The sequence below is a fragment of the Meles meles genome, chromosome 4, assembly GCF_922984935.1.
Source record: "Meles meles chromosome 4, mMelMel3.1 paternal haplotype, whole genome shotgun sequence".
NCBI lineage: Eukaryota > Metazoa > Chordata > Mammalia > Carnivora > Mustelidae > Meles > Meles meles.
Genome location: NC_060069.1, coordinates 162435767 through 162543384, shown reverse-complemented (window position 1 = coordinate 162543384; position 107618 = coordinate 162435767). Strand labels below are relative to the sequence as shown.

The window sequence follows — 107618 nt, the reverse complement described above, 5'->3', positions numbered from 1 at the left end:
CTTGCCAAAAGTCCCATCACCTGATAATTGTCATTATTTGGCCTCTCCAGTAGCTCCCTGGAAACCCAGAAATAAAGACAAGCAGGGATTATCTTTATTCGACCTGACTTAAGTCTTACTTCTTGTGAACAGCATTTTCCCTAGGATGATTGTTGAAAACAATCAGCAGCAACTGTTTAACATCATAGCTGCCTGAGGCAGCGTTACCTCAAGTTGACCAAAAACTTAAAAGGAAAAGCTGAGGAATGAGATGTTCACAGGGGGCTTGAAACACCCTCACATTCTCCTGGGAATCTAGAAATTAGAAATCATTAATAGAAAGAAATTTGGGAAACTCACAAATAATGTGAAAATTAAACAACCCATTCTTAAATCATGAAGGGGTCAAAGAAGAAATACAAGATGAATTAGAAGATACTTTAAGATAAATGAAAATGAAAAGACGATGTGCCAAAATGTAGGAGATACAGCGAAGTAGTGCTTGAAGAGGAATTTATGACTATAAATACCTACCTTAGGGGCACCTGCGTGGCTCAGTGGGTTAAAGCCTCTGCCTTCTACTTAGGTCAGGATCTCAGGGTCCTGGGATTGAGCCCTGCATCAGGCTCTCTGCTCAGTGGGGAGCCTGCTTCCTCCTCTCTCTCTGCCTGCTGCTCTACCTACTTGTGATCTCTGTCTGTTAAATAAATAAATTTTTTAAATCTTTAAAATAATATATCTACCTTAAAGAAGAAAGATCTCAAATCAGTAACCTAACTTTCACCTTAAGAAACAAGAAATAGAAGAGCAAACGAAACCCAAAGGAAGCAAAAGGAGAAAATAATAAATAGTAGAGCAGAAATAAATGAAATAAAGAATAATAAAATAATACAGAAAATCAGTGAAACCAAAGTTAACCCCTTAAAAAGATCAACAAAATAGATAAACTTAGAATTAGACTAAGACAAAAAAAAAAGATTCAAATTACTAGAATAAGAAAGAAGAGATTTTGCTACTGGCCTTATAGAAACAAAAAGGATTATAAGGAGACTATGAACAATTGTATACCAAAAAGTCCAATAACCTAGTTGAAATGAACAAATTCCTTAAAAAACAAACTACCAAAAATGACTCAAGAAGAAAGAAAATATCGATAGACTTGTAACAAGTAAAGATATTGAACTGGTAACTTTTTAAAAAACTACCCCGCTCAAAAAAAAACCAGGCCAAGATTATTATATTGGTAAATTCTATCAAACATTTAAGGAAAAATGAGCATCAATCCCTTACAAACTCCTCCAAAATACAGAAGAGAAGTAAACACTTCCCAGGTCATTCTATGAAGCCAGCTGTACCCTGAGGTCAAACCAGGCAAAGACATCACAATCAAAGTAAACTACAGACCAATATCCCTTAAAAATATACACACAAAAATCCTCAACGAAATACGTGCACCAAATCCCGCAACATATAAAAAGACCACGACCAAGCAGCATTTATTCCGGGAATTCATGTTCAGTTCAAACTATGGAAATCAACCAGTGTAAGGCACCATACTAATAGAAAATGTGATCTTCTCAATAGATAGAGGAAAGGCATTTGACTAAATTTAACTCTCTTTCATACAAAACTCTTAAGGAACCACAAATAGAACTTCCTCAGTATGACAATGTACATCTGTGAAAACTCACAGCCAAGATCATATTTAATGACGAAAGACTGACTGCTTCCTCCCTAAGATCAAGAGTAAGGCAAGGATGTCCACGGTCAACAATCCTATTCAGCACTATACTAGCAACTCTAGCCATGGCAATTAGGTAAGAAGAAAATAAAAAGCACTTATTTGAGAGCACCTGGGTGGCTCAGCCATTTAAGTGTCTGACTCTTGATTTTAGCTCAGGTCATGATCTCAGGGTCGTGAGATTGAGCCCAGCCTTGTGCTCCATGCTAGGGATGGAGCCTGCTTAAGATTCTCTCTCTCCCTCTCACTCTGCCTTTCCATCACCACCTTTAAAAAAAAAAAAAAGCACTTATTTGAGATGATATGATCTTATATATTGACAATCCTAAGAAATCCACAAAAAACTATTATAACTAATAAACAAGTTCAGCAGAGTTTCAAGATACAACATCAATACACAAAAATCAATGGTATGTGTATGCACTAGCAATGAAGAATCAGAAAAGGAAATTAAAGGTACAATTCCATTTATAATAGGATCAAAAAGAATAAAATAGGAATAAATTTAACAAAAGACATGTAAGATTTATACACTGAAAACTATAAAATATTAGTGAAAGGAATTAAATAAGTGGAAAGATATCCATGTTCATGGAAAAAAGGACTTAATATCATTAAGATGGCAATATTCCCCAAATTGACCTACAGGTTCAATTCAATCCCTATCAAAATCCCAGTTGTCTTTTTTTGCATAAATTAACAAGCTGATCCTAAAATTATATGGAAATCCAAAGGACTCAGAATAGCCAAAAGATCTTGAAAAAGAAAAAACAAACCTAGAGGGCTCATACCTCTTGATTTCAAAACTTACTCCAAGCTACAATAACCAAAACAGTATATTTGGGCATAGGGATAGACAGATGAATCAAAAGAATAGAATTGAAAGTCCAGAAATAAACTCTTAGATTTATGGTCAATTGATTTTCAAAAAGTGTTTCCAGTCCATTCAATTAGAGTAGTCTTTTTAACAAGTGGTGGTGAGACCATTTAATATCCACATACAAAAGGATACAGTTGGATCCCTACCTCACACCATTTACAGAACTTTACTCCATAGGGACCAGAGCCCTAGCTGTAAGAACTAAAACTATAACATTTTAAGAAGGAATCACAGGTGCAAATCTTCATAACTTTGGATGATGTAATACTTTCTTAGATATGACACCAAGAGCACAAGCAATCAAAGAAAAAATTAATTGGACTTTATTAAAAACCTTTGCCCTTCAAAGGACACCATCAAAAAAGTCCAAAGACAGCCTATAGAATAAGAGAACATATCTGCCAGTCATACATCTGATAAGGGACTTGTATCCACAACATATAAGTCAACAATAAAAGGACAAACACTGTGATAAAAAATGGGCTAAGGATAGAAATACACATTTCTCCAAAAAAGACATGAATGGCCCAGAATCACATGCAAATATGTTCAACATCAGAAGGGAAATGCAAATCAAAACCATGATGAGACTTCATTTCACACCCACTCGATGGTTATAATAAAAAAGACAGACGTCCTTAAACAACAGACACAAGTGTTGGTTAAGGATGGAGAAAAATCAGAAAAACCTCATTCACTGCTGCTGGCATGATAAAATGGTACAACCACTTTGGAAAATAGATCGGCGACTTCTCCAAAGATCCAGGGCAGCATTACCATATGGCCCAATCCCACTCCTGGGCACATACACCCAAAGGGAATGAACACATGTTCACAAAACACTTTTGCATGAATATTCTTGGCCACGCTGCTCACAATAGCCAAAAAGCAGAAACGGGTCAGACGCCTACCATCTGGCGAACAGATAACAAAGCCCAGCATATGTGCAAAGGACCATGACTCCACCACGGAAGGAACGGAGTCCTGACTTGTGCAGCAAAGTGGCGGAAGGGAGAGCCCCGCACGGACAGGCCATGTCGTTGGACAAGGCCAGCTGGGTACGTGAGCAGCAGGCAGGGGATGGGGAGGGTCCTTCTACAGAACACAACCTACACTCCTGAGAGTTGATCGGAGGTGAGGTCACCTGCATCCCGTTCCCACTAGAGAGGCGGGCGTGAGCCCCAGGTCTCAGCCAGGACATGGTGGGCTCACAAGGGCACCTCGTCTCTGTCCTGCCCCGTGCGAAGCCTCAGGACGCTCATTCCCTGAGCAAGGAGACTCGCACGTGCAGACAGGTCCCTGGCCCTCTTGGTGGCTGCTTTCGGGAGACTGTGGCTTGTCTGCAGCCTGGAGGCAGAAGGTCTGCGTGGAGGAGGCAGGCACACTGTTCTAGAGCAGGGGGGACACTCAGTGAGCCCGGCGCTGGGGAGGAGATATGTGTGCCCACAAAGACACCGAAAGAGATGTGCGGGTCAGCAGAGCTTGAGGGATGTGCCCTCCAGGTCTGATCTTCCAGAATGGGAGCATGGCCTGGCACGGCCTCCGGCGGCCGGGCTACCCCAGGGACCGTCTGTGGCCCTGCTCTGCCCCCAGGGACATGCACCATGGCCCAGCTCTGGAGGCTGGCCCCAGCACCCGGGAGACAGTCCAGCATCCCAGGCCTGGCTGCTCATGCACACCTCCAGAGGAAGGACACACACAGCGGCACACACACGCACGCACACTTGCACACAGACACATCGAAAACCTGAGTTACTGACATGAAATTCACACGACACAAAACTAACGCTTTACGGTGACCGACCAGTTTTCACGTTGCCCGCGCACCATGCAGTGCAACCATCGGCACCGTTGGGGGTCCCATCTCCGTCCCTCCAGGCCGCACCCCAGCCCGCTAGCAGTTCCTCCCCACCCCTCCCCAGCCCCTGACGGCCACCAGCCTGCCTGCTGTTTCTGTGCAGGTGCCCGTTCTGGACGGTTCCTGTCGGGGGAATCATACGTGTGTCCTTCCGTGTCTGGCTTCCTTGGCTCAGTACGATGCGTCACAGAGCAGGCGTCATGCTTCGGTCCTGTCCGTGGCACAGGAATATTCCTCACTGCATGTCTGTGCACACTGTGGTTATCCCTTGACCCAGTGGTGAACGCTTGGGCTCTGCCATTGTGAACAGGGCTGCTGGGAACGCCCGTGGGCAGGCATCTGCCGGAGCCCCTGGTGTTGGTTCTTCGGCCACATACCCAGGAGTGGGGCTGCAGGGTCATATGGAAACTCTGTCACATTCTTTGAGAAAACGAAAGAAAAAATTTGTAAGCAACCCATGATCTGATACCCTTAAGCAAACAGTGGAACGGTTACCGCGGAGAGCTCAGAAAATCATGAGTAGGGGGAAAGGCAGACGGCAGCCACCTAGGGCCAGTGGGGTGGAGAGGGAGGACTGGGCTCCCCCCCGGGGTCGCTGGGAAGCCACTGGAAGGTTGCAGAGAGGGTGAGCTGAGCTGAGCTGTGTTTTACAGGATCCCTCTGGCCTTGTGTGGCGGTGGGCTGTCGGGTTGCGGGGGTCAGACCTGGTCCAGGGAAGGGAAGCCACTCGTGTGTGTCGGGGAGAAGGGCCACAGGGGAAGCCAGGGAACGGGGGTGGCCCTTGAACACCCATTCTGCAACCTTGGGGCTCCCTGCTGGGGGATCCCTGGAAACCATCCCCAGCTTCACACCGTGTGCCTTCCCCTGCCTGCACAGCCTCTAGGAGCCAGGCCATGGTCTCCCACATCAGCAGCCGCTGCCCTGCCGGTGGTGGAGGGGACCCAGGGAGACGTGGCCTTGGCTGCTCCTTTGCAAAGTCACAGAACTGCTCAGGCACCGTCTACACAAGGAACGGGGGGGGGGGGGGGGGTCCGTGCAGGCCGCGGCCAGGGAGGGCACGGCCATGTGTGGAAATGTCCTCCTCCCAGCCGGGGCTAATACCCCCTGCTGACAGGTGACCTGTGGGGGCAGAGGGCAAGGGAAAGAGAAGAGTCTGGGGTTTCGTCACAAACGCCAAAAGCAAAATCTAGAGCAGTTCCAAAAGTCCAAAAGATCACACCACGCTGGAAACCGTGGCTCTGTTTCAGGCGCCCCAGAGGCCAAGTCATACCGCACAGTTGGAAGAAAGCCTTAAAAACAAAAGCTCGCGACCCCGGCTAAGCCAGAAGGTTCTGTGGCTGGACGGACTGGTGACAGGGAGGCAGAGTGGCCGCAGAGCACACGGCATGGGGCACCAGCAGGACGGGCGGCCGCATCCCATGCCCGGCCCCACGTGCGGGCACGAGGGGCTCAGCGGAGCTGGGCGGTGGCAGGCGGAGTCGGGGCGGGCCTGGCAGGGGGCGCGGGGCTGGCGTGGGGACTCCCTCTGGCCAAACCTGGGTCTTAAGAAAGAGCAGGGGATGACGTCGACCAGACAGCACCGAGTGACGGCCCGTGAGTCCACAGTGACGCTGACGAGGGACGGAGAGGAGGCAAGTGTCCCTTGTCGCCGGGAGGTGACGTGCACACGCCTCACCCTGTAGACTGGCATTTAAAAGGCAGTGACCGCCCTTCCCCTTGCCCTTCCCTTGATGACGAGGAACAGCGCAGGAGTGTAGGAAAGCTGTTGGCCCGCGCGCTCGGACGGCGTGGGTGAGTCAGATGGGGCACGGTGGCCGCGATTCGTCCTGAGTGACACCCGGGACGTCAACAGCCCCGTCGTGATGTGCAAAGCCCCGTGATCTCACACGGTGTTAGAGTCCTGGGCACACATGTGCTGTTGTGGTTCTGTCCATCCTTCGCAGAGGAGCTGGACGTCACCCGATGTCCTCGGGCTTCTCCAAAGGCAGTTCCGACACGTGTTTCTTGCATCTCTGCCCGCGGGTGGCTCCGGGCCTGGGGTCTGCGTGGGGCGACAGCCCTGGACAGCCACGTAGTTCTGCTGCCTGGCTCCTTCGTGGGGGAGCTTTGAGGGGTCCCCCAGGTTCCTCGCAGCCTCTCCGGTTCCCACCTGGCTTCCTGCTCCCCAGACAAAGCAGTCTGCTCCCCTCCCTTACCCCCTTCCCGTCTCACACCCCAAAGGAACGCATCACCTCTAGGCCTTGGGCTGGATTGGGCGGGAACCCCACTAAGACACAGGCCCCTCCCCACCCAGTTATCGTAATTCTTTGGGAAATTGTGACTCGCGGCGTAAGATCCCATCCAATACCTTCAGGGCGGCTTTCTCAAGCCTCCCCTTTCTGGTGAGCTCTCGGCTCTCGGAGAAGTGCCATAAAGACCCAGAGCCATGCGTGATGCGTTTCTGGTGTCTGGAGTAAGTTTCCGCAGGATTGTCTCCCAGAACAGGAATTTTTTTAAGACTCTGAATTTATGCTGCCAAAACGCTCTTCTGGAAGAATTAAACCAATTTAGAGTCCTTCCTGCGGGATATATTTTCTCATATGCTAAGTGGCCCATATTTCCTAAGAGGGATTAGCATGTACTCTTAGTTTCTGTAGTGGAAAATAAATCTGAGTGATTTTTTTCCATTTCAGGAAAAAAACAAAAATCGTCCCCTTGGGGAAGACAACGGGCACGGTGCCGATTTTCTCAGGGTCCTTCCAGGTTTCTCCTGCGCGGAGAGTCGCGCTTAATTCTATCAGAAAAGGCCGATCAGAGCGCGCCCATGGAAGGGGAGGCTTCGGCGCCCCCGAGAGAAGTTTCTGGGCCATGAGCTGGGTCTGTCCTATATTTGGAACGGCTCAAGAACACTTCACTGACGGCCAGGATTTGAGAACAAATTGCTTTCTCGTTTTCAAGGGTTTTTTCGTTTGGCTGAAGAAATGTAGTAAGGGGAGTGGGCGTGTGTAGGTCAGAAACGTGGTTAATGAAAAATAGGTTCTTAAAACACTGCTTTTCCTCCTGGTATCCAAGTAATTCCACCAGGACTCCTGCCGCCAGGACCGGAAGGACAGACACAAGTGCGGTCACTGTTAGCGGAGCGGCAGGAAGCCGACGGTCACTTCCCGCTCTCATCCGCTGATCAGAGACCCTCGCAAGCCTTTCTGCACGGGAAATCGCCGGCACACACACCGCTTTCTTCAGGTGTCCGCCTATTGATCACCTATTAATAACTGATTTTTTAAAAAGATTTTATTTATTTATTTGTCAGAGAGAGAGAGGGAGAGAGAGCAAGCGAGCACAGGGAGACAGAGAAGCAGGCAGAGGCAGACGGAGAAGCAGGCTCCCTGCCGAGCAAGGAGCCCGATGTGGGACTCCATCCCAGGACACTGGGATCATGACCTGAGCCGAAGGCAGCCGCTTAAGCCACTGAGTCACCCAGGCGTCCCAATAACTGATTTTTAAATAAATCGGCCAGCTCCCCCAAGGCTCCCCCAAACCTCACCAGGGTCTGCTGACCCAGGACGGTCCGTGCGGTCCGTGGGGACCCGGGGCAGCTGCTACAAGGGTTGGGATAAAGCCGGGGAGGGGCAGGTGGTGCCAGGCGGTGACAGCTAGCCAAGTCAAGAAGAGAAGCTGACTCTACTACGGATTAGATTTGCATAAAATGGGCATCTTTACGAAACTGCCCACTAAGTCGCCTGCTGGGGCATCATGCATGCAACAGGCCTGCACCACATGTCTTGGGAGCAGCGCGGACGGCGCCCCTCCCAGACGGTGTCCACACAGACACCCGCCCGCCCGCTCCCCTCGGGAGGAGGAGAGAAGATCACGCACACGGGGCCGCGGCCCTTCCATGGACCTCAACGCGGTCTCATGCCCGCGAGGTCGTGTTTGCCAGAAACGCCCACTCTCAGTTCCAAGTTTAAAGCCTTTAAACTTCCAGTAAATGGACATTAAGTGCCGACCGTGTACAAGATGTGGAAGTCCCGATTCCTTCCAGCTCGGGGCCATTCAGGGGAGACCGGAACATGGGTCACACCGCCAATCCCGTGGCGTCCTGTGTTCCTTTCTTTAAAGCACAGGCTTTAAGTTGCCGTGCGGTCCCGTCCCTTGTGCCCCACGCCTGTATCCACACCACACGGGCGAACGTTCCCTGTCCTTTTCCTGCCGTGTCACAGCAAGCCACCGCTGGAGTCGCCATTCCTGACTCCGGGCGCCCCGTTCCGCGCGGGGCTGCGCACGTGCACACATACACACGTGTGCAGGACACGCCCACGCGGCGCACGTGCGAAGACACATGCACACACATGCACACACGCGCACACACACACACACCGAGGCCCCGGCCCACCGCAGCTTCCCCTTGGGAGCCTGGACTCCACCTTCGCAAGAGCTCGTCAGGCAGGGCCTCCCGGGCAACTGGAATTTCAGATAAACTGTGAGTTTTCCGTACAAGTATGTCCCGAATATTGCATGGGACACACTGACAGTAAAACGTTCCTTGTGGGGGGCAGGGCGCCTGGACGGCTCAGCCTTCAGCTCGGGTCATGATCTCGGGGTCCTGCGCTCGGAGCCCCTGTTCAGCGGGGAGTCTGCTCCTCCTCTGCCCCTCGCCCCAACTCACGCTCTCTGGCTCGCTCTCTCTTTCTCTAGTTCTCAGATAAAATCTTTAAAAAAAAGAAGCTACTCGTGGTCTGTCTGAGGTTCCTCGGGCACCGAGCACCCCACATGTTCCCGACGACCCTCACAGGGGTAGCTCCACTGAGGGCACGGCGGGCTCGGCCACGGGACCACAGTGGGCCCGGGACCACTGTCCGTCACACTGAGGGCCTGGAAGCCTTAGGCAAGCTTGTGCCTTGGCCCGGGGGCAGGTGCGGGGAGGGAGCCGTGCACAGAGAGGTACAGGCCTGGCGGGCCCCCTCTCTCCTGCCCCCACACCACGGCAGGGGGGTGGAATCCACTTGCCCATTGCAAGGGTCTCTGTATCACCCAAACACGGATGACCTTGGGAAGTGCCCCAGAGGCCCAGCCGTGCAGCAGCACGACCCTGCCGGGCCCCACATGCCCGCCCCAGGCCGCCATCCTGGCCTGAGCAGGGTGTGGTCTGAGGTCCTCCTGCTCTGGACATCAGCTTTGGGGGTGTCTCTGGGTGTTGGATGGACTTGGGCTGCCTGGCACAGACCGGCCACAGGAAGGGCTGACCCCGCCGCCTCCCCCGGGCCTCTCAGGCTGTGCGTGTGTGCACGAGCAGAATGTTCCAGAAGATCCCTGGGCCCCTGTGGGATCCCGGGCCTGGCGATGGGTCTACTTTTGCACCGGCGCTGGGGACGTGAGTGGGGCCACGGTGCTTGCCCCCGCCCGCCCTTCCATCCACTGCCACGCCCTGGGCAGGTCCCCAGGTAGACCCGCCACACGCACAGAGACAGAAAAGCCCGCTAAGGAGCAGGCTGGTTAGTCTTAGCTAGGGCAGGGGGCATTCACAGACCCCCGTCTGCTCTCCGACCGGAGCGTCTCCTGGGGTCAGAGCGGTCGTGGTGCCAGAGCTGAACCAGGAAGGGGAGAGAGAGGGCGAGTCTCCCCCCCGCTGCCTTTCCCTGTCCCCCGCTGGCACAGGGACGACCTGGGAGCCACTGGGTAAAGCTTCTAAGGCCCAGAGGCGGGGGCTCAGGGCCTGGTGGCAGGACTGCTCAGCCACAGCGCCCCACGGGGCGAGGGTCCCAGTGCCCCGATGTCGCTGGCCCCCGGGTGCCAGGCCGATAGCGGTCGGGCCGTCATGTTCCTCGAGAGCCTGCCGCTGCTGGGATCGGAGGCTCTGAGCCCATTTTACCATTCAGTTGCTGAAAGTCTCCCCGCTCTCACGTTCCAGGTGGGGACACTGTGCTGTGACCAGGACACAGGACGGTGTCTGTCTACAGAACTGAGAGGCCGTGCTGCCTGGAAGGGGCAGTTACCCTCGGTGCCACAGCCCCAAGATGACCCTTTGCCCAGGTGACAGGACGCGCTAGGAGGAACTGTCTGGCCCAGAGACAGAGCCCCTTCCCAGTTAGCTCGTCCGCGGGGACATGTGGGAGCTCCAACCAGGGTCCCGCAGGCTCAGAAGTCTTAGGAGCCCCAAGGGGCAGGAAAAAGCACGCATTTCTGGGGCAGGGAGGGGATGAGCTCAGACCCAGAGGACCCAGGAGTCCCTGTTCCGTAGCAAAAACACCCAGAGGGGATGAGAGGCCGGTCCAGACCCAAGCCACACATCCCAGACAATAATCAAGGACACTGGCTTCTGAAAATGGGTAACAGCATTCGACAGAGGCAATGGCCTCTGCTTTCTCCAGAATCCAGGAAGCCCGGGCCCTGGGGCCACCCCGAGAGAGGCACAGTAGCCCAGGGAGGGTGCCCCCGTGGAGGGCCTCCTGGAGGAGGTGTCTGCGGCTGTGGTTCCTCGGCCTGGGCCAGTTCCCCCACATCTCAGGCACGCCTCCTTGGCCGCCCCCAGCACTGGAGCCTTGACCTCGTCTGGCCTCCTGGCCACCCCAGTGCACCCTGGACCACGAGGGGCACCCTCCAGCCCTGCGAGTCCCCTGCAGCAGGGCCACTGGCACCGCCAGCCTCTGTCTGGGCCGCAACTCCTTTATGCATTTTGAACAAGGGCCCCACAGACCACGCACCTGCCAACTACACCTGGTGAGGACAGGTCAGGTCCTGTCCATGCGGTCTGCTCTGGTGCGATCAAGGCCAGAAGCAGAGGGCCGACCCTAGAGGAACCGCCGGGCGCGGCAGACTCCCCACTCGGGCCCAGTGTCCTCCCCCTCAGCCAGGTCGTCCCCATCATCTAGGGAAGGTTAGCTGGGCCCCGCAGCTCTGTGCGCCTGCGGAGGTGCCTCCAGATCACTCGGTCATTGCTCAGTCATCGTCCTGGGCCACCGTACACTGAGGCACCGCCTTTCCTTCTGCCTGGGCCCTCGGGCACCTCCTGAGCGTCTGGGACCTCAGCACCCCCACTGCCGCCCCGGGTCTCCCTGCGCTCAGACCTTCACACGTGGCAGTGAGGAAACGAGGTCTGCTGCTCGGGAAGTCTTCAACCTCCTCAGCATTTCCTCCCACCCAAAGCCCCCACGGAGAAGGGCACAGAGCCCCGACGTCTGGAATACGGGCTCTTGGGCCATGAAGTCCGGCTGTGGCGGGTCTCGGATCAGAGCAGCTGCGGAAGGTAGGTGCGGAGTGACACGACAGAAGATGGGGCCTTGGCCGCCTGCCACAGAGGTTCTCCATGGTCAGCGTGTGTGCGCCCCAAGGGAGCAGGACCGCCGGGGAGGAGGAGGCAGACAGGGCCAGGCCTGGGGGGCGGCCCCCACGTGGGGCTGTAAGCGCCAACTCCCGCTTCCCCAGTGACCCCATGTGCCCTGGGGGCCTCTCGGGTGCTCCGCTGGCCTCCAGAGCAGGACGACAGGCAGGGGCGCTGGTTTGCAGAGCCGGCCTCTGGGTGGCCACTGGGTGACAGGGAACAAGTGATCTAAGGTCCCGAGACGGCAAAGCAGCAAAGCCAAGAGGCTCTAAAAGGGCATGAGAGGTCACGACTGCCCGGATGGGGCTGAGCCCCAGCCCCAAGGACAAGGCACTTGCAGAGCCAAGGGGAGGACCGGACCCAACCCTGGCCTTCCAGACCCCATTCCAGCCACCAGGACCTGACTTCTTGCCCCGTGACCCCCTGCCTGCCTCCAGGCTCTGCATCCTGTGAGGGAGGCCGCCCTGGCCCGAGGGATGACCTGCAGGGGTGGGGGAGGGGAGCAGGAGGGCCAGGGCCAGGCAGAGGAGGGGCAGCCAGGAAGGGGGTCAGCGCTCCCCACACCGCCCACCGCCTTCCGGAACCCACCGCAGAGCAGCCGGTGTCCAGGGTCTGACCCAGCCCGGGTCTCAGGCAATGCGTCAGGTGGGAGGACGGGCAGACCCACCGCCTATCAGCAGACGGACTGCAGGCTTGTTAATGGGTTTTAAATACTGGGGCTCGGCCACGAGGCCTGGCTTGTCCCACCGAGCTGGGGATCGGACTGGCGGGGAGGGCAGACGCTCAGAGCCACCCCCCCAACCCGGCAAGGAGCTGGGCTCCGAGGGACGATCCCGGGGCCGCAGTCCCAGCGGCACGCACCCGGAGCAGGCACCTGGGAGACGCGTGCAGATGCGAGGAGGACCGCACACAGTGAGCGCCTCCGTGCCTATGGAGTCACCTCCGAACCCCCTCTTCAAAACAACCCGGAGAAGCGACGTCGTCGCAGCGCGTCCCCATCTCTGCCGTACGGCCGAGAAAATCAGAGTCGACTCAATGAAGGAGCTGGAAGACCCCTGCTCCCGAATCCAGGTGACCACTCTGACCCTCAGTGTCGTCGTCTCTAGGGCAGGAATGCCGAGGGCCCCCGTGGCCCCCGTGAGGATGCGCATGACCCAAAACAGGGCGCAGACGTGACATGCTGCCGGGACCCGTGTCCAGACTCCAAACACGCGTCTCGAACTCTCGGGCCACAGTCGAACACACAGCAACTGAGGGCGAACGGTGCTGGACAAGAACACGTCTCGGCCAGGAGGGACACCGGCCTTCTGGGACCAGGCCATGGACCGCCCACGTGGAAGTCAGGACAAACTAGTGACTGGACTATCTGGTTAAGAAGGTGACGCAGTGTTACGCTGAAAAAAATAAATAAAATGGAAAAAAAAAATAAAAAAAAAAAGAAGGTGACACAGGCCAACCCGGGTTTTCTGAGCACCACGTGCAACCCAGCGGCTAGAAATAGGCCCCGTGGCGTGGGCGCCGAGGAGGGAGACATTGGCTGAGACGTGAGTCATCCACAGCTCTCGAATGCTGGCGCGTCTAGAAACAGACATTTTGGGTTCCTTGGGAAAGTGCACCAGGGATGGAGACGAAAAACCCTCCGGGCCTGAGGCTCAGGCAGGGCTGGGGACGGCGGGCCGAACGAGGGCTCGCAGGAGTGGACAGAGGGCAGCAGCAAGGGGTCCCAGGAGAGAACAGACTCTCAGGGAGAAGGAAGGGTTAGGGTTAGGGTTAGGGTCAGCGGTAGATGTGCTCCAGCAGGAGTCTCCACGGGCCTCCCGACCGCGGCCGGCATGCTGCCCCAGATGAAGTAGATAGAGGCCAAGGTTCCCTGGGGACAGACCGAGAGTCAGCCTCAGGGAGCCGTGGATCCGCTCCGGCCCCTGGGGGTGGGTGGCAGACCCCAGCTGGAGTCACCAGGGAGCTCCTGCCCCACGGGCTGCGGGAGGGACAGCAACAGCTTGTGCCCTGATGGCCAGAGGGACCTTGGACAGCTCAGGACCTCTGTCTGACCTGCTTCCTCGTTTGCAGAGAAGAGAGCAAAAACAGAACTTGAGAGGATTCTGAAGACCAACAAAAAGACCCCGTCTGAGATCAAGGTCTCAGAGGGAGGGCAGGGGTCAGTCAAACCTGATGCTTCGGGTTGGAGGATGAGGCCCTGGACCGCCCCATGGGTCCTACGTACTGAAGACTCCGTGCAGTTAGGGGACCAAGCCATTGCCCAGGGTCTGCCTTCCAGAAAACAGGGGCTCACTCCACCCAAAGCCCCTGAGAACAGAAGCACCGGGCGGAGGGGGTTCCGGGCAGGCCCTCCTCCTGGAGCCTGAAAGCGGAAAGAAAATCGCTTTCGGGGGTCAGTGCATGGTGTCGCCGCGCGTGGGAACACGGGCAGAGCCAGGCCGAGGGCAGCAGGCCCGTGAGCCTCCGAGGACAAGTCTGGGGCCTTGAGGGAGGCGCGGACCCCCACAGCCATCAGGGGGCATGGCCAGGTAAGGCTCTGGAAGCTGACTCTCATAGAACCTGCCACTGGGTCACGCGCTTACCCTGTTTCTGGGGGCAGCGTGATCGCCCCAACGCTCCGTGCTGAGGAGGCCCAGCCTGCGGGGGTTCGGGGCGATCTGACACCAGAAGGCTGGGGCAGACCCACTCAGCAGCGGGCAGGAACGGGACCCCCACCCACAGGGGACTACGCGGGGAGATCCAGGCCACTCCCTTGTTGCTGGCTGGGGTGCCGGGTCCCTCTGCCCTCAGCCTCCGGAACACTGGCCATGATGGAAATACTGTGGCTCCGTTCCGCTCTGTCCAGAGATCGCCGGGTCCTCGCCCACATCCCAGCCTTTCCTGCCCCTGCCCTTCCCAGGTACGGTGGCTGGCTGGTCCCCACGGCCCCTTCGGAGCCCAGCAGACGGGGCCCCGTCCCATTCCAGTCACTCTGGCACCCGGTCTGAGCCAGGCCAAGGCTCGCACAGGAGCAAATGGACGACTAAAGCAAAAATGTTAAAGTCTATTTTGAAAAGTGGTTACTTTCAGAAATTGAGAAGAGGGACAGGGAAGGAGTTCTTTCCCCAATAAACACAACTTGATAATTTAAAGCCTCATGCCTTCCCCTGACATTACTTGAAATGCGAAGCTGAATTTCACAGGCAGAGACAAGGCCGTGGAGGCGGACTGCTTATTTCCAGACCCCGCACTGCGGGCCGCGCGCCCCCTCCCCAGGGCTGGGGCCTAGTAAGGAGTGACGGGCCCCCACTCGCTCCAGGCCCCTCCTCTCTAACAGCCGGGATAATGGGCCGGATACGAATTTCTGCCAAAGTGGGGGTGGGTTTCAGTGAGGCCTCCACCTCCTCCACAGGTGGGCTTGAATCCGGGGGGGGGGGTCCCTTCACCTACCCCAGGAGGCAGGGCTCAGACCCTCTCCCAGCAAACACCCACACTGCGCTCCTGTGGACTGAGGGCAGCCGGGGTTGGCAGATCGATCAGCCCAGCCCCCACACTCGTGGGCCTTGTGTTCTTACGGGGACACAGATGAAACCCACAGCTACAAACTGCTTCGTGCCATGAACAGAATAAGCGAGGGCTACGGTCAGCGGGCTGAGCCTCCGTCAGCAGGGACACCACTGACCACACGTCCCACATCCACTCTCCCCTCCTCCCTCCTGACCCAAGCCCAGGATCGGCTGTGCAGCTCTAGAGATGTTTGTCAGCTCCCCTGGCAGAGAGGGGCTGCTGAACAAATTATGAATGATGGGCTTCTAGAAGAGTTCCTCAAAGAGAGCCTCCCTGCCGAGATGGGAGTCCTCTCTCTTTCGTCCCTACTTCATTCTCCTTATTCCTGCCTGGAATATGGTTATGACTGTTGGAGCTCTGGTAGCCATTTTGTGACATGAAGTGACCTTGAGACTGGGAAGCCCAAGTTTAAAGAGCTGGTAAGTTCTAGAGCCAAGCGTTGGACTTCTCATTCTAAACCTGTATTTTTCTCATTACAACCCCTTCCTTCTCCATACACACAGAAAGGGCCCAGTGAGTGCAGGGAAAGCTCTCGCCATCTAAGCTCGGCCCCAAGAACACGGAGCAGTCAGACCAGAGGACACCAATTCTTGTTCTACTGACAGTTCTAAAATGAAATTCTCAATTCCTCTCTGTGACTGCAACCAGATGAAATTACACAGTGCCAGCGACTTATAAATAGAAGAAAATAAATGGGGAGAAATGAGCAGATTAAGCCATGAGCCACCAGGAAAGATCAGAGAAGGGAATTCGCTTTGTTGGTATTTCATTCTGCCAACGCCGTGGCTGAAATTCTCTGTGCTTGGCGTCTGCTGCGTGTGGTCCCCGGCGAGTCTCTGGCTCCATCCGTTTCTCGCATCAGCTCAATCTGAAGGGAGAATGCAGGGCAGCTCGCGCTGGCTGGCGCCTGGGTGCCTGTGTGAAGGTCTGCTCAGGGTGCTGACTCGGTGAAGTCAGATACCAATCGGGAGACACGTGGTCCCCTGGATGGTCTGTGTGTGGTGGGCACCACACACCTGCCGGCGAGGACTCAGGCAGGGCCCACCAAGGGCAGGCCCCCAGCCAAGCCAGGGAGCGGGACACCAGCCACGTGGTTCACGGCCAAGGTCGGCAGGGGATGCGCTCTCTCCGCCAGCACCGCTCCTCTGTCTTGCTTCTGGCCCAGTCACACGCTCACTCCTCTGGGCAAACACACTCAAAGCCCAACTGAAGTCGACACGGAACACCGACAAACAGAGGGAAAGAAAAGATGAAACATCAAAGATTCGGTGCATTGTCTCTGGAGCTGCCAGACTTCTCGGGGTACAGAGGAGGTCGGGCCGTGACTGTCTTCTGATTGCCCTGTTCCGCCAGAGCCACGGTGACGACGCTGAAACACACCAGCGGGGCGGCAGGCGTCACGGAGAGAGCCAGGGAGAGTGAGGTTGTAACAAATGTCTAGGCTCACCTTCCCAGTCTCTGGCCAGAAGACATCCGTTATGGGGGGCACGTCTCAGCAAGCAAGCCCATGCCTCCGGCTGGCAGGTTTCGGAGCAGGACAAAGAGCCTGCCCCAGGGAAGCCACGGGGCCCGGTGCTAGGAAGGTTCTAGCACACTTGGTGCGCAGCCCCACCCTCCCTGGTCCGGCCAGCCACCCCTTATTGTTCAGCTTCTCCTTCTGAGGGGCGCATGGGGGGCTCAGTCCATTGAGCGTCCAACGCTTGACTGTGGCTCGGGTCACGATCTCAGGGTCGTGGTGTTGAGACCCGTGGTGGGTTCCACGCTGGGCATGGAGCCTGCTTCTGATTCTTTCTCTCCTTCTGCCTCTGCCCTCACCCCCAAAAATAAATAAATAAAAATAAACTTTTCGCATTGAGAGAACAGTAGATTCACGTGCCATTATCAGACGTAACAGGTGCCCTTGGCCTGGGCGCCCGCTGGTAACACCCGCAGAACCGTCACACAGGGTCACGGTCAGGATGCCCCCCTTGGTGCGGCCGCCCTCCCACAGCCGTACCCGCTTTACTCACAACCACCAACCACACGTCCTTCCTGGCCCCATAGCTTTGGCATTTTAAGGACGTTTTCTTGAAGGAATCCCAAGTGTGCAATTTGGGGGTCGACTTTTTCTACTCAGCTTAATTCTCCGGAGACGTGTCCAGCCGGCTGTGTCACACGCAAACACACACATTTACACGCTCGCGCCCACACTGGGTCATGCTCGTGCTTGCTCACGTGCTCACGCTCACGTGTGCACACGCCTCCAAGGCCACATGCTCAGGCTCACACCTGCACGTGCTCTCGTGCTCACACGCACACACTCACATCAGGGTCTGGGCTCACACCCGGCTCTCTACGCTCCCTGGCTTTTGGCAACCAAAGACGAGCCTGAGGCAGGAACGACCAGAAACCAGTTCTGCTGTCTGCCCGCTTCGTCTCTGCTTCTGCCTGCTCCCCAGGAGGCAGTCCTTCGGCTTTGTTTCGCTGTTTTTTTGCTATTTTCACTTCTTGGGCAATAAAACTCATAAGCTCAGCACTGAAGCGGGGACAGGCCTCTACGGACAGGAACCTTGGCCGCTCCCCAGGGGAACGGGGTGAGTCCCCTCTCCTGGCCCTGCCCACTCCAGCATGCCCAAGGGCACAGCCACGTGCGGGGCAGGCCAGCCCCGGGTCCTCTAGGGTCAGGCAGGCAAGACGGGGTGGGAAAGCCTCGGTCGCCGGCACAAAATATTAAAGGTGGTGCCAAAAACTCAGCCGGCTGAGATGACGAGTCCCTTCGTTCAGTATTTCAATGCGTCAAACAGAAAACTAACGAACAAAATATCCGCATTTTAGATACAGGCAGGAGCTGGCCCTGGCCAGCCACCTCTTCTCACTGCCCTCCCCCGACCCCAGCCCCGCGCATGGGCGCTGGTGCCCTTAACATGGGGACACCAGGTAGATGGGGTCTGCAGGCCGGCAGAAGCAGCTCCCCTCCGGCCGCCGCCCTCACCAGCCCAGCCAATGAGAGGCCACCATACATCCAGTTCCAGATTTACTCCAATGGAATTTCGGCTTACAACAGCCTGAGCCGAGCCCCCCACAGCTCCTCTATAAAAGAGGCCTCTCGGCCCGTTCCCGGCTCGTCTACGCCAGCTCCTCGCGGGCTGCTGTTGTGTCGCCCCGACTACACCCGATGTGCCAGGAAGATAACGGGCCGTCGTAGCTCCAGGTCCACAGCAGCCTGACCCCCGGGGTTAGGGCAGCAGGGCGGACGAGGGCTCCCCACCCTCCGGCCACCCTTGCGGCAGGGTCTTTGGAAGGTCCGAGTCGGGGCCTCCCAGGGTCCCTGCGGCCATTCCGCGGTGGGCGTCCCCCCAGCACGCACGGGCGCGCACACACACGGGCTCCCCAGCTCCCTGCAGGGCAGAGCCCCAGAGGGTCAGGTCCTCCCATGGGCAAGAACCAGCCGAAGGTGGACGGGGCTCCCCGACACCAGGCATGGGCTGCGGGCCCCGTACCCTCGCCGTGTCCACGTGTGCGTGTCAGCCGCGCGGCTCTCTGGGCCCTGGGGAGGGCATGTGGGCGGGAGCCACAGCTGCCCCCTCCCTGGAAATGGCCCAGGACGGTTTAGAGAGCAGAAGGGGCTCGGGGGACCCTCCACGGGACCGCAGGACCCAGCGTCTGGCCCTTGCCCGTCCCTTCCCGCGATCACCGGCTCCACGGGGAGTCGCCGGCGAGCTAATTGCCATTCCCAGCACCTCGGCCACTGCTCGCCGCTCCCGCTCAGGCTGTCCCTCTATTTATAGCCGCCGACTTAAGACACACGAATTACTGCTGTGAAGCTGCCTTTACACCGCGCGGCGCGGGAGAGCACAATGGGCCGGAGCCTCGCGGACGGGCCTCCTGTCTCCGGCGGGTTTGCGATGGAACTGCCTCTTCTCTCTTCCGCGACGCATGTACTTGCGAGGCCTCTCCGAAAATACAGCTCCTTTAAGTAAACTGCTCCATCACATCTCGCCGGGGGCAAGCGCTCCGCTCCTCTCCGCGAAGCCCTGTCACCAGGGAAGGAGGGCGGCTCGCGCCGCGCACAGGCTCCGGAAGCTTCCCGACCTCCCGCTCGGTTCCAATCCCTCTGACTCCAGGACCACCTGCTGACTTCCTCCCCGAGCTCGGAGGTCGGCTCCGGGCCACACGCACGAGCCGGCTGAAACACACACAACGTGGCGTCGTGCGATGGCTCCCACCTGCCCACAGCTGCTCCGCGCCCGCACGCTGGTCCGCCCTCTACACGCATCGATTCAGTGAGTCCTCACGCAGCGGAGGCAGGTGCTCCTGCTGGCGGTCCCGCGGGGCAGCCGGGGCCTGGCACCCGTAGGGCCGGCCCCCACCGGCAGGCAGGGCAGCCCCCCTGCTTACACCTGAGCGCTGCTTCACCCTAAGTCACTTGCCAGGAAGCGCCAGGGTCGGTGCAGTGGGCCTGCCTGGTCCTCTTAGGGGCCGGGGGCCCTCCCGCCAGGGACGGCCAGGAGGCAGCACAAAGCCTGAGTCGGAGTGGGGCTGTGGGGGTCTGGAGCCCCGGGAGGGGCCTTTGGGGACCACACAGGCTGGCCCTCGGGGTCACCACCTTGCGTGGGCCCAGACCTGGGACAGCGGCTGCCGTGGGCTGGGGGACGGTGTGCCAGGCAACATGGGCAGAGCACAAGCTGACAGAGGCCATAGCTGCACGGCCACCTCCCTGCCACGCTGCGCCCCGTGAGGCTGGTCCCCGGACCGCGCTTCCGCCGAGAACCTCGGGCACCCTGGGAGCACCTGCTGGAACCTCGAGACGTCTCCCCGCCTGTGGTCAGAGCGGAGGGTGTCCGGGTGTGAGGAGAGTCCGGGCCGGCTGGCAGGGGAGGACACGGCCCAGGTTTTCACCAGCGCCCCGAGCTCCCACGCTCTGGCTGTCGCGGGTGTCCCCTGAGGGAGCCCCAGAGCTGAGCCCTGCCCCGTGCCACCCTGGGACGGAGCCTTTCATCAGCCCTACCCTGTCCTCGAGGGGCCACCCGAGGGGCTGTGGCACTTTGCCCGGACGCCCCCCCTGCGCCCCGCTGCTGGGCTTCGGCTCCTTTCCAGCCCGCTCCCACCCCCGCCGCGGGCATCCAGGCCCTACGCAGCGGCCACGCTGAGCGGGAGCACTCCCACAGGCGGAGCCCCCTTCCGGAACTCCGCGGGCTGCCCCAGTGGTTCATCTGGACTCCGCCTGAACGTCACTGGCCTGTGACTGCACTCACGCCCACTCACGGCGACGCGCCTCTGGCAAAACCTCCCTTGGGCTTCTGTCCCGGGTGCTGGGACAGAGCCCTGAGGACGGCAGGCCCCCAGGGAGCCAACAGGCCGCAGCCCTGTGACCCGCCCCCCACCACATCCACCCCAACAGGACCCGGGCAACTCCTAGGGCCACCCCCAGGGGAAACCGAGGCAGAGCTGGTGGCGTCCCCTCAGCCTGGGTCTGAGGGGATGCCCAGCGCGCACATCCCTTGGTCACGGTGTCTGCTGGACTCGGCCTCCGATGCGCACCCTCGGGGGACACGGCCACGTGGGGGGCAGATGGCGCCACAGGAAGATGGGGGGAACGCCAGAGCTCCCGTGCACGAGAAGAAGGCGCCACTTCCCTGGGAACGCAGGACCCCGTGAGGCCCACCATGCGCCCCAGGCCAGCCAGGGCCCAGCATCCGCTAAGCCCCGGGGAGACGGGGGCCCTCGCCTGTGCCGGGCACCAGCAGGACGGCTTCCCTGCAGGGCCAAGGTCAGTTCCGCCGCCTCAGAGGCTCTGACGAAAACCCGCTGCAGAAAGGGACTGGGCAGACGCCGGGCACGGGGGCAGCAAGTGTCAGAGTCGGGGGAGAGGACAAGCCACAGTCACACAGCAGAGCCTCCGCGCGCTGCCCAGACACCCCTGCAGCCACGACAGGCAAGCGGGCGAGTACGGGGCGGCCAGCTGCCCCGCACACACGTGCACTCGCACACACACCACGTTCCTCCTGCACTTCAAGCGTGTGCGTGTCCCTGTGGACCCAAGCAGGGTACGAACACAAACGCCTCTGTACACCAGTCTCAGTACCACCCCCCAGGCCACAGTCACCCTGTGAGGTCACCAAAGCCCTGTGTCTGCCAGGCCTCCATGTCTGTCTGTCCCCGGGGTCGAGGCCCTGATGCTGCCCACCCCCTTGCTGGTTCCAGGGAGGATGTGTCCCAGGCCATTCGTGGCAGCACAGACTGGGGGCCGTGGGCAATCCGGGCCATCCAGGCAGCTCTCCGGCGAGGGGAGGACTGTGTGAACCCACGGGGGCTCTGCGTGGCTCTGAGCCACGGACCACACATACCTACGGCGCACAGGCAGTGGGACTCAACAGAGGTCGCCCCTGCACCCCAAGGACACAGCCCGCCACACCCAGCTGTGGGACACCCTGCGGCCAAGGGCCTGGGCTTCCCGGATCAACGGTAAGAAGAGCTACGGCATGAAGAGAAGCGACGCACCGTGAAGCTAAGAGTCGGGGCCGGTCTGGTGGCTCCCAGTAAGCTCCACGGGGTCACCACAGAGCACAGGAGCACGCGGGACACCAGACTTGCAGCGTTCCCAGCAGCAAGTGTCACCGACAAAGGGACAAACACCACCTGCGCAGTGCTGTGTCCCTCGGCCACGAGCGGGGCGGTGGGAGGAAGCACAGACCCCACCACGACGTGCGTGGGCCTCCGGGACACAACGTGGAGCGAGAGACGCCGGGCACAAAGGCCAGAGTGTGCGCTTCCGTCCACAAGACTGCGCAGTAGAGATGGGTCCGTGGAGACAGAGAGAGGATCAGGGGCCCCGGGCAGCGGGGTGAGTGCCGGCAGGTGCGGGTTTCTCTGGGGCGACGGGCACGTGGGAATGGGATGCAATGACCGTGCGGGTGAGTGTTCTCAAGGCCACGAATGGTGGGTCCTAGGTTATGTTTTACCTGCACAAGGACGCTGTGAACCGTCACGGGGATGACTGACCACACTGGAGGTCGAGGAGGTGTGCGTGGGCCGTGACCCTATTCCAACACACAGGCGGTGATAACCGTACAAGTCAGGACGGTCACTGCTTGGTGGGGAGCACAGGGGGGCACCCCTGGGGGCCGCAGGGTGCTACCAACCCGGCTGGGGTCCCCTCGTGACCAGGCGGGAAGCCAGACGCTGCCTTTGAGAGGTCTTCTCCCCCTGGCTTCTGGGGCGGACAGACTCGAACACACACGCCCTACGTGACGGCCCAAAGGGTCAGGTGCTCAGTGGCCGTCCCGGCCGCCCCCGAGGTGCTGGTACCGGCCGCGGGGAAGAGACGTCTAATGGTGAGAATGTTCGCGCTTCTCTCCAGGTCAGGTCTGGAAGCAGCAGGCTGCCTGGCAGGGTCCAACCCTCCCTCCAGGGCCCTGCCTCGGGGGACCCCGTACCGCAGAGAGCACCAGGAGTGTGCACGGAGCACGGGTAAGTTACCGAGGGCCCGGCCCGGGACGACAGCACGCTGCATGTGGGTTTACACTTTCCGCTCGCAGAAACTACGAGGTGACTTCTAGTTAAAATGACTTCAATTTTACAAAATCACCAAATAGTCTACTTTGGTCCCGCGTAAATGCTGGGCTTTTCAAACATCTCGTTTCTAAACGCCTACAACGTGACAATAAAGGGAAAGCCATGAAAATAGGATTTTCACCTTCCCCCTTTCTGTGGTTTCTTTGAAGAACCAGGTGGCCCGTCCTGTGGTCCCCCCTCATGTCACTGAACACGTCCTGTGGGTGGGGTCTGTGAACTGGTCTTAGTTCCACAGGCTTAACCCGATTCGGGTTCCTCCCTCTCCTTCTGGGCGAGACGCCCTCGCAGGCGGTGGTGTCCTCCCCAGGAGGCCCGTCTGCCTGCTCGTTTCTGTGTTGTGGGGTCAGCACCACTGGTTTCCATCACCGGATCCTTGGACCGAGTCGGGGCTGCGCGATGGGGCCCACACTTCCTTCCTCCGTTGAGTCTCTGAAGACGCCGGCCTTGACTCTGGACCCTCCTCCCGCAGGGGCAGGTCTGGGAGCATCTGGATGGGAAGGGCAGGGTTGGGGTGTGGCTCTGGCCCTTCATTAATCCTTTTCCAAAGGACGAACGGGGTCCCCGGAACCCTCCCGAAGTCCTCGGTGACGTGCTCCCTTCCGGGTCGTCACAAGACGTGCGCATCAGAGCGCTCCGTGACTGCTCGAGTCCTCAAGCCGCCTCCTCGCTGACGGTCCGAGTGCCAGCCAGGGCCCCGCGCCGCACCGCCAGGCACCCGTGACCACAAGGACACTGAGGCCACCCTCGGGATCATGGCTCCCATGGGGCACCTGCCACAGCGTGGCGGGTCACATGTGGCAGGGAGAGACCCTGAGATGGGTGGGGGCAGCACGGTGGAGGGGTGTGGACTGCCCTGCCGCCTCCTTCCTATTCTGATCCTGGGATGAAACGAATTCCTGGTCACATTTCATCTTCTGCTTCCTTAGCTCCCGGATGCAGGGCTGTTGGGGACGTTTAGAATGTGGGGAGACCCCCCCCCGCCCCATGCACACGGACACTGCCCGGTGTTTTCAAATAAAAGGTTGAGGAGGGCCTGGGTGGCTCTGTGGGTGAGGCCTCTGGCTCTTGATTCTGGCTTAGGTCATGATCTCAGGGTCGTGGGATCAAGCCCCAGGCTGGGCTCCACACTCAGCGGGGAATCTGCTTGGGATTCTGTCTCCCTGGGCTCCTCCCCGACTCAGGTGCACACACACTCGCTCTAGACCCGGGAAGACTTGTTGGGCTTTGCAGAGAGCAAATCGCGGCACCGGTCACGTAAGGTGTGTTGTGGTTTGGGGACACAGAGTTCCGCAAAATGAACTGCCCTCCATTTTATGTTACACTCTGCAGCCTGATCCCTGCTAGAAAGGGGACAACAACCCCAGAAAGACGCTAAAAAAACATTATCACTTTCGCCATCGCTGCAGCAGCAAAGGCACTTTTCCTGAAGGCTCCTGACTAGCTCTCGGCCTGCACATCTCCGGGCACTCCTCAGACCACAGTGCCCGCTGGGGACTGAACCGCGCGTCCCCCAAACTCACAGGTCCAGGTCCTGACCCCCAGCACCGCAGAACGTGACTGTGCTCGGGAGGACAGGTGGTTTGGTTAAAACAAGGTCACGGGCTGGGTCTTAACCGATCGGAGCGGCATCCCCAAGAAGAGGGGATACGGACACACACACAGAGGAACGAGCGCACGAGGACGCGGAGAAAACAGCATCCACACGCCCAGACGAGGCCTCAGGAGGAGCCCGCTGTGCCCGCAGCTGGTCTCGGGCCTGCCACCGTGGGCAAGAGCGCGCCGCCGCGGTTCCAGCCTGGCTCTGCACGTCGGTGAAGAAGCCCCAGCAGACGACACCGCCCCCCCCTGCTGGCTGCCCCCCCCAAGGACAGCGCCCCAAGGACCTGCTTGACTCACAGCTCTGCCCGCCCCCCGCCACGTGTGTGCACCAAGGTGACCGACCCAGACTGCCCCTCCCCCGCCACACCCAACCCCCCACCCCTACCCGCCCTCGCCCCAGCTCTCCCTCCACTGGAACGTGCACTCCCGGACGGTGGAGCCTGGCGCGTGGTGGGCCTCCGCGGAGGCACCGGCGGCGGCTCCATCCCAGGGAGAGCCCGCGGCACAGCCGGGGCGAAGCTCCCGTCCCGGGGCCCACACGGAGGGCCTGCACCCGGGCCAACGCCCTGCAAATCCATCGTGATTTTAAAGAGAAGCCCCGTAAGTTACTTCTGCGTGATTTTATTTACGTATTTATTTTAAAGATTTGCGTATTTATTCATGAGACACAGAGAGAAAAAGAGAGGCAGAAGGAGAAGCAGGCTCCCCCCTGAGCTGGGAACCTGGTGTGGGCCTCAAGCCCGGGAACCCGGAATCCTGACCTGTGCTGCAGGCAGACGCCTAACCGACTGAGTCACCAGGAATCCTGACCTGTGCTGCAGGCAGACGCCTAACCGACTGAGTCACCAGGTGCCATTTTTTCTTTTTTTGAAGATTTTGTTTTATTTGACAGACAGAGATCACAAGCAGGCAAAGAGGCAGAGAGAGGAGAAAGCAGGCTCCCCACTGAGCAGAGAGCCCGATGTGGGGCTCGATCCCAGGACCCTGAGACCTTGACCCGAGCTGAAGGCAGAAGCTTTAACCCACAGAGCCCCCCGGGCGCCCCCCAGGTGCCACTTCTGCCAGACTTTAAAGGGGCCCCACACATCCTGCAGCCGGCCCTGCCCCGGCACCCTCCACCCCGTTCCCGGCACGGGCCCCCACAACTTGAACATCCTCACCGAGGTCTTGCCCACGTCACAGCCAGTGATGGAGCCGGGGTGGGGACAGGACCAGTCCAAACAACGGGACCCAGCCTCGGGATGGGCCTGGCTCTGAGGCTCACGGGTGCTCCGGAGCTCTGGGGGGGCCAGGCAGATGCTGCACCAGCCAGACCCACGTCCCGGCTACTCCCCGCTTCCCCCCCACCTTCTCGGGGCAGCGGGATGAGAATCACCGGCTCAGGCTCTGCTTCCAGAGCGACCTGGTCGAGGATCGTCCCGACCCGCTGCAGGCCAGCGCCACACCCACCCAGGGCTGCAGGCTTCAGCCCGGTTCACAGAGAACAGGACCCTCCCACAGCAACCAGAAACCCAGGCAAGGCCCCCCGGATGCCTGGCCGACACGTCACAGGTTCCAGTCCCGACCCGAAGCTGGCCTCCAGCGGAGAGCGGCTCCGGGTTCCTCCCTCCCGGTCCCTGCTCCTCCCTCCCAGGCCTCCTCAGGAGCCCTAGCGAACACCAGCCTCCAGCTCCAGCCCCGAGCTGAGCAGAAAGCCTGCAGCGAGCCAGCCATCAGCCACGCTTTCAGCTGAGACCAGCCATGCCGCCTACAACTCCCCGCCTGTCGGGAGCTTACCCCAAGGAGAGGGAGACTAAGCTTCATGCTGTGAGACCCCACGTGGGGGACCCCGGACTGGACGAGCCACTCCACCCCACCGAGTACCTCCCACTCACGTGTCCTGGGCCCGGAGGTCCCGTGGAAGGGACTGGGTGGCCATCAGCAAGGCCCCCCCCTCCAGAGAGAGCGTCTCTAAACCGGCAAGTGAGGGCCAGCGGAGTCCCAGCACAGCCACTTGGTGAAGGGACAGCAGCCACAGGGGGCTGAGCAGGGAGAGGGACCTGACCAGCGATGACCTCACCTGAGACCTGCACCACCTCCAGAATGCCCCCCGCGAGGGCCAGTGAGGGCTAGCGAGTCCCCTCTCCTGTTTCCGCCAGCCTGAGTCTGGCTTCGGCTAGTCGGAGCACTCCAAAGCAACGTGTCCCTTCTGAAGCCCCAGCACGGCACCAACCCATGTCCAGGCAGAATGTATTACAGGAATAATCACAAGACGAGAAAACAGCAACGGCCGTCCAGCAAGCTGCGCAGACACGCGGCTGGGAAGCGGACGGTAGGGCTGCCCTGCCTCCTAGAAGCCCCCACACACGACACAAACTCAGGGACACCCCCCCCAGGGCCCAGTCCAACCAACACTGAAACAGACGGGTCTGCTTCCTGCCCACAAAAGATGTGGAAGGGAGGGTTCAGGTCAGTTTGAAGGAGGCACTTTTCAGACCGGCGCAAAGCAAAGCGAAGGCTCTGAATAAAGGCGTCAGGTCAGGACTGATCTGGAAGCCCCGTTTCCTTGGGGACGCAGGACTGAGAGAAGTGGGGGGTGGCCCCATGGACAGGGCACCCTCGGAAGTGGAGCTGTGGGGCGTGCAGGGCTCAGGCCTCAGCAGGGAGTAGGGGCAGGGGGACGGCTTCTCCACATGTGGGTGACCCAGAGCCTTCACACGAGACAGCGCCGTTCTACTGAACAGGAGGACTGCCGAGAGTGACAGTGACCCTCCCTCCCAGGGCATGAGGGCAAAGTCCAGGCCACTCAAGTGCCACAAAGGAAATGGGGCCCTGGGGTGAGCCCGAGGGACTCCCTGAGGAGCGCCGGCTCAGCCCCTGGGAGGGAGCAAGGCAGGCAGGATTCACTCCCCGAAAAGATAAGCTCAAAACCTGCGCCGGAAAGGCGGCAGCCCAGGAACTAAGCCACCGCGGGCAGAGACGGGCCAGCCACCAGCCCTCGGGTACCCGCTCATTCCCCCGCCCCCTGGGTGGCCCAGGAGCCACGTGTCAGGAGCTCCCGGGGCACCCTGACACCTGAGGGCTGGTGACCCCAAGCTGGGTCAGTCCTGTCCCCGGCCACAGGGTGCTCTGCAGCGCAGGGGGAGAGCACATGGGGAAACGGGGTGGCGGGGCGGGGCGAGCAGGCTGCGGACGAGGTGGGGTGATGAGGTGACCCAGAACGCCCCCTTCCCGCCCCTGCCCTGCTGCCCGGCACCACGAGCCCTGGACCCAGGCCAGGGAAATCCGCAGCATGTCCAGGCAAGGCGGTTCAGTTTGGGCGGCCAGAGAACTCGGGGCCACTCTCCAGCTTAGTCAATCCAACCGCCCCCACCCCCACATGCCAGTGTTTCGATCCCTTTCACTCTGGCAAACCTCCCAGAGCAGGAATTTTCCAGGGGCAGGAAAGGGACGGGGCCAAGCTCTGAAGTGTAAGACTTGGGACAGAGAAGGCCTGGACATGGGAGTGGTGGGGGGCAGGGTGCTCTGTCGGCCCCAGAGTGGGTGGGCCTGTCCTAATCAGGCAGGTTGGAGTGCAGAGGAGAGGACGGAGGGGCGGATGGGCACGGAGTGCTGCCGACGGTCAGCAAGAACAGAGGCCTCAGGCCGCCAGCTGCTGAGAACCGCATTCTGCCAGCAGCCAGCGGGCCGGGCCAGGGACCCCACAGCTCACCTGTGACGGCAGCCCTGCCCCCAGCTCGATGTCAGCCCAGGAGACCTGAGCAGGAGCCCGCGGGGCCGCACTCTGACACCTGACCTCAGCAGTGTGGTCGCAGCCCCGCAGGGGAAGCACTAAACGAGCGTTTACGGAGAAAAGCAGAGAGAAGAGAGAAAAGAAATGAGGGAAGGGGCTGACCGTGGGGAGGGACAGCAAGCCGGGCTGTGGGGGGGGCTCAGAACACCCTAAGGTCCGGGGCCCTGCCGGGGAGCGCGGGCCCCTGCAAAGAACCGAATGTCATCATCCAGAGCCCCGCCGCGGCTCTGAAGCGAGGCGGGCACAGGCACAGAGGACAGGAGGCGTCCCCGGTGCCCCCATGAGCCAGGCCCCTGGTGGGCGAGAACCCAGCACGGCCACCTAGGGCCCCCCTCAAACTATAAAGGGGCCCGGGTGTGCCCGCCGGCTGGGTGCACGGGCCACACCGCTGCCCCCTTTCCCCGCGTCTTGCGTGGGACCTGTCGAACACGTCGGGCTCCCCGGCTGAGCAAATGAGTGGCAGAGGCAGGGGTTGGGACACACGGGCAAACGCTGAAGTTCGGGGGCTCTGCCGCGCCACCCCGGGAAAGGAGGGCAGGGCAGACTGGTTCCCCACAGCCTTCAGCCTGGGGCTCCACCCACACTCCGGGGTCTCCAGACACGGGGTGCCGGCGGCAGCGGGGACAGCCCGGTGGCGGGTGGAGAGGCCGGAGATCACCGACCCCCGCCCACAGGCAGACGAGGCAGTCAGTGACCCACCTGGGGAGGAACCAGGGCACCTTTGCCACTGAGCCCCCTCAAGACAGGAGAGTGCTGGGTCCGTGAGCAGGGGCACCCGCCACCCCCAAACCTGGCTTCCAACAGCCCCGGGGCCACACTTCTCCTTTGTCTGCACTGCCGGCCCCGCCCTGACGCATCTAGAAGCTTCCAAGAGGAAGGAAGAGCCGCAAGCCCTGGAGTCACAGGCCCCACAGACTTCCCCAGGCCCATGTGCCAAGTGCGTAGGGCGGGTTGCCTGCCTCCCCGCTCTGCCTTCGAGGTCGGCAGCGGCAGCCAGGAGCGCCCCGGGCAGGGACGCGCGATCTTCCCAGCCACTGGCAGTGAGAGGTCCGCAGGCTCCAGGAGGGACGAGCGTGGAGGACCTGCAGGGAGGGGCCTGGGCGGCCGCTCCCTCATTGGCGTCACCTGTGGGGCCAGCCAGGCCGCTGGGCTGACCGGGCTGGGTGACGATCCAGGCAACCGTCTGTGTCGGACAGACCCAGAGTCCTGCTCACCCACCCGGGGCACCCGGGACAGCGCCAAGAAGGCTACAGCTGCAGGGTCCAGCCCTGCGTTCGAGAAAAAGAACAAGATGGGGCTTGAACCACTGGCCAGAGGGAGCCGTGGGCCTGCACTCCCGCTGACCCGCCGGGAGGGACCCGAGACGCCATCCAAGGACCACGGGCGCCCCCCAAGGCAGCGGGGGGAACTGCACCTGGCCCCTGGGGCAGGTCCCAGAGGGATGTGTGGGTATGAGAGGACGTGGGGGGGAATTGGGGCCAGGGGACATCCCCAGAGGCCAGCGACAGGGCGGGGCTGCCCTCCCTCGACCTCCACCCTACCGTTCACCCACACAAGGACAGAGCGCTCCATGCAAACAAGGCTTCTCCACGGACGACGCTGCCATAGGCGAGGACCCCGTGGAGAGAGGACAGCACGGGGTAACAGGAGCGGGAACAGTGACTTTACAGAGACCTGCCACGGCTCTGCCTCTCCCGTAAAGGGAGGGCGACAGACAGGATGAAGGCAAATGGGTGGGGAGAGAGGGCGGAGGGCTGGTACAGCAGGGAGGGAGGGACGGCAGCACTTGGACCGAAGCAGGTAAGTCGGGGCTCACGGGCACAGAGCTGGCCTCGCGCACGCGCCCACAGGCAATGCCGCGGGCACAGAGCCGCCTGCAGTGCACGCTCAGTGTGCCCGTCCGGCCGACCGGCGGCTCCGGGCGATGCAAGCGCCTCCCCTACCCCCGGAGAGGCAAGTGCTGTGGCAGCCACCAGTGAGCCGTGAGACCGGGCTCCCGAGCCAAGTCTCAGGGTGCCCGGGGAACGGCGGCTGCCGCCAGACAAGGCCCCGCCTGGCCGCCTGACACAGCTCCCTCCAGCCAAATCCGGTTTGGGAAAGAGACTCAGCCCAATTCACAAGGCAAGTGGCCCCTTTCAGTGGCATCTCCGAGCCTGCCCACTGCTGGGCTCAGCTGGCTGGCGCGCTCTCTTCGCAGCAGAAAGGTCATTCGGGGAAACGTTCCCATCTGGGATGCAGCTGGCCCACAGGCTGCGAGCTGGGCCCGGGAGCCTGTCCCCACACAGACGGGGGCGGGTGAACAGCACGTGGACGCTCCCTGGGGCCCCCGGCACCCGCCCCTCCAGCCCACCCAGCGGTCCACCGACCACCATGGCTGGGTCCTCTCTGTTCCCTGCCGCCCGCCTGCTGAACTTCTGGGCTGGGAATGAGGACAGTCCTTTGCTGCCAGACCCCTAGTGATCAAGAGGCTGTTTTTGTAAGGCAGCGCGCGAGAAGGCTGGCGCTACCCCAGCCATAGGCCGGAGAGCATCCCAACCCGGGGCTGCTGTCCCCAAGTCCAGCCTCAACCCCACCACCAGAGGGCCTGGGGCAAACCGGCCGGCCGGGCACCCCCTGCGTGAACCTCCCGCACCAGCCCCTCCTCGCCTGCCGGTCCTCACCCCGAGACCCCCTCTGCTGCATCCCTGACGTCTCTTGGGCCTGGGTGAAAGCTGCTCCCCACTTTGCCTCCCAACCCACCCAGGCCCGACTCCCTCCTGGTCGTGGCTAACTAAAATGGAAGGGACTTAGAGGTCGCAGTGGTGACTGCTGAGAAGCCAACTCCGAGAGCCCCAGGGCTGACACGAGCCCGCTGGTGACTCAAGGCGGTGCTGTCCTTGACCCCTCAGCAAGCCACAGCGAGAACAAGGCGGGAACTCTGGTGACCCGGGCTGGTAGCCGAGAGACCACGGCAGTCTCTGGGCACGAGGCCGAAAGCCCCGGTCCCGCCTACGTGCGCCAACACAAAGGAGGCACGGGGTCCCCAGATGCCCCCGTAACCGCTGAGCTCCAGAGCGCGTGTCCAGGAGAGACCCTGACGCGGGGCGGGTAACAACCACAAAGCTGTAAATGACGTTTGTCACTGGGATTCGAGTCGCTTCGAACAAAAGCTGTATTTGTTCTAGACCTTTCAGCCGTTCAAGGCAACGACGGACTCAGCCCCGTGATCCGGAACACACTGCCACCCCACGCTGGGGGCTCCTGCCGGCCCAAGAGCTTCCCACAGGCTTTGTCCCCAAGCTGAAGCAGGCCCCCAGCGGGCGGCTTCTCCTGCGGATGAGTGAGAATGTCTCAGAGACTGCGGCGACAGCCGGAGAAGCCCTGGCCCGCGGACTTTAAACAGGCCATGGGACAACCCAGAGTGCACGCAGTAAAGCAGCTTCAGAACAAAACACAGACCCCGGGGACCCCCACCCTTGCCAGCCCCTCCTGAGCAGGGTCGGGCCGTGTCCTCCCGCCCCTGGAGAGGCCGCTGGTCCCGGGCGGAGGATTCCTACTGCAACACAGGCGATGGCCGGCGGGCGTCCAGCGGGCACCCCCCCCCCCCGAGGAGCCAGCCTGCCGTCCCCCACCGGTCCCAATGGGACACGCGACTGACACAGTCACAGGGACGGATTCTGACCCACAGATAAAAAGGGAAACCACCAGCCAGCGACGCAAGTCACTCAAGGAGCCAGTGGAGCTTGATGAGAAACTGGGTCCTGGGGCTCGGGAGCCCCACAGCACATGCCCCGCCGACCTCCAAGGGAAGCGGCCACGTCCACCAGAACCCTCCGAGCCAGGGTCGGTGGGGAGCCGAGGCCCGGGCGGGACAGAGAGGACCAGCATCACTCCGGACTGCCGCTGAGGGGCGCCACCTGCGTCTAGACGAGAGGAGCCACCTGAGGCCCGCAGCGGGGACGTGTGAGATCACCAGCCTGAGACCTGCCGGCGTCCGGGTCCTGGGTGGGAGGACCTAGTTCAAGGGGGTAAGAAGCAAGAACATGATGCAGGCGGCCCCACATGGGGCCCCGGACCGCAGAGGGCAGCACCCAACACACCAGAGGGCTGGACGGCACGGAGGGGCCCAGGCTAGTTCCGACTCAACGGCTGTGCCGTGGGTGAGACTCGTAGAACATGTACCGAGTTGTTCCAACTGACGGACGTCAAGTCAGCGCGTGACTCCCAGTCTGGGTAAAAAGGGTCATCGTATTTACAACTCCTCGGAGTTCTAGGTTATTCGGCGGAAAAAGGCAACGTAACCCTCAGCACAGCGTGTCACTCTCCCATCTCACAGGCCGTTCCGTGAGGGCTCACACTGGATGTCCCCTCAGGGCATCACACGGGGAGAGCGGCTGAGCCAGTGTCCTGAGCAGTCACCTCCTGGAGCCCGTCAGCCAGATCCCCGGGGGGACAGCAGGGCAGAGTGGGACGGCCCAGCGTTGTGCCCCCTACGCGAGGGCACTCCCGGGCCAGCCCAGCCTGCTCGGACCAGCTGTGCCACGGCGTTGACCGGGGCTCACGGGGTAGGTGGCACAGGGAGCCCTCGCCCGGAGGCGGGGACCATCAAGTACCGCGGTCACTGGCCACCGGGCCCTGCATTCCGCGCCGGGATACGTGACCGAGGAGGGCGGGCACGTCCACGCAGAAGCCCGCACGCAGGGCTGTGACCGAGAGGTGGGCAAGGGCCCCCCGCACCGTGGATGAACAAACAGGCGGTTCGGGTGCCCCCGCTTTGTCCAAGACTGCCTTACGCCGCTTCACTCACAAAACACCGGCCTTCCTGTCTTCGCACATCCGGAGCTTTCCGCTTCTGGGGGACGAAGGGGGAAAGCGAGAACAGCATCCAGCGGCGGGTTTGCGGCGCGTACGGCCCTCCCCACCTCCTGCCCGGGGCGTCCCCCACGGCATCACAGCCTCCGGGCGCCGGGACTCTGAGCCGCGTCCCTGAGCATCTGGGCCTGATCGTGACACTCGTGTGTCCGTTAGCCAAACGCGTCCTGGGATCAGAGAGCTGGCGAGAGGGGGTTCGGGGTCTGGGAATGTCCCGTGAAAACCCACAGTACTTGCTTCTTCGCCGTAGGTCCTCTGGGCTCACGGAGGCCTTCACGGGAGCACGGGGCTTTTGGATGGCAGAGGGAGCCTGAGTGTCCACACAACGGGGTATCACAAAGCCACATGGGAACGAAACCGTGATGTGTGCGAGGGACACAGGTGAACCCTGGAAGCGTACCACGTGAGCAAAGCTGCACACAGGAGACCACGTGGCTACGGGACAGTCCAGGATCGGGACGTCTGCACAGACACAAGGTGGGTTAGCGTCGGGCCGAGGCAGGCCAGGGGAGGACAACTCGAGGACAGCCATCTCTCCCAGGACCAAACGCTCAAACACGGACTCTCGTGATGGCTACGCGGCTCTGACTGTGCTGAGAACGACAGACGCGTCCGTGCGACACGGGGGACTTGAGGCGCATGAGCGACAGCTCGATAAAAAGGTTTTAGAAATAGAATGCATGGGGAAATACACGTAACGTCCGCTCCTGGACACAGGCTCTCCCCAAGACTTCCCTGCTCCGCCCAAGGAGAGCATGACCCAGAGGGGGACACTGCCAGTCAGACGCGGGGGCGGCCCAAAGCCGTCCCAGCCTGCCGGTGCGTCGAGTCACGGTGTCCACACAGCACAGCAAGTCAGCGAAGGACCACAGTGTGGGCTGAGAATGGCCTAGAGCCCAGCGCTCAGGAAGCCATGCACACTCTGGTCAGAGGACGGCAGGCAGGACTTCCGTGTTCTCAGTGATTTCTGCAGTGAGCTTGCTTCTTCAGTTTTTGACCAAAAAGTTAAAAACAGGGGCGCCTGGGTGGCTCAGTGGGTTAAAGCCTCTGCCTTCAGCTCGGGTCATGATCCCAGAGTCCTGGGATCGAGCCCCACATCGGGCTCTCTGCTCTGCAGGGAGCCTGCTTCCTCCTCTCTCTCTGCCTGCCTCTCTGCCTAGTTGTGATTTCTCTCTGTCAAATAAAAAAAAAAAAAAAAAAAAGTTAAAAACAGAACAATGCAGCATCCCCCGTCTCTGCCACACAGGAGAACTGGCAGGAACGGCAGCAGGACCCCCGGCCTGGGGAGCCACCGGCAAAGATGGGTGTGGGCAGGACATGGGGGCTCAGCTGTGTCCGCCAGGCCGCCTGCCTGGGCGCTGTACTGAGCTCGGCCCCCTGCCGTGCCACGCGCGCTGGTCCTCCCAGGTCACTTTGGAGAACGGGAACGGCGACCTTCACGAGTAAGCCTCCACCCCAAGCCCAGCCAGCCCAGGCGCCCCCTCCCCCGTCCACCCAGCTGACGGAAAGGGGGTCACCAAGTGCCACACTTCCAACAAGCGGCAAGGCATGTGGAACCGGGGTTCAGCTGAGGTCTGGATGGCCTTTTGCTGGGCTCAGCCGCACACCTCAGCCCAGCAGTGACCGGACCGGCTCACCCAGACGGCACCCACCCGCCACGCACGCAGGCCTGACCGCACCGCGGCACCACGCGAAGTTCCCAGGAACCCACGCAGCACCGCCGCCCATGCTCAGGCCGGGGCTCTGCACGGCGCTCCGCTCAGTAGCCCCCAGACCCGCAGCAGGGCTGACACGGGATCGGAGGCGCTGTGGGCAGCCGTGAGGGGCACAGTGGGGCCGCGCACTGGGGTCTCTGCCTCCCAGTCCCACAGGCTGACCTCTCTGCCTCGGACACGCCAACCCCAAGCCATGGGGCTGACAGGAACAGATTCGCCGATGGCTCCGGACACGAGTTTGCGAAGAGGACGCCCACAGAGCCACAGCTACCACTCGGCTGCTTCTCCCGGACTCTGAGACACGCAAAAACCGTTTTCCGCACACGATGGACACGAAACACAAACATGACTGGGGAACCAGCACCTGTCCGGTCACACCACTGGCCGCCACCCTGCTCCTGAGAGCCGCACGGCACTTTATTCACGGGCGCCCCCACATGCGGCCAGGCCCCGGGCCAGGGAGGGGTCTGCCAAGCAGTTGGAGGTCTCCGGAGGCTTCCTGGCCGGACCAAGATCAGCGTCCACGCTCTCAGGGGCCCGACCCTCTGCCGACACAGCGCATCAGGGAGCCGTGGGAGTCTGTGTCCACCGTCTCAGGAACAGGGCCCTGCGGTCCGTGCCCCAACGCCACTCAGCGCAAGGAGCCACAGGGACAGCGCCTCCCTGCGTGTGCCCGGCCTGCTGGGGTCACTTCCGGCTCTGCGGCGGCCACCGCTTGGTCTGTAGCTCCTGGCATCCGGCCCCCTTCGCTCTGGCCCCAGCCCGAAGCCGCCGCCTCTTCTTCCGAGCCCCTCTCGCCTCCTTCTTCAGCCCACACTGCTCCTGGGGCGCCGCAGGCTCAGCCCCCGAACCCCGCCGCTGCCGCCGCCTCATCCTCCTCTTGAATCCGGAGCTCGGGTCTGGACATGAGTCCTCCTTCCTGCCTTTCCCTGAAACAGCAAGGCCACGGGAACGAGGCACCGTCAAGGCCTGGTTACCCGCTGCCATCCTGACCGCAGGCGCCAACTCCAGGACCACACAAAGGACACGAGTGGACCCGACAGCCTCAGAAGCAGACCCGCCCCTGCCAACAAGAGCGTCCCTGCCAGTGTGGACGTCAAGCCCCACGGCCATCAGGCAGACATGAGACGCTGCCGGCTCCCAAGCTGGGCCGCAGGAAAGCCAGCAGGTCGGCAGACTGGACAGAAAGCGGCTGCGAAGCTGAGACGGAGAGGGTGGGCCGGCTCGAACCCAGGACGGAGCAGACCCAACCTGGCGCACGACAGAGCCACCACACAGGCACAGCGGGGCCCAGGCGCAAGCCAACGCGGCCGGAGGTGACCGGGGCAGGAACAGAACCAGGGTGAAGTCAGGAGACCCGGCCAAGGGCAGACCCCGGACCGAGACTGTTAAGCACACGCGGGCAAGCGCAGGAGGGCTCTCAGCCAGGGCTGGGCCCACACCTGTCCCTCTTCCGCAGCCCTTCCCCACCCTGGCTGGTCCCGTGCCCACAGCCCATCTGCATAGCAACATGTCCCCGTGGGGCAGTGGGCGCAGGGCAGCCCCAGCCGGGGTTAAGCACAGTCCTGAGGACAAGCCGGGAGGAAGGCGAGAGCAAGGCAGAGCCCGCAAACACCAACGCCCCATCAGCGCCAGATGCCGCCCGTCCTACCTGGACGGTTTTGTGACCTGGCTTTGGGCAAACGCTTCTTTGTCCTCCTCTCCTGCCCCTCGTCCCGCAGGTTCCTGTAGGCTTTTTCTGGCACGTCATCCTCTGGGAAGATGCCTACAGACCAAAGCAGGCCGTCAGGAGGCTGAGGCAGGTCGGGTGTTTTCAGTGTGCACGTCGGGGCTGCGAACAGCCACGCAGGCACCCCCGCCATGCACCCCGTGCCACATGGACCCGTTCTCGGGCCCGCGCAGCCACCAGCGGCTCCAGACCGTGCAGGAGGTGGGCCGCCAGCCAGATCCAGGCCCCGGAGCCCTCACACTACCTCATCCTCGATTCCCTAAAAGCTAAGGCTAGGAGGGGGCCCATGGCAACACTCTCCGTGTTGACAGGGGTCTGTGCGTGGAAACCCCACCACACATCCACGGTATTCACACACACCACCGCGTGAAAACGACCTTGTGGGGACAGCGGGAGGGAGGACGGGAGACAAGGACAGGAAAACACGGAGGGCGGGGCCACAGTGGCAGCCGTGCGAGCTTGCACCATCAACCACCGCCCAGACGCTGCTCTACATCTAAAACCTCTCACAGCAGGACAGCCACGTCCACGGCACCGCCGACCAGTCACAGGGCAGGCCACAGAACTCACGAGACACACAGGTTCTCAGGCCCCTGCCCCGGGGACCAGCACTGGGCATCAGGCCTCCCAGGGATTCTGGCACACCCGGACCCGAGAGCCACCAAGAGGGGCGAGGACGAGCCAGAGAGCCCCCCAGGCCCCCTCTCCCGGGCAGCGACGGATCCCACGGGGAGGGCGACCACAGGAGGCAATGCGCCCAGGACGAGGATGGGGCTCCGGACCAGAGTCTCGGCCTGAGATGCTCACCCTCGGCGAGGTCCTGCAACCTGAAAGGAGAAACGGGTGCTCACTGGGGTCGCAGCTTCTGCATGAGCGGGGACATGGCCCTCCCGCTGGCTGCCCAGGGGGCCACCCTCAACAACGTCCCTCCGTCTTGGCTCCGAGGGCCGGAGGGAGGCACCGAGGCCAGGAGATGGAGCCAGGTGGGGCAGAGCCAGGTGGGGCAGAGCCAGGTGGGGTGAAGCGAGAGCAACTCCAAGGGGAAGGGGAGGGCGTTGCCTGCCCCCTTCAGGGCAACTTACTTCCGGATCACTTTGTAGAGGCGCTTCCGGTTCTGGGAAGGGGTGCTCTGCTCACTGGCCACCGCGAACAGTCTGCTGGCCACAGCCTCGTAGTCAAACTGAGGCACAGAGACAGACACCCGTCACCTCGCGGTCCAGGACCCAGGAACCAAGTGCTGACCAGGCGCAGATCCTCGGGCGGGTCCCAAGGACGCACACAGGCATCCTCCCCTCCCCAGTCCCCTAGGCAAACGCTGCGGGCAACACGAGGCAGCGAACGTGCTCCCGGGGCCGCCCCGGCCGGCCTCTGCGACTACGCCCTCCGGCAGCCACATCAAAGCAGGCAGAAAGAACACGCGTCACACTCATTTTGACAGAGCCATTTAAGCCAATACACTTTGTTCTCACTAATTTAACAAATAACCAACATTCACGGATTCCCAGCAAGTCTTCTGCCCCTGCTGGGCTCTGACCCCGAGCGGGACCCGAGGCGAGCTCCCGGCAATGCCGTCTCATCTGCCCTGCGCCCGGGGCGAGCAGAGAGCACACCCGGGGCCGCTGAGCAGCAGCACAGCCCAACCCCCATCGGCCACCCCCGCCCCGGTTTCAAGGCCTCCCGGCTGCTGCACAGAGGGGCCGGTGCGCCTGCCCCCTGCGAGCCCAGGCCACCCACCTGGAGGACGGGGCCCACGCCGTCCTCACCACCTCCCGGCGGCTCATCGCTCCTGTCGGGGGGTGCAGCCCCTCGGGGGGAGCCTGGAACAATAAGGTCCTCATGAACTCAAGCACGCATGCCCAGCGTGCACAGCACCCTGGCACAAACACCCAGGAACCACGAGCCTATGTGCCGGGGCGCACGACCTGGGCAGAGGCACAGCTGTAGCCTCGAAGAGGGTGAGGAGCCCCTGGATGAGACGTCCCCGCGCCAGCGGCCGGAGACATTGTCCTGATGGTGAAATTAGCAGGGATGACCCGTGGATGTCTCATGAAACCGCTGTAAGGTCAGAAGTTCCAGAACCAAGGAAGAAGGGGAGGCAGGTCCAGCCACCGGGCAGGCCGGATCAAAGGGCCACAGAGACCGTGTTTCTGGTCATTCAGGGCTCTGCGTCACCACCTACAGAACGGAGCTGATGACAGGCGAGTGTGACAGAGAACGAGGACGACAGGGCCACAGGCAGGCACCGTGGGCCCGCCAGCCGACTCCTGCATCTGCCTGTCGGGGTGACTCAGGCCGAGGGACAGGACGGGCAAGACGCACAGGATGGCGGGATGAAATGCTCACACGGGGGCCGGGGGAGGGGGGGCACAGCCACCTAGAAACACTCCCACAGGGCTGTCGGAGCGGGCGGCAGGAGAAAGGAACCCTTAACTCCACAGGGCCAAATTCCGTAAGGGTTCCAGTATGTTCACCGGGGGAAGCCAGTCTCTTCAAAAAATGGTGCTGGGAAAACTAGACGGCCACAGGGAAGGGGACGAAACTGGGTCCTTCACCCACGTACAAGTTCAACTTAAAGGAAATACGAGACCTCTGTGTGAGAACTCAGTCACACTTTTAAAAAAACACAGAGCAGGGACGCCTGGGGGGGCTCAGTCAGCGGAGCCTCCGCCTTCAGCTCAGGTCCTGATCCCAGGGTCCTGGGGTTGAGTCCCGCACCGGGCTCCTTGCTCCACGGGGGCCTGTGTCTCCCTCGGCCTCTGCCTGCTGCTCTACCTGTGTGCGCGTGCTCTCGTTCTCTCTCACTCTAACAAATAAATAAATAAAATTAAAAAACAAAAAACAAAAAGCAGAACACAGAGCCGAGGCACCTGGGTGGCTCAGTCGGTGAAGCATCTGCCTTCGGCTCAGGTCATGATCTCAGGGTCCTGGGATCGAGCCCTGCATCAGGCTCCCTGCTCAGCGGGGAGCCTGCTTCTCCCTCTCTCTCTCTGTCCCTTCCCTCACTCTGACACAAATAAAATCTTAATAAAAAAAAGAAAGAAAAAGCACAAAGCAAAACCTTCATGAAACTGGCCGCGCCAATGAGCTCTTAGGGCCCAAAAGACCTACAGAGCAGGACAACAGACCAACTGAATGATGGAAGTTCACGCTCCGCGCACCAACAGCCACGATCCAGAAGGCCGCCTGCAGAAAGCGGGGTCCCGGGGGTCCCGGATGGACAGGGCTGCAAGTCCCAGACGGACAGGGCTGGAGCACCCAGAAGGCAGCCCGAGCTCCCAGCACTCCACAGCACAGGACCCCCCCCCCCCCGCAAAAGCAAAGGACTCGAGCGCACAGGTCTCCAGAAAGACGCACAGACGGCCAACGGGCACGTGAAGACGCTCCATGTCCCTGGTCGGCAGGAACCTCAGGGAGATACCCCCTCCCACCCACGGGGTGGCCCTGGCAACGGGACAGGCCGCTGGACCCCCGCGTGCTGCAGGTGGGTACACGGAGAGACACGGCTGCGGTGGGAACAGCACCGTGGGAGGCGCCTCAAGTGCGTTAAGAATCACACGTGACCGTGCAAGCCTGCGTCTGGGTACGTGCCCCCAGAACTGGAAGCCGGGTCCCCAAGAGACACTTGCTCGTCCGTGCTCGCTGCGTTACTCCCCAGAGCCAAGACATGGCAGCACCCACGGGGGCCCTGATGGGCGCGCGGATAAGCACAACGCGGCCTCACGTACGGTGGGACAGTACCTAACCTTAGAAGAAGAAACTGGCCCATGCTGTGACAGGGATGGACCTCGAGGACACCGTGGTCGGCGACATGAGCACCAGCCACAGAAGGACAAACAGCGTGCGACCCACTCACAGGAGGGACCCAGACCGGTCAGATCCGCAGGGACAGGGAGGCGAAGGTGGGTGCCAGGCGCTTGGGGACGGGGTGTTGCGGGGAAGAGTTTCAGTACGGAAAGCTGCAAAGTCCCCGACGCGACGGCGCTGGTGGCTGCACCAGCCTGTGAACACCGTGAACGCTCACACACGACCAGTACCTCTCCTGCCCGGGGACCACCCCAGGGAAAGCTCCGTTAAGGCCCCCGCCCCCCGCCGCCCCAGGTCAGAGTCTCCGGGAGCCTGGACCACCGCCGCAGCTCATGGGAGGTCTGAGCCCTGGAAGTCGGAGTCACTCCGAGCACGGGGATCCCTGCGCACCGCGGGTTCAGAGACCCGAGCTCCAAGTGCCCCAGAGGCTTGGGCTTTGCCACCTACGCCGCTAGAGAGGAGGGGACACAGCCGTGTCCCCAAGGCCACACGAGGAGGACGGAAGACGTGGAACCAAAGACAGCGGTGTCAAGAGACGATTCTCAAAGGCCTGGTGCCTGTTTCACCATGAAGACTTCCGGTGGTGGCATTAAGACACCAGCGAGCAGCAGCGAGGACATCTCGAACACTACGGGAAAACTGATGGACAGACAGGACCGAGGCAACGGCAAGAAGGGAGGCCCGGCTCTTGCAGCATCTGACCGCAGCGACTCGGCAGCCAAGACTGTCTGTCACTCCGAAACACGACGCCGTGAAGAGCCCTAAGCCAGAGACCGCGACGGCCTCCTCCAGCCAGAGCTCAAAGTGGTTCCGGAAACCTCGGTGGTGGCCGTGGAGGTGGCCTGGTGGGAGGGACAACTGTGGTCGTGGAGGGCATTCCCAGGGGAATGCAGAAGGTTCTCACCGCTGCCAGGACACAGAGCTGAGCAGGAGAGCAGAGCTGGGTGCAGCCACGGGGGCGGGGGAAGCCACAGAGGGGGGCCCACGGCGGGGGGGGCACAGAAGGGAGCCAGGCAAGCCACAGCTTCCAAGAGACCTGGGCCCTCAGCCACGCCCCGTGGTGGCAGAGCCGAGCTGCGGCGAAGAAGACACGTTCTAGAGCGTGAGGGCAAGCGCCTCGAGGCCTGGATTTGTGACCAAGAGCACATCAGAGCGTTCCGTTCTGTTCTGCGGACAGCACAGCGCGTCCCACGGAAGACTAAGGTGGGTTTTTCCTTTCCCGCCTGCGCTGTTGATCGCTAAACCAACAGTCTGACCACGGTGCTGAGCAAACGTGTCTTAAAAGAAGAAAAAGGGGGGGGCGCCTGGGTGGCTCAGTGGGTTAAACCCTCTGCCTTCGGCTCAGGTCATGATCCCAGAGTCCTGGGATCGAGCCCCACATCGGGCTCTCTGCTCGGCAGGGAGCCTGCTTCCCCCTCTCTCTCTCTGCCTGCCTCTCTGCCTACTTGTGATCTCTGTCAAATAAATAAATAAAATCTTTAAAAAAAAAAAAAGAAAAAGGGGGCGCCTGAGTGGCTCAGTGGGTTAAAGCCTCTGCCTTTCGCTCAGGTCATGATCCCAGGGTTCTGGGATCGAGCCCCACATCGGGCTCTCTGCTTGGCAGGGAGCCTGCTTCCTCCTCTCTCTCTGCCTGCCTCGCTCCCTACTTGTAATCTCTGCCTGTCAAATAAGTAAATAAAATCTTTAAAAAAAAAGAAAAAGTTAACGTAGTAAACTTTACACGATGCCTATTTTATGACCAAAAAGAGCGAGCGGGTGGCAGGGAAAAGTCCTGAAACCGATGCACTGACGCACCCCTGCAGCCAGGGCCACGACCCGGTCCACGGGCCACGTGAGGTGAGCCCACGTCCCGCAAGGATCCACGTTAGCATCGAGACTGTCAACAGCGGCGGGAACCCAGGCCCTGAGTCTGAAGGCCTTCAGTGGGACACCACCCGTGGCCACCGCTCCCTCGTTCCCCTCAAACTCCATCAGGCGGGCTCCTCCTCTGTGCCAGGGTCGTTCCCAGCACTGGGGACGCAGCTGTGACCGACAGAACTCCCTGTCCCGGGGGAGCCCACATCCGGCGGGGAGAAAAGCCCACGAACGATAAACTAGTAATTTATGCAATTTCAAGTGATTTATACCAGAAAGTAAGACACCTTGTGGAGAATCCCAGCAAGGGAGACAGGGTAGAGACAGGGTAGAGACAGGGACGTCCAGGTGAGCCTGGGGAAGGCTGGGGACCGGAGAGGAGGGGTGAGGAGGCAGAGGTGGGGGGCAGGGAGACAGCAGGCCAGAGACCCGCCGGAAGTCAGGACGGCATCCTGAGAATGGGGTTAAGGAGCGACTGCAGGGACGCCCGCAAGCCCCGAAGCCTGCTGGCCCGAGCGGACACCGTCGCCGTGGCTGCGTGGACCCCCTCACCTGGTTCCGCGGACGGCACATCCCGCTCGCGCGCCTCGTCCTCCGATGTCCCCTCCTCCCCGTCCTGTGCGTCCAGCTCGCCCAGAAGGTCCTCGATGGCAAACGGTGCCTGTTCCACGATCGCTTCAAAGATGCCGCGAGTGATGTTATGCAAAACCAGGGAGCTGGGGGGGGCAGCAGGCACCGGGCGCGTACGTCAGGCTGGGCGCCTGTCCCCACCCGCCCCGCCCCCGCTGTGTGGGCCCCCCCCCCCCATGACCCCGTCACACACAGACGCGACTCCGTCTCTGCCCCGGGGAGGGAACAGCGACTCCCCACAGGCGGGCACCCGGAGAAGCCAGGGGGAAAGAAGACCCAGGCCGGAGCAGGCCCCCCCGCCACTCACTCCTGAGTGCGAGCAGCGATGGCGCAGAAGGGCTCGATGAACTTGAGGTTCTGGTCAGCCGTCAGCTGCGGAGAAAGGAGAGGGCACCTGCCTCGGTCCCTTGTGCGGGAGCCCTGGGGAGGGGTCAGCCGCCACCCGCCGCCCGCGGCCCTCACCTCAGTGGCGCCCACTTTGCTCAGCTCCTCCAGGAAGATCTCCAGGAAGTGGCTCTTCACCCCACTGGGGGCCTGGCTGTCGGGGTGCAGGATCTCCGTCGTCAACAGCTCCAGCAGCCGCTCGATCTGCCTGAGGACGGAAAGCGGCCAGTGCGGCAGGCAGCCCCGCCGGCGAGGAGCCCGCACGGTCCCCTGCCTCACCGGGAGCCCGCACGGCGAAGCTATCACAGGCCAGCGCCCCGCCGGCTTCCCCACCCCCACGGGAGGTGGCCTGGCGACCTGGGTGCGTTCCAGCACAAGGGACTCCTAACCACGGACTCGGGACCGCCGTCGGCAGCGGCAGGTGTGGCGAGACCGCGCCTCCGCTGTAAGGGCCGGGCGTGTACACGTCGCCCACGCTCACACACGCCTTCCCTTCTGTGCGCGGACCCAAGTGTAAGGGCAAAGGCCTGGTGTGACAAGAAACTACACCACGGCATCTTGCCTCACTCCGTCCTCCCGGAACTGCCCAGGAGGGCACACCAGGGCAGAGGAAAGGCGAGGAACGGAGACGGGGAAGAGCTGCGTTCCCGGTCCCATAGTAGAGTCTGTGGCCCCGGGCCGGCCACGTCTGCCACAGCCGTATCTGCTGGCCCCGAGCACGCTGGTGTCCGTGGTCTCAGAGGCCTGGGCTCCCAGGTGAGAGAGCGCTGGCGACCGGTCTTTGCTGATCGACGTGCCTGGGGACGCCGAATAACACACCCGAGCCGGAGAACACGCGGTGTGTAACGAGCCCTGAGCGGGGACCCAGGACAGTACTGGGGCTTCACCGGCCCCGGGACAGGAGGGAGGGTGCCGTCCGCGGCTCCGGAGAGGGGAGCCCTCCTCCCGGGTCGGCGACACCAGCAAACGCTGACCAGCCAAGCAGGGCTGGCCAGCTGCGCGGAACAGGGACAGGCTATGGGAACAGACGGCTGCTTCGAAGGGCCCATCAGAGACTCCTGGGTTCTCCCAAAGGCTCTCTCTGCATCTCTTACCAGCAATGAGAACGGAACTACTCTTAAAAGAACAAACCGAAAGAGTTAACAGAAATAAAACGTCCCTTCAGCTTCCAGTTCTGCTCACGCACTAGCCACCCATGGGGACCGAATCCTACATCCTGAGACAGTGAGACCCCCGGGGCTCGGCACCTCGCGGGAACGAAAGGGTGAAAATCCGGCACCAGCAGGGGCACCCTTGCCTGAAAAAGTCATTCGTAGTAATTCTAAACTCCGAAGACCCCAGGGAGCAACAGGCTGCTCCAGCCGATCTGTTTCACACGGGAAAAAGTGGGCCGGGGCAAGCAGGTCACCGTACTCGCCCAGAGCCCAGCGCCCAGGCCGGCGCGGGTGCTCGTGTCCACAGACTAGAAGTAAACTGGTCTAGAGTACCCGGCCTCGTTACAAAACCATTCCAAACATGCCGTTTCCAAGTCTGTCTCCCCTTGCCCCCCGGCAAGAGCATGCAGCGGGCACGGACACGAGGGGCGCTGGCGTGTCTTCAGGGAAACCACAGCCGCCTGCACACGGTCTGCCCCGACGCCGATGCCGCACGGAGCACGGCGGCGTCCCAGAGATCTCTGTCGGTGGGGGCTCGCGTCCTCCCTCGACGTTTTACAGCAGTCTCCAGGGTTCCTTCTACTGGGAACATGTCACTCTCACAGTGAGAAAAACACCGAAAAAGATGAAGCTTTAAACTAATTTTAAAAACTTCAAAACATGAACTCAGAAACCCGTTTGGTGCGGCCGCTCTCGGGACACCTCCCGGACGCGGAGAGGCCGGCCGCCACCACGGGGAGCCCCAGCTCAGCCAGCCCTGCCCCGGTGGGCTCCCCAGGCTCCCGGGAGGGTGGAGGAGCTCGGGCTCGTTACAGTCCTGCCGGCCCGGGGCCAGGGGAAACCCAAGGCTGGCCAGAAACACAAGCCTCTTCATCTGGGGGACACGGGCTACCCCGCCACAAGCAGCTCTGTCAAAAGCGGCAAATCTGGGGGCGCCTGGGTGGCTCAGTGGGTTAAAGCCTCTGCCTTCGGCTCAGGTCATGATCCCAGGGTCCTGGGATAGAGCCCCGCATCGGGCTCTCTGCTCAGTGGGCAGCCTGCTTCCTCCTCTCTCTCTGCCTGCCTCTCTGCCTGCTTGTGATCTCTCTGTCAAATAAGTAAATAAAATCTTTAAAAAAAAAAAAAGGCGGCAAATCCGAATGCCGTGTTTCTAGAACCAAGGCACACACCGCTGACGATGGAGCGGGATACGCCACGTTACACCAAAAAACCCAACAAAAAAGAGCACCTCAGCTGTGCACCGTCATACTGAAAAACCAAACCTTAATAACGGGAGAACTCAGTTTGGATTCACAGATCTCACCATTAAGGCTGAAAATGTTCATTTCTGTGAATACACACACAAAACCCAATTCTAAAAATGCCTTCGCTTCGAGCACCATCGGGACCCCCGTTCACGGGGAGACGGACCCCTCCTCGACAGACTGAGAGAGAAGCACGTGGGCCCAGCGACGCGCTCGCCCGCGAGAAGAGGCCGTGCTCCGGACGGGCCACGAGTACCAACCTTTCTTCCCAGCCCCGCGTCTTCAGGGCCTTCAAGGACTCGTTCAGGACCATCCGCATGAGCTGTGGCATGAACGGAGACCCTTGTTAGTGGGGCACAGCCCAGCCTCCCCAGAACCCCCCGTGCTCCCGGTCATCTCTGTGGCCCCGAGCCCACAGCAGGCCCCCAAGAGCTGTTGGCAGAGGGGACGCCGAGTCCAGAGAACGGGTCGCCGCTCCCAAGCTGGGGTGCGACCACTTTCCAAGAGCACCAGGACTCGGGGCTCACAGCAGACGCATCGGGGAGCAACCGTCGTCACGAAAGCCAAGGGCAACGGTCGTCATTTCAGGAGTGCGAACAGGGAACAAAGAGCCTGTTCCCCCGAGGAGGCTGAGGTCCTGGGGAAAAGCTCCTCTGAGCTTTCTGACGGACTTCTCTCCCCAGCAGACAACAAACGTGTCTGCTTCCTCTCATGCCCAGAGGGAAAACGCCCCCTTTCAAAGCTCACCCTTTACGACAAACCCTGACCCTCGCCCCCCGACGCCCCGCTTCTCCTTGACCACCACTCACGGCTTCTCCAGCGGTTTTCCTTCCGTGCTGATGGGAGGCCGCGCACACAGAGGGGTCCGCGAGTGTAAAGGGACAGAGGATGCACGCGGGGATGGGTTTCCGGGCCATCAGATGTGCCCCGGGACACAAGGGGCCCCGGTGACGCCACTCCCAGTGTGTGGGGCCACCGCAGGCTTGGCCTCTCCAGCAGGCTGTGCTGCCGGGTGCGGTCCCACGGCCCCCCCCACCCCCAGAACAAAAGCCATCCTCTCACACACGCAGCAACGGCACCTCACGGAGACTCCTACGTCTCTAAACCGCGCTGTGTGGCAGTGCCCAGCCCGGCCCCTGGCCCCGGAGGCTTTAGCGTCCCTCCCTCCCAGAGCTCCACACCTCACCCACTCGCTGGTGCTCACCCCATCTGAGACACACAGTGTCCACAGAACCCCGGGCCACGTCTGGGCGGGGAGCTGATCCCAGTGGCAGGTCACGAGTATCTGCTGCCCCAAAGGCGCCATCCCCAGTGAGGCCCAGCCCACACCCCGCTGGGCCACCCGCTCGCAGACAGCAAGCCCCAGGGGACAGGCTGCGGGAACAGGGGTGCCGTTCGAGTGCGGGCGGGGATCCGAGTCTCTGAATCTCTGAGGACCACGCAGTACCCTGAGCTCTCAGGAGCGCGGCGGCAGAAAGGAAAGGGGATTCTGCACGCCACGGCTCTACCCACCACCCCCGCCCGGCGGAAAGCACCTTCCCACCTGTGCGCCCACAAGTGGACGAGGCCTACAGCTGGGGCACGAGCTCTCGGCAGGTCGGCTGGCACGCACGGGCTCGTGGCCTCTGCAGCAGGGGGCAAGGCTGCAGCCCCGATCCACCCCAGGTGGGCGGCTTTAACCCTCCTCCTCCGAAGCGGAATCTGTGCTGCTGAAGTCCTGAGTTCTCTGCCTGCTCACCTACCCTCGGAGATGGGGCACACGCCGGGCAACCCCAGCCCCGTGCGCTCCCCTCACAGGCCACGAGACGTACGGGTCAGTCCCCAGGAGGGCCGCCCTGCCACAGCAGGAGAGGCCCAGAGGCCATAGTGCTCGGGACTATGTCCCAGGTACCTCGGCACCGCCGGTTCCCCCGGAACCCAGCAGCGGAGCGCGGCCCCTCACCATGTAGAACTTGTCCAGGCGCAGTCTGTCGATGCCCGTCCACTCGCGGTTCATGGTCTGCCAAAACGTCTGCAGGAACAGGTGCTCTGAAGGAGGGGGAAAGACCAGAGAGAATCATGGGAGGACGTGGAAGTCGCCCTGGGAAGCGAGAGGAGAGAGCACAGAGAAAGCTGCTCAGGACATCCCCAGCGGCCAGCCTCCGGGGTCCTCAGTCCAGTCTGTCACGCTCAGAAGGGCCGTTACGAACAAGGCTTAGAGATGGGGCTGGGGGAACCTCAGAAAAGCCGAGCCCGGCTCCACCCCCCCATCTCAGCCGCCCCCGGAGAACAGGCGCAGAGCGGCATGAGCAGCGGCTCCTTGGACCCCGCCTAACCCCCACGGGCCGGCTCTTCCCCCTCCTGGCTGGGCTGGGACCCCCGCCTGACCCCCACAGCTGGCACTGGGTCAGGCACAAACCCCCCAATAACAGGAGGTCAAACACACGGTGCTACAGGCTAACCTTTGTCCCCCAAACTCATGTCAAAGCCCCAACCCCAGGACCTCGAGTAAGACTTTATTTGAAGATAAAGTCTTTAAAAAATTAAGGTAAAATGAGGTCACGGGTGTCACCAATGTGACTGGTGTCCTTCTAAGAGAGGGGGACACAGACACGCACACAGGAACAAGCCATGACTCGGGAGAAGACGGCGCCTGCACACCCAGGAGAGAGGCCTTGGGGAACCAGCCCGGCCCGCGCCTGGACCTCGGGAAACAAACGGGGCCTCTCTGATCCGTAGCAAGTTTCTGCAACAGCGAAGGGCTGGTCAGACGGTTCGGTCACGGGCAGTGAGTCCATGACCCATTCGACTGTTAGCGCCTCATCGGTCTGAGCTGGCCCTTGGCTGAGCACAGAAACTCTCCTGCAGGCTCTCAGAAGGGGAACGCTATGGCAGACGGACCCCCACCGATGACTCATGCCAGCGACGCACTCCCAAACTGAGACCCTAGTCACTGTCTCTCACGTGACTACTCTACTACTTAACCGTAACTAAACCAATCCACCCACCAGGCTAACCACGGGCCCCACCGGCAACAGCCACAGCCATCTCCGCCGGAGGCGTGGGCTCCCCCAGCTCCCCCCCACCCTGAGCGGCAGAGGGAGGTGCCCGGGCTCCACCCCCCGAAGCTTAATTCAACTGGACCAGAGTCTGATATCAAGACGCCTACAGGTGCCCAAGGGATCACAGCAGGCCGAGAGCAGGGTTGAGGGCTACAGATCTGGGGCAGGACAAAAACACGGAGGGGTCGGGGAAGCGTTCGCAGGGAACGCCGCCACCAGATGACTCGGTCGAGCAACTCGACAACGCCGCACGCGATGTCCATCTGCATTTTAAAACGCAGATCCTGGCCCTTCAGCCTCGAGCTGGGTCCACGCGAGATAAACAACGCGATGTGGCCACACACGTGGAACAGGGTCCCGCCCGTCAGTGCCAGCGACGCCAGCCAGGAAAGGGACCTCCGCTTGCCCTTCGTCTTAGAACGCAAGCCTTCCGTGTCTGGTAGCCAACGCTGGGCAGCTCTGCCCCTCCCAAAGGGTCTCCCCGGGGCCAGGGTACTCACGTGCCTCCGTGGTCTGAAAAGCATGCAGGAGCTGGGAAATGGTCCTCCCTAGTTCCTCCTGGGTCGTGAACAGCGAACACACAGACACGTGAAAGAAAAGAACACCATCAGACACCGAAGACGCATGGTCTCACCAGCAGCAGCAGGAACAGAAAGACACCCGCACGCCCCCCGCACTCACGCAGCCGAGAACCAGCTCCCGCCAGCCTCGAGACCCCGCGTGCTACTCCGTTGCGAGAGGCCTCCCCCCGCAGCCGGAGCGGACAGCGGCTCCCCCCAACCACGGGCAGCCACTGCCCCCACGACCGAGGCCTCAAGCCACAGAGGCTGACAGTCGAAGGAGGGCCCAGGAGAGATGGGGCCACCGGAGCAGCCGTAAGAAACTGGACCCCTAGAAACTACTGGCCGCCAGGCTTCGTCAGTGCATCGCCGTGCTGAGTATCCCTTAGGGCGCTTACGAAACAGACCGTCCCAGGGCCGCCTCTTAGCACACGCTGCATACGGCACAGGAGTCGGCGTTTTAAAGTACCCGCGCCACCCAGGTGATTCGGAGAAAGTGAACGAGCCATCCTGACAACACGCTTTCAGAAAGGCCAGCATTCGGGGCACCTGGGTGGCTCCGGAGACTGGGCGTCTGACTCTTGGATTTGGTTCAGGTCACGGTCTCAGGGTCGTGAGATCGAGCCCTACAATGGGCTCCACAGTGTGCGGAGTCAGCTTGGGATTCTCTCTCCCTCCCCTCCCCCCGTCCTAGTGCACGCACGCTCCCTAAACAAAATCTTTAAACAAGAGAAGAGAAAGAAAAGCAAGCTGGCGCCGTGGGCAGTGACACAGCCCTGTGTAAGATCCTGCCCAGGGGGCGCCTGTCAGCACACCCGTCCAAACCCCCAGAACGCACACACTCAGGGTGAACCCGCACACCCACTGCGGACTCTGGGGGTCGGTCTGTGCCAGGAAGGTCATCACCTGTAACAAATGCACGGCGCGGGGGGGCGGGGGGGGCTGTGCACGTGTGGACGAAGGGGCTGCGCAAGAGCTTTCTGTGCCTTCCTCTCAGTTTTGCTGGGAACCTAAAACTGCTCTAAAAAATACTCCAGTTTTAGAAAATTAAAAAAAAAGAAAAAAAAAACACCTCGCAGGAGAAACCCCTTTCTCGGCAGACTTGGGTTCTGTCCCTCCGTGCCCCCCATTCTGGTGCTCGGACACACCCCCCCGTCCGGATGGTGCTCCCTCGGCAGCATGACCTACACTCGAACCACGGGCCTGGGCCCTCTGACCGTAAACGAAGCGTCAAAGCTCTAAAACTCCACTCAGAGCCTTTGGCTGTGCTGAAAAGAGGGTCAGCCACGGCCCCTCTGTCCTCCCACCGACGGGGCGGCTCCGCACACTCACCTGGAGCAGCGGCTTGTCCTGCATCCACATGCAGTAAAACAGTCCTTTCCAGACCTTCAGCAGCTCGTCGTGAGTGAAACCACCTGCCGCGGCGACAGCAACGCTCAGGCAAAGCGCACCCAGCCGTCAGGGCCACAACTACGCGGGGTCGCGAGCCCGCCTCCGCTCAGGGCTCCACCGGGAAGCACACCTGGCCCTCCTCTCCCCCGCCCCGCGACGGCCGTTTCATGCTTCAGCAAACACCCCAGGCCCCGAGTATCCGGATCCAGGGCCCCATGTGCCCGCGCGGACGCCGCACCCGGCGTGGTCCCCTGCGGACAAGTCGTTCAGCTTCACGCGCTGGGGCTCGTGCCCTGTCCGCGTTCCGCTTCCAGCTCCGACGGGGAAACTTAGCTCCCGCAGGCGAGAAGGCGCGCGGGCACACGACGGCACTCGGCGCACGGACGGAGGCCCGAGCTGCGCGGCGCGGGGCTCCTCCCGCCGGGCTGGGGCGACCGCCAGCGCTTCGGACTCGGGCGGCGGATGGGGCTCAGGACTGCGCTGCTAACGGACGGCGGGGGACGCCCTGCAGGGGCCGCGTCCACCGGAGGCTGCCATGGGCCCGGCGGGCTCCGCCGCAGCCCGACTCGGACCGCCACCCGGAAGAGCAGGAGGCCGCTGCGAGAGCGCAACCGGCCGGCAGCGGCGCAGGCGGGGTCCGGGGTCTCGGGAGGCCGCCGGCTGCGGGGCGCGGCGCCAGGGCTCGCCGGGCGGCGAACCGGACTGGGACGGCCTCCCTCGCAGGCCCCGCTCGTGCGGGCCTGGCCACGTGCGGGGCCCACGTGGTTCCCAGGCTCCCCCGCCCCCGCGCCGCCCGCCCCGCGCCCCCCGCCCGGCCCGGCCCCCCCAGTTCCGCGCCAACCTGCGGCCCGCTGAGTCCTGGCGACGATGTACTTCCGGAGCCTCTTCACCGCCCGGTCCCGGGTCACCTGCTCGTTTCCCGCCAGGCGCTGGGCCAGCTGGATCTCGGGTGGGAGCTGCACGCGCGGAACCATGGCGAACGCCGCGGAGTCGCGGCCCGCCGCCTCCCCGTCTTTCCACCCGGCGCGCGTGCGACGTCACACGACAGCGCCGGTCTCGCGCGGGCGGGCGCAAGGCGTCACGGAGCGCGCCGGTTCCGCTGGGGCGCTCCTGACGTCATACTGCCGCGACGGCCTCTCCGGAGCCGCCTGCACCGCCGCCTAGCGGCCGGGCCGCGTACTGCCGGCGTCGCCTGTGGGGCGGTGTCGGTTCGCTCGGACGCTCGGGATTAAAGGGACGCCCTGAAGCGTCCGCGCGCCTGGCGGTCACGGGACCGTCGCTCGGGCCGGCCGCTGGGGGCGGCGACAGGCGACGGGCCCCGACGGAGGGGGAAGGGCGGCGGGCCGGTGCTCCCGGAGGGTCCGACTCGCGCGGCCGGGCCGGGAGGGGCCGGACGAGCCCGGGAAGGGGACGCGCCCTCGGGCTTGTCCGCGGCCGTGGTCCACGTCTGGGGGAAGGACGCGATGCGGGGGCTCCGGGGGCGCCCGCGGTGGTGAACGGTCGCGGCCGCCGGCCACGGGGCAGAGGGGCCTGAAGCCGCGGCTCTGGGTCGGCGCGGCCGCCCGCAGGCAACGGGGAGACGCGGAGCCCGGCTGCGGGGCGGCGGGGGCTGCGGGGCGGCGGGGGCTGCGGGGACCCGCGACGACGTGCGGGCGGCGGGGGCTGCGGGGCGGCGGGGGCTGCGGGGACCCGCGACGACGTGCGGGCGGCGGGGGCTGCGGGGACCCGCGACGACGTGCGGGCGGCGGGGGCTGCGGACGCCCCTTTCCCAGGCTGGAGCAACGCGGGGCCGCGACGGGCCGCAGAGTCGCTCCGCGAAGGGCTGTGTCCCGTGCCCCGAGGTGCCCGCGGCCTGCGCTGGGATCCGTTGGCGCAAAAGGAGCGCCGGAGTCGGCCTGCGGAGTGAGGCGAGGAGGGGCTTCCAGAAGCTTCTCGGGCGCCCCGGCGTTCGCTGCTGTGGAGCCCGGCGGGTCAGAGGTGAGCGCGGGCTGCCCCCGGGGCTGATCCCAGCGGGGCTCGGCCTGGCTCTTCAGAGGGCAGCGGTGTCCCTCACCAGCCCGTGACCTCAGCCAGGCGGGCTGGGAAGCGAGAAGGGGCGGTCGGATGCCAACCCAGGCCCAGCGGAAGAGCCCGGCACAGGACAGTCCCCGTGAGGGTCCCCGCGGGGGGAGATGCGTCCTGCATCCGCCACGAGACATCGCCCGCTGCAGGCAGCCCGGGAGAAACCGCCACCGCCTGACCTCGAGCTCCTCTGGACGGACCAGTGTCCGCAGCGGCCCCTTCCAGCTTCCTCCTCCGTGCCCAGAAAACAAAGCTTCCCGCCTCGGCGGGACCGGCCGAGGGTTTCCAGACACCGTGCTCTGCTGTTCCCGAACAATCCCCTTTTCGCTGGCAAAATAACGTTGTTTTTTAACAATGAGACATATACAGCTTCATTTAATAATCTGTGAAGTCGTACTCCGGCAGAGTGATGCATTCCCTATCTCGGCTGAAAGCGAACATCATATCTGAAAAGCCCCTTCCTAAGATTCGGAACTGCGTGACCCTGAGCTTACATCGCATGCCCTCAGGAGCTGGGTCCTTGCTGCATGCCAGCTGGTCTCCTCCTCCTCCCCGCGATACTCCGGCTGGCTGCAGCCCCGCGCCCAGCAGTCGGCTAAGGACAAGTGCAGCCGCACAGGCCGCCCTCGCACACCGGCCCTTTCCTCTCTCCCTTAAGAGTTGTCAAGAAATGGCTCTACCAATTTCACGTCGCTTCCACTGCGCCAGCTGACGTCAAGGGTGTGCCTGAGACTTGATATTCCGCTGAGGTCTGTGCCTCTTCGCCCAGCTGGTTCTCACCATCTGCGTAATTTTCAGGCCATACCTCTCCTTTCTCGGAGGACTGAAGGGTGGAGAAACACTCCTCATCACAGACCCAGGAGGCACTTCTTGGGGCTCTGTCGTAGGTGGTGTCAGACACGGGCGACAGCAGTTCTGCTCTGGCCCAGCGGACGCCTGGTATTTTGTTTTCCGTCTTCTGTGCTACGAGAGTGCAGTAACGACGCCACACTCATTCTTAGGAAGAACTCCATGTTGCATCAGAACTTCATCATTCATGGGCTTTTAAAAGAACATGTCCCTCCCTTTTATTTACAGAATAACGTATATGAATGCGTTTGGACAGGAGGTGGCTGGCACCCTGCCTGCCCCTCTCTGTGAATAGGCTCTCTTCTATTGGTCACCGTCAATGTAAACACGATCTTCCACATTTCTCAGAGCTCCTGAAGTCACTGCAAATCGTGTTGACCAATTTGGAACCAAAAGAGAGTGCAGTGGCCTGCCCAACCTAGAAACTTGTTCTGTATATTGCCCTTAAAAACACCACTGAAAATGAAAAAGAAAAAAAGGTCCCTTTTTTTTGCAGAAGCTCTACAAGAAAGCTTATCTAAAATCACAGAACTATGCACACACGAGCAGATACGCGTGCTCACACACAAACATGAGAATCAAAGAATCTTGTCAGATATGTAGTTGGGAAAGCACAAGGAAAGGCTGGCAAGAGAAAATATGGAAATTCGATCAGCTAAAGATGCTGGAATGTTACAGTGATGGCAAGGAAGAGGTTCCTGGTACATACAAAAAGGAGGGCGGGCGGGCAGAGAGAATGATAAATCCAGGATACCGGAGACTGTCAGCTGGCCATGCAGGAGTTAAAGATAGATGCCAGTTTGCTGGATGAAATGTTCTATTACGGAGTGGTTGTCTGAAGGAGGGTGGACTTGCATGGTCCAGGGGAGGAGTGTCTGCTTAGCAGGACACCTCCATGGTCTGGTGTCTGTCCACAACATCAGGGGATTCAGAGGATTCTTGAGTTCCATCTGACTGATTGCTGCTGACAGATCGGCTGAAGGCACTTTCTCCAGAGCCGATGCTACTCGAGGCTGAGTGGGTTCGTGATCGGGCGAGCCCGGCCATGCTGACAGATGTTATGTAGCCCATTCCCTGCAAAAAGTACTTGAAGGCCTCGGTGAGCTTTCCAGGCTGTACTACTTGGGGCAGTCCACCACAGTCTGCCACCTTTAGCAAAGTTGTGTTTATAGGGTTCAGGCGAGAGTTGCATTCAACCACAGCCTCAACCGCAGGTGAACTGTCCCCTACCACCAATAGAGCAGAACACTTTAATGTCTTCGATTTGTTATCGTTTTGGCCCAGCAAGGGTCTTTCAATCTCTAGGTCTCTGCGTCTGTTAGAAGAACCCAGGAAGAGCTGTAGGTTTTCTTGATTGATATCTTGGGCAATATGCAGCCTGTAGGTCTGAATCAGGACCGAGTTGGCCTGCAACTCTTCCTGACCAAAGGGATGAGCCAAAATAATGTCCACAACATTGGTTGTCAAGCCTGAGAGTTTGGAAGCTGCCCAGTCTATCCAGCCTTTAGCACAAGGGTCAACGTTAATGAGCACAAGGCCTTCCCCGAGCTCCGGATGACTGAGTGCAAATTTGCTGAGGATGTAAGCTCCAGCTCCGCCTCCAACCCCATGATGCTTTCAGACTGAAGTGGGTAAGAACAGGAGGCGGCATTTCAGCCAACTCATCCATTGTGGGGTACTGGTACCCTGTTGGGAAAGAGGGTGCACCTTCCTGCTGGCCTGGGGCATCCACGTGACAGACAGCGAAGTGCTGGGTGATCTCTTGCCTATCTTCCAAGTTAAAGAATGCATTGAAACCGGATTTACGATCGAGGCCAGTGTCACGGTATGTCAGACTAACTGGTCTGCTTCCCTTTGGGAGGCCTCTGATGGTAACATGGACCACACGGTGAGTTGTTTCTATGTCAGGTTCCTGACAGTCAACCTGGAAGTTTCGTGTACCAGTCTTATCATTTAGAAGTGGTTTGATCTCGGTGAGTTGAACGTCCTGAAGCTCATCCATGAGGACAGATGAGAGCAGAGGATTCTCAAGAGTAAGTCAGTAACTCTGAGGCGCAGGCAAGCGCCAGCAGCAGCCGCAGCAGCCAAAATAACGTTATTTTTAAGGTCCACAAGCCACGCTGTCTGTGCAAATGGTTTTGCCCGGGGAGGCGCGCTCATCGCGGGGCGGGAGCCCTCTTGACATCACGTTCCCGGACACCAGGAGCCTTTGGAGCGTGGGGTTCTGAGGAGAGCAGTCGGGACGTCCGCTGCCCTACATGCGTAAGACAGTAGTATTCTGAGTGACGGGCCAAACCGGGCACGAGGGCCGCCGCAGACCGTACGCGAGCACGGCCGCGTACCAGAAAGCTCCGTGTTCAAAACCAGGGGGTGTGTGGGGCGGCCGGCTGGCTCCGTCCCTGCAGCACTCGACTCTTGATCTTGGGGTCGTAAGTTCGAGCCCCGTGTTGGGCAGAGAGCTTACTTTAAAAGAGAAACGAATAAAAAAGAAGCGGGTGGCGATACCGATCTGGCCCGCGGACGTTCGTGTGCCAACACCGGATGCCGAAGAGCACCCGCACTCTGAGGAAATAACTGCAACGGCGGCGATAGTGAGGTGTCCCAATGTCAGGACGTTGACTCAGCAAAGAACCGCCCGGAGTCATGGGCAGGTAGAGCGAAATGTTAGCAAAGGTGGACGCCAGGGGCAAGAACACGGGTGTTGCCGTGCTTTTCCTACTTTGTCCGTGTTTAGAGATTTTCATGACAAAGTTGGGAAGCATGTTAGAAACTGGTTTTATGGGGCACCTGGGTGGCTCAGTGGATTAAAGCCTCTGCCTTCGGCTCGGGTCATGATCCCAGGGTCCTGGGATCGAGCCCCGCGTCGGGCTCTCTGCTCCGCGGGGAGCCTGCTTCCTCCTCTCTCTCTGCCTGCCTCTCTGCCTACTTGTGATCTCTGTCTATCAAGTAAATAAATAAAATCTTTAAAAAAAAAAAAGAAACTGGTTTTATTTATTTATTTTTTTAAGATTTTATTTATTCGAGAAAAAGCACACAAGCAGGGGGAGGGGCAGAGGGAGGGGGGAAGCAGGCTTCCCACTGAACAGGGAGCCCAATGCAGGACTCCATCCCAGGACCCTGAGATCACGACCTTAACCCACTGAGCCCCCCCAGGTACCCCCAGAAACTGGGTTTAGGGTTTACCAAATGTTTACATCTATGAATGGTGACATTGGGAACAAGATGAGGCCAGGCAGTGAAGAGACACCCTCCTGTGCTGCACAAAGGGCAGCGTGATGAGCTTCAAACCGCCCTAAAGCAAGAAACAAAAGACAACCAAGCCTAAGAAAAGAGCGATTTAAATAACCACCTGGTGGGGCCACCTCCGTGGTTCAGTCCTTAAGCCTCTGCCTTCGGCTCAGATCATGATCCCAGGGTCCTAGGATCGAGCCCCACATCAGGCTGCCTACTCGGTGGGAAGCCTGCTTCTCCCTCTCCTGCTTCCCCTGCTTGTGTTCCCTCTCTCTCTCTCTCTCTCTCTGTGTGTGTCAAATAAATAAATAAAATCTTAAAAAAAAAAAAACCACGTGCTGAATTTGTGACACGAGATTTTACCAAAATAACAAAATACACCAACATGCACTTTAAAATGTGCCTTCCGGTATGAACAGCGGTTGGATGCGGGCAGCTAATGAAGATCTGCATCATATCCGGTAGACCTAAGAAATAATGTGCAGGTGCACATTATTGGTTGGGTCGGTTGGGTGTCCAAACTTTTGATTTCGGCGCAGGTCATGATCTCAGGGATGTGGGATCGAGCCCCGTGTCAGGCTCCACACTCAGCGGGGGTCTGCTCCAGCTTCCCTCTCCCTCTGCTCCTCCCCCACACCAGCTTACCCTGGCAGGGCGCTCTCTCTGGCTCTCGCCCTCTTTCTCAAAATAGATCTTTTTTTAAAACGAATGAATGTGCTCTATTCTGAATGCAAAGCTATCCCTCTTTCCAAACTCGTCAAAGTCTGCCGTGCTTTGCAGGCAAGGACCAGCCACGGATGCTAAAATTGGGAGCAAAAGTGTGATAGGAAATATGGTATTTGCATAGTCTCAGAGGTACTTACTGGTTACAGTAGGACCGTAGTCACTCTCCAGTGGAAAACTTGGGGCAGACACCGCACTATTCAAGACGGAAGTGACCGTCCCCGTGAGAAGACACACAGATACCAGGTACCCTCAATGCGGTGCCCTGAGAGGACACAGCATCACTGTGGTGAGAAAAAAACACACAGCATCTCCGAGGGCCTCAGAGACACGGGCAGCCGGTTTAGATTTCCAAGTCGGCCCGACTGTACGGAAACTTCGTTTGAACCAGAAACCTGACTCATGGCCCCACACCGCACGCATCCTAGGTACACCTGCTTTGGGAACGAGTGAGCTGAAGGGAAACCATCTTGCCCTGGAGATTCCACAAGATGCAAAAAAAAGCAATCACCCTCAGAAGCTATTCATTCTCCAGAGTGTAACGTGGGCTCAAAGAAAACTCTCTTTCTGACTTTGATTCTCAAAGTTTGTTCATTTTGCATCAATAGTGGGCTTCCTGCCCCAAATGCACAACATCAACCCGATCGTGAGGAAATATCCCCCAAGCCCCAAAGAGAATCAGTCCTCAAGAAAAGGTGATCTATACTCTTTAAAAAGGATCGAGGTCCTGAAAAACAGAGGCTGAGAGACGGACTGCGCAGCCGTGTGGGAGAGGCGGGACCAGAAAGATGACTTCACCGGGACGACGGCGAGTGAGTCAGTCCTGTGGGTCAGCGCGTGTTGTAAAGCAAGTTCACTTCCTGCTTCTGCAAACCGCTGTCTCTGCTCCGTACAGTGCCAGCATCTGGGGAAAGTTTGCACGAACCGTGCTATCTTGGCAACCTAAACTTATCTCAGTATAAAAAGTTTTAAGTGCTAGAAAAGAAAGAAAAAAAAAGCCAGCCAGGAATGTGGGGCATGGGTGTCTTCATCTCGTACACACATCACCCCGCCGTGTCTGCCCCACAAAGGCCAAGCGGGTGTGTCTGTCCGCCCGCACCCAGGACGCTGTCCAGCGCCGGCCGTGTGGAGGACAGCTGCGGGCGGCTCGCTCGGTACAAATTAGGAACAGGAGCGAGCTTATTTACTCCACAAATAACAAGGGCCATCGTGTTCCCATACAATAGCTCATAGACCCACTTCTCACCCTTGTCCTGCTGCGAAGGCAGAAAAATCCCTGTTTCTGGATCCTGTGTGTTGCTCCCTTCGGAGACTCTAGGGAAGGACCCTTCCTGCCTCCCCCAGGCTCCCGGCACGCCTGGGTCCGGGCGGCATCTCAGCCATCTCTGCCTGCCCCCGTCCGCTGCGTTTTCACCTGCTGTCCTCCCTGCCTCGCCCTCCGGGTCTCCCAGTTTTCTTACAAGGGTCCCAGCCTTTGGATTTCGGCCCCCCCTGCTCCACTAATAACCTCTCTTAACTAACGACAGGGGCCAAGACCCTATTTCCAAATTAATGGCTCCTTTCCAGGTTCCAGATGGTGGCGACTTTCAGGAGACACCATGGATCCCACTCCAGCAGGGGGAAGGAAGGTAAAATCAGTAACGTCTCATGAGTGGTTACCCCGAGCCTCAGACTCTGCAGCAGTGCTGCAAGGCAGGTGTGATTTCTGCTATCTTGTAGGTGAGCAAAGAGGCTCACAGGTCACACTTCCCCCGGCGCCTGTAGGGGACAAGGCCAAGGATACGCCCAGGCTGACCCACGGTGCCCAGGGGTGTGTGAGAGCCCTCCGTCCTCACCAGGACCGCTTCTCGGGTGTCCCCCCAGGGCCCCGAGCCTGCTGCCTGCAGACCTTCGCCCCAGACTCAACTCAGTGGCTCACGGCACGCACGTAGGCGCCTTCCTCATGTTTAGGCTCTCAGTTTCTCGTTATAGAAAATTAGGGAAATAAGAAAATTTAGAGGAAGGAGCCAGACGTAGCCTCATGGTCTGAAAGAACAAGTTGGCACGTATCTGCTCATTCTCTGCATCAGATTTTCTGTCAGCGACACACGGGTGTATTAATGTAACTTACTAATTATATTCATTACGCTATATTGACAGTTTCGAAGCCGCTTTTCAATAACATACCTCATATTTTCCCACGGGATTATTAACTTCTCAAGACGTGCAGTATTCCAAAATAAGACAACTCTTGTTTCTAAAAACAAAACGTTGTTTAATAAAGCTTCGGAAAAATACAGAAAATCACAGAGACAAAAGTTATTAAATGCCTCTGTCCCACCATCCGAGTTTTCACTGGAAACAGCTCAGTGAACACCGCCAATGCCCCAATGCGCTCCCGAGAACCCGACTCTCCAGGGAAAGGCTGCAGAATGGCAGTTTCAACAGGCAGCGGGGTGAGCAGACAGCCGGTAAATAGGGAAACGCCCTTCTAGAAGCCCTTCCTCCCAAGGCACAGCCTGTTGTTACGGGTGGGACTGGGATGTGCTTCTAAATTCCAGGATGGAGATTTTTTTTTAAATATTTTATTTATTTGACAGAGAGAAATCACAACTAGGCAGAGAGACAGGCAGAGAGAGAGGAGGCAGCAGGCTCCATGCGGAGCAGAGAGCCGGACGTGGGGCTCGATCCCAGGACTCTGGGATCATGACCTGAGCCGAAGGCAGAGGCTTTAACCCACTGAGCCACCCAGGCGCCCCCAGGATGGAGATTTTTATAAATTTTCTCTGCATCCAAGAATTTTCCTTAATTCCTCGCATTGATTGCTTCGACTGTGGTTTCATTTGTGATTTACGGAAGTGTAGGAGAACCAAGTATTTACTTAGTGCCTCCTGTGTGACAGGTGCAACGGTGAGGACCGGACCCGCTGCTGCCCGTCTGCCTGCGAAGGACCACTGCAAGGACACACTTCGTTAGCAGACGTGGAGAGAACCACTGGGGTGCCCAGGGCAGGTGCATCAGGTGTACCCCGAGAGCCAGCTGCCCCCCACCACCTGGGGCCCAGCCTTGCCCTTGACTGTGCTGAGGCTTCTCCGCTGAGGAAACCCTTGGCCTGCATTAGTTGACAACAAGGGCCTTTTAAGATTCTACGTCAGTTCCCTCCTTTGACTCGTCCCAATTTCTGCAGGTCCCTCCACCCCTCCGAGGGGCTCAGAGCTGCCTCGGCTGGCGCTGGCTCCCTTCGAGGGCCCAGCTCAGAGGTAAAGCCACGGTCCGCTCGGTCTGCAGCAACCAGAGGTGGCCAAGCCTGCGATGGACCCTAGCGCGGGAGGCAGGATGCTGGTGCACCCGTGTGGGACGCCTGGTTGGGATTTCCCTTCACTGTCACTTCCCTTGCTAGTGATGATGGACCGGTGACCAGTAACTGCTTCGTTGTGTAAATCTTCCATCTTTCCTTTTCGTTCTGTTTTCCTTTTTTTTTTTTTAAAGATTTTATTTATTTATTTGACAGACAGAGATCACAAGCAGGCAGAGCAGCAGGCAGAGAGAGAGAGGAAGGGAAGCAGGCTTCCTGCTGAGCAGAGAGCCCGATGCGGGGCTCGATCCCAGGACCCTGGGATCATGACCTGAGCCGAAGGCAGAGGCTTTAACCCACTGAGCCACCCAGGTGCCCCTTTTTCTTTTTTTTTTTAAGGGTTTCTTGGGCTAGAATTTAATTAGCGACGCATTCCGATGACGATTTTTTGCATGCAGGAACACGAGCACAGACAGACTAGCTCTGGGAGCAGGTGTGGGTCACCAAAGAGGGAAGAAAGGAGCTGAGCCCCTCGCTGCAGAAGAAGGAACCCTGGGACGCGGAGGAGAAAGCCCCTTGCCTTCCCCACGCCAAGCAAACCAGACACTTCGCGGCTGGGGCGTCCTAGATGTCAGGCGCAAGCGTTGTCCGAGGTCTTGGCTCTAAGAGACGCGACACTCAGTCTTTTCCTCTGGCTCCAGCAAGATGAGAAGCCGAAGCATCGAGGAAGGAGAGATAATGCCAGCCTTTTGCAGTGCCTTTGGATAGAAAAGGTGAGGCTAATTGTGGGAGAGATTTAAGTTAGCATACTAATTAGAGATAGCAGAGTAATAACGCTATAGCTCGCCCTGGGGCTGGGATGCTGTCCCAAACATGTTGCGCTGATAAACTCATTTACTCCTTAAAAAATAACTAAATAAATAAACCACCTCAAAAGTCCTGGAGATTGCCTCCCCGCGGAGAAGGCCAGAGACGTCCCGCAGCCAGTCCCATGCCGCACAGCCGGAGAAGGGAGGAGTGCCTCTGTGCTCCGGCATTTGGCCTCTCAGTCTGCTCTGGGGCTGCTTGCGAACATCTGTGTGGTCCCAGACCTGCCGCAGAAGGAAACCGTGGCTTCAGAGACCCGGATCGGAGACTGACTCCACGGAAGGTCTGTGGCCACACCATGTGCATGGGACCAGAGAACTCTGACCCACAACCTCACACGACCATTTGGAAGCCACACCGCGGCCCCAGGGCTGGACCAGTCAGGAGTTGGCCGTGACCGCCCGCTTCTCTTCTCCTAACTCGGGACAGCCATCCCTGAAATCAACCCCACAGGATGCCTGGCCTGTGAGCCTGCCCGCAGTCTCCATGGAGCACACGGCACCTTCCTTCTCTTCCATGACAAAGCTGGCCCCCGTCCCGGCCTGCTGTGGGTCTCTGCCCAACCCCGGAGCTGGCGGGGGCCAGCTTTGCTCGATTTCCTTCAGATTCTCTTTGCTTATTCCCCCCGGGTGTAGCCTCCTGTCCATAAAATCGCAGCGCGTGAGGACCGGGGTCCAGCAGGGAGAGAGCGTGTCAGACCCGAGGAGGCATCTGTTATAACGTAAAATCTCACTGCGTGAGTTCGAGGGTCTAAGTGGCTTTATGAAATGACCCGCTAGTAGACCGGCGCCCCCTCCAGCGAGAACAGAAGAGCTCGGGCAGCTGTACGAAAGGTAGGGATGTTACAGGCGGAAACAGGGCAGGACAATCAGCGAAAGAAAAGATGGTTTCCGGCGAGGTCACCTTTCCTGGGGGCAGGAGCAGGGCTCTGAGCCGGCAGATTCCCTCCTCTTCCTTGGGGGCAGGGAGAGGGCCCCAGGCCAGGGTACCTCCCTGGGGGCCTCCACAACTTTCCTCACTGGCGGTTAGGGCTACACTTGGTAGGGGGGAGGTTGGGACTGGGGGGAGGGTGTGGTTAGGTTAGCTTGGTGACTTGGCCTAAGCTGCTCCATTCTGGGCCTGTTGGTTTTCTTTTCAACCCATTGCAAGATGGAGCAAAACCCTCAGAGGGAGGAGGGGAAGGAGAGGGCAGCAAAGCCAACTGAGCTGCAGGACACGAAAGACCCGGAGAATTGCCTTCCCTTCCCCATCTTGACAGTTGTTTTCTGATGGTTTGTTTTCCGTGTAGGGGGCTCTCCATTTTCATGGAGTCAAACGTGACTCACATTCGTGCAGCTGGGACTGGGTTGTGGGATCTCCCCTTCCCCGCCCCTCAGGGCTCAACCACACCTGACCTCCTCCCCGACTGAACTTACAAACTGGGCGCTGCCCTTGCAGGTACCAGAAAATCTTGTCTCCCCACGCACCTGCTCACTGGGCCCACCAGCAGATAAGGGTGACTCCTGCCGAGTCAGCACCCACTGAGGGGGGAGGCCAGCATCCGATGAGGGGTGGGCCATGGGCGGCAGGGGTCTGGACCTTTCTAAAAGACCAATCCTGTCCGGACAGCTCCTAGCATGGGCCCTACCCTGCCCTGAATAAAGTGTGGGACCCTTCCCCTTCCCTGGGTGGTGTTATCTGTCTAACCCTAACCCAAATCCTGCCCTAGCCAAGCCCTTTCCGAATGCCCTTGCTCTGACCACACCTCCCCGAGCCTGGTCAGAAGTCTTGGGAGCCATCTCCCGCCCATCCCCAGACAGACTCGTGTCTCCTCTGTTCACACACGCCAGCCCTCCACCGTGCCTCTGGGTCACATGCTGGTGACTAACCTCCAGAGTTAGTCAGCGTTGGGGGGGTGGGGGGCTGGCCAGGCCTTGAGAACGTGGGGCTCGGGGTGGCTGAATGCATAGGAGAGTGAGGTCGGGCAGGGCCTGATCCTGGACTCTGGGATGCGCTGACAGCCGCCTGCCCCTGTCCCCTGCTCCTCCAGGTCCTGCTGGGCACCCCCTCCTCTCCCCCCCGCTCCGGGGGCTCTCATCTGGGGACCTGCTCACCACTTGACTGCAGCCTGCTCCCCGCCCCACCCCAGCGCTGCGTCCAGCCCCGCGCAGGGTGACTCCAGACCGTCCCCTCCAGAACCCACCCCACCCCCATGGGGGCCGGACCCCAACTGTCCCCTGCAGTGGGGACACTCCGCCCTGACCCGCCAGAGAAGGACGACACCAAAGCCGCAGTGCGGGGACGCCCCTACAGCACGCGACCACTGGGCCCCACACGGTGCGGACAGTGAGGGTCCCCGGTGGTCCCCCGCCCGGCGAGCGCCCAAGGGAGAGGACTGCGACGGTCCTCCGTCCCTGCGCTCCTCCGCCAGCCCGCGGCCCCGCCCTCCGCCGCCGCTCCGGCCCCGCCCACGGCCCCGCCCACGGCCCCCTTCCCTCCGGCCCTCGCCCCGCCCACGGCTCCGCCCCAGTCCCCGCCCCGGGCCACGTGACCTCCGCCTTCTGTAGCGGAGCGGACACCTGGGCGCGAGTCGCTGCCCCGCCCGCCGCTGCCGCCCGCGTCCCGCCCGGCTTCCGTCCGCCGCCAGCATGATGTGCGGGGCGCCCACCGCCTCGCAGCCCGCCACGGCCGAGACCCAGGCCATCGCCGACCAGGTAGGCGAGAGCGGGCGGGGCTCCGGCCGGGGCTGCGGGGTGCCGGCCCGGGGTCGCCTCCGGGAGCGGCGGGCGGCGGCGCGCGGAGAGGGCCCGGGACTCCTGCCGGACGCCCCCCCCGGCGCCGGGCACCCCGGCCGGGCTCAGGGGCCTCCGCGTCCGGCCGCCGAGGAGGCGGTGACTCAGCCCCACGCGACCCGGGGAAACGGGGAATTTGCGGCGACCGCGGGGCGACCCCGCCCGCGCCGGAGGGCCCTGCCCGGCCTCGCCGCTCCTGCTTTTCCCGGACGGGGGGTCCTCCCTCGCCCGCGGGGCGCTGGACGTGTCAGGCCGCGGGCCCTCATCGGGTGGGGGCGCTGGGCAGTGACCGGCGGCAGTGGGGTTGCTGCGGCGGCCAGCGCGGCTGCTGACGGGCCTCCAGGAGGACAGAGGCCGGGCCCCTCCTCCTGCACGTCCCTCCTTAGGGGAGCACCCGGGACGGCCCCGCTTCCCACGACGTTGTGTACCTGCCCCGATGAGGAGCGCCCGCCAGTCCTGTCCTGGCCCCCCGCCCCCCGGGGTGCCCTGAAGGCTGCTACCTGACCTGGGCTCCTCCTCCCCGTGGGCACGGGTGTCGGAGCCGCCCTTCTACAGGCAGGGGCTGGGCCTGGCCAGCCAGGGAGCGGCGGCGTCACCTGTTACCCTTGCCGGCAGCCCAGGGCTCTCCTGCCTCAGGACGCAAGCGGAGGAAGGGGAGGTGATTCCTTCCTGAGCCCCTGGGCCGTTCTGTGGGTGTCGCTCACCACCCCACCCCCGGCCAGTTTTGTGAGCTGTCTGCAGAGTCCATTCCCTGCAGACCGGCACGGCACTTGCAGGAAGAAGGGGGCTCCGGGTGACATTGAGACGCAGGTGGGCGCCGCCGTGGGAACCAGCGGTGGCCGGAGAGAGCAGAAGAGCGGCAGGACAGTGACCAGCCTTCTCCCTACTGGGCCGTCCAGCCCTGTGCTGCCGGAGTCCGGCCTTCTGTCTGTTCCCCCAGCAAGGGCGCCTCCCTGAAGGCCACACAGGCAGCCCTTGTTTGGACTGGCACGGTGACTCACTTGTGTGTAGTATGGTGACCCCCTTGCCTCCCAGGAACGGGCCAGCCTCCTGCAGCCAGTGTAACGGAAACGGCTAACGCTCTGGAACCAGCCCAGTGCCCCCCAGCTCGAAGTCCGCGCACTGCAATGCCTACCGTTAGCCCAGGAGGCAGCTAGAGCGCTTTTAAACAGATGAGGTTTTAAATTAAAAAAAAAAAAAAAAAAAAAGACAAACCTGTATTCCTCTGAACATAAAGATGTTCAGTTCCTAAAACGCCAAGACCTTGGGAAACAGAATTGACAGAAAGCATTACTGTTTGACACTTAAGACGAGGACAGCCAGGGCCGCCTGGGTAGCTCAGTGGGTTAAAGCCTTTGCCTTCGGCTCAGGTCATGATCTCAGGGTCCTGGGATCAAGCCCCACATCAGGCTCTCTGCTCAGCAGGAGCCTGCTTCCCCCTCTCTCTCTGCCTGCCTCTCTGCCTACTTGTGATCTCTGTCTGTCAAATAAATAAATAAAATCTTAAAAAAAATAAAAAATAAAGGTTCTACATCTTAAAGAAATCCTCTAAAAATGCACTATCAGGGGCGCCTGGGTGGCTCAGTGGGTAAAAGCCTCTGCCTTTGGCTTGGGTCACGATCTCAGGGTCCTGGGATCGAGCCCCGCATCGGGCTCTTTGCTCAGTGGGGAGTCTGCTTCCCCCTCTCTCTCTGCCTGCCTCTCTGCCTGCTTGTGATCTCTGTCTGTCAAATAAATAAAATCTTCCAAAAAAAAAAAAAATGCACGAACGGGCTTTTTACTGCGAGGCCCCGTACCTGCTGCAGCCTGTGTTGTGGGAGACGTGGAGGAATGGCGTCGCGCCCGCAGGGAACAGTGAAGACAATGGGGGCCCCTCGATGAGAGGGAAGAGTACCTGTCAATTTAACGTAAAATCTAGTGTAAATTTTGGAAGATGTTTTACTTCTCAGTGTTAAGAGCAAAGAATTACACGCAGCCTTTCGAACGAACCGCTCGTGTTCAGACTGAAAACAGGTGTGAGTCGCACACACTGCTGTAGTGAGGATACGTTTGAAAGGTCTCATTTGTTTGCTTAGAGCAGGTGCGCACACACAAGCAGGGGAGAAGCAGGCTCCCCACTGAGCAGGGACCCCACCCCCGACGCGGGGCTTGATCCCAGGACCCCGAGATCACGACCGGAGGCGAAGGCAGATGCTTCACCGACGGAGTCCCCCAGGAGCCCCGTGATGGTGACAATATTAAAATCTCCCGGGATATTCCTAGAACAGGATGACCAGTGTTCTGCTGAAACAGGACCGTGGAAATCGGTAGATTGAAGGAATTGTTTTCTGCCCCTTAGGGGGGAGCTAAGAGTTGAACGTGTCCCCCCGCTGTGAGGAACATCGGGTTACAGAACGTCTGTGACGGGCGGCACGGGCATCAGTGTGCAGCGTCTCATGTGAGAAGTGGGCGGGGTGAGCCCCTCTTGCAGGAAGGAAGCCACTAAGGTTCCCCGTTCTGTCCCCTCCCGCAGGTGAAGGCCCAGCTGGAAGAGAGGGAAAACAAGAAGTTCGCGACCTTTAAGGCCGTGGAGTTCAGGAGCCAAGTGGTGGCCGGCAGGAACTACTTCATCAAGGTGACTGTCACCACGGGGGGCTGGGAGGCAGGAAGCTGATGACCCGAAGGGATCTGTCCCCCTACCCTGTCCAGGGCCTCAGGCAGGCTGGCCCAGCAGGGACACGTGGGGCCACAGGTCCTGGCTGCCCCTCACTCGCGCCCCCCGCCCACCGCTTCCGTCTCTCCAGGTTCAAGTTGACGACGATGAGTTTGTGCACCTTCGAGTATTTCAAAGTCTCCCGCACGAAAACAAGCCCTTGGCCTTGTCCAGCTATCAGACCAACAAGGCCAAGCACGACGAGCTGGCGTATTTCTAGCTCCCACGCTGAGGGGGCCCCGTCCGTGTGGTTCTGTCCCCTGTAAACACGTCTGGGATCAAAAGCAAATGTCGTTTCTCCATGGGGCCACTCGGGGGGGGGCAGGGGGTGGGTATCAGGCCCCTCTCTTGTATCTCTGGTCCTGCCTTTCGGCGGCAGAGACAAAGCACAGTCAACTGATCTTAATTACTTTCAAAGACGGCTTATATTCTCTTCAAATACATATTTTTAAATCTTCATGAACTTACTCCTTTGTTGGGGTGTTTTCTTGGAACTGAACCCATAATCCTGTATAGGAGCGTCGAGCGGTGAAGGGACGTGTTTCTGTGGTCATTTGCTAGCCCAAGCCTGCTGTGGCACGGGGAGCCCCTTCTGCCTGGGTCACACGCCAGCTGGAGCTCGCTGGACGCCCCTTCCCGCTGCAGAGCTGAGCCCAAGGGCGGTTGCCCAAGGTCACAGCAAGTGGGCAGAGGACGCAGGATCCTGGGAGCCCGTGTTTGAACCACAGCTCCCCACACTCATGCCTCGACTCCATGCAGTCTCCCCCATAAAATGAAAGGATTTGGGTAGATCTGGTTCCAGAGCGTTAGCTCCAGGGCACCTGGACACCTTCACACGCTGCCTTCCACTCTCGCAGAAACACACAGATGTGTGTGCAAGAGGCCGTAGCCTTCCGCGTCCACAGGTGGGCTTGCAGGCCTTGCTGTGCCCCGGGCCACCTGCAGGGTCTCTTGAGCTCCTGCCCTGAGCTCAGTGTGCCGAGCCCTGGGCCGCAGCACGTCTTGGCTTCTCCAGAGGGTCCCGCCGTCAGGGACGTCAGTCCTGTGCTCGGTTTGCTCTCTGTCCGCGTTTCGCAAATGCCACAGCACGACCATGTCTGGGAGAAGAAGGAAGGGTGTGGTGTCTTGTGTGGCTCAGGTCGTGGCAGAAAATGGGCCTTGAGGGTTCAGCTTGGTCTTGGGTTCCCAAACCTCTGCGTCCGCGGCGTGGGGGGGGGGGGGGGCTCTGGGGTCTGGATCTCGGGGGGAAGAGCAGAGCACACGGGAGGCTCGCACAGTGGGCAGACAGCTCCAGCGCTTTGAAGAAGAAAACCCTAATACGAGCCGCGTGCGTCCTCGTCTCTGTCCTGGAACTGGAAGAATGGGAAGCTTCCCTAACCGGCTCTTGCTCTTGGCCGTCAAGCCATTTTGCCCTGAAATGAAGATGGAGCGAATTTCGTAACTCAGCTTGGGGCGGTACTCGGGAGCTGCTTTGGGGGACAGGCTGGGCTGGAGCTCCTCCGCCTGCCCCCGGCCCTCACTGTGGGGCCCAGCATGGGCTCCTGTCCGTGTCTCCCTACGACAGGACTTTCCTCCCGTTGTACCACTCAGCCACCAGGTAGCCCTTCCTGCCAGGCTGGTGATGCCCCCCAGCCACGGCCCCTCACTGAGCTCTCCTCCATCACCCCTGGAAGTGCTCCAGGACCAAGAAGCCTACGAAAGGGACCTGGCCCACGGCTGAGCGTCACAGGCCCTGTTCCCAGGCAGGAACGAGCCCCCCGGGCCGGAGGTGGGCCGCCTTCCCAGCTGCCCTCAGGTGCGCTTCCTCTCCTCCGCCCAGAATTCTTGCCGACTGGCACTTCTCCCGAAGCCTGACCCTGCACCCCCCGGGCTGGAAAGTCAGCACACTCAGCCAGGCCTTGTTCTGCCCCTGCGGGGGCCCCTGGATTCCTCACCAGCTCAGAGGTCCCTAGCTGCTCCGGAACACGGTGCCGGCGGAAACCACAGTCAGCTGACTTAGATCAGATGCACGCTGGCCTAGAGATAGAGGCGCTGGTAACGGAAGTCCCTTGGGCACTGGACACAGTCGAGGGGCCGGTTGCCCGTCACCACCAGGCGGGGTGGCTAGGAGACTCTCCCTGAGCTACTTGGAAGCAGCATTCGCACGTTTTCTGTCCTTGCAAAAGCAGGCACGCGGCTCCAGCAGACAAGGGCTAGACAGGGAGAATTCTAGAGGAATGTGTGAATTCCTCTACAGTCGGGTCTGGTCACAGGCTTTTAATCTACGACTCCAATTACAAACTTGGAGAACAGATTTGTAAACTATTAAGGGTTAATACTGCTAATGCATAAAGAACTCTTAAAAGTGGGGAGAAAAGGGGGCGCCTGCATGACTCAGTCAGTTAAGCCTCTGCCTTCGGCTCAGGTCATGATCTCAGGGTCCTGGGATCGAGCCCCGCATCGGGCTCTCTGCTCAGCAGGGAGCCTGCTTCCTCCTCCCTCTCTGCCTACTTGTGATCTGTCAAATAAATAATAAAAAAAAAAGTGGGGAGAAAAGGATGAAAAACCCTATTGTAAAATAATCAAAGTCCCAAACACAATCACAACAATTAGAATGTCCATGTAACACTTTTTTTTTTTTTTTAAGATTTATTTGAGAGAGAGCAAGAGCGAGCCCACAAAGGGAGAGGGAAAGACAGCAGCAGGCTTCCCACTGAGCAGGCAGCCCCGTGTGGGACTCGATCCCAGGATCCCAGGATCATGACCTGAGCGGAAGGCAGACGCTTCACGCCTGAGCCCCTAGGCTTCCCTCCATGTGACAGTCTTCAGGAGAGAAGCGTGAAGTGGAACCGGGCTCGGGGTGTCTCTGTCCTGCTCCCCTGACAAACGTCCAGAAGCCTGTAGCCCCCCCCACCCCGGCGGGCTGAGTGGAGCCCCCATTCGGGAACTGGTGACCTCTCGGGACTACACAGGCACACGTCCTTGCAGCTGGCGCTCCCGCGGCACGGTGACCACGAGCAGAGTTGACAGTGGCTGACACCTGGGCGGGTGTTGACAAGTGACCAGAAAGTGGAGGAGGGGGACCCTCACCTGGTTCAGGGCTTCCTGTCACTGTCCCGTATCCTGCTCACCTCTGCAGGCCCCAGGCCTCCCTCCTGTCCATCCCGACCCGCCCTGGCCTCCACAGTGGCAGCTCTGGCGGCAACGTCCAAACCGGTGGGTGTCCTCCCCTCGGGAGGTGGACTTTGACCCATTGGAGCAGACGGGAGAGGTGGGAGACTTGGAAGCCCAGCGGGCCGCCTGGCCACGCCCCCCACGCATCTTCTCTCCCTCTCCCTGCCTTGTCCCTTTTTCTGTCTCACCTGCCAGCCCGGGATGCCCCCCCCCCTTTGTACTACTGTAGCTCAAGGGTGAGGCCTAGGCTCTTCTCCAGGAACCCAGTGTGGAAAGCTCCAGGGTAGGGCCTGGACTCGAGGCCAGTCTTCCCACCCCCCAGGGGTGGACAGAACCAGGGATCCTCTCGATGGCTGAGGTTTTCCAGCCGTGAGCGGTCTTCTGCCAGACCTTCCGTGCACAGCCTCAGAGAGACAGGTGACTGGGTGAAGACCCAGGTAACCTCATCCCCGTCTCTTTCATAGGACGTGGAGGGCTGACCTGGGTCCCGCCGAGGATGGGCCCGAACCTGTGGATGTTAACTTACTTGGCAAGGGGACGCTTCAGGTGGGATTAAGCTAAGGGTCTGGAGTTGAAGCAGTAACCCCGGGTTCTCTGGGGGGCCCAATGTCACCTTAGGGTCCTTAGAAGAGGCAGGAGTCCGAGTCAGACTAGAGGGGCCATACTGCCCGCTGCGATGTGGGGGGCACGCGCCAGGAGCGCAGGCCCTTCTGGAAGCTGGAAACGGCAGAGGGTAGGTTCTCCCCAGAGCCTCCAGGAGGAAGCAGCCGGGCCCACCTCGCTCGAACTGTGCCCTCCCTGGCCCCAGCACGGTGCATGCGCCCGCGTCGCTCTAAGCCAAGGCAGCCACGCACAGTCGTCCACCAGGGGGGCCTTGTGGGCAGGCGAAGGGGCCTGGGAGAGTCCGCAGAGGTGAAGTGTGAGGTGTTTGGGACACAAAGCGATTCCCGCGTTCTGTCCCACCCTCCTGTGCCTCTCTGGCAGGCCCGGAGCCTGGTGCTCCCGGAGACGGCCTGCGGACTTACTCCCGAAGGCGTGGGTGAATCACGGTGGGAGCGCCGTACCTGCCCGGACAGTGTGACCAGCGCCGGCCCCACCCAGGGCTGAAGGAACCCAGGAGAGGCGGTGACAGTGATCCGTGGCTGAAGCTGGTTCTCAGACTCTGGCCTGGAGGGACCGGGGAAAGGGAACCCCACCCTCCCCGGCACCCCTGCCCTCCGGCGGAGCTCACAGGCCAGCCCTAGGGCACAGTGCAGATGGGAGAGGGGACCTGGGCCTCTGCTGGCCGGTCAGGTCCGGCAGGCTCATTTCTTGAGGGGGGGGTCTTGTTCAATGGGCGGGCTGTCCTGCGCCCAGCGGCTTCGGCGACTTAACTGCGAGGTCCCCAGGGGAACAGAGATTACTGGACGGCATGACCATCACCAGAAAGATTTATTTGTGGGTGACCGTGAGTCCACAGCGCACAGACATGCGCTTTACAATGCCGGTGGGGGCTTTATAAACACCACACACGACAGAAGGCGGGCTGGACGCTCGGGGCTGCCCCGCCACCACCTGGACCTCAGGGACCCTCCGTCCCTCTCCCGCCGCCACCATCCCAGCTAATGCCCCGGACGGCCCAGGCCAGCGGCGGTCAGGCTCGGGGTCAGCGCCCCGACCTGCTGCCCACCCAGTGCTGCGACCGCCCAAATCCGGGCTGAAGTCTACCTCGGGAAGCACGCGGCCGAGCCGCCGGGGCATCACACCACCGCGCGCACTGCCGTCCTCGGGCCGAGCTGTCCAGGAGGCCGCAGCGCCGGCCCGGGGTGTCCCCTGCGCCGCCCGGCCGCGCGACGGTCCCGGGCCTTTGCGGGGCGCACGCGGCCTCCGCCTCCCCGGCCGCAGGACCGCACTCGGCCTCTCCCTCCCCGCGCGAGCCGGCGAAGGCGGCGGCTTTAAAGCCCGGACCTCGGCCCACAGCTCGGGTCGGTGCGGTCGGTGCGGGGCGCGGGTCCCCGAGACCAAGCTCCGCGGAGCAGGGGCCCAGGGGTTCCGGGCGGCCGGCGCCCTCCGCTGCTCCGCTGGGCCGGGGACGGGGGGGGGGACGCAGCAGCGGGCGCTGCCCGGAGCCGGTCTGGGCCGCGGCGCGGGGGGGCTGCACCGGCCCTGGCCCGCCCCCACCCCGGGTCTCTCAGGCCGCTGGGGCTCCCGGCCGGACGCGCCCAGGGCTCGGGGCCCCGCAGCTTCGGAGCCGCCCGCCCGCCCCGGGAAGAAGCCGTCGGGCCGGAGCCCGCAGCGCTCCGGCGGGGGCCCGAGGTCGGCCCCGCGTCCCGTCGCCGGCGAGCCCGGCACGCATGCGCACGAGCAGCCCGGCCCCGAGGGAGCCGAGTCCCGCGCGGGCCGCGGAAGACGCGCCCCCTACAGGGCGGGTGAGGTGCGCAGGCGCCGACGCGGCCCCCGGCCCCGCTCACCCGCCCCCTGCCGGCGGAGGCTACAGGTGCAGGGCCGCCGCCGCGAGGGCCGGACACGCGCGGGGCTTCGGGCCGCCTCTCGGCCGCAGACCCCCGACCGCCGACCGCCCAGCGACCGCAGCGCGGACACACGGCCGCTGTGCTCCTGAGCGGCAGGCGTCCAGCCCGACCCGCGGCCTGGGCAGAAAGGAAGGTGGTGCCCTGGGGGAGGGTCGTCCCTCCAGACCCTCCAGACCCAAGCGCGAGGCTCCCGGCCTGGCGCCCCGGACCGGGCGTCCCAGAGCTGCAGCGGCTCCGCAGGGAAGGGGAGCGCCGAGAGCTGCGGGGACCGGGCGAGGAGGGACCCTGCAGCCTGGCGGCGGGCGGGGAGCACGGGGGCTCAGCAGCCGCGACCCCCGGTGGGCAGAGTCTGGGGCCGCATGGCTCCCACCTGAGGCAGAGCCCACACCCTGCGGGATCCCCTCTGCGCACCCAACTTCCTTCCCTGATCTCCCGTCGTCAAAACCCCGTCCCACGGGAGCTGTGCTTGAGGGACGCCCGGGCACCCCGCAGGCAGGACAGGACAGGGACCGCCCGCTGTTCTGGTGCGGGCACAGAGCGCTCGCAGGCGGCTGATGCAGGCAGGTGTGGCCGCAAGCCGCGGGCGGGCGGCCCCATCAAAGGCCGAAGGACGAGGGAAGAAGGGCTTGCTCAAGGCCCCGGCCCAGCAGCCGGAACGCCGGCACCTCCTTCGCGGCCCATTCCAGCCAGCAGCGCACAGGTCAAGCAAGGAGACCAGGCAGAGTCGGGAGTGGCCTGGAGACATGCAGTGACGCCAGAGCCCACCCACCGCCTCCGGCACACAGCGCCACCCCTCCCGGATGCCGGAGATGGGAGGGGCTCGCACACCTGCACCGGACCGGGCCACGGTGCGGGCAGCGCCCTCTGGCCTCTGGCTGAACGTGGAAATCACCCTCTGCTTAGTCGCCGGGTTGGTTTCGGCAAACCACGCTCAGTCCATCGTAAAGCCGGACAACATTTTAAAAAAACTGGTTGCAACAAGTTTAAGAAGAAGACAACAAAGTATCGATTTTACCACTGCTGACATGTATTACAAAAATAATGCAGATTAACACGATCACCTCAGCAGGACTTGGCAATGATCTGAAAATGTTTTTAAAAAAAGGGTATTTTATAATTCATCTTTAAGGTCTACAGAAGCTTTGAAAAACTACTGAAATCTGTAATCTGGTCATAAGCAGGCGATTTAACACCAATACATTTCTCATCTTAAAATATATAGTTATTACTTTGCGTGTTACTAAACTATGGAAAGTAGAAACAAAGATTAATTCTAATCTGGACCCAACCTGTATAAAAACACCACTGCTAATGACCACGTGCACTTCTGGATGGGAAATCGTAAGCACGACAAGCCGGGGGCTCTGCGTGCACGGAGGACGGAGCCCAGAATCGCACGGGCTCAGCAGCAGCATGGGACACACACACCTTGCTGGGAGCTGGAGGGTTGCACGGTCTCCCACGGAAGCCGATGGAACCGGACACCGTTTCTACAGGAGTCCCGTGCTCTGCAGAGGCTCTCAGGATACCCGGTTCCTGCTGCTGGGTGCCGAGGGCACAGGACACCACCTCTCCCAGTGCTTGGGGCTTCAGAGTCAGAGGGACAGAGGAACACGCCCGGGACCCCGCGAGAAAGCTGATGAGGGGGCAGGAGGCTTTGTGCATATAGTACCGCTGAAGGAATTGAGTGGGATACAAAGGCTGAGCCTCTGAAATAAAAGGTGAACAGGGAGACGGACAGTGTTTGCCGGGGGCTCCCCAAGGCCACCGAACGGACCCAGCGAGTCCCTCCAGCCCCCACCGTAGCGGTGCAGAGGCTTTTCTGCCACTGCACTGCAGGCAGACACACACTCAGGATCCTTCCCATCTCACCTGCGCTCCCGGTATTAGAAAAGAGGGGAAAAGACCTTCCTTTGCTGGCTGGTGGCGTGGCCACCTCCCCAGCTCTGCTTGGCAGTGACAGGCGGCCGGGCTCTGCCCCAGGGCTAAGCAGAGCCCGGTCCTCAGAACCAGGACACAGGACAGGGACACATGCCCTGACCCGCGCCCGCCACGGGAGCCGCAAACCACCGAGCCCGCGCACAGCGGCCGGGCACTGGTGCGCGAGCGAGGACACTCAGGTCGTGGACGGACAGGGAAGAAGAAAAGCGGATGGAACATGGAGGCTGGCTTTTGTTTCGGGGCGTCCTCACCGGAGTGGAGAACCCCACGCCGAGGGGTGGCAGTGGTTTTGGAGGTCACGGGAAACCGCCGCAGCGCGGGGTGTGGGCTGTGGGACAGGACCTGCCTGTGGGACGTAGGCAAGGGGGTTCCCCGGGGCGGGCCTGCCATCTGTCCCCACCCCCCGATCGTGCAGGCTGTGGGCTCCTAGGAGAGGAGGACCTCTGCACACACACAGGGATGGGGGCTCGGGGCCGGGAGCTCCGACCGAGGCAGGCCGAGTCTACAGGACGGGCACGCCTCCCTCCTCGCAGCCACACCTGGGGGTCCTCAAAATTCTGGGCCAAGTGGGGCCAGACAGGCGGCCCCCGCAGCAGACAACCAGCCGGGTGCCCAGGCCTAGGCTGTGGCCTCCGTGGGCGGCTACTGGGAGCCACTTCTCCGGCACTGCGCCCAGCCCCTCCCTGGGGTCCAACACCCTCCCCGTGCGGACCGGGCACAGCTGCCCCCGGCTCTTCGACCCGCCTCTGGCTCCCAGCATCCGGCTGCCACAGGAGGCAGAGGCAAGCGGGGAGGGGCCTGTCTCTCCCTCCTGCACCTGTCTCTGCACTGGCCCCGTGCGCGACACACCTGTTCCCGGCAACGGGACACACACAGGGTATACTCGACCTGCCGTGTCACTGACCAGGGAACACAGTGTGCTGGTCCTCCCACAAGCCGTCCCCAACCCACCGGACCTTTCCTTGTCTTCGTCAGGTCAACCAGCAGGTCCCTGGTCCCACAGATGGGCGTGACACACGCAGACCAACCTGAACGTTCAGGGTCCTGGAAAGGTGCCCCCAGTGTGACTGCACGGTGCCTGTGCGCGCCGGGCCAGCTGGTGTTAAACTGTCCCCACGGACACACTTCCCTGGCGACCTCCCCAACAGCTAGGTGACAACCAAGACGTCTGAAGTAGGAGCAGAGAGGGTCGCCAGAAAGACGACACGGAGATTTGGCAAGACCCTTCCAGGCGCAAATGGTTAAAACCCAAGGGTTCCTCGGGGACACACACAGCCTGGGCTTCCACAGCCCTAGGCCACTTGGGTCGGGACACACGGCGCCCTGAGCCAGGAGAGCCGTGGGGAGCTGCGTTCCCCAAATTACAGATTTCTGTGATTGCTTCGTTACTCCTGAAAAGCACGACCAGCACGTTTTCACAATTAAGACCGGTGGATGCTGGACACTCACGAAAGAAAAAGAGACCAAGTTTCAGTCACAGCTCTAAGGCAGACGCTACATGTTCACGGGACGACAAGGGAGACACCACACGCCGTGTGTCGGGGGGGCGGGGGCGGCCCAGGGGCCTCACAGCACCGTGGCCTGGACCACGATCTCCGGGTTCTCGATGTCCTTTTTGCTCTGGACCATCCTCAGCTCCAGCTGCGCCGGGCTGGGCTTCAGCCCTCCCACGGCCTGGGCTGCGGGACAAAGCGTCAGTGACGGGGACAGAGCTACCCTGACGTCCCCCCACACCCTGCCCAAGCCCTGACAGCCCGCATCACCCCCTGGAGCTCCCATCCCCAGCTCGCACCCCTCAGGCAAGTCCCTGCCTCTGAGCGACGGCCAGCGGTGGTGGCAGGAGCCCGGGGGACCCCACACCAGAGGGGCGCAGCTGCTGTCCTTCCCGCTCCCTGCCTCCGCGCTCAGCGCCAGCCGCCGCGCACGCCCACGGGCCTGGCCAGGACATACCTTTTGCGCATGTGATGGTTCTCTGCAGGACGTGGTGCATGGCGGACACCGTCTTCTCACAGGCCACCTGTGGGCGAGGGGGGTGTGGGACACACACAGCCTGCGGCTCCCCCACGCCCGTGACGCCTGAGCCCGGATGGGGTCTTCCCCATCCTCAAGCGCTGTCTCCGCCCCGAGTCCCCAGGGTACCGGCTTTACCATCACACGCTCCCCACCCTGGGCGGGGTGACCCCTGCGACCAAGATCCCGGAGAGCTGGGCAAATGCTGCCGCACCGCAATTAACTGCCTCCCTCTGGCTCCTGTACTCGGGGACCGGCAGAGCCTTAGGAAAGGAGGTCCCCCGAAGCTGGCTAAGGCCATTGCTTGCTGGCATCTCAAAGTCAAAGACTCAGGGCTTAGCGGGGGCTGAGAGCGTGAGTGGACGCCCTCCTGCCCAATTCCAGGACCCAGGGTGGCGCCAAGCGTGGATGTGGCCTTAGGCGGCCCAGCAGCAAGGCCTCCACTGGGCACCCGCTGGCCAAAGTGCCCGTACCAGACGGAACGCCCACGGGGCCAACTAAAACAGCGGGTCTGTGCTCACCCTCGTCCCTGGGGGTGTGGGCGGGGGCACCGGTCAGGCACAGGACACAAGGACTTCCCATCACAGCATCGTGTGATGGGAAGCTTAGCTTACACAGCTTAGCTCTGCCTAAGCCCTGCGTTTCAGGACGGGGACTGACCGGGAGGGTGTGCGCCCCCACCCCCCAGGGGAGACAGGTCCCTCCCAGTGCCCAGGACAGACAGCTTTGGGGAACCCACGTCCAGATTCCAACTCGAAGCTTCCCTGTCCTCCGGAGGCCCCGCATAGACGAGGCGCTTCCTCTCAAGCAGCCCTCGCTGCTGCCGTCCCGTGCACACTCCGGAGTAAGCAGATGGGGCCAGCGGCCGGGATGGCCTCGTGCACACCGGGTCCCCCGTCCTACCAGGTGAGCAGCAACCGCCCCCTTGCCCAGCCCAGGCTGTGCCAGGCGGCTTCCCCCTACACGCTCGTGCTTGTGGACGTTCGCACGCAGTGTGGGGAGCCGGTTGGAGACAGACACACAGACGACTCCCAGCAAGAAAGAGCCTCTTTGCAAGTCTGGCTTCGCAGCCCTGTCCCCGGCCCTCCGAGGGGGCTCCCAGCCTCTGGGTCTATTGAGTGGCTGCGGCCATGGTATTTCAGCGCGAGCGCTGACGGGCTGCTCCCCTGCGAGAGGCTCCTAGTTACACACTCCCTGAGGCCACACTGACCCCTCCCAGGCCCCGGCTCACCCCCCGGACCCCGTGTGGCTCAGCACTGCCCCGGAACCGCACCGGCCCACAACAGCGTGGTGTCCGCGGTCCTGCTGTTGAAGCCCCCGCGGCGCTCAGACCGTCCCCGCTGGGGCAGGGAGGGGGCTGGCCCGCTGACCTTGAGGTTGCTGGGGTGTTTGTGTGTCCACGCCAGGAGCATGGCAGCGAAGAGGTCCCCGGTGCCCACGAAGACCGCGTCGACCTTGTGCATGTCCATGCGGATGCGCTCTGCCGCCACGGTGCCGTCGGGGTTCCCTGCGGGAGAGCAGCGCGGCCTATGGGCTCGCAGACCCTGGGCCAGCAGAGGACCAGCCCCTCGGGTCTGGGAACTGGCTGTCCCCCCTCCCCACGCCTCCCCTGGCAGCGTCACCTCTCAGGGGCTCACTGGGGCAGACGCCCTGTCCCGGGGAAGACGGTGGTTACCGGAAGCCCCAGCAGGATGGCGGGGTGGGGGGAGAGCATGGCTCCTGTGACAGGACACGGGCAGAGCCACGGCCAGGGAGCAAGGAGGGTGTCCACGGCCACGGGGACGTGAGCTTACTGAAGTGGGCGTGTGTGGGGGTGCAGGGGGTACGCTCTCCCACAGACACGGGGGGAGCAGCGAGGAGGCCCCGTGCTCTCTGCGGCGGCGAGTGTGACCTGCCCTGGTGTGTCGCGCTGACGGTGTGCAGGGAACGCGAACCCGGCGGCATTCGCACAATCAGTGAGGGGCCCCCCAGGACTCACGAATCCTCTGGCTCCCCAGCGCGATCAGGTAGTCGCTGCCCCTCGGGGACGGCAGGTTGGAGCTGGTGATGACCACCGTGTCCGGGCCCATGGCGTGCAGCTCGTCCATGACCTGCCGGGCCACAGGGGTGCGTCCGCACACGTCTCAGGATGAAAACCCAGCGGAGAACCGGCGGGTCGCGCTCATCTCAGGGAAGGGGCTCGTCCCCCCGGGGGTGGGGGCATCTCGGCTGAGCCGCCGGGACGCCCACCTGCTATGGGTTGCTGGAGACCTGGGCGGGCCGGGCTCTGTCGCAGGCCCCGGACGTGCTGCCCCCTGGCCCCGTGTCAGCGCACCCCGGATATGCGAGCCGACACCCCGCGACGAGTCTCCCGTGCACACACAGACCCCCATGCCTGCACACACACAGACGTGACGGCACCGCACGCGCGTGTGCACACTGACTCCCCACGTCCGGCCGCGTGCACCCTCCTGCTGGCCCCTGCTGACCCCGCCGGGCGCACACGGGTCCCGGCTCAGGGCGCACAGTGAGCCCACAGGACACACTGGGGCCGCCGTGCACCGCACTGTGTCTCCCCAGGACAGACGTGCGCACCCTGGCCTTGGCCTTGGCAGGTCGCAGTCTCCTGTTCTGGAAACTGCGTCCACACAGCCGAGCACAAGGCTGCCGGCATGGGACTGGCTGTGGCGTGCACCATCCTCGGTGGGGACAGGGGGCACTGAGACAGAGGCCAGACGGGGCCACGAGGTGCTGGGTACCCCCAAGGGACGCGCTCCCCGCACGGTCAGACCCAAAGTGCATGCCATCGCCCTGATCTCCCGGGACCCCAGAGAGGGTGACTGCGATCTCGGCCCCCGGCCTGCGGCTCTGTTCGGGCCGCCCCAGGACCCCCCAGGACGCTCTAGGCACCGCCGCCGTGAGCAGAGCCAGCCACGGGGTCACCCAAGCCCAGACCCACACTGCAACTGCCGTGACCAACACAGGGGCTCGTGGGGACTTCACGACACGTCCCGCAGCCCCTGCTGGCACCCCCCGGGTGCCCATCACTCATCCCCAGGGCACTCGGCTATCCCCTCCCCACCACGCCCGGTGCCCCCGTCCCAAGCCAGCCTCGGGAGGTCTTACCAACAAGGCTTCTTCCTGACTGTGGATCTTTCTGCCGCTCAATAACCTGCAAACAGTGGGCACGGGTGACGCCCTGCTTCTCTGGGTCCCGCCGGAAACACCCCCAGAGCTGCGGGGGGTGCGTAACGCCTCCCTCCCGCAGTGGCTCGCGCCTGCTGGCCGTCACAAACCCGGCCGCCGCCGCGACGTGCCAAGGACCCGCCAAGAGTAAAATTTAACACAGCAAGGGACAGCCACACAGGCCCCTCTGTGGCCCGTGACTGTGACCGACGTCCACGGAAAGTCAAAACGCGAAATGCATACGGCAGGTGACTGATGCAGTGCTCTCGCGGGGACGGGTGGGCCAGGTCAGGCACCCCGGGCCCCCCCACCCCTCCTCCGAAAAGCAGCCTCGGAGACGCACCGTGGCACCGACGAGTACGCAGACACCCCGCAGCACCAGGCCCCACTCGTCCCCCCCCCCCCGACTGGCCCTTCTTCAGGTGGACCCCATGACCCAAGAGACCCTGGGAAGCTCACTACCGCGAGGACCCAACCAGTTCCTTTTAGTCCCACCCAGAGACTGGGACGTGGGCTTCAGAGCACCCAAGTGGTCCCCAGCATCAGGGGTGAGGGGGGTCTCCGCCCGGGGCCTGTGTCACACTCACGGGCCTCAGCTCCTCCCCTGTCCTGCTGCTCAGGAACCCGGCTGCGGGTCAGCACGATCCCAGGACATGCGGTGAAATGACCGCCCACGGCCCTTGTCGGGCTGGGGTGCCTCGGGGGTGAACGGCCCGCCCCCCGCCCTGGCCAGATCTCTGCTCCGCCCTGAGGCCGGGCCGTCCGAGGAGAGAGGGGAGGCTTGGTGGCCGGACCCGCCAGCCCCACGGGGCGGAGTGAGAGCCACAGTGGCTCCAAGTTACTCACTCGGCCTCGAACTGGTTGGGGGTTATGATGTCCGCAAGCGGCACGACCTTCTCTCTGTAAACCGGAAGGAGGTCCTCGGGCACGTACTGAGGGGAGGGCGACAAGGCACACGGGCTGACGCACCCAGGAGGAGGAAGCGGGACCGGAGCGTGTTTGCAGAGGAGCCCCCGGTCCCGGTGGGGGCCCACGACAGGGGCGCTACAGGACGGGCTGACCCCCGCCGTCCCTCCCTCTCGGGGGCCACAGGCTGATTCTCGCCGGTGGGAACCCGCCTCCCCCACCGCCCCCACCTCTCTACATGACGTGAGGTCGGGAAGCCAGGGCAGTACTGAGAACACGTGTGACACACGGGAGTTATAGGAAATTCAAATTTTGGTGTCCACGCGTGGACTTCTACTGCGAGATGGCCGTGTCTGTTCCTTTGCAAAATGTGGCTTTTTCTTGAAAATTTTACTGTTACGTCATCTCTCCACCCAACATGGGACTTGAACTCACGACCCCGAGATCAAGGGCCACATGCTTCCCCAACTGAGCCCGCTGGAGGCCGGCGGCTGCTTTCTGATACGGCGGGGACCTAGGGCCCCAGAGACCTGCTCTCTGGTCCTTCACGGGAAACCCCGCCCGCCAACCCTTGCCTCCGGGCAGGGAGGACACGGGCCGCGCGCAGGGTGCTATGTGTGGGCTCCCACACGTGAGGACTAACCATGGAGCCTTGGCCGTTCCATTCGTCGCCCATCACCGGGTCGCACACTGTGGAGACAGAGACGGCATCGGTCAGCAAAACGCCTTACCCGGAGGATGAGCGCCCCTCACGTTCCTTTCTGTGTTAAACTTCACGTCCGCGGCTAACAGCCTGGAACACACGGCCTCCTTCCTTCGCTCGCCTTGTCCCCTGCCACTGTGTTTTGTCGTCCCAGACGACGGAGTGCTCGGGTTTCTGACCCTCGTCGCGCCTTTTCTGAGAGGGGGACGTGGAACAGCACCCCGTTCGTCTGCACCCGCACCCCGGGAAGGCCCCATCTCCACGACGGAACTGACAGGAAGACACAGGTGTCGCACGATGTGGGTCCCCGAAACCCGGCTCCTGCTCCCCTGGAGGGGCCCATACGTCAGGGCACTGGCGTCCCCTCCTGGATGCAGTTAGTGTCCCACAGGTGGCAAGACCCCGCGGAGCCCGGGCTGTGCTGGTCTGAATGCCAGGGAGGGAGAGCAGTCCAGATCGTCCACGTCCCTTGGCAGGAGAGGTCGCTGGTTGGCGGACACCCTAGGAACTGGAGTGGCGGCCTGGGGCTAGGGACCGGCCGGCCAGCACGCGCCTCAGCCTCACTCCACGTCCCCGCTCAGTAGACAGACCCACCGGGACACCCACACTCTCCGCCGTCCTCTCTAGGCCCAACAGCGGCCACACGCACCCCAACCACGTCCGGCCGCTCCAGCCCTCACGTGCAGACACGGATTACCGCCCGTCGGTCACCCACTTCCCACAACTGTCCCCACGCCGACGGAGACGTTCTGAACCCTTTCCAGAGCCCTGAAGGCACGTGCCCCTGCATGCCCAGCATGTTCCGAGCTTATGGGCCGGGGAGGTGGCCGGGGAAGGAGGGGCACCAGGAGGCTGAGCCCCCCGTCCAAGGGCCGCAGGTGCGACCCGCAGGTTAGAGAAGGTGACGGCCCAGCACGTACCGTACACCAGCTTGGAGTTCTGCTTCTTCAGCTCCCGCACGATGTCCACCACCGAGGCCAGGAAGGACTTGTCCCTCGTGTAACCTTTGGGAGGGAAACCCGCGCCACACAGAACAGAAGGGTCACGTCAACCGCCCGGGCCCGAGGCAACAGAGCGCCCTCAAATCCGTTCTCCACGGAACGGCGGGCAGGGCTCAGACCAAGTGTCCCCACGTCTGCGGTCCCTGAGGGGACACTGGGCATTTCCCAGAAGAAACGCCAAGGGCTACGTGAACAGAAGCTGTGAGTGAGAGGTGGACAGGAACACGTCCCTCCTGTCGTGTTTCCCGAGTTCGAGAATAAGCACGTTACGTCTAACGACACAGGTAAATGCAAACAGGTACTTCACCGTAAACTTGACTAAGGAACCAACATGGGGTGGGGGGCAGGCCGCGGCAGACCTGGTGGTCGCACCCCACCCCTCCCAGGCACCCTGCGGTCCTGCTGCGGGGCCCAGCGGTCATCCGGACGGCCAGGCCACCCGTCCTGGAGGGAGGCGGACCGGGAATGAGCCCAGCCCCGGCTCCCGGGGACTCACCCGTGAGCACGTAGTCATACTTGTTCACACCGTTCAGCTGCAGACCCTCGTAGAGCTCGTGGAGCTCATCTGAGTTCAGCACTTGACCCTTCCAGTGCGCGTAGCCTGTGGGTGGGGAGAGCCGACGTTCAGCGCCCTGACCCCCGGGGCACGTGCACAACACACGGCCTGACCCAATCGCCCCCCACGGCCCAGACCGTGGCTCCCTCGCCCTCGATGACGCCGGGGGACAGTGCTCTCCCTGGGAGCGACACAAGGCCCGAGAATATCCAGGTGCCAAGCTCCAGGGGGCCCCCTGCCCCGACGCCATCAGCCTCACGGCCCCCCGCAAGTGCTCCGGGCTTGTGTGCTACCCGGAGTGGTTCCTGCTGACACCAGAGGCCCCTGCCCACTGCCCACGCCCTCTGGAACCCACGCGGGACCACGGGGACGGTCAGCTCTCCAAGCTGGCTGTGTGCCTTCCCCGAGTCCATGAGGCACAGAGGGGGGCGTGGGCGGCTCCCTCTGTTATGCACATTTCCCCGTCCAGGCTGAAGGGCCCAGGCCTGTTACCGGGCACCCTGGCAGGCAGGGCCCGTCACACCCTGCCACCTCAGCCCCGCAAGACCAAGCTGCACCCAGAGCCAGTATCGGGGCGCAATCTGACCCAGAGCCAGCTATGACCTGGGTTCTTGGCCCTACCAGGTGCCCGGGGGGACAGGCAGAGGGATGACGAGCTCACTCCAGGCACACAGGCAGGAAGGATGCTGCCAGCAGGAAGCCTAGGGGACGCCCCTGCCATGGAGGAGGACCCCTGCCCCGCAGGCTGAGGGCTGGGGCCCCATCATGGACACCCTGCAGCTCACCCGTGAGAATGTGGTCCCGGCGGCTCTGGACTGTGGGCCTGGTGCCTGCCTTCTCCCCATGGGCTGTTGGCCTGGGCTGATTCAGCCCTTCTGCTGAGCCCCGGGAGGTGCCCTAGCAAACTGCCAGGTCTGGGGGTGGTCCCGGGGCCCCAGCACACTGCGGCTATCGTTAACCCCTAGGAATGTCCCTCTAACCCTGGAGCTCCCAAAGCCTCCCTCCTCCAAGGCACATCACCCTCCCTCTCCCAGCGGGGTCTCTGAGCCTGGCGGCACCAGCGACCCCGGGGTGGGGGGGCGGTCAGCCGAAGTGCAGATTCTCAGGCCCGGCCCAGCCAGCGTGCCTGTGTTTGCGGGGAGGCCGGCACTCGGGTTTAGCAAGGCCCCGGCCGATCCTTACCCACAGCAAACGTGAGAAACCTGGACCCAGGGGGGGCGGGGGGGCATCTGGCCTCCAGGCTGAGAGTGAGTTTTTGTGTCTTCACGTGGTTGGGGGAACAAAAGTAATTCAGACTTGTGAGAATTCTGTGAAATTCCACTTTCGGCGTCCGTTCTCAAACCTCCAGTTCTGCTGGACCTCCGTCGAGCCCCGTCCTTTACACGCGGTCTCTGCTGCTTTCATGGGGCGCGGGCACAGGAGGGGCCAGGCCTGGTTATTTCCCACCCGTGCCAGCCCTACTGCCCAGAACCTGCTCACCCGGGACCGAGCCTCCCCAGCCTCAAGCCGTGGCCAGTTCTTTTCTTTTTTTGTAAGATTTTATGTATTTGACAGAGCGCGAGCGAGCACACAAGCAGGGGGAGGGGCAGAGGCAGAGGGAGAAGCAGGCTCCCTGCTCAGCGCGGGGCTGGACCCCAGGACCACAAGATCACGACCTGAGCTGAAGGCAGTCGCTTCACCGATGGAGCCCCCAGATACCCCGATCTACGGCCATTTCTGCTTTTCGGCCTTACCCAAGCGAAGGCTTCTGCCTTCAGAAGCCTTTCATTCGGGGGCACCTGGGGACTGTGTCCATCAAGCCTCTGACTCTCGGTGTCAGCTCAGGTCACAATCTCAGCGTCGTGAGATCGAGCCCCGCGTCGGGCTCCACGGTCAGTGAGGGGTCTGCTTGGGATTTTCTCTCCCTCTGCTCCTCCCCCTGCAATCCCTCCCGCTCCTTCTCTACAATCAATAAAAACTGCTCCTTGGCTCAGCTTGGTGGAGCTCCCCTCTGCTCGCTGGATGGGGTGCTGCCCGATTCGTGACTCATCTCACACAACCAATGAGATCTGCGGATGTGCTTGGCTGAATTTCGTGTTCTGACAGGCCTGGCTCCCACCACTAGGTCGGCTGGAACGTGGAAGGTGAAGACGAGTCACGTCGGACGCCCTGATGAGGACGAACCCTCGACTGTGTGGCAGGGCCAGAAAGGGTGCAGCTGACCTTCACACGAGCAAACCAGGTCACTGACCCAGCAAGGGTGCTCCGGGTCTATCCGCCGCGAGAACGCGAACGCGTCCCAGAAACATGTGCAAAAGTTGTTCAGAAGAGCAGCATTCATTCTTTCGAAGATTTGTTTATCTGAGCAGGGTGGGCAAGAGGGAGAGACTCTCAAGCAGACTCCGTGCTGAGTGCAGAGCCCGACGCGGGGCTCGATCTCACGACCCTGAGGCCATGACCTGAGCTGAAAACAAGAGATGCTTCACCGATGGAGCTCCCCAGGAGCCGGGAGCACCACGCCTAACGGCCGTGCCCCATAAACCGTGCCCATCAACGGACGGACACGGGAGGCAAGTGTGTCCACCCACACCGGGATGGACTGTCACCGGCCGCGCACAGGAGTGACGCACGGGCACGCGTGACCACGTGGGCGAGCCTGGAGGACATGTGGCTCCACGGAAGACGCCACTTAAGGTCGCCTGTCATGTGATCGTTTATCCGGAATCTTCAGACCCTCGGACGTGAGCGGTCCAGCGCTCAGGAGGAGGGCCAGGGGGAGGGCGGGGAGCTGCTGTGCTGCGGTTCCCAGCGGGGCAGGGAAGACGCTCCCCCATGGGTGTGGGCAACTGCACAATCCCATGCTTCACCACGTGAACCCACTCGACGGCACATAAATATGCTAAGAAAGAGGATATTTAGAAACAGAAGGGCATTGTGCCCGGGAGAGCGGGTGGGTGGCTGCTTGCAGCGCGGTGTACATGGGGACAGGGCCGCTGGCAGCGCCCCTCCGCTGGCCCGACCCCGGGACACAAGCAGTGTGGGCAGCCGCGTTCGCAGGCCTCATCAGTGACCAGGAGCTGCTCAGGGGCCCCGTGTGCGATCCACGGGCCCGCTTGTCGAGCAGGGTGCCAATAGAGGGTGGAAGTGTCCCAGCCGGTCACGCATGGTGTGAGCCGAGCACCGAGTGCACAGCAGAACCGACGGTGGAGAGGACACCACAGTGAGGCCCGTTGGACAGCGAGAGCAACGCGGTGCGGGGCTAGGACGCTCATGGACGGGGACAGGTGGTGCGGTGACTTTCTCCCCATGTAAATGGTACTTGTTCGCCGTGAGTGCCTCGGTTCTCCTTACAGAGAGGCAACGGGGTGTGTGTGGGGCGTGGTCAGTGAAGCATCGGACTCTTGGTTTCCGCTCAGGTCATGATCTCAGGGGCGTGATATCGAGCCCCGTGTCGGGCTCTACGCTCAGTGGGGAGTCTGCTTGGGATTCTCTCCCTCCCTCTCCCTCTGCTCACTCTCAAATAAAGTAAATCTTAAAAAAATTTAAATAAAAAGGTAAAAACGGGGCACCCAGGTGGTTTGGTCAGTTGACCATCCAACTCGTGACTTCAGCTCAGGTCATGGTCTCGGTTGGGAGACTGAACCCCATGCCGGGCTCTGTGCGCAGCAGGGAGTCCGCTTGTCTCTCTCTCTGCCCCTCCCCCTGCATGTGCTCTCTTTCAAATAAATACATAAAATCTTAAAAAAAAAATAAGGGGCCCCTGGATGCTCTGTGGGTTAAAGCCTCTGCCTTTGGCTCAGGTCATGATCCCAGGGTCCTGGGATCGAGCCCCACACTGGGCTCTCCCCTCAGCGGGGAGCCTGCTTCCTCCTCTCTCTGCCTGCCTCTCTGCCTACCTGTGATCTCTCTCTGTCAAATAAATAAATGAATAAAATCTTAAAAAAAAAAAACACAAACAAGATTCTCCCTCCTCTCCTCCTGCCCCGCTCCCTGACTTTGCACACACTCTCTTCATCTGTCTTTTTAAAAAAGAGACAGAGAGGGGGGGAGGGGAAAAAAAGGAACCTAAATATTTCCGGGTCCAAAGCCCTGGGCCTCGGGATCTGGCTGCACAGACCACCCTGTCGAGTCCAAGTTGGGGGTGCTCGGCGTCCCTGCTGCCCGGGAGTTGCCCGAGGGGTCCCCTCACCAGGCAGGTCTGCCCGGCACCTGGAGGCCGGAGTGGGGTCCCTGCCACGAACCCCGGGGAGCCCCCCCGGGACCCTAACCAGCCCCTGCACCTGCGGCGGGATGCACTCGGGGTCTGTCTTCAACCCCCTCTTCCGGGGCGGGTCTGAGGCCCCTCGTGACCGTCCGTCCAGCACGGAGGAGGTTCTGCGAGCCCAGGAGGCAGCACGCTGCCGAAGGCCCCAGAAGCCCCTCCCCCTGGGACCTGGGCAGAAGCAGCAGGGCCTTGACTTCCACCGAACTGAGGCTGATTACGGCGCCGTGTGATGTTCGGCCAAATTAATCCCAGCACCGGGCGGCCCTGCCAGTCTGGCTCATTTACTTAAACAAACAGAAACACAGGTGGTGAGAACAGCCAGGAGAACCTGCGGGACTTGGGGAAGTTCGCTGAACCGACTTCAACTTCCTGGGGCTTCTCCAAATTTCACAGCACCCGGCAAAGCAAGTCAGGGAAGGGCTTTCGGCGAGAACTGATTTCTTCTGAATCCCAACGTCTTCCCCTCCGTCCACGGCTCACGGCACCCCGTCCCTTCCGAGAAAAGCTGCACCAGGAGCGGCACAGACTCTTTCCTGGCGTGTGGGCCGGGCCCCAGGGGGTGGGCATCCAGCCTGACGCTAGAACGTTCTGTGCTGCCCGTTCCGTCTGCAGAGTCACTGCAGCGGGGACGATGCTGGGATGGTTCCAGGAGGACAGTGGCCTCACGCCCCTGCCTCTACGGCACCGTGGGGTCACACGGCAGGCGGCTCCCGGGGCCATGGGGTCAGCCGGTGGGGGAGTGGGCTCAGGAACCTTGTCCCCACGACCCGAGGCCTCTCCGAGGGTGGTGTCCCTCACGTGTCCTTGAGTTAGCAGTTCCGTTTCAAAGCCTCTGTGCACAGGAGTCGCTGTGTCCCCTGCACTCGGACAAGCAGCACCATGCCAGTTCCCCAGGTGCTGGTTTCAAACAGAGAAAAATCCGGATCCACTCCGTGTCCCCCAGGGGCATGTGCACACATGGGGTCTGGCTCAGGGCCCGCGGTGGCACCTGGAAGGGGGCTCGGCCCGGCAGCAGGTGCTAGGAACAGGTCCCCATCTCACAGAGGAGACCGGGGTGCCGGGAGGCTCCCCTAACCTGCCCCGGGGCACTCAGCTTCAAGCAGCCAGGCCGAGACTCAAATGCAGCGTCTGCACCCAAGGCCAGGCTACACCGCAGCCCCCTGCACCCCGCATGTGCTGGGCGGCCCCTGCCTCCAGCTCCTGACCGTCAGACGAGGCGTGGGGTCCCCAGATTTCTCATGGCCCTTTCCCGTGCACCCCTGCTCCCGCTTTCGGTGACTCTCAGGCCAACAGCACCTTACCTGTGTGGTTGGAAAACTGGACGGAGTTCAGCGCATCCACCTCGAATCCCAAAACCTGCAAGACAGAAAAGGACCGGCTGTGAGAGAGCCAGGGCGCCGGGGGCAGGCAGGAGGCTCCCCCGGGCTGGGCTCAACGCAAGGACTTTGGGGGCCGTGTGTGCTGGTGAGGGGCCGCGGCTGGGAGCACGCGGGGGCACCGCCGCCTGGAGCGCTGAGCCTCTGGAAATCCTGCCAAGTGAAAAGGCCCCCAAGTGCGCGACAGCGAGGCGTCCGTCTCCAGACCCGGAGGGAGGGCTGTGAGGTCCTCTTTGCTTCAAGGATGTGGATTCAAGGCCAGCGCCCCTCTGGGGGGGCAGTGCCCAGGGCTCCCCACGGCACAGCGCGGCTGGCTGTTCCGTCCCCAGGAGCCTGGCTCTCACGTGCGGGGCCCCCTGCTGCGAGGGGGCACCTCGGGGCCGGGGGTCGGGCACGCGCCCATGGCACAGGGGGCAGGTGACCGCACACAGGCGCCAGGTGCCACAGAGTGAAAAAGGAAGTTTGTGCAAAGCAAGAGCTCCTTCTTCAACCAAGGTACGTCCAAAACGGCGGGGATGCGTCCGCAAGCCAATGTGGGTGGGCGAAGCGGCCAGGCCAGACACATCCTCCCTTCGGCTCACCCTTCCCGTTTCCGCACGTGCAACAGGCAGGCACGGACTCGTGCAGGGAACACGACGCAGGCTGCCGCAGAGCCCCCGGGGCACGAGCCACGTCCTCTGTGGGGCCCTTCCTGCAACCCTCGGCGGTCAGAGCGGGTGGGTGTCGGGACACAGCCCGGCCCAGCCCTCAGCCGTCGTGTCCTACGCCGCCCTCTCCCCCTCCGGCCTCCCGCCCCTGACCTTCCGGCGGCCCCTGGCTGGCATCGCTGCTCACAGACCCAGGCCCAGGGCCCTGCTGCACGGACCCCGACAGCTCTCGGGGCGGCCCCCGCGTCCCTCCTCGTCCCTCCGCAGAGCCGGCTGCCTGAGGAAGTCTGCCGGCACGGCACAAAGGCCTCTGGGGCTCGTGGTGAGGGTAAAGCCACGAGGCGAGGCCCAGACACCCAGGACCGAACCAAAGCCTAACGAGTGTGAGCAGCGCACCAGGGCCCTGCTGTGACCTCCAGACCTGTGGGAACCAGGCAGGCCCCAGCAGGAGCCGGGGTGGGGCCCCAGGTCCATTGGCCCGGGGTGGGGGGCTTGCTCAGGTCTCCCCCCCCAAACCCGTGTGAATGAGGCAGCTGGGGGGGCGGGGTGTCAGGCTCACACTCGGGCTCCAACCACAACCTGTCTGGGGGGCACTTCAAGCCCAAACAGGCTCACGGCCAGCCCTGACCTTGGAGCCACGTGACCCCACGTCAGGACAGATGTTTAATCCGGATTCCGCTTCTGTTGAGAGCGGGGTGGGCCCTGGCTCCTGCACTGAGAGAGGACCTACAGCCGGGACAGGGACAGGGACGGGCCTCACCAGGCCAGAGCAGGACCCCCCACCCCCGCGGGGACCAGCGTGGCACCACCAACCGTCTTGCCTGGAAACCCAGAGGCACGCGCTTACCCAGCAGTGGCACCTGTCTCCCCGTCTCTGCCGGCTTCCCGTCACCCCCGCCGGGTCCTGCCCAGGCCACCAACGTGACCTCTTCAAGTCTCCGTGTCACCCTTTCCTGGGGAAGCGCAGCCCTCCTTGACCCTCTCTGTCCCTGCGCACAGCTCCGGCTGGGGTTGCACCAGCAGCCTGCACCTGCCTGTGTGAGGCCACCAAGGGGCGGGGCCTGTCAGCCTGGAAGGATCCTGTCTCCTCCCCCTCCTCAGTGCTCCCGTCGGTGCTCCCCGCTACATCACACCCACCCCCTGCCGCCCCAGGGCTCCTCTGCACGCTGACCGCCGGCCCTCCAGGACCCAATGGCTGCAGCATCTCCCCTCTGTGCCCTCCCACCCTGGCTGGGTCTCAGTTCACGTGTAGGGCCGAGGCTGCCCACAGGCTGCCGGGAGTCCCCAACCACACAAGCCACACACAGGCAGTGGGACCCCGGGGAGGCACCAAGAGAAGGGCCAAGACAGCCACCGTGAGGGAACGTGTGACATCCAAGCCCCCTGACCCCGGCGGCTGATGGGGGCAGAGGTTACCCCAGGGGAAGAGGCCTCGGACCTTAACACCGCCATGAACTGAGTGCGCCTGTCGCTGGCCCACTGACCTTTGGACTTTCTCCCTTGCCAACCCCAGGAAAACAAGAACAAAGGAGCCTTTTACGACACTGGTCCAGAAGGACAGGATGGGGGACCCAGTGGGTGAGAGATTTCGACACTCTGGAGACGCACCGATACTGCACAGGGCACGGGGACACTGAGACCTCAGCTCCCGCAGAGGCGCCGCATGGGGTGGGTCGGCGTCCCCGGAAGACGGCGGAGGGGGAGGCAGTGGGAGGGGTGCAGAGACAAAGGAGAGAGACTGGACAGTGTGCGGGAGACACAGGGAGAGCAGACACCAAGGGTTGTGGGTGGCCAGTCTCTGGCCATCCCCTCCCTCTCCTGCACACCGGTGACTTCCCAGCCTCTTCCCTTACTCACCCAACACCCCCCACCCCCCTCCAGTCTCCCCCGAACCTTCAGAGACCTGCCCCACCACTCTGGTGCTCTGGAGCGGCCTCGGGCAGCAGGGGGAGGCGAGTGGGCATCTGGGTGCTGCTCCCAGTCCCGCTGCCCGGGGAGGGTCCACAGATGAGCTCCCTCTGTGGTCGCTCACCGAGCCACGCACCTGTGACCTGGATCCACCACGCCTCTCTGAAATATTTAAGCATCTGAGAGGGTGTTACAAGAACTCGAAGAAAGAAAATACGAATCGGCGGCCCATGAACCTCTGCGGTTGAACTGGCCAGAGTGAGTGCCTCACAAGCAGCCTCCCGTGCCCCGCCCGCCGGTGCGGCTTCAGACTCCCCAGAATTCTCATCAAGGCCACAGACACAGCTCTGCACTGGCCAACGACCCACTCACTCACTGCTGCTGGCTGTGCTGATAATTAATCCCCTGAAGCCACGACACTGATCCCTACTTCCTGCTTCCGGACCAGGGCCTGCTTTTCCACTTCAAGAGCGGCACAGGACACGGCTTCTTACTCAGTGCACATGCTGCGCGCAGGGCATGTACCAGTGCGGGCACGCCACTGCGCAGGTGCGGGCCGACCACTGGGTGAGGCCAGTCCAGGGGGCGCACACCCATGCAGAGCCCGACCCCACACGCCCCCGAAGGCCGGCGCCCCTCCTGGCTTCCCGCGCAGCTGCTTAGGGAAGGTGGCAGGTGTGGCCACGCTCGGAAGGAAGGTTTCCCGCACTTTCTGGGAGCTGGCGGCCTTGGATACTGGGTGGAAGCTGGCGCGGCCGAAAGCGAGGGGCACCCCGCGCTCCCCGCAAGCTTTTGCGGCTCCACCAAGCTCAGACGAGCGGCCTGCGTGCGTGCCAGCGGTTTTTCCGGGAAAGCATCCTCTGCGGGTTTCCCGCTTTAGTGGAAACGGGCCCCCATGGAAGCCGTCTGTGAAAGGGAAGCGGCGACCGTGACGTCCAGGACAGCGGGGGACAGTGGTCCCCTGTTAACACCTAGTAAATCCTCCCACTCAGGTCCCCACTCCTGGGCTGGACCTCGCTGCACCTGCACCTCTCCCGCGGCCCCTGCAGAGCCAGACACAGGTCGGTACTTGGTCCAGGAGTCCGGGCCCTGTCTGGACGCCCTGGGAGCCCCTGAGTCCCCCCACCCCCTGTCCACGCTCCCCACCTGCTCCGTGTGTGGCCCACACCCAAATTCCTGCCCCGGACAGACTTCACGTGAGTCCCGTTTGGTGGGAGGAGTCCCTTGTGCCCCATGGGCTCTGCGGAGAGACAGGTCCACCCTCTCCATTGGTCTGGGACAGCCCTGCCTCTGTGCGTGCTCCGTGCGAGTCACATGGTTCCACGGTGAGCCTGAGAGCCCACAGCCCCTGGGGACACCCCGCACAGCGCCATCTGAGTGCGGGCGGCACCTCGGACGGGGGTCTCTCAGGTGAGGCCACTCTCCCTGCAGGCGCGCGGCAGAAGCAGGTGTCCGTGTGGAGGAGCAGAAGGGCCTTTGGCCTCCGGCGGGGGAAGGGGTCCCAGCGCCGGCCGCCTCGGGGCAGGTGCTGAGCAGAGCAGGAGACCGCCTGGTGTGGGACTGTTACGAAGGCCGGAGTCACAGAACCCACACGAGTCACATGAAGAACGAATGTAACACTCGCCCAGCCTCAGCCCTCCCTAATGACGTCACCGCCTCTCACCACGAGCCGCTCCCAGAGGCTGGACTAGGTCGGGATCCCACATAAGGGAGGCCACGGCCGCCACACCTCTTCCGCCCGCACGGATGGTGTGGTCACCACGGCAACGGGCACACACACTGGAACCAGCCTCCGCCACCCCCCCACTTTCCATAACATCCACCAGCACGCCAGCAGCACGCAGCGAAAGATGCAGCAGATCCTTCGAGAAAGAAAGAGAGAAAAGCCCGGCCACAGGAAAGGGACCCCCCCCCAAAGAGCCCCCTCCTCCCAGCACTGCCCAGCCAGTGGCCACCAGCCCCCTGGGAGGCCAGGAGCCCCTGGCCTTCCTGCGTCCACCATCCTGCGTGCCTCGGGACGACGGCTGGCGCGGCCAAAGCCCGGGGCCCGGGCTCCACCAGCAAACCCGCTCCTATCTCAGAAAAAACCCCGGAGCCTCAGCCAAGCAGCCCCACAACAAAGCCCGCTCCGTCATCAGGCAGCTAGTGGAAAGCTGGCGGCTCCCGGACCATGGAACCACGGCCACGCCGCCGTGACAAGCATCTCAGGCTCGAGCAAACCACTGAGGTTCCCGGCCGGCCCCAACTGGAGGCATTTCTGGCGAAGTGCCAGGGCTGGGCACCGGCCCGCACAAGGGTCCCTCCACCTGCCAGAGGCTGGGGCTGTGGCTGTGTCCACAGAAGCACCCCGTGTCCTGCCAAGAGAAGGCCGAGGGGCTGCCCCCTCCCCATGCCTCCAGTGAGCTCTCTGCGTGCGGGGGGGGGGGGGGGGTCACACATCTGCAGTGATTCCTCAGGGGAGGGGGAGGGGGGCTTTCAGATGCTCCGACGCGGCGTGCAGCCTCCAGCAGCGAGCGAGGACAGCCGGGGCGCCGGCAGGCCACCAAGCCACCAAGCCCTGCGTCCTGACCTGCACAGCTGCCACCCTGGGCCCCCACGCAGCGCCGGGGCCCTTCCTGAGGGCGGCTGCACCCCGGGGGCCCCGGGCGGGTGACGCACGCTCTCCACGGCCGGAGCCCCTCGCTGCCGCAGCTTCAACCCACTCTGCTGACAGCCAACGAGACACGGTCATTAACGCAGCAGCGCGCGGGCGGGGGCGCAGAGCACTCCCAGCAGCGAAAGCCGGGAGGCTCTGGAAAATTCCAGCGCGGCTCCCCCACCCTGCCCAGACCATCCTGGTCCCTCGGGGGAGGGGTCACCGTCTTCACTATCCTCTCTACGGCTTGTGTTTTGCAAGATCCGTAGCCACTGCCGCAGGAAGTCAGAAACAGGAAAGAGTGGATGCCGGAGCGTCACGTGACTGCTGACCTCCGGGCCAGCCTCGGGGCTGAGAGCCGGGGTCCCGTCCACACCCTGGGACTACTCGCCCCTGCGGTTCAGCTCCACCCGACCCACGTCCACTGTCCTCCGACCTCCGACGGGCGCTTCTGCTGGAAACAGCCCTGCAGCCGGCCTTCAGTCCCGTGGCCATCCCTGCCCATGTGCACGCACCCCTCTGCCTCGGCCGTCACAGCCCTGGACCCCCGAGATCCCTGCCCTGCTCCCGGCACACCCCGTGCCCCAACTTCCAGGCTCCCAGCGCTCGGGGCCAGGACCACGGCCCCCTGCCAGGCCCCGCACACGGTCCGGGAGCCAGTGGTCTTCTGCTGGGGGCCGGACTGCGCTACAAAACCCCAAATGGGGCGCCTCACCCTGAGCTCCCAGCAACACCCTGGGTCTAGACGGGGAATAGGGCGACTGCTCTGGGAGGGCAGGAGGAGACGCACTGCCCCCTGGCCAGCCACAGGATGTTATCGTGGGGCTGGGACCCCCCGCCTGCCCCCTTAAGACCCCGTCAGTGATTCTGTTCCTCGATGTCACTCGTCCACACCCCTGTGTGCTCAGAACCGGCTGGTTCTAGGTCAGCGTCCCACACCGGCGTGCCCCAGGGACAACCAAGCCCATGAGCCACAAAGCCGACAGCCCCCACGTCATGTGAGCCCCCTGCGCACAGACGTACCCTCCCCTCCCAGACGGCACAGAGGGTGCGACCCCAGACCCCGTGAGGCCCAGTCACTCAAACAGAAGCCAGAACCCCACTCGGAGCACAGCACACACGCACGCCCACTACTCATCACACATGGACGCACACATACATACTCATCACACGCACACACACGCACACACACACACACACACACGCACACACATACTCATCACGCGCGCACACAGACACGGTGAGGAAAAGACCAGAAAACGGGACCAATTACGTCCTGGCTTTCTCCATGACAAAGAGGAGTAACAGAAACCTCAGTCCGGAAGCAAGGAAGACGGTTAGGAAATCAAGAAACTGAGCAATTCTGGACCTTCCCGGAGAGACCGGAAGCCATACACCGGCTGCACGACTAACACACATTCCCATCGGCCGGGACTTGCGGAGGCGGGAAACGGGAATCCCCGCAGGAGGCAGGGTGTGAAGCAAGCAGGGCTACGTGTCCTGGGGCACGAAGGAACATTCCAGAACATGCCTGGACCTGCTCCAGACCCAGCACACCGCCTCCAGGGAAGTGGACGTCCACGTCGGGCAGGACGCCGCGGCACTCCCTCATGTCAGCGGTCTGGCACCGTGTGCCAAGTACACGCATCCCCGCGAACAACGTCAGGGCGAAAACCCTGTCTTTCAAGGATGACCTTCTTCTAGAATCTGTCAAGTGCGATTCTGCCGCCGGGATGCTCAGGAAAAAACGGAAAGATCTGCCTCTCAACAAGGGCACCTTGAGGCTCCAGGGGTTCCTGAAGGTGAAAAGCTGGAAACAAACGACTCCCGCTGTCCCCACCCTGTAACGAAGACCCAGACACGGGATTAAATGGGCGTGAGGCGAGGGACCCCGCCAGAATCTCCAGGCTACTGAGGGGCCCCCCTAAGGCTGCGCCTCTCCGCTGTAAGCCTGCAGTGACATCCCCACCCCAGCACAGAGATCATCCCTGTCCGAGCATGGAAGGCCCCTCCCCCGGAGCCCTCGGAGGGCGGGCGGCCCCGCCACCCCCCAGACTTCAGCTTCTGGCCCCCCGCACGGCGAGAGAATCTCTGTGGTTTTGATGCTGCCCTCTGCAGCCCCGGGGAGAGCGGCCCCAGGACACTGACACCACCCCAAGCCTCGAGGTCTGCTGTACCCTCACCGCCAGAGCCCAGGAGCAGGTGGTGTGGCCACCTGGGGGCTTCTGGGTGCTCCCCTCTCCCAGGGGAGCGCTGCTGACACACGGGCAGCCGGCTCGAGGGAACTTCCCGTTTCCAGTTCCCGAGAGGAGGCCGTCCCACCCGCCTCTGGCGCCAGAGGCCCGCTTCATCTCCCGCCCTCGATCCTCCCCTGCTCTCTCCGGGCCCCAGAATCGAAGGCCGGAGCAGCAGGAAGGCCGAGCCGTGCACAGAAAGGCGTCCCCGATGCATCGCTGGCCTGTCCGCCCTAGACTTGGCAGCCCTCTCTCCACCGGCAGGGCCGTGCAGGCCGCGAGCCAGCCCTTACTGTCCTCGCTCTGCAAACATGGGATCATCCCGCCCCATGCTCTCATGTCTCTGTCGCCGGTCACTAGAACATACTTTGGACTGAGCCTGAAAGCCAAACTCAAAACCAGGGTCAAGGTTCCGCTCCTCTCTCTCTGGTCTGACATCCTTCTCTGCCCTGGGAGGGCGGCGGCTCACGGGCTGCGTGCTTGAGGCGGCAAGCGGTGTGCTTTGGGGACCTGGCACGAGGCAGTCTGGGAACCAGAATCCCTGAAACTGAGCCTCACAGGCCTCCCACCGGCCAGCACGTGTCTGCGCCACACTCACCGGGGAGCCCGGCCCTGTCTGCGGGCCAGGAGCGCAGGGAGCACCGCTCTCCCTGTACACGCCAGGGCTGGAAAGGCTCGGCCCGCGGTGCGCAGTCCCTGAGCCTGAGATCCGAGACAAAGGGACAGCGGGCCAGTCCCCACAGGGGCTTCTCCAGAGCCCGGCTTCTGCTGCCCCTAAGTTCTCTTCCCACACTCAGCTGCGTGCACAGTGTGCCTTTGTCTAGCTCTACCCCATCGACCAGCCTGAGAACGTACCCCCCACTGAGCGCAACTCTGGGCGCTCTGGGATGCTTCCCCTCCGACCCCCTGCTGGAAAGTGCACGTGCGGGGCCCCACGGCTATAGCAGGCTCTGGCCAACCCAGCCCATCCTGTGCCGAGGCTGGTCTGAGGTCAGTTCGCGGCCATCCCCACCCTCTCCCTGCTTGGCTCTGACTGACTTGGGCCCAGACTGGGGGGCGCGGTGGGGGGGGGTGTAGCAAACAGCCCACCCCCGCCACAGTGTTAAGGGTTTGATCCTCCCAGAGCTAAGGAACCCGGGCCAAAGCAAGCACTTGCAGGCTGATAGGAAACCGAGACTCTGCTCAAGGAAGCAGCGTGTGGGCAGTGAACTAAGAAACTTCTGGAAATTGTTCTTTTTATAGGCCGAACTGTATTCCCCAAATTCCTATGCTGAAACCCTGGCCTTCAGCCACTCAGAACGTGACGGTGTTTGGAGACAGAATCTTTAAAGCGGTACTTAAGGCAGCACGGGGTCACCAGGGTCGCTGCGATGCACTCTGACCCCTGTCCCCTCCAGAAAAGAGGTGAGGACACAGGGACGCGCAGAGGAGCCAGGTGACCCCACCATCCACACGCCACGCAGACGCCGCTCGGGGGGAGGCAGCCGTGCTGACACCAGCCTCCAGAACTGAGGCCACAGACGCTACCGCCTGAGCCGCCGAACACGCGGACACCGCCTGTCTGGGTCTAGCTCAGTGGGGAGCATGTCCGGAGGACCACCACCCCTGGCTTTCTCCCCTCCTCAGCCCTGTCCATCCCCCAACACTGTAACTTATTTCGGTAATCAGCAGGAAGAGAAGGAAATTAGGGCAAAAGACACTCACAGGTAAGAACTGAAAAGCCAACCCACATCCCCTCCCGGCAGAGGTCCCGGCTTCCACGAGACGGCCCAGACACACTTCTGTGCCAACCCTGCCCGGTGCTCCTGCACGCTGGGGGGTGAGCACAGCGCCCCAGGCACGCTGGCCCACCTCACTCAGTGGCCAGCACCTCCGAGGGACGTTCACACGCCCCATCTCCCTGGCCCTAAAACGACCCAGGAGCAGGCATCATGCCCACTGTACAGATGAAGCAGCTGAGCTCCGAGTGGAAGAGAGCCTCCTGCCTTCGGAGACCCCTGCCCTACGCCTCCTGGGCCTCGCCAGCCTAGAAGAAGTGCTGGGATGGGTCGCATCAGAGGAAGAGCCCCTCCAGCCCCACGACAGGCGGGAAGGAGATGACAGGACCCCCAGCCTCTGTCCCTCGGCCCCGGCACACGGGTGAGGATGCCGGGCAGTAGAGAAATCCCAGGTAAGAACCGCAGCTAGGAACAAGGGGACCCAGGTGAGCCGAGGAGGGGAGCGGTCTGCCCAGTGCAGGGAGAAACAAGGGAGTGTGTGCGGCTGGACAGTGAGGAGGAACTGGGCACAGGACACAGGGAAGCCAGCAGGGGCCCCGCACACCTCTGCCAAGGGCAGCGCCCACGACTCCTTGGCCAAGAAGGCCAATGGCTGCTCCTCTCACGGGGACAGCAAGATGACGCTGTTCTCAAGAGCCTTTCCTGGTCCTGCCTTCCAGAGGGGCCCCTGCTGCACAGACCCTGCACCTCTGTCCCCAAGCACAGGACCACCCCAGGGAGCGTGGCCACACAACCCTCCCCAAATCAGAGCTCCCCCTTCTCGAGGAGCCAGGGGCTTCTTGCCCTGGGGGCGCCGGCCAGGGACAAGAGGCCAAGGTGGGCGGTCCAGAGAGCCACGACCTTGCTGTGACACGCAGCAGTCCCGCTGGGCAAACACGCAGGGTGTGCGCCTACCCCGTATTGCCTCTGCGCTGGCATCCAGGCCCCCGCCTGGCCCTCGCCGCGACACCCAGCCGTCACCTTGGGGCTGCGGCACGGAGCAGCGGGCTCCCGGCCTGGGAGACCCCCCAGGGGCAAGCCGGGAGGCGGCAGCAAGCCCCACAGGAAGTCGAGGCTCTACAGCACTTGAAAAGCCGCTTCTGAAGCCCAGGGGCAGGGGCCCGAGTCCGTGTCCGGGGCTCCTCCGTCGCAGCCCCGCACGCCGCCCCGGCCCGCGACCCGGAAGAGTCCCCGGAGGCGGGAGCCGGACTCCGCCCGGCGGCTCGGCGGCCCCGAGGTGCGCGGCCAGCACCCGCCCGCCCCGCGTCCCGCGCCCCCGCGACAGGGCAGGAGGCCGCCCCGGTCGCCCGGCCCCGGGAGCCGCAGCAGGCAGGGCGGGGAGCAGGGCGCCGCGGCTCCGCGGGCCGGGCGGCCGGGCCGGGGCGGGGGCTGGGGTCCGGCGGCGCCTACCTGCAGCGGGAACGTGGCCGCGCGGTTGCCCACGTAGCCGCGGACGACGTGGCTCTGGATGGAGAGCACCCGGCACTCCGCCTCCATGCCGGGCCCGGCGCCGCGCGTGTCCGCCGCCCGCGGGGCTCGGCTCGGCTCGGCTCGGCTCGGCTCGGCGCGGCTCGGCTCGGCTCGGTTCGGCTCGGCTCGGCTCGGCTCGGCTCGGTTCGGCGCGGCGCGGCGCGGCTCGGCTCGGCTCGGTTCGGCGCGGCTGGGTTCGGCGCGGCGCGGCTCGGGGCAGGCCGCCTCCCGGTGACCTCAGCACGGCCGGGAAGCGCGGGCCCGCTCGGCGCGGGGGCGGAGGCGGGCGGGCGGGGCTTCCGCGGGCCCCGCCCCCTCCTCGCGCGCCCGCCCCCCGCCCCCCGCCGTGCACCCCTCGGCAGCGCCGGGCGCAGTCCTTCCGGCCCCAACGCCGCCCCGCGGGGAAGCCCCGGCCGGCGCCCGCCCTGCCCCTGCCCCCACCCCCACCCCCACCCCCGCAGCGGCCTGGCGGCGGACCTCTCCGCGGTGCCATGTCACCCTTGGGGACCCCCAGCCCCGGACACGTGGCCGACCTCCCATTGCAGGCGCCCCGGCAGGCCACGCATGCACCCCCGTGCGCCCCGTCTCAGCCTTCGAAGCCCGCCGTTGTCGGAGTCCGCTCCGCAGTCCCCGCGGTCACTACCCGTCCTCCGCCTCCCACGCCCACCTCCGCAGGCCCGAGGCTCCCGCGCTGCCCCCGGGGGCTTCACGCTGTAGGACTGGGTGATGGGGGTCCCTGGGCGGCTCGTGTTGGAACCCGTGTGTCCTGGGGGCAAGGCCGACGCGGGCGGCAGGCGCTGGCCCAGGCGGGAAGGAGGGCAGGGCCTCAGCGGTCCAGCTTTTGGAGAGCAGGGACATCCTGATTAATGCTCCGGCGGCGTGGAGGCTGCTGTGTGCTAAGCCCAGGCCCCACGACCGTGCGTCAGCTCCCCCAGGCCCGATGGGGCCGACTGTCATGCAGCTGCGCAGAGGAGGACGCAGGAAGACAAACCAGGCCTTACAGACGCAGGGACACGTGCCGCTGGGCCAGAGCCCTGGGGCCTGCGGGGCCGGACCTGCTAGCCGCTGTCCTCACTGCCTGCTCTGGGTCCTCCTCCCTGAGTTCCACGGCCCTTGGCTCTCAGGAGGGCCTCGTGACTCTCTGCCCACCTCACCCCTCCCCCCCTTCATCTCTCACCTCCTGCCCCTCTGCTTTTCTGGACAAACCTCCTGAGCACCGGCCCCCCTTCTTCATCCCTACCCCTCCCACCTTCAGCCCAGGTAAACCCAGAGCACTTCGGGGGAAGAAGCTGATAGGCCCCCGGGACCCCAGACTCTAGTACCCTCCTCCTTGACAGAGGGCCCGGGTTGAGGTCAAAACCCTGGGCTCGACATTTTGGTGAGCTCGCTTTTCACTGGGCTTTGGAAAGGTCCTCACTCCCAGGGCGCCCAGGGACATACGCTAGTCACGGGAGAGTCCCCTGGAGGAGCTGGTAAACCGAGTCTGGCCCCAGGGGCACCTTTTCAGCGGCAAGTGCTTTGGAGATGATTCAGGTGGGGCAGATAAGGGAATGTCAGTTATTTCTTGAGCACCATTAGTGCTCACCATCTGTCCTCAAACAAACCTCTTCCCTGGGGACAGATAGCGAGGACCTTGCGAAACCGCCCTTCTGCGGAAAAGATCCTCCACAACCCGCCAGGCAGGTGATGGGTGGGGCGCCTCGCAGCCCCTGTGTCGGGTGGGGGAGGGGTGCAGAGCCCCACCGAACTACCGCCCAGCCCTTCCACCGCAGACCTGCCCTTCCTGGGGAGGATACAAAGTGCAGTCCTGCAGGCTTGCTCTGAGCTGATTAGGAAGAGGCAGCTGACTGCCAGGTCCCTCCGGGAGAGGGTGGCCGGAGAGGCAAGTGGGTGGGCTCCAGAAGGTTCCCAGAAAGTGGTTCACCGAGAAAGAACGGAAGGAATCTGTGGCTGAGCCTGGTGTGTTTGGGGCCCTCCAGACCCAGGTGTGTGCGCAGCTCTGTGCCCTGATTATTACACCTTCAGAGAGTTCCCCTGGCGCTGGAACCGCCCTTGGGCCTGGGTCCTTCCCCCCACCCCCGCCAACACCACAGGGGACTATGCCCTGGGAAACGGCTGGCTGAGCCCATCCCCCGAGCGGAGTCACCTTCCACGGACAGGCTGCCTATTACGGGTTGACTGTATTCCCCCAATTCACATGTCCTAGTCCTGAACCCCAGTACCCACGAGGTGTGACCTCGTTTAGAAACAGGGCCTTCCGCAGGTGTCATCGAGTTACAGTGCAGTCCTTACGGCGGGCCCCCAGTCCAGCACGACTGGTGTCCTTATGAAGTGGGGGGCACACTCTCCTCCGCAGCCCCCAGAAGGAACCAGCCCTGTTCACACCCTGGTCTCGGGCCTCTGGCCCGCAGAGCTGGGAGAGAATCCGTTTCTGCTGCTGAAGCCGCCCGGGGACCTTGGTCAGAGTTTGGGCTTCACCCCGGCGCATCGCCTGCTGGCCATCGAGCTTGGCCCCTGACCGGTCCCAGGCGCTGGCACGGGTCCCGAGGAAGCAGACAGCCGTGGAAGCAAAAGCTGGCGGGGCTCAGCTCACGTCGTGTGTCCCAGGTTTCTGCGGCCTTCCCAGTGTTGTGTCCTGCCAGCACACCGTGAATACGGACTTCAGCCCCAGGAAAAGCCATCACGGTCCCCAGGCTCCTCCCGGCCAGGGTGCTGCCTCTGATGTCGGCTACAAGGGAGGGGGTTCTCCAGAGACTTAACCGCTGTCATCGCTATTACGTTGTCTGTTGAATCCCCCAGAATCACACGTTGAAGCCATAGCCGTCAGAGTGATGGCTTCTGGAGCTGGGCCTCTGCGAGGTAATGAAGGTCAAGGGATGTAAGGGGCGGTGCCTGACTTGGGAGGTTTGGGTCCTTAGAAGTGGCGGCAGCAGAAGGGGTCCCTGCGTGCAAGCTGAGGACAGGCACGCGAGCACGCCGTGAGCGGGAGAGGACACCTGTACGCTGGGAAGCGAGCTCTCACGGGCACCAAATCCGGCCAAGTCCAGGGGAACCTTCGAGTTCCAGCGCCCGGAACTGGAGAATTAAGCATCTGTCCTTGGAGCAGCCCGGCCTGTGGGATTTTTGTCCCAAGCTAAGATAATCACTGCAAACATCCTTCTCCCTGGTGGGCCAGGCCATTCTTCGATGCCCTGCTCTACGGCCAGACCGCAGCACCTCGCAGACCACAGTGTCTGACGCATGGGACCAAGGCACGCACACCAACAGTGTCTTTCCCAACGCCGGCTTTCTTCATTCCTCAAGGTCAAGGTGCTGATGAGGCAGGGTCAGGATTCTAAACTCAGCGACATCTCCCCACGTGTTGACCTTGGCTTCTTACGGGTCACACGGAGCACAGCACGAGACGGGCCACACAGAACATTAGGCCGAACAGGCCGTAGAAGCGAACAACCCCCCGTGACATCAGTCTGTGAGTGCACCGTGGAGATAAGGTCTCCGTCGGTCCGCGTCACCTCCCAGCACTCACTGCTGCTTATGTCAGGGAGGGTCTCGGTTCCTCCTGGAGATCAGTCAGGCAGAGCCTGGGCAGCAGCTGCCGTTTGAAGTGGTTGGACACGCAGGGTCAGGGTCTGAGAAGTCGGTTTGCTGCGAAATCCTCCCTTTGTAAAGGGCTGGCATCGGTCCTGGGCCCTGCCGACCTCCCCTGCTTCTGCTGGTCGTCGGTCCCGGGCCGTGGTCGGCCGGTGCTGGGCCACCGCAGGACCCCCGAGAGCTCACCTCATGGCTTGACGCACGCCCCTGCTGGACGAGAGAGACTCCGCGGTGCTTTCTAAAGTGTCATTGCACTAGGCACTCTCTGTCCTGCCGGGTGGGTTTTGTTCTAGGCTGAGAGGTGGCCCAAGGTAGGATTTCGTTCTTTTTCACAGGGTGAGGTCAACAGGTTGGGAGGGGCTTTCATTGAAAAGGTAGCCTGCCACTCGAGGTTTCCAAGAGGTCAGGGCGCCCACACCACACAGGGCCACATGGGCGAGCACCAGGTGGGTTGGAAAGGGGGTGCACAGGCAGGAGACTTTATTGGGGTTTCGAGGAGAGAGGCAAGGCAAGGCAAGCCGGATGGACATCGATTGGTTTGAATACCTTTGGCCGGCTCTGGGGTCCGGGGCTGTCTCGGTTGTCTGGCCCCTGGGCAGAAGGATGGCAGGAGAAGGGGCCTGGACGTGGGTGTGGGCTGCTTCCTTTGCATGGGAAAAGGCCCTTTTGCTGTCTCTGAGGGTCAGCTGGCCCCGAGAGGGACAGTCTCTCCCCAGACAGCCAGGCCCAGATGCCGGGGCTCGGGGAATACAGAAAATAGGGCAACGCAGTTCATGTAGCAGGGTGAGCTCTGGACTCGGGAGTCACACTGGCCGGGCAGATTACAGCTCCTCATGGCCGTAGGCATCTTGGAGTGACAGGTCGGGCCAACTCTTGGACTCAGTGTCCCCCATTTCTTCCAGTGTGGAAGTAAGAAGAGTGTATCACAGCAGTGTGGAGGGGACCGTGGAGACAACACCCGGGCGGGGCACCGGGGAGGGTCCCCGGGAGTCTCCTCCGCATTATTTATCAGGATTCCCTGGTCTGGGGGAACCGAGCAGGTGGAACGTTTCAGTCTCTGCTGACTGCTGGACTCCAAGCCGCCATTTCCGTGGGACGAAGACTCTAGTTTGAAATCCCCCCGTATTCACGAGCGGCTCCATCCTTCCGAGAACAGGCTTCTGGGCATTGCTCAGTTCCAGAATGTTTTTTTTATTAAATTTTTAAAGTAAGTTCCATGACCATCTTGGAGCCTACCATGGGGTTGAACTCAGGCCCCTGAGATCGAGACCTGAGCTGAGATCGAGAGTCAGACGCTCTGGACCCCTGCTGTTGAGCCACGTGTCAGGCTCCGGGCTTAGCCGGGAATCTACTTGGGAGTCTCTCTCTCCTTCTCCCTCTGCTCCATGCCCTGCTCTCTCTCTCAAATAAATAAGTAAAATGTTAAAAGAAAAAATGAAGAAGAAAGTCTGATGCTCAAGAGACTAACCCACCAGGTGCCCCAGAATGTCCTTAAGAAGCAATGAGTGGGGCGGGGACCTGGCTGGCTCCGTTGGAAGCACGTGGGACTCTTTTTTTTTTTTTAAATTTTTTTTTAAAGATTTCTTATTTATTTGACAGAGAGAAAGAGATCACAAGTAGGCAGAGAGGCGCAGAGAGGGGGGTGGAAACAGGCTCTCCGCTGAGCAGAGAGCCCGATGTGGGACTCGATCCCAGGACCCTGAGATCATGACCTGAGCCAAAGGCAGCGGCTTAAACCACTGAGCCACCCAGGCGCCCAGCACGTGGGACTCTTGATCTCAGGGTCATGAGTTCGAGTCCCACATGCAGGACTTTACTTGGAAAACACAAAGCAACACCCAAAGCAGCAACTGCAGAAGCCCAGGCCTGGGTTCCGGGGTGTCCTTTATTCTGACGGATTATCTCTTTCGCTTTCCTCGTGGGAAGAGCCATGACTTTTTTGAACCTTAAGAGAGCACTTTGGGTCAGAGTCTTCAGGAACTCGCCAGAATCCCTCGATTCTTTCCTGACCGGTGCGGGTGTGGCTTTGCTTTTTAAGCCTCAGACAGGCTGGTCAGGTTTGAGACTCACCTTGCGGTGCTGGGCCAATGAGCTGGTCACCGTGACGACCTCCGGGCTGTCCCCGACCCTGCTCCAGGCCATCTGGAGAGTTTTCTCCCAAGAGTTCAGAGAAACGTGTAATAAGTCACCTGTAGGGGCGCCTGCGTGGCTCAGTCGTTAAGTGTCTGCCTTCGGCTCAGGTCATGGTCTCAGGGTCCTGGGATCCAGCCCGGCATCAGGCTCCCTGCTCAGCAGAAAGCCTGCTTCCCTCTCTCTCTCTCTCTGCGTGCTGCTCTGCCTACTTGTGCTCACTCTCTCTGTCGAATAAATAAATAAAACCTTAAAAAAAAAAGTCACCTTTAGTCCGTGAGGGGCTATCGCTCATGGCTCCCGACCCAAAGAAAGAGCCTGGAGCGTCCCCCGTTCTTTCTGGCCCGGCTTTACGGGGCATGTTTCTTCTTTCTCCTTAGTGAAACTTCAGGTCGGAAAAGAACCCAAATCCGGGCCAACAGTCATGGATTTCAGACCCCTGAGTCGTAGCACATTGTTCACGGAGGAAGAGCAGAGGGAAAGCAAGGAACTGGCCGTCGCAGTAGCAGTTCTGGGAAGGGGAGTGGCTGGACGTCCGAGCCGTCTGAGCGGACCCGGCGCACTGACCGTTCTGGCGACCGCTCTCTCTCACTGTGCCCCACGGGGACGGGTAACAGTCGCAAGACAGTCTCATGTCGTAGACCCCTCGGGGAGACACAAACATCACAGGGAAGAAAATAGAAACCACAGCTCTGCGTCCCGAGGGCAGACGGGGTTCGCGTCGTCTTTCTCGGCCCGTCTGTGTGCGTTCATGTGAATGTGGTAGGTGCTCGAGACACAGACCGACGTGAGACTTTCTTCTTAAGATTTATTTATTTGGGAGAGACAGGGAGATAGGGAGATAGAGGGGGAGGGGAAGGGGCCGAGGGAGAGAGAGAATCCCAAGCAGACTCCATGCTGAGCGCAGAGCCGGACGCGGGCCTCGATCTTAGGACGCTGAGATCATGACCTGAGCCCAAACCAAGAGTCCGACCCTTAACCAACTGTGCCATCCAGGCGCCACTTGAGACTTTTTTTTTTTAAAGATCGCAATTTGTGGACACCTGGGTGGCTCAGTGGGTTAAGCCTCTGCCTTCAGCTCAGGTCATGATCCCAGGGTCCTGGGATCGAATCCCGCATGCAGGGTCCTTGCTCAGTGGGGATCCTGCTTGTCTCTCTGCCTTCCCCTCCCTCTGCTTCTGCCCCCCTCCTCCATCCCTCCCTCTCTGATAAATAAATAAAATCTTTAAAAAAAAGATTATGCTTTTTTATTTTTTAAAGATTTTATTTATTTGACAGACAGAGATCACAAGTAGGCAGAGAGGTAGGCGGAGAGAGAGGAGGAAGCAGGCTCCCTGCCGAGCAGAGTGCCTGATGCAGGGCTCAATCCCAAGACCCTGGGATCATGACCCAAGCCGAAGGCAGAGGCTTTAGCCTACTGAGCCACCCAGGCACCCCAAGATTATGCTTTTTTAAAAAAATATTTTATTTATATGGCAGACGGAGATCACAGGTTGGCAGAGAGGCAGGCAGAGAGAGAGGAGGAAGCAGGCTCCCCGCTGAGCAGAGAGCCCGATGCGGGACTCCATCCCAGGACCCTGAGATCATGACCTGAGCCGAAGGCAGCGGCTTAAGGCACACTGAGCCAGCGCCCCAAGATCACAACTTTTAATGGATGATGTACATTCATAATATTACATTTTTACACCTCCCACATGTCCTCCAATATTCTTAGTGACCTTCTCTGGCTGGTTCACCTCCCTCCCATGAAGCTACAAGAACGTCTTACTGGACGGTCGCGTCCCGCGCTCCCTGTGACAAATACTTCACTAGACTTACTTGTGAGTAAATCCTCACGTGCATTCCTGACGACTCAGTACAAAGTCGTTGACGAGCAATGACGGTACACGAGTCGTTCGCACCTTTTGCTTCTAAAGGTGAATTGTCCAATTTCACTCCCCTCAGTCCCTGACAGTCATTGGTCATTGTGACTCGGCTGCTTCAGGACCACCAGGGATCTCTGTTTTCAAGGAATCCTTAAAAATTGGCAAATCAAAAGCATAGGAGACAACTTCGGGTGTGACTCCGTATCATTTCTCCCTAGAGTGTTCTGGAAGTCAAAAGGCAGATAAAAGGGATGAATGTAATTGTGGGCTGTGTGCTTCTGAAATCACACTGGGCAGGGTGACCTGGTCCGGGTCGTGTCCCCTCAGAGGCCATGGGAGCCCCGGGCTCACACGCCCTCAGCACCACCTGTGGGCCTCACGCGGGAGGGCGGCGGCCCAGGGGGTCCCCTTCAGCTTGCCAGCGCCTCATCTGGAAAACGGTCACAGGGGCCCGTGGGTGGTTCTGGTGGAAACCACACGTGGCACACACGTGGCACCAGCCAGTGCTGCCCAGGTCCCAGAGGAGTTCAACCGTCCTCTGGCCGGGAGCCGCCACGGCCAAGACCACACGCGGTCCGGCCTGCAGCGACACAGGCCGTATCCTGACTCAGACTGCTTCGTATTTGGGGATAAATGAAATATATCACCGAAGTGGATTTCACCTGCTTTTTGTTTGTTTTTTAATGTGGCTCCTGGAAAGTTGGAAGGGACAGCTGTCCCCACGTTTCCAACGGCGCTGGCACTTCCACGAGTGGCCTGCGGTCC

At 61.7% G+C, this 107618-nt stretch overlaps 4 protein-coding genes and 1 pseudogene across 8 annotated transcripts; 1 reads left to right on the top strand and 4 right to left on the bottom strand.

Annotated features, from left to right (window-relative positions):
- Nucleotides 1–35138: 35138 nt before the first annotated feature.
- Nucleotides 35139–51629, bottom strand: RRP1 (ribosomal RNA processing 1). The gene is made up of 13 exons (XM_046001759.1): nucleotides 51426–51629; nucleotides 50525–50607; nucleotides 49133–49190; nucleotides 47534–47619; nucleotides 45852–45913; nucleotides 43272–43401; nucleotides 43117–43181; nucleotides 42732–42895; nucleotides 38256–38338; nucleotides 37604–37701; nucleotides 37329–37348; nucleotides 36444–36557; nucleotides 35139–35721 (listed from the first exon to the last, which is right to left on the bottom strand). The coding sequence occupies exons 1-13, from the start codon at nucleotides 51556–51558 to the stop codon at nucleotides 35480–35482; spliced, it is 1338 nt and encodes a 445-aa protein (XP_045857715.1). The 5' UTR covers nucleotides 51559–51629; the 3' UTR covers nucleotides 35139–35479.
- Nucleotides 51630–51685: 56 nt separating this feature from the next.
- LOC123939825 (wiskott-Aldrich syndrome protein homolog 1-like) lies at nucleotides 51686–53700 on the bottom strand. 3 transcript variants are annotated; one of them, XM_046001761.1, is made up of 3 exons: nucleotides 52320–53700; nucleotides 52219–52246; nucleotides 51686–52184 (listed from the first exon to the last, which is right to left on the bottom strand). In XM_046001761.1, exons 1-3 carry the CDS (start codon nucleotides 52780–52782, stop codon nucleotides 51701–51703), a joined length of 975 nt encoding a protein of 324 aa, XP_045857717.1. In that variant the 5' UTR covers nucleotides 52783–53700; the 3' UTR covers nucleotides 51686–51700. The 3 variants fall into 3 exon arrangements, with proteins under 3 accessions (XP_045857717.1, XP_045857718.1, XP_045857719.1); XM_046001762.1 differs by lacking the exon at nucleotides 52219–52246 and having other exon boundaries at nucleotides 51686–52176; XM_046001763.1 differs by having other exon boundaries at nucleotides 51751–52246.
- Nucleotides 53701–54318: 618 nt separating this feature from the next.
- On the bottom strand, nucleotides 54319–55496 carry LOC123939824 (annotated as a pseudogene).
- Nucleotides 55497–64018: 8522 nt separating this feature from the next.
- CSTB (cystatin B) lies at nucleotides 64019–67511 on the top strand. Of its 3 annotated transcripts, XM_046001767.1 has the most exons (4): nucleotides 64019–64041; nucleotides 64178–64282; nucleotides 66873–66974; nucleotides 67144–67511. In XM_046001767.1, exons 2-4 carry the CDS (start codon nucleotides 64217–64219, stop codon nucleotides 67270–67272), a joined length of 297 nt encoding a protein of 98 aa, XP_045857723.1. In that variant the 5' UTR covers nucleotides 64019–64041; nucleotides 64178–64216; the 3' UTR covers nucleotides 67273–67511. The 3 variants fall into 3 exon arrangements, with proteins under 3 accessions (XP_045857723.1, XP_045857721.1, XP_045857722.1); XM_046001766.1 differs by lacking the exon at nucleotides 64019–64041 and having other exon boundaries at nucleotides 64121–64282; XM_046001765.1 differs by lacking the exons at nucleotides 64019–64041; nucleotides 66873–66974; nucleotides 67144–67511 and adding an exon at nucleotides 64357–65781 and having other exon boundaries at nucleotides 64111–64315.
- A 6209-nt stretch (nucleotides 67512–73720) lies between these two features.
- On the bottom strand, nucleotides 73721–99439 carry PDXK (pyridoxal kinase). Its single transcript, XM_046001764.1, has 11 exons — nucleotides 99208–99439; nucleotides 88542–88596; nucleotides 82938–83042; nucleotides 82361–82444; nucleotides 81381–81427; nucleotides 80678–80763; nucleotides 79772–79817; nucleotides 78645–78756; nucleotides 78037–78173; nucleotides 76607–76673; nucleotides 73721–76335 (listed from the first exon to the last, which is right to left on the bottom strand). The coding sequence occupies exons 1-11, from the start codon at nucleotides 99292–99294 to the stop codon at nucleotides 76223–76225; spliced, it is 939 nt and encodes a 312-aa protein (XP_045857720.1). The 5' UTR covers nucleotides 99295–99439; the 3' UTR covers nucleotides 73721–76222.
- Between the last annotated feature and the right edge of the window lie 8179 nt (nucleotides 99440–107618).

Coding starts and splice junctions, on each gene's coding strand:
- RRP1 (XM_046001759.1), bottom strand. CDS start 51,558: ATGGTTCCGCGCGTGCAGCTCCCACCCGAGATCCAGCTGGCCCAGCGC. Junction 47,620..49,132: donor TTTTCAGACCACGGAGGCAC/GTGAGTACCCTG, acceptor CCCCTCCTTCAG/AGCACCTGTTCCTGCAGACG. Junction 43,182..43,271: donor GCAAAGTGGGCGCCACTGAG/GTGAGGGCCGCG, acceptor CTTTCTCCGCAG/CTGACGGCTGACCAGAACCT.
- LOC123939825 (XM_046001761.1), bottom strand. CDS start 52,782: ATGTCTCGTGGCGGATGCAGGACGCATCTCCCCCCGCGGGGACCCTCA. Junction 52,247..52,319: donor GCAGCCCCCGCCGCCCGCAC/GTCGTCGCGGGT, acceptor GCCGCCCCGCAG/CCCCCGCCGCCCGCACGTCG. Junction 52,185..52,218: donor GCCCGCACGTCGTCGCGGGT/CCCCGCAGCCCC, acceptor CAGCCCCCGCCG/CCCCGCAGCCGGGCTCCGCG.
- PDXK (XM_046001764.1), bottom strand. CDS start 99,294: ATGGAGGCGGAGTGCCGGGTGCTCTCCATCCAGAGCCACGTCGTCCGC. Junction 80,764..81,380: donor GGAACGGCCAAGGCTCCATG/GTTAGTCCTCAC, acceptor CCCTCCCCTCAG/TACGTGCCCGAGGACCTCCT. Junction 79,818..80,677: donor CCCAACCAGTTCGAGGCCGA/GTGAGTAACTTG, acceptor CACTGTTTGCAG/GTTATTGAGCGGCAGAAAGA.
- CSTB (XM_046001765.1), top strand. CDS start 64,217: ATGATGTGCGGGGCGCCCACCGCCTCGCAGCCCGCCACGGCCGAGACC. Junction 64,316..64,356: donor GGCGGGGCTCCGGCCGGGGC/TGCGGGGTGCCG, acceptor GGAGCGGCGGGC/GGCGGCGCGCGGAGAGGGCC.